The following is a 140536-nucleotide window of genomic DNA, read 5'->3' as shown; positions in this document are numbered from 1 at the left end:
CCAACCCTCCACTCTGGCATCCCAGGGCGAAATCCCATTCTCACAGAGGGATGACCTCTCACACAAGGACACCACAAAGACCAAGTAGGCTCTCAAGGATCCCCTGAAGACATACTGGTTTCTAGGCTGCACACTAGCACACATGTTCAAAGGCACACACAGGTTCCCCAGGCCCCTTCCCCTCAGTCCCAAGATGTCTTGGCCAGCCATGACTCTTCCCCTAACACTCCTCCTTGGCACCCAGGCCAGTGACGGGTTGCTGGTACGCTGGCAGAACAAGACCCTGGAGAGCCTCATCGAGCTGCACAACAAGCCACCTGTCTGGAATGAAGACAGTGGCTCCTATACCCTCAACTTCCAAGGTCGAGTCACACAAGCCTCAGTCAAGAACTTCCAGATAGTCCACGCCGATGACCGTGAGTCTCTGAGGGCTCAAGCTGGGCTGTTCCCCACCACCTCTCTCTCTCACACACACACACTCACACACACTTACACACACGCACACACACAGAGCTGTCCTTTATCTCTGGAGCCAGAATATCCAGGAAGGTCACCCCCTCCTGCAGGGGCATTGACACTATGTTTCCAGGAGCCTCAGATATTCCAAGCAGGTGTCTCAGGGCTTCTTTCTAACATTGGCCAGAGCCTGGGATAGATGTTGGAATATTCTGGGTGAGAAAGACTGCTGAAGGGAGAGTTAATCTGCTAGAACTTGAGAAATACTGATAGCCCAACCTTTATGTGGTCAAAGAGGCTGCTGAGACTCAGGAAGGGTGGTGCCTCCCAGTACCAGCAAAGGTCTCCCAGCAACAGCAGGAGGACCCACTGGTCATCAAAATTTATTTCACAGACACACAGTGCTTCCTATGTGCTAGGCACTGTTCTCTGGACTTTACAGATACTGAATCATTAAATCTTTTCAACATCCCTATCCCCTCCAGTACCTGAGAAAGGTATTCTTATTGTCCCTATTTGGCAGATGAGACAACCGAGGCATAGAGAGGTTAAGTAACTTGCCCAAGGTGGTAGAGCTGTAAGAGGCAGAGCTGGCATGAGAACCCAGGTGGTCTGGCTCCAGGGCCCCAGCTCTCAAGCCCTTCAAGATGGCTGCCTTGTAAGGGTAGGTAATATCAAGCATTTCTGAATGCCTGCTCCATTGTCCTCCCTCAAGTAAGGTCAAAGGCCTGCCTTCAAGGAGTTAGGGAAACAAGATACACCCAGAACATAATGAAGTAAAAATGTCCCTGGCCTGGCGGAGAGGTTCCCACTAAGGTGAGGAAGTTTGGGATGGAAAGATACCTCCCAAGGGACCCTGGGTTCCCGGGATTGGCTGACACTGAGCAACTTCTTCCATCCCCCACTCCATCCTAGGGATGTGTCCCCAGTGTCCCCTGTCCCAAGGCCTTGGAAAACCACTCTCCAGATCACATTTCTGGTAGAGCCTGGCCTGCAGAGATCAGGGGTATTTTTAGCAACTTCCTGTCCCTATGGATGCTGGGGGAGGTGTTGGGCCTGGGGCTGTGAACCTGGACCAGATATGGGATGGGGCTGAGTGGAGCCACTCCATAAAGTAGGGGCTCAGGGGGCTAGTCAAGGGATAGAGCCTGGCAATCTAAGATGAGACACGGGGGCCGGGGATGGGAAGAAGGAATGAGGCCCGAGACATAAGAAAAGGATTGTAGGCTGGGGCACGTGTGACAGGTTCCTATATTTAAGTGCCTGTCATACACATAGCTCTGGGTGGCAGAAGATAAGGCAGGGTCCCTGCCCTCAGGGGCTTACAGTCAGAAGGCTGCTAATGCTGCAGGTGGGGCCAGCTGCACCAGATAAGGAGGGGTGTATGGGTGGAGAGTGGGTAACTGAGATGGTGGCTGAGGTTTCCCGCCCCAGTGCACAGGAAGGAGACTTCTCCCAAAGTTGAGGACACTGTCTGCCAGGACTGGGACCCTAGGGGATCTTGGGCCACCCCCGCCCCTGTGTGTCCACAGCCGACTACATCGTGCTGCAGTTCGGGCGCGTGGCAGAGGACGCCTTCACCCTGGACTACCGGTACCCGCTGTGCGCTCTGCAGGCCTTCGCCATTGCCCTCTCCAGTTTCGACGGGAAGCTGGCCTGCGAGTGACTCCAGCGCCCCCAGCGCCCGCCGGGGTGGGGGAAAGGATTCAGTGGAGGCTGGCAGGGTCCGTTCGCCAAAGCCCCCACTGAAGACGCCTCTCTCGTCGCGGGCTGACCCCCCCCCCCCCCCCCCCGCCGCACGGTCTCCGAGTGACCTCCATCCACTCCCCGGCCTGGCACAGGCCGAGGCAGGGGAGGAACTCAGACGGCGGTCCGACAGGGATGAAGAACATCTGGAGTCGGGAGCCGCACATCTGGTCGCGGAGCCGCCTGCGCTGCTCACCAGCCGCCCCCCCCCCCCGCCCCGCGCCCCAGTCACTTCCTGTCCAGGAGCAGTAGTCGGTGTTGTCTTAACCCCCTCCCGGACCGTCTTAGGGCTCCGAGGAGTCGGGGGGCTCGCAAGAGGGGTAGGTGATGCGGGAGGAAGAGCCGCCACCTACACCCCCAATAAAGCCGCGTCCCGGGCCGGCGAGCAGTGGTTGTTCAACGCGTGCGGAGAACGAGGCGGCGGGAGGGGTCCGGAGCGCGGGAGGGGTCCGGAGGGCGGGCCGGAGACCTGCCTCCCCACCCCCAGCCCCGCTCCCGCCCAGGCCCGGGGCGCTCCCGCGTCCCCTCCCCCGCGCCCAGCGCCGGTCCTACCGAAACTCGGCGGGCTCGTGGTGTCGAGACGCCCCCCGCGGGGGCCCCGGGCCGAGAGGGAGGGCCCCGGAGGTCCGGGAAGAGGGGGAAAGGGAGAAATTCGAGAAACAAGCCTCTCGGGGAGAACCAGACAAACCGGGTCCGGGCAGGGCGGGCGCAGTCGCCAGGCCGGGGCGGGGTCTGGGGCCCCGGGAGTTGGGGGCGGGCTCTCGGGCGGGAGAGGGCGCTGCGCCTCGGCGGCCCGGGACTGGGTGGGAGGCTTGGTTAGGGGGCCCCGAGGCCCGGGCGCCCTGGCTCCGCGGGGCTCCTCGTGACGCGGCACCCCGACGGGAGTCCAGCCGGATGGCAGGAGCCCCGCCCCCGGCCCCGCCCAGGCCGGAGCCCCAGACTGCAGTGGGGTCCCGGGGAGGTGGGGCCAGGCCCGGCGTGCGGGGAGCGGGTGGGAGCGTGGCACCCGCGGGCGAGCAGGGCAGCAGCCCCAGGTCGCGGAGCCGCCGGGTGGGCCGCCCTAGCGCCGACGGGGGCGGCCCCGCGCGGCCCCGCCCCGCGCGGCTGGGCCCGCCCCCTGCGCGCCCCGCCCCCTCCTTCCCCTCAGCCCCCACCCCCCGCCCCGGCTCCTCAACACAAACTTTCCGTCCCGCTCGCTCCCTCCTCCGCGCCCGGCGCCTCCCGCTCCAGCCCGGCTCATTCCACACATTCCGGCCAGCCCCCTCCCCAAGACCCCCCTTCCCCGGCCCCCCCCCCAGCTCCTCTGGGCCCGGCGGAGCGGCCCGGCCGGAGCGCCCCCCCGAGCTCGGACCAGGTAAGCCGGGCGGACGCCGGGAGGAGGCCCTGCTGGGAGCGGCGGTTTGGTTGGCTGGTTCTGGATTGGGGAGCACTCGAGGGGGCCTGGGGCCCCCCAGCTATTGTCCAGCTGGAGCCGGAGCCCCGGATCTGGGTGCCGGGAAGTTTAGAGGGAAGGGGGGGAGCTCTCCGGGAAGCCCCGCCCCCCGCCCCCCCACCCCCCCGCGACCCGGACCAGTCGGTCGGGGGAGGTCGGGGTGCCGGGAGATTGCCCCGGTGCCATCGCCTGTCCCAGCGTCCGCGTTGGGGGTGTCGAGGCAGGGGTCTGGGGGCCGCACGGTTTGGAGGGCCTGCCACCGGGAGCTCGTACCCGGGACTCCCAGTCCCGGCCCCCCGCCCTTTGGACTCCCGGCTCGGGCGCTCTCTCGGAGCCGGCCCGGCCCCAGCTCCACGCAGGCCTCGCGCCCGGCCTCCCGGCCTCCCGGCCTCCCGGCGCCCAGGCCGGCTCCTGCGCGCGGTGCCTGGTGGCTGCGCTGGATCGTGGAGGGTGTTTGGGGGCAGAGCTACGCGCCCAGGGCGTGTGCCCCCTGAGGGGCAGGGGCTTAAGCTTGGGGTGGAGGTTCAGAGTTCCAGACCACAGCTCTAGGAGCCTGGTTCCAAAGGGGGCTGGCTTTGGGGCCTTATTTTCCCTACACTTCCTCAGAACCCTTGTTTAGACTTTAGAGGGTTTGAAGGAGGCTTGTCCCCACCACGACCGCCACCACCACCACCACCACTATTGTCTGTCATGCCCTTTATTCCTGCCTGGGGAGGGAAGGCCAAGAGTGCCTGTCTGTAACTGGTTTTCAACTAGCCAGGCCCCAGGGCAGTGTCACTGAGCCCCCACTCTATCACCTTTTTGGGAGAGTGGCCCTGATCCAGGACTCAGAGATTCTTTCTGGACAAGAGGGAATGAGGCCTTGGGGGAGGGCTTCTCAGGGGGCACCTCCCTTTGTGCTTTCTCTCTCTCTCCAGGTAGAGGCAGAACCAGGTCAGGCCTGGACTTGTAGTCCAGGAAAGCAGGGAATGGGGGTAGGGACTGGACACAGCTCTAGGGGCTGGAGCCCATGGTGGGTGGCTCTTATGTATCCCGTCTCATATGGCCTGGTTCTATGTATACATGTTCCACCCCAGTGCAGGGGGCTGAGACACCTCCTTAGCTAGAATGTTGGGGCAGCCTGGAGCAAGGAGGAAATACACAGTCCCCCAAAGCTGGACATGTGGGGGGGGGATTATGTTCTTCTCCGTTCCAGATTCTTGTAGCTCTTTTTCTAAGACCCTCCCCCAGGAGGGTGTCACTCCAGGACGTGGCTCTGTGGTTTTCTGGATCCCTGCTCACTCTGTGGGCAGGGGATTGACCGATGTATCTTCTAGGAATAGGCTGTCTGGTGAGGGTGACTTCAGGGGCCTTGGATGCCCCCTCCTCAGGGAGAGACTAAGAGCCAATGGGATTCTCAACTTCTAGAGCCTTCCCCCCTACCTCTCCCTAGTGAGGGAATAATAATGCTAATTAGTGCATTGGGGCTGGGGAATGGCTCAGTAGGATGGTCAGTGATCTGCAGGACAGGGCTGTGTGTGTATGTGCGCACGTGCATGTCCATCTGTCCATCTGTGTCTGTCTCTGTGCTCCCACCCTTGCCCTCAGGTTTGCAGAGCCTGTGCCTTCTGCCAGTTGAAATGTTAGAACCAGAAGGTGACATCTCAAAGAGGGAGTCAAGAAATTAGAGATCTGGTCCCAGCTGGGCCTTTAAGTACCTGTTGTCATCCTGTGCCTCAGTTTCCCTGCTCGGAATGACTTCTCAGGTCCCTTATCTCCGAGCTCCTTTCTGAGTCTCAGCCTTCTAATCAGTGGACCTTCCTTCTCCCTTTATGGAACGTGAACCTGGTGAGGTCTGGAGAGGTGTGAGTGATCAGTGATCTGAGGAAGAACATGAGGACAAACCAGGGGGTGACTGAGGAGAGTGTGGCTGAAAAGGTTGTGGATAGCAGGCAGCCAGGGACAAGAAAGCCAGGTGGAGCTGGGGGACCTTGCCTTCTGAAGTGGCCCCGGGGTCTGGCAAGGCTGGCCCAGGTGAATTGCGTTGAGAGGTCACTTGGATGGCCTGCCCCCTCTGCCTGAGAGAGCCCCCCGGGCTCAGTGTGGAAGCTGGAAGGGAACCGAAGCTGTCAGTCCTGCCCACTACCTCCCTTAGGAAGGGATGAGGAGTGGAGGGGTCCACCCACAGTGAGGACGGTGGGGAAAGGCTCTGGAGTACCAGACCCCAGGTTGCTCTAAATGCTGCAGCTTACCATGGCGGTAGCTAGGAGGTGGCCGTCTCTTCTTCCCACGTGGAGGCTGCAGAAGCGTGAGGTCCAGGTCTCTGTGGACCTCTCATGGGCCCTGGGCCCATGGTGGGAGCCTCTCTGGTCAGAGGTCAGCAGATCACACTCAGTCCCATCCTCAAGGCCTTGCCCTGCCCTCCGCTCTGTCCTGGTGTCACGCCAGCCTAGGTTTGTCTGCAGGAGAGGTGCTGCCCCTTGCGGGGAGGATCTGAGAGGGGCAAGAAAGGAACTTCACCTGTCCTCGAAGGTCCCCCAGGAGGCCAGAGAATCCCTGTCCCTTCACAGGTCCCCAAAGCCTCAGCCCTTGAGGTTTCCTAGAGTGCTGATTGTTTCCTGTGCTCCCTGCCAGGCCCGAAAGGACAGGAAGTGATAGAGGGAAATGAGAGTGCAACCGTGTGTGATGCTGGATGTGTGTGAGAGAGAAACTGAGTGGGACATTCTGCGTGGATGACACTGCTTAGGGGGGTGTGCATGTGTGAGAGAACCGGCTAAAACCAGTTTGTGTGACTGCATTTGAGGCTGGACTTGTACAGGAGAGAAGCTGTGTGTGGCACTGCCTGTGACTTTATAACACTGGTGTGTGTGGCTGATACTGTCTGTACATGGGAACCACCATGAATGACGTGTGTGTGTGTGTGTGTGTGTGTGTGTGTGTGTGTGAAAGAAGCTATACTTGTGGTTTCTGCATGTGAGTGGCCATCTCGGGGGACATGGCTTCTGAAAGACCAGCAAGTGAGCCTATGTCTGACCCTAGAGGGGATCCTGTTGCTCTGCGTGTGAGGGATGCAGTGATTGTTGGATACTGTGTGTGTCAGAAGCAGAATGGGTACCATTCTGTGTGATGTTCAATGCTGTGGTGTGACTACTGTGTGTGTGTGTGTATGAACAGCCTACGAGGTGGCCTCCGGTTTGTAGGAACTCTGACGGGCTGCGCGTGCGACTGTATATGACTCCATCAAACTAGGACAATCTGTGGTGTGTGTGAGGAGAAAGCACTGTGACATGGTGCTAAGCATCTGTGTGAAATGCAGAGTAGGAAAGAAGGTGTGTAAGTGACCCTGAGCTCCAGACCCTGCCCTGCAGCCCAGCACGTCAGAGGATCTGCGAGGTGTGCCCGAGACTGGCCTCTGTGTGTGAGCACTATCTGTGATTGCCTGAGACTGGAGGACAGTGTGGGTGACAGCCATCAAGGCTGGGCCAGGCATGCTCTGTCACAAATTTGGGGGCTTCTGACCCTGATGCCTGGGGCATCCATGTGGAGGACCATGAAAAAGATAACTGTTAAAAACAGAGAAGTCCTTAACGTCAGTCAATGGTGCCCTTAAAGATGGTTAAAATGGTAAATTCGATGTTAAGTGTATGTTACCACAATAAAAAGTTTAAAAAGGAACAGGATAGAGATGCAGGTAACTGAGAATGTGCGGGACAGTGGCTGGGCGGGTGAGTGTGTGCTTGAGAGAGGAGGGCTGCAAGGAAGCCTGTGTGTGTGTGTGTGTGTGTGTGTGTGTGTGTGTGTGTTGTAGAGGACACTGGGACTCTCATAGTGGGGGGGATTGGCTGAATGACTGATGGCAGTTCAGCAGGTGACGCAGTCTCAGGGGCTGGGGCATAGGCAGGGTGAGGGGGGACCAATGGGCATGTCAGTGGACAACTGTGAAACCCGCTTAACCAAGTTACCCATTGGCTGCCGCCCCTACCCATGAACTGGACACCTGGCCTTCACTGGGGTGGGGCAAGATGAGACAGGGAGTGCCTGGCTGGCTCAGTCGGTGGAGTGTGTGACTCTTGATCTTGTGGTCGTGGGTTCGAGTCCCATGTTGGGCATAGAGATTACTTAAAAAAAAATGAGACAGCATCTGGGCAGTGGGCCTTTCTCTCTGCGGAAGTTTAAGGGCTCTGAGATTCTATCTCCCACTTTCCTACACTGGTGGGGGGTGGCAGTGACAGTGAGGATGAGCTTTGGACAAGAAAGCCCAGGGGGGGTGGCCTGTCTCCTCTGGTCCCCAGGAAGCCTGTACCCTGAATGTGGGGGTGGGTGGGTGCAGAGAGTCTTGATTCCCAAATTGGAAGCACATTAATAAGTGGGAGAGCGGGGAGGAGGCCTCCCCACCTCCCTCCTAGTGGGCTCTGCAAATTGCTTCCTCCTGTAAAAATCTCTACCCTGCTCCAGGGAGGAGGGTACTCCCTCCCCAGCCTGGCAGGGTGTGGCCACTTGGCAGGGTCCCTCAGGGGTCCTTGTGCTGGAGGCAGACACCATCCCCCTCCTGCCCCCTCTCCGGTCCCACCCGGAGCATGGCTACTTCTAGGGTGGGAGCCTCTGGCAGCTGGAGAACAGCTGGCCCCGCTTTGGGGGCGGGTGAGAAGGAAGAGGGGAAAGGCAGAGGGGGTGGGGAGATTCCCTTCACCCTCATCAACTGCCCTCCCTGTGCTCAACCCCCTGTGGGTCAGCCCAGCCCAGGAGATTCGGGATGCAACTGCTGATTTCACTAATCCTCTTGCATTTTGAGTGGTGTTCTCATTCCAAATGAGAGCACTTTGGGGGGCTGTGGTTCCTGCTGGAGTGCACAGCTGCTGGCCACAAGACCCAGTAGGGTCACTGGGCTCAGTGTGTCTCCCAGGGGGGCTGATTCGGAAGGGAGGGTGGCAGGGGGACATTGGGACGACACCCACCTGCCTTATCTGCATCCCTGTCCAGGGCAGAGGTCTGGGGGAGCCCAAGCTGTCAGCCTCTCTCCTCCCCTCCTTTGAAAGGGAGGTGTAGGGCCAGGGGGTCTGGAGGCTGCAGGGCTTGGCGGCTGGTGGCTGCCTAGGGCCCCTGCAGCTGCGCAGCTCTGGCCTCCCTCCCTGGAGCTGTCCAGCCAGTTATTCTAGCAGTTTGGCCCCAGGGTGGGGAGTGGGCAGCAAGGGGCCCCTTCTCTCCCCGCAGGGGGGCCCCCAAGCCTCCTTGCTCCCTTCCCTGCCACCGCCCAGAGGCACCTTCTGACCTCAGAAGGCTGAGGGCCCTGTAAGAGGCAAAGCAGGAATGGCTGGTCAGAGTGCGGGTAGAGGCGGAGTGGGCCACAGGAGGCCGGCGGCCTGTGGTAATAACGGGCCTCTGCACACCGAGACGGGAGGTGGTCTCTACGGGGCGGAACAAATGGGACAGGAGTGGGACATCCTGGCCCTGGCCCTGCTGGGGCCCACCTGGCCCCCAGCAATGGCTTCCCTGTCACTCCTTCCTTCTAGATCTGCTCAGAACTCTGGGTTCTCTTGTCGGCTCACATGCGCACACACACTCTTTCTCTCTCTCTCCCTCTCCCCCCTCCCTCACTGCCTGACTTTATCTGACTTTATCGATGTGCCCCCTTCCCGCCCCTTTAACCCCCCTCCACTGTGTGCCTCCCTCTCTCCGGATCTGGGTCTCTGTCTGTCTGGGTCTGTTGGTCGTGATACCCGCCCCCACTCTGGATCCAGCTCTCTCTCTAGCACCTTCCCTGTCCTGTCCGCCTGCTGCTCTCTGGATCTCTCCTTCTCTGGGTCTCTCACTGGAAGTGAGGGTCTCACTCCAAGGTTTTGTGGGGGGAGGGGTTTACCCCTTATTCTCTGCCACTCTCGTCTCCCCGGTCTGTTGTCTTTTTGCCTGCCTGTCCGGGTCTGTCTCCCTGTCTTTACCCCACCCCCAGACTCTTCCCAGCCTCCAGCCCTCACCCCTCACTTGGGCCCTCCTCCCGGTCTCCCACTGCTCCTGGTGGGCCAGCCCAGCGCACAGAGGGCACAGAGGTTCTGGACGGTGGGCGGCTGCCCCCCTGCTCTGTGGGGGCTGGATGGGACCCTGCCCTGGGCTGGAGCCGCCCTCTCCCCCGCCTGCCGCCGGAACCACCTTGGCCCAGGCCAGCCTGCAGTTGTCTGAAGGGCCAGGCCCGAAGCTGGGCCCTGGGCGTGAGGGTCCGAGGGGAGGAGGGTGGGCAGGAACTGGGAAGACCAGAGCCTCAGGCCGCCCCGACCCAAGCGCTGCAGCAGGATAGGGACCCCAGTTCAGGCCCGTGCCCCCTGGGTCTGTGCAGGCCCCGGGGGTACAGACACACTCACTGGGGCCTCCATGCGGGCACCGCGCGGCACACCTGCTCCTGTGCCTGCCCGGGGGGGGGGGGTGGGGGGGTGTCACCCGTGGGGCCCCTGCCTTGGCGCCCCCGCCCACAGGACTGTTTCTAGAAAGTGAGTGTCGCCTGTGCCTCCGAGCGGCCGAGGGCCGGTGGTCCCGCTGGTCTGGTGGGCTCGCCGCCACCCCGGGCTCCCCTCCCCCCGCCAGCTGCCCGGGCCCAGCCGGCCGCCCCGCCCCCGGCCTGTCCCGGCTCCCGGCCCGGCCGCGTTCGCCATATTTGGCCACAGTGCTCCCGCGGGGGGCGGGGCGGGGCTGACATCACCCCGGGAGGGGGGCGCCGCCTGGGAGAGGGGAGGCCGGCGGGGCCTGGGGCAGGCAGGGCAGTTGCGCTGCGAGGCCGGGGGCTGCCCGGGCCCCCTGCGCTGGGCCGCGCTGCTCTGAGCGAGGCCTCGGGCCAGGATGGCGGGGAGATGGGTTGAGGGCTCCGCTGGGCGGGGTCTTAGAGCCTGGAGTCCCCCTCCTGCCCCCCCTCTGTCCGACCTGCGGGGGGCGCTGCATCTCCCCTTGGGCCCCCAGAGGCTCTGCGCGCGCGCTCAGCGCTTGGCCTGGGGGTGAAGGACGGGATGGGGATGGGGATCCGGGAGCGCGGCCCTCTGCCTGGCCGCCCTCTGGTTGGGAGAGCTCCTGCTCCTGCTCTCGGAGGCCTCACAGAAGGCTCTGGAGGCGTGGGGGGCCCTGCTCTGGACCCCACTGGGCCGGCTCAGGGTGGCCCGGCCTCCGTCCTGTCTCAGGTGGTGAGGCCCTTGGGTGGGAGACGGAAGCCAGATCGCCTGGGCTCGCAACCCGGTGCCAGCCCTTGCAAGCTGTGTGTCTGACATGTTGCTTAACCTCTCTGTTCTTTGGTTTCCTCATCTGTAAGGTGGGACTAATAATAGTCTCTACCCCATGTTATTGTGAGGATTAAATGACTCAGTGTGTGTAAAATCCCAGAACAGTACCTGCCATATGGCAGGTGCCGTCATTTGAGCAATAGTCTTAGCTCTGTTTCCATCTGACGATGCAGGCCCCCCGGGCCCGCTCCATCCCATGCCACTAGTGACCCTCGTCAAGCCTCCCTAAACCAAACAGGTGGCCCCCTGCAGAAGACCCCTGCCCATTTGGCAGGACCTGGAATTCTTGTCTGAGAGGATAGAATTCCCTTTCCTGGCTTCAGAAGGGTTGCCCACCTCTCGACCCTCCCCACCCCCCACCCCACCCCAGCTTCCCCTGCAGACCAGAGCAAAGTCCTTGCTCTAGCCATCTTGGGCTCAGAGGCCCCCAGGACACTGGGCATGCAGGGTCTGAGGCTGAAGGGGCTTGGAGGGTGAGCATTGGGGCTGTGTGTGTTGGGGGGACTGCTGGGTGTGGTCTGAGTTAATAACTGAGCCTGGCATGTGCAGGGAACTCAGAGTTTACAGAGCCCTGGCCCATCTGCGATGTGGGCCAGGGCAGGGGCGGGCGTGTGGGTGGTTTATGGGCTGCTGTGGGGCCGGGAGGTGCAGGAACAGGAAGTGGGATGGAGGAGCCGGTGGGGTTGAGCAAGGCTGTGGGTCAGGCACCTTCTCAGCTGCTCCCTTGCCAGCCAGCATCGCTCCCTCCGTGTAATTCCCGGGGCAGTCCCTGCCCCGTGTTTAGTTTCCTTGGCAGGGTTCCTGTGAGTTATCTTTTAGGGAAGTCAAAACCGCACCCTTCCTGGGTCCAGGGCCCTCCCCTTCCTACAGTGGGTCTTCAGCAGGAAGATGCTGGGGGAAGAGTGAGGAGGGTGGGGGTCCCTGGTTGGGGCTGCCGATGGCAGGAGAAGGAGCTGGCAAAGTCAGAGCCAAGCAGGCCCCTCTGAGAGCTGTAGAAACACCCACCAGGCCCATCTCTGTTTTTCCACTCTGCTCAACACGATGCCTATGGCAGCAGCAAAACTTTGTGAGCCTCAATTTCCTATCTGAATAATGAGTATCAGTCCTTGCCCTCCCTGCCTTAGTTTTGAGGATTAAATGAATACGCACGTGCTTAATCTCCACCAAAGGGCCACGTAGATATGAGGTATTATTGTTGTTACTGATCACCAGCGGTCCTGCGTCTTGAGGGTTAGGAGCCAGGCGTTGTGGTTGGTCCTTTGTCATGATCTCATTTAATTTTAAACCTTACAACCTCAGGCAGACCTTCTCCCCATCTCACAAAACCAAAGCTCAGAGAGGTGGTGTAGCTCATTCAAGGTTGCATAGCACTGAATAAGTGGAACCCCTGGTGATCCCCACCCCACCCTGGAGCACCAGGCCTTGGAGTGGGAGATTGCTCTGATCTAGGACAGCCCTGGCCCTAACCCCTCTGTGTCTGCCCCGCAGGCTCCGGCTGCCCAGTGGGCTCAGGCCCAGAGCCCAGAGCAACCAGCACAATAGCGTCCAACAGCTGGAATGCCAGCAGCAGCCCCGGGGAGGCCCGGGAGGATGGGCCCGAGGGCCTGGACAAAGGGCTGGACAACGATGCGGAGGGCGTGTGGAGCCCCGACATCGAGCAGAGCTTCCAGGAGGCCCTGGCAATCTACCCACCCTGCGGCCGCCGCAAGATTATCCTGTCAGACGAGGGCAAGATGTACGGTGCGTGTGGGGAGACACAGGGACACTGAGGGGCGGGAAGAGGCGGCCAGGCCCTCCTAGGCCCCTCCCCCTGCTCTCTGCCCCCTCACCCAACCGGTTCGGTGAAGTCTTCGAGGCCGCCAGCCTGCCATGGGCGAGTCTGGGCGTGTAAGCCTGTGTGTCTGGATCCTCATAAACAAGCCAGGCTTGCCCCCTCCGCCAGATTGGGGCCCACACCTTGACACCCCCGTCTGCTCCTCCTCTTGTCCCCCTGCTGGCCTGCAGGTTTCAGGGTGACTCAGTGGGCATAGGAAACTGGGTCAGTGCTGTGTGCTCTGGGCTAGGCCTGAGAGAGGGTCCCTCCCCGCGTGTGGGGAAGCCCGAGGAGTGGCAGCTGGGGTGTCCCTCCTGGCCAGTTCCCTCCAGCACGTGGGTGTGGGGCAGGGGGGGCCTTGCTGTGACTAGGGCCTGCGTTAGGAAGAGGCCTGGAGAGACATGGGGAGTCCTGCATTCCTCAACCCCCTCCCAAGTCTTTCCTGCTCTCCTGGCCCACTCTCTGCTACCTTTCCAATTGCCCCCTGAAGGGAATGTCCCCCTCTTTTCCAGCCCCGAGAGGGTTCCCCTGGAGATGCATTTTTGGGATGACTCAACCCTTTGGAGGTTGGGAGCTCCTTGCTAGCTCCTTCCAGTCCTCCCTGACAGCCTATGGCCGAGTGGGGCAGGCCCTCAGCCTGTGGCATCCCAGGGGCCGATACCATGGTGGGGTGCAGGAGGGAGCCGTTGGCTCAGTGGTAAGGGGTGCCGGGTCCCTGTCCCCATCCTCTATGCCACGCACACCCCTAGCCCCAGAGCCCCCTTGTGGGGCAGGCAGATGTTCCAGGATGCTTCCACGGGGCAGGGGCTGCCTCCAGGATGGCCAGGGCAGCCCCACGAGGTATGTTTAGACAAGGCGGAGGGAGTGGGGTGGAGAGGGGCAGGCAGGAAGGGAGGAGCAGTGGGGCTGGTTCTGTCATCGAGGAGGAATTTGGAGAATGTGGCCCTTCTGGGGAGGTTATGGGGTTGGGGGGCTGAGGGCCTGGATTTAGGGGCTAAAAGGTATTGGCTAAGCATCTGCCAGCATCTCACAGGGCGGGAGAGACACTGGCCACCAGGGACATGGGGGTGATAGGCTCAAGGACACAGGGACGTGCCCAGGACATCTTGACACAGGCTGTCAGTGTAGAAGGTGTGTTGGAGACCATTGGGTTCTTCCTGCCCGCCTCACCAGAGAAGGGAAGGGACGTGTCCAGGGTCTCCCCTCTTGGCAAGGACAGCCAGGACAGGAACCCATCCAGAACTCTTTCAGACACCCGTGGGGCCGTGTGCGGGGACGTGTGCAGGCAGGTCCATCTGCAGCAGGCCTCGCTCACACGTGAATGCTTACACTTAAAGATTCGGAACTGCTGTGGGGCTAGGAGTGAGCAGCCCAGCTGTTCTGCTACTCCCCACTCCCCCCTACCCTGGGGCCTTGGGAGGGCACCTGGGACTCCCTGCTACCCTTCCCCTGCCCTGCTTGTGCCCCTTGGGCTTGAGAGTGGGGACAGGGCCAAGGAGCAGTGTCGGGGGAGAGCCATGCGTGTTTCCCAGCTGGCCGAGGCGGGTCGGGGGGTGGGGGTGGTCTGCTGCCCCCAGCTGCCCCCTTGGCCACTCTTCATTCCTCTCTTGCCCCAATCCAGGTCGAAATGAGTTGATCGCACGCTACATTAAATTGAGGACCGGGAAGACCCGGACGAGAAAACAGGTAGGGAGAGGATTAATGCTATGTGCCCTCTGCCCAGGCCCGCCTTCCCTCAGCTGACTCCTTCAGCCCCTTCCCGGCACCCATCCTCTACCAAATGACCTCACCCGCCCGGGATGCTTGTCCCTGCTGCCTTAGAGAAAGGGGCTCTGCCCTCTTCACCTGGACCAGGGACGAGCCCCATGGGGCAGCTGCGACATGGCATGGTTACTGCCCAGTGTTGCCCCCTGACCCTGGCCAGGCTGTGAGACAGCTGGTCACAGTGACAGATGGGTGCAGAGCAGGGCAGCATGGCCAAGATAGGAGCATGTGCTGCCGGACAGGTGTCCAACCTGGACCAGGGAGGGAATGGGAGGAGTGGGGCTGCCCAGGCTTATGCAGGAGGTGACACTCTAGATGCATCTGTAAGAAGGAATTCAGGGTTTAGGCAGGCAGAGAGAAGGGGAGAAGGTACTTGCAGGCTGAAGAAGTTGGATACACATGGCATCACTGTGAACCCACACGGGGCGTACTTTGGTAGGAATCTTAGGAGGTAGATCTAGCAATTATCTCCCATCTTCCAGAGGAAGAAACGGAATCATGGGGAAGTTCAGTAACTTCATCAGTGTCACTTGGCTGGTAGGTGGTAAATCCAGGATTGAACGCACTGGGCGGTAAAGAGCCGTCAGTCCACAGTGTGGCGGGTGGGGGGAGAGAGGTGGGGATTGCTGAGGACAGTGAGAGAGGTTGGCTGGAGGCCTGAGGGACAGGTTTCCCCTCAGGGCAGCTGGGTGCCATGGAAGGGAGTAGAACAGGGAGTGGCAGTGGCAGCTGTCGAGGAATGTGGGCCATGGAGCAGCTGGAGCAATGGTTCAAGGAGGGCTGGGCAGAGGCAGGGACGAGGGACCCCAGTGCCAGCGGCCTGCATGATGGCAGAGGTGAGGGTAGCGGTGGTGGCAGGGAGAGATGATTGGTGGCTTAGGCCCCGGTTGGGGGGTGGGCAGCACTGCACTGACAGGAACCCGGACAGGGAGCTGGTTGGGGTGGCCTATGTGTGGGGTTCCTGGGAGAGAGACAGGCTGTGCGCAGAGACTAGAGGACCAGACACTGGTTCTGATCCTCCACACTCGTACCCTCCCTCTCCAGTGGGCTTTGGACCTTGCACCCAGCTCCTCAGCTCCCCATGGGTGCGGTGACAAAGCCGACTTGTCGCATCCCGCCAGTCGCATCCCCACCGTGACAAAGGAAGGTTCTGAGTCCACCCCCACAGTGTGGGAGCAGGAACCGCCCCCATTTGCTCAGGCATTTATGAGTTGCTCTCCCGGGGCCAGTTCGTATTGCACAGCATTTGTTCATTGAGCAAATTAGGGAGCTACTGTGTTCTAGGCACTAGGGATACTGCAAGGGAACCTGACAAGGCCCTGTTCCCTGGAGCTGTAGAAGGCTGTAGAAGGAGACTGATTAATCAAACTGCCAGATTCAAATACCCTCACCTACAGGAAGGGCGCTTTTGCCCCTTAGCCTCTGTTCCTCAGCCATTAAATTAGCTAATACGTGAAAATGCTTAGACCAAGCGCTGTAGAAAAAATGTGCCGCTGTTGCAATTATTATGACATTTTTATAAACAAAAAGCCAGGCACCTGGCTGGCTCAGTTTGTACAGTGGGCAACTCTTGATCTTGGGGCAGTGAGTTTGAGCCCCACAGTGGGTGTAGGGCTTAGTTATTTAAAAAAAAAAAAAAAAGAAGGAGAAGGAGAAGGAGAAAGAGAGAAAAGAAGAAGAAGAAGAAGAAGAAGAAGAAGAAGAACAATGAAGAAGAACAATGAAGAAGAAGAAGAAGAAGAAGAAGAAGAAGAAGAAGAAGAAGAAGAAGAAGAAGAAGAAGAAGAAGAAGAAAAGAAGAAGAAGACTCTAAGTAGCCATCTCAGACACGGGGGAAGGGCACTGTCTCCTGCTTCACTCAAAAGAAATGTTCATAGGAACCTGTTTGTCAGAGTGGAAAGGGGTTAAGGGACCTTTAAGCTGTCACTGTGACCTGAGGTTTAAGGAAGGTAGCAGAGCCTCTTAAGGCAGAGCAACGACGTACCTGCTTCTGGGTATCTCAGGAAGGCTGGCCATGTAGTGCGATTCCACAAAGTAGCCCAGGCAAGCTCAGAATTTAAGAATTTTGTCATTTTGCAAAGGTGGCATTCCTCTAACTTTATTCATTCTTTCTTTCTTTCTTTCTTTCTTTCTTTCTTTCTTTCTTTCTTTCTTTCTATTTCTTTTTTAAGATTCATTTATTTGGGGATCCCTGGGTGGCGCAGCGGTTTAGCGCCTGCCTTTGGCCCAGGGTGCGATCCTGGAGACCTGTGATCGAATCCCACGTCGGGCTCCCGGTGCATGGAGCCTGCTTCTCCCTCTGCCTATGTCTCTGCCTCTCTCTCCCTCTCTGTGTGACTATCATAAATAAATAAAAATTTAAAAAAAAAGATTTATTTATTTGAAAGAGAGAGAAAAAAAGAGAGAGAGAGAGTCTGTGTTAGGAAGGGAAGGGCAGAGGGAGAGGGAGAAGCAGACTTCGCACTGAGCAGAGAGCCCGATGAGGACTCAATCCCAGAACCCTGAAATCATGACCCAAGCTGAAGGCAGATGCTTAACCAACTGAGCCACCTAGGTGCCCCAAGAAATAAAGTCATAAAAAAAGTTAGATAGGTCGGTAGATAGATAAGCATCCTATGGTTGTGAGAACAAAACATGTCTTTATGTATTGCAAAGAACAACCAGATGACAGGCAAGGGTTTTTATTTAACTTTTGGTTAAAAAATGCAGGGTTAGTGTTTTTACAGATACTTACAGCAATTAATAGGAAGTACGATGCCTCCATACTGGAAAAACAGCTAAATATTACCTTAGGATTAAGTCCCATGTGACTTCCAGCTGTCACAGACTTGACCATTTGGCAGTGGTCCTCTGTGCTAAGGGTCAAAAGAATCCTGGTAGCGTAGCTTGGTGGTGGAGTAAGTGTTCTCTGGAGTCAGGCTATCTATGTTCAAATCCCAGCTCTACACCCCAGCTGTGTGACCTTGGGCAAGATGCTTAACCTGTCTGTGCTTTGGTTTCATCATGTGTAACTCAGAGATAGTGTTAGTACTGACCTCTTAGTGTTACTGTAGAGGTCAGATGACGCACATGTAAAACGCTGAGAACAATAATAGCTACATTCAGTAAATGTCCCTTATTGTCATGATATGAAGTGATCAGTAGTCTTGCAGGACATACATCTGATTCCTGTGTGCCCGGTGAGGCAGTATGAGGCACACACCCCTGGGCCCTAACCCCCTGGGCTGCAGGACATCACATACACAGTAAGTTTCAGTCTATGATTAAAAATAAACTGTTTCTTTGAGGGGATTAAAATGACTTGCAAAGAAAGCCCACAGCCATTGCCAATAATGAATGCGTGAAGCAGCCTAGAGGATCCATGTGTCCACTTCTGTTTCATGGGGAATATAGTAGGGACATGGTTTCTCTGAAGCCTAGTGACAATGCGCTGGAGAAGAAATGATATTAAGAGCACCAACCGTGTGTGTGTGCGTGTGTGTCTGTGTGTAAATGTACATGTATATGTGTGCACATACTGTCCTATATTAGTCCAAGGAGAAGGAAGGCATGTTGGGAGAAGAGGCTGGATGAGCAAAGCAGGAGCAGGGCCAGGCCTGGTTTTACAGGCTGGCAAGCTGTTAGGGTTGACACGAGGACTTAGGCAGTGGATATGGCCCTTACTATAATCTGATGGCCAGCAGGAACATTGTGGCCATTGGTGATGCCAATCAGAGAAAAGTGTCTCAGGGCACCAGGCTGTCTCAGTCAGAAGAGTATGTGACTCTTTTTTTTTTTTTTTAAGATTTTATTAATTTATTCATGAGAGACACAGAGAGAGAGGCAGAGACAGGCTGAGAGAGAAGCAGGCTCCATGCAGGAAGCCCGATGTGGGACTGGATCCCAGGACCTGAGCTGAGGGCAGATGCTCAACCACTGAGCCACCCAGGCATCCCGAGTATGTGACTCTTAATCTCGAGGTTGTGTTTGAGTCCCACATTGGGAGTAGAGATTACTTGAATAAATCAATAAATCTTGGGGATCCCTGGGTGGCGCAGTGGTTTGGCGCCTGCCTTTGGCCCAGGGCGCGATCCTGGAGACCCGGGATCGAATCCCACGTCGGGCTCCTGGTGCATGGAGCCTGCTTCTCCCTCTGCCTGTGTCTCTGCCTCTCTCTCTCTCTCTCATTCTCTCTGTGTGTGTGACTATCATAAATAAATTAAAATAAATAAATAAATAAATCTTTAAAAAATAGAAAAAAAAAGTGTCTCTTCTGAGGATATCAGTGAGAAAAAGTCACCCATTTTGGAAAAATAAAAAGATACCCTTCCTCTGGGTCAGATGCAGCCCAGCACCAGGGCACATAAGTTGAGGAGCAGAGCTTGGGCTAGATTTTAGTCTTTCCTGCGTTAGGTCCTCTTGTGCGGTGAACAACGATACAAGTGTACATGGTGGTCCCGGAGGCTGCTGTAGGCTCTTGATCAAAATAGGGCCAAGAAGAGAGCAGAGAATTGGCAGGGCTCAGGGGTGTCTGCTCACAAGGGCCCCATAGCTCCCCCTGCTTCCGTTTGGTCCCAGAGACGAGGGCTGGGATGCTCCTTGCCCATGGCCACCGCATGCCGTGCCTCCTCACTGTCTGTGTTTTCCTCTTTGGCGGGGCGCGGGGCGGCCCCTAGGTGTCCAGCCACATACAGGTTCTAGCTCGGAAGAAGGTGCGGGAGTACCAGGTTGGCATCAAGGTACGTTGGGCGCCTGACTAGGGCCTCCAGTCCCTCCTCGGCGCCTCCACTGCTATCGCTGCACAGCTCAGGCCTCCGCCGTGGCCAGCTCTCTGGCCCCACTGTGCCTCTTTTCTGGCTGAAGCTCTGTTCTTGCCTTTTCTGCCCTTTCTGCTCTTTTTCTCTCTTTCTCTCTCTTTCTACAGGTCTCTAGCCACTTGCAGGTTCTAGCCAGGCGGAAATCTCGAGAGATTCAGTCCAAGTTGAAGGTAGGGGTCCCCTGCCGCTTGGCCCGGCCGGGTCTTCTGAGCCCAGCGCAGGGCAGAGAGGCGGCGGGAGAGCCGTGGCGGGGTGGAGGGTGCCTCAAACGTATACAACGGCATGGAGCCCAAACAAAGTCCGCTTTGGGCTACAGGAGGCTGCGGCCCCTGGGGACTAAGCAGGAGCCCGGGGGGACAGCCAGCCATGCAGTGGAGGGAGAGGAGGACCGTCTGGAGGCCACTGAGGCCCACCTCTTTTCTTCTTCTTTTTCCTTTCCCTCCTTCCTCCTAATTGCTGCTTGTTAATTGCACCGGGTCTCCGGGTGGGCAGGGAGGAGACCCGGGCGCCTTGGCTGGCACAGTCCTTGTGGTGGGCTTTTCCTTGCACTGGATGCTCAATCCTGGCTGCTTTGCAGCTGGGGATCTCAGAACATGGGCTCGGGGCCCCCGTAGGCTGTGTCTTCTCCCTGCTCCACGGCTGCGCAGCAGACTGGGCCCCCCGCTCCAGGCCCCATGCCTATATCACAGCTCCAGGGGGCATGCACAGACCCAGGGCACCAGCTTGTCCACCATCTGGGTCTCCATCCTGCCCTTTCCAGGGCACCCCCAGCCAGCAAGCCCTCCCTCTGGGGAGCAGTGGGGTGGGGGAAGGGTGCACAGCTACCTCTGAGCCCCCCTACCTTCCTCAGACTCCAGAGCCAGATGGCCATTGAGTGGAGGGGGGGGGTGAGATGACACGCCCCCACCCTACACCTGCCTTGACCTGTGCCTTTTCTAATGTACCTTCCCTCTCCTTCACAGGCCATGAACCTGGTAAGTATCCTGCCCCTCCACTGGGGGACGAGGTGGGGGTGAGGGAGAGCACCTAACAAGGGATTTTCAAAATATGAATTATGAAATCAATTTAGTTAGGTTGGCAACTGACATTTTTAAAAAATGAAATATAGTGGTTCTCAAACTTCATCATGCATCAGAACTGCCATCAGGGCCAGCAAAGACAGATTTCTGGGCTTCACCCCCAGAGTTTCTGAATCAGTGGGTCTGGGCCGGGGCTGGAGAATTTGCATTTCTAACCAGCTTCCAAGCGATGCTGGTGCCGTTGCTCCACGGACGATACTCAGAGCCACTGGTGAGACGGAATAGGAAATATGAGGGTTCATGACACAACATAAGGGGAAGTGTTTGGATAGGTATTGGGTTATGGAATAAAATAAAAATCTTTCTCACGGTGGGCCGTGCTCAGAGGGGTGATGTACACTTAGGAAACAGGCCCAGGCAGGGGCCCAGACTCTCCCGAGCCCACACAGCAGAGTCTGAGGGCCTGGGAGGGGCCCTGGGGCAGCCCCAGCCCCGTCTCCGGCCTGGCCCTGCCACCTCCTTGGCCTCACACGGCCTCTCCCCTCCCCAGGACCAGGTCTCCAAGGACAAAGCCCTCCAGAGCATGGCATCCATGTCATCTGCCCAGATCGTCTCTGCCAGTGTCCTACAGAACAAGTTCAGCCCGCCCTCCCCTCTGCCCCAGGCCGTCTTCTCCACTTCCTCACGGGTACAGGGGGCCTGGGAGGTAGGGGTGAGGTGAGGGGGTGACTTCGGGGCTGGGCTGTGGTGGGGGTCGTGGATGCTGAGGGGCCACTGGGATTTGTCTCATCTCTGCAGTTCTGGAGCAGCCCCCCTCTCCTGGGACAGCAGCCTGGACCCTCTCAGGAGTGAGTATCGTGGGACATCCTTCTCACAGTCTGGTCCCTGGCGGCCCCATTGGACTTCCCCTGGGAGCTGGCTTCCAGCAAAGTCTCAATTCAAAAATAGAGGAAGGAGGAGCACCAGCAGTGCATCTGTCCATTCATTCCTATCTGTTCACTCATCAGCCTTCTCACCTGCTTGTCATTCATCCTTCAGCTACTCCTCACCCAGTTGCTCTCCTGGTCGGTCTCTGAGTCTGCACATGGGGGAGTGGAGGGTGCTGGGTTCCCTCAGTTCTGAGAGGACTTTCATCCTCAGACACACGCCCTCAGTGTAATGAGCCGCTCTCGGGGTGGGGTTGAAAGAGCACATTAAGCGTGCACCTCAGTTGTGAGATGCAGCAGGATTTCATAAAAGCTCAAACATGGAGAAAACCAGAAGCTGGTGAGTTAGCTTTGTCAACGTGTATTTCTGGGCCTTTGCAGAGAGGCTGGCTGGCTCCCTGTTGAAACCAGATGTTACTCCAGGTGATGGGGCCGGGTGGCAGGTGGGATTAGGGGATGACCCTCTAACCAGGCTGTGCTCCTGTCTGCAGCATCAAGCCCTTTGCACAGCCAGCCTACCCCATCCAGCCGCCCCTGCCGCCAACGCTCAGCAGTAAGTTCCACACAAGACTGCCACCGCCGCCCCTCTGCTCCTCCACACTGGCACGGCTGCTCAGAAGAGTAGGGTGCCCGAGGCTGCGCACACTTTTGTGCTGGGAGGGAGAAGTGGATGGTGTCTACAGGGGATTGGGACAGGCCAGGAACCGGCCCCTTACCTTTCATGATGTTGCTTCCAGAACTCTGCTACACAAGTGCACACCAATGAAGATCCTATAGATTTATATATATTTATAAAATTCTTGTTATGGAAATACACCAAAATCTTAGCAGAGTTTCACTCTGGCTAGGTGTTGGGGTTCTGGATAACTTTTATTTGTCCCTTTTTACTTGTCTGTATTTTCTGTTTAACACATATTAACAGTGACATATGGAACCCCCCCATGTATACCACTGGGGCCACCATGCACAGTCGTGCAGGTTGTACACTGTACCAGGAGACATGGCGGAGGGTCGGAACCCAGCCCGTGTTTGTACCCAAAAGGGCGCCATTTTTCTCGTTCACATGATGGCTCCGTGCCGGTGGGGCAGCCCCATATGTGAGCAGGCGCTTGGGCCCATGCAGATGAGGGTCCGTCTCGCCCTCCCAGGTTACGAGCCCCTGACCCCGCTCCCCCCAGCTGCTGCCTCTGCGCCCGTGTGGCAGGACCGCACCATCGCCTCCTCCCGGCTGCGGCTCCTCGAGTACTCTGCCTTCATGGAGGTGCAGCGAGACCCCGACACGGTAACGTGCCTGTGGCTGGGGGTGAGGGTCTGTGCAACCTGGGGAGACCTGGGTGGCGGTGCAGGCCCTCAGCCCAGGGGCAGCATCCCTGTGCGGCCCTCCGGCCGTGCCCGTGGGCTCTCTCCTGACCCCGCACTGGGCCCTCCCCACAGTACAGCAAACACCTATTTGTGCACATCGGCCAGACCAACCCTGCCTTCTCAGACCCGCCTCTAGAGGCCGTGGACGTGCGTCAGATCTATGACAAGTTCCCTGAGAAGAAGGGTGGACTGAAGGAACTCTATGAGAAGGGGCCCCCTAATGCCTTCTTCCTCGTCAAGTTCTGGGTGAGTGGCCCTCTCTGCTCCCGACAGTCCCATCCCCCAGATGTGCAGTGGAAGCCCCCTCCCACCCCCAACCGCCTGCCTCTGCCCACACCTGACACCACCCTTGCTCGCCGCCCCCCAGGCCGACCTCAACAGCACCATCCAGGAGGGCCCGGGAGCCTTCTATGGGGTCAGCTCCCAGTACAGCTCCACCGACAGCATGACCATCAGCGTCTCCACCAAGGTGTGCTCGTTTGGCAAGCAGGTGGTGGAGAAGGTAGAGGTGAGTGGGGGCCCAGGGTGGCACGGCAGGGCTGGGAGCAGCCACTCTGGGTGACGCCTTCCCCGTGGCCCTGCGTAGACGGAGTACGCCAGGCTGGAGAACGGGCGCTTTGTGTACCGCATCCACCGCTCCCCCATGTGCGAGTACATGATCAATTTCATCCACAAGCTGAAGCACCTGCCCGAGAAGTACATGATGAACAGCGTGCTGGAGAACTTCACCATCCTGCAGGTGGGGGCGCGCCGGGGGCGGGGGGCCAGGTGAGGAGACGCTGTCCAGAAAGGAGAGGGCCTTGTCGGCCCCTACACCGCGGGGCCCTGTGCCTCCTGACCCCCTGAATCCTCCCTACCTGGCCCCCAGGTGGTCACGAGCCGGGACTCCCAAGAGACCCTCCTCGTCATCGCTTTCGTCTTTGAAGTCTCCACCAGCGAGCATGGGGCTCAGCACCACGTCTACAAGCTCGTCAAAGACTAGGTTCCCCTCTGCCCCCAGCACCAGGATCCAGGACAAGCAGCTTTCCACACACCTGCCTGGCCCCCTGCCGGAGGTCTGGGATTGAGGACTCCCCCACTGGCCAGGCCTCGGGCCCAGGACCCAGGAGGCCTCCACCCCACCCCCAGCACACACACTCCCTGCCACTGTTCTGCGCTTTAACTGTGGGAGAAGAGAGGAGGGCTCAGCGGGGGGGGGGGGGGGGGGGGGGGGAGCAGCCTGCCCTGGCCACTGAACACCCCCCGGCTCTGCCTGGCCTCCAGTGAGTGAGAGGACCCCTTCGGGCTCCGGCATGTGTGGCCTGGAGGGGAGGACGGGATGGAGACCAAGGGGATCCCAGGGCAGAGGCCCTGGGAAGGAGAGGGTTGAGTTGGGGTTAGGTTGAGAAGAAGAGAGAGGGGCCCCCACTTTCTTGCACCTGCTGTGTGCTGGGCCTGGTGCTAGGCCCCCTGTGCACCTGGTGCCATTGTCAGACCATGCAAGGGGAGTGTGAGTCTTGGTGTCTCCTGTGATGGGCTGAGATCCCGAGAAGTTGAGGGGCCCATGCAAGGGGTGGGCCAGAGCTGGGATTCTCACCCAGGGCCACCTGGCCCCAGAGCCCAGGTCTACACTACCTCCCTGGCGTGTGGGGGGGTGCCAGCCGCTGGGGGGTGGGAGAGATGGTCTGTTCTGGGGCCCAGGGCCAGCACAGGTTGGGGGCCTCCTCCCAGGGGAGCAGCTGCTTCTGACTTGGCAGGAAAAGAGGCGCAGCAGATACCTGGCACCTGTTCGGTGTCCCCTGTCCACCTGTGCCAACGCCTCCAAGCTGCCCTGGCTCAGAGCCGGTGCCTGAGCCCCTTGGCACCGTCCTGACGGGAGGAGGCCCCTGGGCTGGCCAGTGTCCCAGGGACAAGGGGTAGCAGCAGGATTTGATATTTTCAAATGCCCAAGACCTGGGTTTGGTGAAGCCTCGGTGAGCACCACTCCCTTATGTCTGTCTCCACCTCCATCTCCCAGACCTGGAGCAGCAGCTCCCCAAACCCAGTTCTGGGACTGAAGGTCAACCCTTCCCCTGCTGCCCCTTCCCAACCACCAAGCCCCTTGGCCAGCTTGACTTGTCCGCTGGCCGCCTCTGGGCATTCATGAGTGTCGTATGAAGTACTGTGCCCCTTCCCTTCCTTGCACTGCCCGCCCCCGAGCTTCCTGCAGGTCTTCACAGTTTGCATATCGCTCAGGCCACTTCCAAACTCAACCTAGGTTTTATAATGTATATTATATTTTTTTGTGTATTTTTTAAATCCAGCTGTGATGGGTTATATCATAAATGTGGCGCAGGGCTGGGGTAGGGGCCCTCCAGGCCCGGCTCCTGCTCAAAAAAAAAAAAAAAAAGAAAAAAGAAAAAAATTAAAGTTATTTGTTTGTGGGTTAATAGTGTGTCCAGCGTGTGCCAGACCTCTCTGGGTTGGGTTAGTTTCGTGTGGGTGTTTTTTGTTTTTTTTTTTTTAAAGATTATTTATTCATTCATGAGAGAGAGAGAGAGAGAGAGAGAGAGAGGCAGAGACCCAGGCAGAGGGAGAAGCAGGCTCCATGTGGGGAGCCCGACGTGGGACTCAATCCCAGGTCTCCAGGATCAGGCCTTGGGCTGAAGGCAGCACTAAACCACTGAGCCACCCGGGCTCCCCGTGTGTGGGTGTTTCTGCCAGGTTAGGGCCTGGTCGGTCCCCCACCCTGCCCCGTCTGTGCTGGGGGACCCCATGCCAAACCCCCATTCAGAATAGGTAGGATTCGAAGAGCCCATGAAAGCTTCGCAGACTTCCTTTCCCCCACCCCCTCCTGCCAAGTTGAGTGCTGAAATGTGCCCAGTGCTGGCCTAGGTTCTGTTGTTGCATAGTGTCTGAGTGAAGGGACTTGCCCAAGGTCTTCGTGGTGGCTACTTCCGGTTCTCACTGTCCTGTCCTCACTTTAGAGCAGAAAAGAGAGCTCAAGGAGGATGAGCCCTGGCTTGCAGGCGGAGCCAGATTCCAACCTGTTCTTGTCCACCTGGGGAAGCCCTGCTCTCCCCTCTGAGCCGTCCTCTGCTCCTATAGCAGAGACCACAGAGCGGGGATGGTGACGGGACATGCCTTGTTTACCTGAAATTCAAATGTTTTAAAATTTTTTTAAAGATCATTTATTTGAGATAGAGCACAAACAAGGGGAGGGACAGGGGGAGAAGCAGACTCCCCGCTGAGCAGGGACCCCCCCCACACACACACACACTCCTCTACCCCCCTCCACCCCTGCCATGTGGGGCTTGATCCCAGGACTCCCCGGGACTCCAGGATCCCCAGGACTCCGGGATCATGACCTGAACCGAAGGCTTAACCGTCTGAGCCACTCAGGTGTCCCTGAAATTCAAATTTAAGTGAGCATCCTGTATTTTCATTTGCTAAATCTGGCAGCCCTACTCCAGAATCTAGAGTCTTATAGATCATTCTGGTCCAACCTCCAAGATTGATTGCAGATGGAGAAACAGACTGAAGTTAAACGCTCTCTTCACCCAGTCAGTCACTGGCTACACCCAAGATTTGAATCTGGTTAGCCTGGCTCCCAAGTCCATGCACCTGGTAGACTATTTAATCAGGTGGTCTTTTGTCTTAGTCCACAGCATTGGATGGACCCCAGACTGTCACTTGCAGGATGGGGACAGTGCTGGAGCCCCAGGCAGGTGGGTGGGGTCCTGGAGTCAAAGTGGTTTATGAACAACCCGCCATGCACCAGGACTGGGACTGGATGCAAAATCTCATCTCTAGACTAATGGTTAATTATATCTACTGGGTGCTGTTGAGGCATCGTCACGTGTGTCACTGCCTTCACACTCCCAGAGTCAGCAGTGTGACAGTGTTCACGTAATTTCTTTCAGAATCATGTAGGTCTCATGCAGAAATCTCAGGTGAAATAGGGCTGGCCTCCTTGTCTCCCCCCAACCCCATCCTGCTACCTCCTCGCCTACCCCCCCATACAGTGTAACAAACCAAAGGTCAGGGATAACTAGTTTTGAGGTCCCAAAGTAAGGAAGGAACCAGAATATAAGTAAGTGAGCCTTGGGACACCCGGGTGGCTCAGCGGTTGAGCGCTTCCCTTTGACTCAGGTGATCTTGGAGACCCGGGATCAAGTCCCACATCAGGCTCCCTGCCTGGAGCCTGCTTCCCTCTCTGCCTCTGCCTCTCTCGCTCTCACTCTTGTGTCTCTCATGAATAAATAAATAAAATCTTAAAAAAAAAAAAAAAAGGCTGAATCCTGTGAGCCCAAAGCCCAGGATCCTCTCCTGGTTGTGGCTCTCCCCTGCCTTAAGGAGGGGCCAAGATGGATGGACCCCAAAGATCGGGACTGTAGTTCTTTCTGCCCCATTTCTGTTCTGACGTTCCCAGGGAAGAGGGAGGAGTGCACCATTGTGAGGTTTCACAGGGCTCTTGATTTCCCCGCATCACAGATGCCCGAGGACGGGCTCCAGAGAGCTGAAGCCTGAATCCTAACTCGGGTGCCACTGAGCTTTAGGCTCATTGCCCCAGAAGCTGGGGCTTGGTTGAACTAGCTTGGCCTTCGTTAGAGGTGGGCTCAGTCGGCCTCCACACCTGTCTTCCGTTTGCTTGCCCTTCTGCGTCCCCTTCCTACCTGCCAGCCCTGGGCTTCTGGAGAGCGGGCACCAGGGCACCAGGGCTCCAGATGCCCCACAGCCCCGCGGGAAGGAGTGAGTCAGCTTTGTCTAATATAGTTGGTTCTTAAGGACCCCCACCCAGTACGTAAGGCTTGATAGAATGAGTGGGTTTTAAAGCCAGGTGATTCAATCAATAATCCAGGAAGGCTCAAGTTCCCAAATTGGGCTTTTTTTTTTTTTTTTAAGATTTTATTTGAGCGAGAGTGCGCACCTGTGCGCAGTCGTGGGGAGGGCAGGGGCAGACCACGTGGAGCCGCGAGCCCAGGGCAGGCTCAACCTCGGACCAGGACAGGAGCCGAAGGCAGATGCTTAACTGACTGAGCCACCCAGGCGCCCCTCAAGTTCCCGAGTATTTCTAAGGCATCCACTACCTTCCCCTAGAGTTTCCAAATCTATTTAAAAATGTTTAATCCTTGGCTCATTTCAAACGGGAGGGCGTGACTAGTTCTGAAGCCACCTTGTTCTCCCCGTTCATTCATCCGCACCTAAAGCCAGCGAGCTAGGCGGGCGGCTCGCTGTGCGCAGCCCGCGGGATTGCCCGCTTACAGCTGCCGTTTGAGTACGAAGTGCCCGGCACCGTGCAAAGCGTGTCATGCTTTGATTTTGGTACTACGGTCTTTCAAGCATCATCCTCTGCGCTTTCAGGTGAGAAAACAGCGTTTAGAGAATAGACTGGCTCCACAGGCTCCCGGGCCTCCTGAATGGGAGAACTGGGATTCAAACTCAGGTGGCGGGAGGGGCCCTGCCCGCAGGCAACCACGTGGCTGGTCTCCTCGCATCCAGTACCCGTGAGGTCAGGAGACACCGCCCCGGAAACCCTTGGCTCCGGCTATTGTCAGGACAGCACGGTTTCTGGTAGGAACAGAAACATCTCCCTGGTCTTCGCTCAGACACCCCCCCCCCCCCGCCCGACGCCCTGAGGATTGGCAGCTAAGATGCAGCTACGACCCATCTTAGCCAACTTGAGGGGGTACTTCAGTTTTAGGCTTCCGCCCCATGGCTCTCAGACCTGCTCTCTTGCTGTACTCAGTGCCTAAGAGCAGGAGGCTGGCAGGTGTATTCACGTTTGTAACCTGCTTACATGCCTCCAGTCATCAAAATATCTGATTTTCTTTAGTAATGTCTTCTGTCTTGTGATTAGGTGCCTCTGCTCTCGTTAAATGTCTTCAGCTCAGATCATGATCCTGAGGTCCTGGAATTGAGCCCTGTGTCAGGTTATTTGCTTCGCAGGAGTCAGCCTCTCCCTCTACCCTTTCCCCAGCTTGTGCTCTCAAGCACTCTCAGAATCTTACAGAACTTAAGAAAATCCCAGATAATTTTTTCCTCCCAGAATTAAGCATGGCCAACATTCTGATAAACTTCCACTTTTACTGTGCCTAAACTTTTTCCTTTCAATAGCACTGGGTCAGGATCCCTGGGTGGCGCAGCGGTTTAGCGCCTGCCTTTGGCCCAGGGCATGATCCTGGATACCCGGGATCGAATCCCACGTCTGGCTCCCGGTGCATGGAGCCTGCTTCTCCCTCTGCCTGTGTCTCTGCCTCTCTCTCTGTCTCTCATGAATAAATAAAATCTTAAAAAAAAATTTTTTTGAGAGTGAGAGAACTAAAGCAGGGAGGAGGGGCAGAGGGAGGAGAAGCAGACTCCCCACTGACCATGGAGCCTGAGCCCAAAGCTGGGATTGAGGCCAGAGCCTAAGGCTGACACACTCAACAAAGTAAAGCCACCCAGGCGCAATAGATCCTAGCTAGTTCTTTTTGTTTTTAAGATTTTTTATTTATTCCTGAGAGACACGGAGAGAGAGGCAGAGACACAGGCAGAGGGAGAAGCGGGAGAAGCAGGCTCCATGCAGGGAGCCTGATGTGGGACTCGATCCCGAGTCTCCAAGATCTGGCCCTGGGCTGAAGGCGGCGCTAAAACCGCTGAGCCACCGGGGCTGCCCCCCTAGCTAGTTCTTATACGCCAACTTTTCCCTTTCCTTGCCCATCTGGAACATTGACAAGCCTAGATATTTTATCACTCATAATACTGTAGTAACAGACCAGAAGGAGCAACTATGCCCAATAACCTTGAGAAACCAAATTCAGGGCTCATCCCAAATTAGATTGTAACTATTTTACCTGTAAGCAAAATTACTAAATTATTAAAAGCTAAAATAGAAAAAAGAAAACCACCCAAGATCTTTGGCAAAAGCCTTGTGTTCTTTGTTCGAGCTTGTTTTGAGGTACATTTTATTTATGCTTTGGATTAGCCTTTTTTTTAAATTTCTTATTTATGATAGTCACACACAGAGAGACAGAGACACAGGCAGAGGGAGATGCAGGCTCCATGCATCGGGAGCCCGACGTGGGATTCGATCCCAGGACTCCAGGATCATGCCCTGGGCCAAAGGCAGGCAGGCACCAAACCGCTGCGCCACCCAGGGATCCCTGGATTAGCCTTTTTAAAATTTATTCATTGGGATCCCCGAGTGGCTCAGCGGTTTAGTGCCGCCTTCTGCCCAGGGTCCTGGGATGGAGTCCCACATTGGGCTCTCCATAGGGAGCCTGCTTCTCCCAGTGTCTCTCATGAATAAATAAAACCTTAAAAACAAAATTAAAAATTTTATTCATGAGAGAGGAGGGAGGCAGACAGAAGGAGAAGCAGGCTCCATGTAGGGAGTCCGATTTAGGACTGGATCCCAGGACTCCAGGATCAAGCCCTGGGCTAAAGGCAATGCTAAACCACTGAGCCACCCAGGTAGCCCTGGATTAGCCTTTTTTTTTTTTTTTTTTTGGATTAGCCTTTTTTAAAGGAGACTCCACCTCAGCCTGGAGCCTGACAAGGGACTCAATCTTACAACCTAAGGTCATGACCTGAGCCAAAACCAAGTGTGAGGTCTGTAGCCTTTCAACTATATTAAAAGATGGAGGAATGAACTTGTCTCAGTCTCTCGGGAATAAAATGAAGTCTTTTTTTTCTTTAAGATTTTATTTTATTCATGAGAGACACAGAGAGAGAGGCAGAGACATAGGCAGAGGGGAAAGCAGGCTCCATACAGAAAGCCTGATGTGGGACTCAATCCCAGGTCTCCAGGATCACACCCCGGGCTGCAGGCGGTGCTAAACCACTGCGCCACCGGGGCTGCCCAAAATGAAGTCTTAAAAACCAAACAAACCTACCAACAGGGAAATGCCTCAGGTCAGGAGGATGGAGGGCCTGGAAGTTTCCACAGCCTAATTCTGCCCCATTTGCTAATAAGCTCCTAGAAAACAGCAGCAGTGAATTCAGCAGCATCGTACAGGTCTCCTACTTGTGCTTCCCCAAACATGAGTAAATCACTACCCTCGATATGGTGTATTTGAGGCCAGACAAGCAAATCAAGTTGTGGATCAATCCTATCTGAACAATCTAGGAACCCAATCTCCATTTGTAACTTTGTGATTCCTACAGACCAAGAGCCCAAATGCACAACTTAGCACAAAAGAAGCCATGGAGTAAGGAGAAGCGGGCCATAGATTAAGCATGCTGTGAAGGACTGAGTCTATGTCTTCCACGTGTGGGTCCTGCCCCTCCTTCCAGGAGTCAGTAGCAGGAGCACAAGACTTGGGAGCACTAGCTCAGATCCTCCTCTCCGGGTTCAGACCAGGTTCAACCCCGGTTAGCAGGTTATCATCAAGTATCCAAGAGACCCAAACTAGAGTTTTACTAGACTACACAGTTCTGAAGGTAGATGGAATGCACTTCCTGGTTTGCAGTATGCAGAACAGGCCCACCCACACTGGGTGCCAGAACCTTCCTTCATCAGTGTATGGCTATGGGATGTCACTGTCAGTTCACAGAGCGCACCCCCCCCCCCATCACAGGCAGACAGTTAACGGTAGCACTAGGATTTTTTTATTAAACGGTCTTAGTAAAGGCGCTGGGGTTTGCCCATTGTGCTCTTGATGTACAAAGCCCGGACGTTCTGCCAATTCTTCTTGAGCAAGGACACCAGGAAATTGACAGCTAAGTGGATGTTGTACACAAGCTCATCGTCCGTCATCTTCACGTGGCCAACAGCCACTGCCAGACATAGCACCTGTGAGAGAGTCCAGTCAAATCAGGCCGGCGGCCAAACGGAAGAGTCAGAGTAGGCACATCTAGAAGCCAAATGACCCATCCCTCCCCACTCCCGATGACCTAGTGAACAGTACCCGGACCCCAGGCCAGGAAAACCACAGGCACGTGCAAAGCTTCAACCCTGCTCAGTGACTGTCACATATCCTACGTATCTGTAGAAATGTGAGCCGGGACTCCCATTCAGAGAACATGGATGAACTTTGGGACTGGTGGTGCCACCATCACCAAAGCTTAATCTCTGCAACCCACTCAGACCTTCTTACCTTCTTCATCTGGAATTTGATGGTGGACTTCACTTCATCCACTTTGGCCACCATGTTCTCATTGTGGGTCAGCAAGGAAGGGAACTTGCCAGCTTTATTCAGGCCTGGACCCAGGATTCGTGGAATCTGCTTGATCAGAGATTCTGAAGCCAAAAAGGCATCATACTTCTTGGCTGGTAAAAAGAAGCCATCGGATGCTCAGGATCTGGGCCCCAAAAGCAACCTCTCAACAGAGTTTTGTCAACCAACCAGCAAAGTAGCCTCTAACCACTTACTGTACTCTCTCCACGTACAACGTCTTTTTAATCCTCTCCTTATTCCAGCTTGTCCCTATCCCCTGGCCTTTTACTGGCCTGACATTCATAGAAAACCTGACTTTGGAAACCCAGGCTGACTGGCTCTCTTCACGTTCCAATAGTAGATGCACATGCTGGTTTAAGACTCCTGGGGTTCAATGCCTGCAACTTTTCTATTACATGAAAAGCGGGGCACCTACTTTCTTTCTGTAAAATGCTTAGACTACTTATGATAAAGATGCGTGGAAAAAAAAAAAAGAACTTTAACTAGAAATCCCAATTCAGAACATAATAGCACCTCACTAGTCGACTTAGGGGAACTTGCCTGTTCAGAAAGACTCCTCAAAGCAAATAATAAAAAGGAACCTTAAAAGATTATGTGACCCCCCCCATAACAGATCCTTTCCATGATTCTGCCCCCCCCCCAATCGTTTTAAAATCCAAATGGCAATGTCACTTTTCTACCACTCCCGTGACAACCGTCTGCCGGAAAACAAAGCCACCCAAGCCACACTCACCCAGCTTCTTGACTAGTTTTTTATTCTTGTTGAGTTTCTTCAGCGCTTCAATGTCCATGTGGGGAATGTCCACTGCCTTGGCCTCATCACAGTGTTGCTGGTCCCCCAAAACACACACAGAGAACTTGGGGCGGGGGGTGGACTTAAGCCTGCGTTTGCGGGGAGGGGAACAGCACCGGTCAGGCCCAGCCCGGAGCTCCAGAGGCAGGCGAAGGGGTCCGGGGCCGCTGCAGTTACAGAGCCTTACCCAGCACGTCCACTTTCACCAACAGCTAGTCTGGCTTCTCAAACTAGCCGGCGGGCTCGGCCAAGGCCTCCCCACGCCTCCCCTCTTATTTTAAGACCCAGGGTGGGGGTCCGTCCAGCCACGGCTGCCCGGGGCAGGGGGTCTGAACTGCCCGGGCGCGTCCGTGCCCGCCCGCCTCAAGCTCCACAGGAGGCCCGGGCGGGAGGGCCCGGGGGGCCGGGTGGGGGCAGAACGGTGCCAACCTGACGGTGCCCGAGAAGCGTTTGTCCTTCTGAGGGTCATAGTTCTTCAGGCTGATCTGCAGCTCCACGGTCTCCAGAAACCTTAGGGAACGCAACAGAATCAGGCCGCCGCCCCTCCACCCGGCGGCCCCGCCCCCACCCCGCCAGGCCCGGCTTACTTCCGGCGCTTGCGCTGGTTCCCGTGCAGGACCTCCCGCACCGCCTCGTACAGGGTGTCGCGGGAGACTTTGCTGCTACAAGACAGAAGCAAGGCGAGCGCTCAGCACCTGGGCGCCCGCATCAACACCCTCCGCGTGGCCGGAACGCCCCCCAAGGGGAATCCGGGCACCACGTCCGGCGACCTAGGTGCGACCGAGATGCAGGCTCCGAGCAAGAGACACCCTTACCAGAAATGCCTCTCGGCGAAGCAGGGGCACGGACCCCCCGATTCGGCCCGCAAGCCTCCCTCCCTACCAAGGTGCCAGTAACCGCGGATGACGGTGGATGGCTCCCCGAGCGCACTCACCTCATGGTAACTCGCGCCGCAGTAACCGGAAAAGAGAGTGCTTCAACTCGCGCGTGCGCTCAAATAAGGCTCTTGTTCTCGCGAGACGCTTTTGTCCGTGGTTTCCCTCCGGAGCGCGGCCGGGTCGCTCAATCTCGGGTCGCGCCGCCTACCATGGCCGCTGGAGGGCGCTGCCGCGCGTAGCACAGCTAGGCTGGCTCCGAGGCGGTCCTGGGCGCCGGTCCTGGGCGCCCCGTGGCACCCGGAGACTGTCCCCAGTGGCGCCCGCTGCTGCCAGGCACGTAAGAGGCTGGCCCTGGGCACCTCACCTGGATGGCCACTGAGAGCATGTAGCTCCCGCCTATTTGTCCCTTCACGCCTTCGCGCGCCTGCTGTCTCAAAAGCAGGCTTTCCCCCGAACCTCTCCCTCATCTTGCTCTGGGGCTCATGCTTTCCGAGCAAATCGTGAGAAGGGAAATGTCATGAAAGTTCTGTCCCGGGCACACTTCCCCTACTCAAAAAACAGCCCTGATAGGGCAGAAGTGAGTGGTGTCACACAGTGCTGCACAGAACATGAATAAATGAACTGGACAACTCTGGCACCTTCCCCTTGCAGAACGGTTCACCAGGAAAGATGCCCCCTGTCACCAAGTAGGGTGAGTGGTGGTGGTGTCTGTTGGTTTTCCACAAATACCCAGAGTTAATAGGAAGGCATACCTGTTTTGTTTTGTTTTTTTAAGATTTTATTTATTTGAGAGAAAGTAAGTGCACACAAGCAGAAGGATGGGGAGGGGGAGAAGCGGACTCCCCACTGAGCAGGAAGCCCAGACTGGGGGCTCTATCCCAGGACCCTGGGATAATGACCTGAGTCTAAGGCAGACACTTAGCCAACTGAGTCACCCAGGTGCCCCAAACCCCTGCTTTTTAATAAATTATCATCCAAGTCAGAACACAGAGGGTCGTAACATATACTTGAGTGCAAAATATATATTTTTTAATGATTATTTATTTGAGAGAGAGCGAGTGCACAAGCACAGAGGGAAAGGGAGAAGCAGATTCCTTGCTGAGCAAAGAGCCAGATGCAGGGCTCGATCCCAGGACCCCGAGATCATGACTTGAGCCAAAGGCAAACACTTAACCAACTGAGCCATCCAGGCGCCCCTGTGCAAGATATTCATGCTGAGCACACAGGTCATCTCAGGGCTCCTGAAGCATCATTCATCTACTCTTGGTCTGCTTTGACCCTATTGAGGCCTTTCAGAAAGTTTGTCCCCATCATCTGATGAAAATGTGACAAAGAGTGAGCCCAAAGGTCAGCAGCCCTGGGAAATAAAGCTCCTCCAGCCCCCTCAGCCCAGGAAGCACCCCCGTGCTGGCTGGGGGGCCAAGTGGGGGGCCTCTCTGCATCCTGGAGCAGGAATGGGATGGCCAGGCTCAGCCTTTATCCCCAGACAAGGGGTCAGGGGATGGTGCTGAGGGCAAAAGTATTCTTCAGGCAGCTGGTGGGGGAGCTCCAGGAGTGTGGTCTCTTGGTGGATGGTCAGGGGCCCAGATGTCTCAGGGCAGCCTGCAGGGACTTCCTCAGGAAAGTGGTGTTAAGCTCTAGGGCTGTGGCCAGGCCCAGCCTCTGGATCTCAGTGATCTGGGAGAAGGAAGAATCATATCAGGACTCCAGCAGCTGATCCTTCCCCTTCCCCCTCTGCCCATGGCCCTGTTTAGGAAGGAGAGAGGAATCCAGGACACAAGGACAATGGAGGAGATATCTAAATGCATTACTTCACCATGATTATGCAAGGTCTTTGTATTCAAGTGGACCTGGGACCAAATATGAACTATACAACTTACTAAGTCAGCCGCATTAATAACACTTGACAATTATTGGGTGCTTACTATGTAGCAACACTTTATAAACATAACTTCATGTAATCTGCACAACCCTCCCATTTTAGAGATGAGAAGACTGAGGGACAGAGATACTCTACTGTGGCTGCCACATTCCTTCGGGGCCACACTATTTCTTCCCTGACCTTTTGCTACAGCCTCCTGACAGGTCTCTGCCCTATATCTTCTCTCCGATCCCCACTCCTTACAGATGCCAGAGGCTTCTTTCTAAAATGCAAATCTGACCAAGTCACCCCAGCTTCAGCTGGGCCCTGGGGTAACTATAAATGTCTCATATTGGATGCCCTTCCTCCAGGATCTACAGGGTCTCCAGAGGATCCAGGATTCTCCTGAAATTGTGCATAACATGTGTTCAGATTTTTCATTTTTCTTGGAGGATCTATAGCTTTCATTAAATCATCAAATGGGCCTGTGACTCCCCCAAAAAGGTAGGGACACTTGACCTTCAAGATAAAGTCCATGATCCTCCTCATAACCTTTAGGGTCTTCCATACGATGATGGCACGGCCTGGCCATGTCATCCTAGGCAGGTCACTTTAACCTCTCTGGATCTCAATTTCCTCATCTATAAAATGGAGCTGTTAATAGTATCTTCTCATTGGGCTAACACCTGAAATAAACTAGCAAGGCCACATAAGCAAAGGGCTTTAAATAGTGCCTAAGACATAGCAGAGGCTCTGCAATATTACCTCGCGGTGTTTTAACTCTGACCTAGAACCTCACCCCTACCACCATCCACTCTCATGTTTTCAGGCCGAAGCTACCATCTGTAGATCCCCCTGGATGCTCACAGTTTATACTGTTTCCTTTGCCTGAAATGTCCTTTCCTCAGTCTTAGCCCTTGACCACTACTCACCCTTTCAGAATTGAGAAGCCTGTCCCAACCACAAACAAGGTTTAGTTGCTTCCACCACCACCACCACTACCACCACCACCACCACCACCACCAAAAGCACCCCCCAACCCCCACCTCTCATCTTTCCAGATGTGATGCCGATCTGGTTATCATCTCTCCTACCTCACTAGCCTGGCACCGGTAGAGAATGTCAAGTCAAGGACAGGAACTGTGCTATGGTCTCTGTCGATTCCCCAGTGCCTCACTCACCATCTGGCCCACGGCAGTGTTGCCTGCATTAACGACCTCCTAGCAGTCTCATTCCCCACTCTGAAGCTTGAACTTGTAGTTTCCCTGGCTAACATTCAGGATGTCTTCCCTGGCCAACATCTAGATGTACACCCTCGTGGGCACACTCAGAGCAGCAGGACCAGCCCTCATGGCCCTTCCAGTACTCACACTGGCCTGATACTTGGTCATCACTGTCAGCATAAGCTTGGCATAGGCCATGGAAGTGGTGGCTGCTGGCCCCTCTCTACAGAGCTTCTCCATCAACACACTGAACTTCTCGGGGGTTATCTCCACCTGCACACATTGGGAGACGGGACAACAGAATAAGAAAGGGCTCCAGATTCAATTTCAAACTCTACCACTTCCAACCTAGGTAACCCCAGGCAGGTCACATAACCAAACTGAAGCCTCAGTTTCTGCATCTGTAAAATGGGGCTCATGACATCTAACGCTAAAGATGATGAAAAATATTAAATGAGATAATGCACATAAAGCCTGGCATATACATCTCAGCCCTGTTTGGAGTCCCAGAGGGCACTGCCAGCATAACAATAGTTGTTCTTAATAATTTAATAAATACTTATCATGCACAGGGCACTGTTCTGAGAACTTACACTAATTATCCATTTCAACATCACCCTGGCCTTGTGTGGCAGGTATGATCATCATTCTCCTTTTGCAGATGGGGAGACTGAGGCATAAAAAGGTTAGGTCAACCACCTAAGCTATAAACAAATGAGGCAAAACTTTAGGTAGTGATATGGAAACATTGCCAAAATATACTGCTAGTTTAAAAAAGCAAAGTACAGAGCACTGAGCTTGGTATGTTGCCATCCATGAAAAAAGTAGGGAAAAAGTAGGGGCACGTGGCTGGCACAGTTGGTTGCGCATCCGACTCTTGGTTTCGACTCAGTTATGATCTTAGGGTCAGGAGATTGAGCCCTAAGTCAGGCTCCCACACTCAGCAGAGTTTGCTTGGAGTTTCTCTCTACCTCTGACTCCCCACCCCCTGCTACTGCCCCATGCTGTCTCTAAAATAAATAAATGTTGGGGCACCTGGGTGGCTCAGTCAGTTAAGTGTCTGCCTTTGGGTCGGGTAATGATCTCAGGGTCCTGGGATCGAGCTCCACATCGGGCTCCCTGCTCAGTGAGGAGTCTGTTTCTCCTTCTCCTTCTCCTTCTGCCATTTCCCCTTCTTCTGCTCTCTCTCTCTCTCTCTCTCGAATAAATTAATTAAATATTTTTTAAAATAAAGAAAAGAAATAAATCTTAAAAAAAAAAAGGCAGGGAAAAAGTAAACTTAAATATGTGTCCTTGTACACAAAAGCACCTCTGGGAGGGTTCCCCTGAAACTAGTAACAGTGATGAGCCCTGGAGAGGGGAACCTGGATGGATGGTTCACTGTATCCTTTGAGCTTGAAAACTTGTGAACATAGGAATCTATGATGTACTCAACAATAAAAGAAAATTCACACACACATCAAAAGGTCCCTCCCCAAGGCCACGCAGCTAGTAGGTAGCAGAGCCAGGATGTACAGTGTGGTCAGCTTTCTGCTCTCAGCTTTTTAAGCCCCAGGACTCACCCACCGTGTAACATACCTTGCTGTGGGGCAGCTGCTCTGCTCACCACCCCTGGAGGGATCAGCAACCCGGGAGGCCCATGCCTGTCCATAGCATTGGACTACCCTTCAAGGCAGTCTGCTCACCTGCCGTTCCAGGAGTGACTGCAACACCAAGAAAGTCTCCTCCTTCCAGGGCAGCTCTAAGATCTGTCTGCAAAAAGCACAGGCCCCGCTGAGAACAGTGCACGCCTGGGTACCTACTGTTCCTACCTTAAGGAAGGGCAAGGCCCTGGGGACAGCCTAGATCCCCAGCCAACAGAGGAAATAGTCAGAGCCCCCTGATGCTGGCAGCAGCCAGCCACTACTCGGTGCTAGGAAGGCTACAATACAAGGCTCCTGGAGAGGATAACGGAGGATCTGATTTGAAGTGTATAAGGTTCCCTAAAAAATGAGCAGGAGTGAAGAATGCCTCTTGAGTACAAAAGGTGAGGGTGACCCAGGGAAGAGGATGATGGTGCAGTGAGATATCTACAAGGCTTTCTAGAAAGGGCAGCCTTCCCTGCAGAGCCCAATCCACAGGGAGGCCCACTCCAGCTGTGCTTCCCAAGCTACAACGCCATCTTCCACTTGTGTGGAGAGGCAGTGTGTCACACAGAAGTGTGGCTTCTTGGGTGCTGGGCCTTGAATCTGATCCCAGGCTTTAATACTTGCTGGCTGTGTGACCTTCGGCCCATGTCCCTTAGCAACTCTGAGCTTTAGGTTTTCTGTCTCTAATAGCACCCACCTGACAGCACTGCATTAGCACTTCCTGAGAAAATGAATCTAAAGCACAGAGAAGGGAGCAGCCTGGGTGGCTCAGAGGTCTAGCCTGCCTTTGGCCCAGGGTGTGATCCTGGGGACCCAGGATTGAGTCCCACGTCAGGCTCCCTGCATGGAGCCTGCTTCTCCCTCTGCCTCTCTCTCTCTCTCTCTCTCTCTCTGTGTCTCTCATGAATAAATAAATTATTTTATTTTATTTTATTTTATTTTATTTTATTTTATTTTATTTTATTTTATTTTATTTTTATTTTAATTTATGATAGTCACAGAGACAGAGAGGCAGAGACACAGGCAGAGGGAGAAGCAGGCTCCATGCATCGGGAGCCCGACGTGGGATTCGATCCCGGGTCTCCAGGATCGCGCCCTGTGCCAAAGGCAGGCGCCAAACCGCTGCGCCACCCAGGGATCCCCGAATAAATAAATTCTTTAAAAAATAAATAAAGCACAGAGAAAGGACTCGGTAAGTGGTGGCTGACATTTAAACAACTGTTCCCTTCTCGTGTGAGAGTTAGTGTTTATTTTATTTAAAAAAAAATATTTTATTTGACAGAGAGGGGGAGCAGTAGGGAGAGGGAGAGGGAGAAGCAGGCTCCCCATTGATCAGGGAGCCTGACATGGGACCTGATCCCAGGACCCTGGGATCATGATCTGAGTAGAAGGCAGATGCTTAACCTACTGAGCCACCCAGGTGCCCCAGAGAGTTAGCATTTATATTTCATGTTAGTGTCAATTGGGCCTTAGCTACTCATTTGTTTCTACATGGCTGGATCTTGACTCCCCAGTTTTAATACCCAAATTTAACACAAATTTAATAACAATTTTTGAGCACTTACTGTGCTGAGGTCTATATGCATTATCACATTTAACATCTACAAAAATCCTAGAGTGAATATTATGCCCATTTTTCATATGAGGAAACAGAAGACTGAGAGAGATGGAGAAACCTGTCTGAATTCACACAAGGCAAGCCTGGGATTTAAAATCCTGTCTTCCCGGATCCACAGCCAGTGCCTTAACCACTGTGCCATGTTCCAGCTATGCTGTGAACGGCTCGAGTGGGGACCACCAGCCCCTTCTCTGTGTCCCCCCTGGCATCTGGCCTGGAATGCTGGAACCTGGGGCTTGGGCAGGGTCACAGAGTGGCAACTGTGGGGGGGAGGCACAAAGCCCAGCTCAGGCAACAGCGAGAGGGGCCTCTGCTGTGCCGCCACCTGTCTTTCAGGTACAGGGCCTGGTATCCAGGCAGCTCCAACTCCAGAATGCCAAGAGCAGGCTTGGCCAGTGGGAGGGGGTAGGGGTGGGGACAGCATGGAGGCGTGTACACTCACCCCAGCATTAGAACCTGTGCGTCTGGCTCCAGGGCCTCATCCTTCATAAGGCAACACAGTAACTCTGTTTGAGCTGGACCTGGGTAGGGGACAACAGGGCGGGAGGTCTGGGGAAAAATGGCAGGAGAGGATAGAACACAATGCCTGGCTCATTACAGGGGAGCATAGTCAGGGAAGCAAGGCAGCCTTATTGACTGAATACACAACTGCCAGGGCCCCCCAGGAGTGAAGGGTGGTGGGAAGAGAAAGGGCAGAGCTACTGGACCCAGGGCTGGTTCCAGAATTACCTGTTCCCGGGGCCTGGAGCACAGGGACAAGGAGGGCTCTGCAGACAGGATAGGCATACTTGGCACAGAAGGCGGTCAGCGCGGTCATGAGCAGGCGGGAGGCTGAGGAAGTCAGGGAGAGAATCTACAGCCAATGGGGAAGGAAATATTAATTAATTCATTTCTTCTTTCCTTGAATGAATGTTTGTCAGACACATATTTCAGACGGTGATACATGTTACAAAGAAAACACAAAAGTTCGGGACACCTGGGTGGCTCAGCAGTTGAGCATCTGCCTTCGGCTCGGGATCTGATCCCAGAGTCCCGGGATCAAGACCAACGTTGGGCTTCCTGCGTGGAGCCTGCTTCTCCCTCTGCCTGTGTCCCTGCCTCTCTCTGTGTGTCTCTCATGAATAAATAAATAAAATCTTAAAAAAAAAAAAAAAAGAACTTTTGTGTTCTTTCATGAGACACACAGAGAGAGAGAGAGGCAGAGACACAGGTGGAAGAAGCAGTCTCCATGCAGGGAGCCGGGCATGGGACTCGATCCTCGGACTCTGGGATCATGCCCTAAGCCAAAGGCAGATGCTCAACTGCTGAGCCACCCAGGTGTCCCATATAAAAGTTCTTTTATCTAGAACTCACATGGATTCACCCATTGGAAATGACACAGAGTTCCCAAATCCCTTCAGCTCCTGGAAGGATCTGGAGCTCAAGAGAGAGGAATTAGATGGCATGTGGATAGATGGCCTGGAGGTCCATGCCCTCCGCCTGCCCCAGGCTGCCTCTGAGAGCCCAGATGCCTTACAAGGTGGGGAACCCCCTCTCCCAAGCACCACCCTTCTGAGGGCTCAGATGCTCTTCCCCATAGTCCCTACCATGCCAGGTGTATCACAATGCCACCTACCCGTCTAAGAAAGAGGCTCTTGGTCAGAACAGTAGCATTGCTGAGGCTGAGATCCGGGGAAAGGGACAGAAGCCAGGTGCAGAGCTGCAGGAGAGCTGGATCGGAGAGCTGTGAGAGCTGCAGCTGGGCACACAGCAGGTCCACCTACCAAGCAGGAGAGGCCACAGACTCATTCAGTCTGCCTCTGTTAGGCTGTCTCAAGCCAACTGGGCAGCAGAATGAGTAGGGCAAGGACACTCCAAGGTAACGTAAGGCAGGGAGAGCTGCCCTATGAGGAGGATCCAAGGTCTAAAGCACAAAGGATGACCTTTACCCAAGAGACCACAGAACCCAACAAAATCCGCTCCCCAAATTCCCACACAAGGCAAGGAAACACAGACCTAAATGGAACAAGGCTGGGGAGAGGGGATGTACCTTCAGGGCCAGGTAGTCTTCCTGGACTCACCTGGCTGGGACTGCATTCATGGAGAAGCTGTAGCTCAACCGGCAGGGTATCCTCCAACCCCTGGAAAAGGCAAATCTCATGTCCCGACTGTGACAAGTCAGAGACCACCCCTTGGTCTGGCAGAGTGGGGGGTGAGGAGCCTGGACACTATCAGAGGAGAAGGACTTGTCTGGGGTTAGATAACATGTCTGTCCTTGGGCCAAGAGAAGCCCCTGCAGTGATTGTCTTCAGACCTTCACTCCGACCCCCATTGTCCAAACAGCCTGTGCTTCCCTGGGCCTGGCTAAGGTCTAGACAGAAAGTGGAAGGGCGATGGTGAGCAGGGGCCAGTTACCTCCCCCAATGTCTTGAGCAGCTGCTGCAGTCTGGGAACCTGGTCCTGCAGAGAAAAGCCCAGTCACTGCCAAGTCCCCGTCAACACAATGTGGTCCCGGGGCCCAGTCCTAGCCCCCTCCCCCGAGAAGGCTCCAGATCAGTGAGAGCTAATGGGCAAGGATGATTCAAGAGAGTCAAGAAAGCGAAGCCTAAACCTTGAGAGGAGCTTAAGAACTCAAAGTATAGTAGACAAGGCCCGTGGAAACCCAGCTGTCTAGACTTGTCCCCTCTGCACTCATCCTAATGGTAGACCCAGGGCTTAGGTTGGGAAGACAGGCTGGATGCTGGCATGATTCCACACCCTCTGCGCAGAGGAGCTTCTCTTCTTGCCTGGCATCCTTTAACCTCATGTTGTAGATTATTAGGGCCAAAGGTTTCCCCCTCCACTAACTCTTCCCACCTCCTGCTTGGGAGTCCATGGAGCAGAAACTATATTCCCTGAACTCCACACCCCTACCCCTGCTTCATAGACTTGTTACCCCAGTTGGGAAATAGTCTCCCACCGAGCCCTCACCTGGATAAACCCCCCACTCCTGGAGGATCACTCTAAACCCAGCCTCCCCATTCTAGTACCTGGACAGGTTTGGGCAACTGCAAACTCTCAGCTAGGTCCTTAGCAGCCTCCAGACTCTGACCAGCCTCACTGGGCTTGGCCCTGACACTCTGGTTCTTAATGGATAGGGCATCTTCTCCATCTGCCAGGGATTCCAAAGATTCAGGTTCACATCTCTCCTCCTCCTGACCTTCTTCCTCTTCCCCTTCCAAACACTGGAACTTTTTGGGGGCACACTCGCCCTCAGGACTGGTAGGTCCTTCCTCTTGCCCCTTTCTGCGTTTCCCAGGTTGCTGAGAGTCCCTGTCCTCCTTGTCCTCCTCTTCTTCCTCTTCAGGCTCTGGAACCTGGAGCAACTTCAGCCTCCTGCCTCCCCGGCCCAGCCGCCTACACAGGCCTTGGAGCCGTCCCTGGCAGCTCTTAGACAGCACAGACACGCCCTCAGTCGATACCCCACCGTTCAAATCCCTCTGCAGCAATTCCCCCAGGACCCAGAGCCAGGCATCAGGGTCAGGGCTTTGGTCTTGTTGTGCAATCTGCAGCACAGGGAGTAGTCCATTTTCAGGCAACAATGGCCGAACAGCCATCAGCAGGGACATCAGATTCCTCTGGCATAACGGGGGCAAGCGCAGCAGCAGTGGCTTCCTGGGCAGAAGGAGAACAAGCAGTTAAGAATATCTTGCTGGAAGGAGCACAGGCCAGACTGGGTAAAGCTGGGTGGCAATGGACAGACAGGGTGGCTAGGAGGCAGTACCCTTGGGTCAGGGTGGATGGAAGGAGTCAGCAGGAGAGCCATTCATTTTTATTTTTTTTTAAGAATTTATTTATTTATTCATGAGAGACAGAGAGAGAGAGAGAGAGAGAGAGGCAGAGACACAGCAGAGGGAGAAGCAGGCTCCATGCAGGGAGCTTGACATGGGACTCAATCCCAGGTCTCCAGGATCAGGCCCTGGGTTGAGGGTGGCACTAAACTGCTGAGCCACCAGGGCTGCTCAGGAGAGCCATTCAAAAGGCATTCATCGAGCATGTATTTTTTGTTGTGGTGGTTAAGCCAGTTTGAGTTCATTTTACTATTCCTAAACTGCCAAAAGTTCTCTGAACAATTCAATTTTTTTTAACAATTCTTTTTTTAATTGAGCATGTATTCATATATTCTGGGCTAGGCTCTGTTTTTTGACGTGTCCTATTTTGGCTCAAAAAAATCCACACTGAGGGGCACCTGGGTGGCTCAGTGGTTGAGCAGCTGCCTTCAACTCAGGTAGTGATCCTGGGGTCCTGGATAAAGTCCCATATCAGGTTCCTCCCAGGGAACCTGCATCTCCCTCTGCCTATGTCTCTGCCTCTCTCTCTCTCTGTCTCTCATGAATAAATAAAATCTTAAAAAAAAAATCCATATTGAAACCTATTCTATAAAAGATCCATGCTTGTTTTACATTAAAAAAACTCCCTTCCCAAACTTTGCATAAAAATAATCCTTCAGGGGCGCCTGGTTGGTTCAGTATGTGACTCTGTTTTGTGTGTGTGTGTTTTGTGTGTGTGTTTAAGAGTTTATTTATTTAAAGTAAACTCTACACCCAATACAAGGGCTCAAACTCAGGACCCTGAGATTATGAATCACACACTCCACCGACTGAGCCAGCCAGGCAACCCTGGAGCATGTGACTCGTGATTTCAAGGTCATGAGTTCAAGCTTCACATGGGGGGGGTGGAGGGTGGAAGCTTACTTAAAAAGATTAAAAAAGGGGCAGTCTGGGTGGCTCAGAGGTTTAGCGTTGCCTTCAGTCCAGGGCCTGATCCTGGAGACCCGGGATTGAGTCCCACGTCGGGCTCCCTACATGGAGCCTGCTTCTCCCTCTGCCTGTGTCTCTGCCTCTCTTTCTCTCTGTGTCTCTCATGAATAAATAACTAAAATCTTAAAAAAAAAAGATAGATTAAGGCCCAAAATAAAAATAGTAATATTCCAGGATGTGGTGCAGCGCTTACTCTGCAGCCCTGTACTCCCCTTAGCAATCCCCTGGAACTTACAAGGTCACATCTAGCTCTGACATTCCTGTCACCCGAGTTCCTGAGAGGCAGAGGCAGTCTCTCCTTCCTCCATGTCCCAGTAGCCAGCACAGCGTCAGTCCATAGCAGGCAACGGGTACACATTTACTGAATGAATTAACTCTCTGAGGATAAGTCCAGAGATAAGCAAGGGCTACTTTGGACAGAGCAATGTAGCCGTCTGTCATGCACAAATCCAGATGCTGTGTGACCTGAGGCTTACTGGTGTGGCAAGCAAGTCATGGGTACACCAAGCCCACCTGGCATCACACCTCTGCTTCTCTCTATGTGATTCCTCAGGGCTGCTTGTCATTACATACAAGGGGCATCTGGGATGTGTGAAAGAGAAAAAAATATTTGACTTTGATTTCTTTGTGAAAAACACTAAGTGAGAGAGAAAACTAAGGTAAAAGTTCAAAAGATGGTCAATTTGTGGTAGAGGATATTTAGAAGCACAGAGCTGGGGGAAAACCCTACTTCAAAGGCTCTTAACTTTTTTGTGTGCATGAATCCCCTTATCAGAGTGTTAAATGCAGAAAATAAAATACATGGGATTATGAAAGAAACCAACTATACTGAAATAAAGTTCTAACCAGGGACCCCAAATTAAGTTCCCTTCCTCTTATTCTGTCCAGAAAAAGCCAGACAGCTGAATATGTTTATGGCCTCCAATTTGGGGATGCAGAAAGTTCCCCTGACCCATTTCTTTCTTTCTTTCTTTTTTTTTTTTTTAAGTAGGCTCCATGCCCAGCCTGGAGTTCACGGTGGGACTTAAACTCAGGACGCTGAGATGGAGACCCTGAGATCAAGACCTGAGCAGAGATCAAGAGCCCTAAGCTCAACTGACTAGCCACCCAGGGGCCCCTCTCCTGACCCATTTCTCAAAACAAATTCAAAGTAGGGTGTGTGAAGACAATATTAGAATTTCCACTTCTACTTATCTAAAACATGAGAAATTAAGTATCACAAATATTTAATGTATGGAATGGCCCTTCATAGTCCAGTCTCCAGCCTAATTCTGAGAGGAGCATCTGAGTGCAAAGACGGCTCTTCAGCCCCCTAGAGGCTGAAGGGGACACTTCTGTCACTTTTTCTACTTCGAGTATTTTGGTTACTTCGGATAATTAAATGCATTTATGGATACTGAATTATGTTCTTTAACAAAACCAACCTCACTAAATGGACACACAGCTTATAAAGATGACCGAAAAGGAACTGAATACCAGTAAGGGAAGCCCATCAAATAAGAAAATGGCAGAGCTGACCCTTCTGCTCCTAGCAGAAATTCAGTCACATAGAGGCAAAAAAGAAAGAGGAAAGAAAGAAAGAGGAAAGAAGAAAGAAGAAAGAAAGAAAGAAAGAAAGAAAGAAAGAAAGAAAGAAAGAAAGAAAGAAAGAAAAGAAAGGAAGGAAGAAAGAAAGAAAAGTTCAAAGTCACCTCAAAGACTGTAAATTATCAAGAACACCATCCTTAAGAAAAGTGATTTTGCCCTAAAATGTATACTGCGCTTTGAAAATTTGACATCATAAAGCCACTCCTTCAGATGTCCGTTCTGTCACCACAGCTTAAATTTCTTCTTTTTGGGACACCTGGGTGGCTCAGTGGTCCCGCATCGGGCTCCCTGCATGGAGCCTGCTTCTCCCTCTGCCTGCGTCTCTGCCTCTGTCTGTGTCTCTTATGAATAAATAAATAAAATATTTTTAAAAATCAATTTCTACTTTTGTATACTTTACAACGTACGTATTTTTACTCCTGTGTACACTAGAGGTATGAGTGCGATTGCCTTGGAGCGGGAAGCGTGCGGTCAGATCCTCGGAGCCCACCGGCTTCCAGCTCCTCATTCACGCGCAGGCTGGCGGCTCCCGCCGCACCTAGGCGGTCCTCCACCAAGGCCCGTGGGATGCGCTCCTCCTCCCGGGGTGCGCGGCAGGGATGCCGGGCTGCGGGCCTCGATCTCCTCATCTAGAAAGTGGGGTGGCGCCACCCCCCGCCTCACGGCCGAAACGCGGCGCTCCGCGAGCAGGCGACTTACAGCTCCAGGCGACAGTCCGGGCCCTCCACGACGGGCTCCTCCCGGCACAGCGCCTCGAGGATGCGGCCCCAACCGAAGGGCTCCCCGCCGCGACTGGCCAGCGCCCGCAGCAGCCCCAGGCCGCGCCGCGCCCCGTCCGGCCCCGCCTGCAGCGCCCGCAGCAGGAGCTGGGCGGGGGCCTCCAGCTGTGCCCAGGGCGCCGAGTCTGCGCCCTCCGCCGGAGCGGGTGCCGCCTCCGAGGCCGCCATGCCCGGAGCCGCCGCCGCTCTGGTTCCTGACCTCGGTCTCGAGGACCCGGGAAAGGGCGCAGGCCGCCAGCGCCTGCCCTGACGCGGCGACGAGCCTCTTCCGGCACCTGCCACCTGCGGGCCTGGGGGCTCCGCGGCCGGGAGCCAGCCAGATTCCCGCGCGCCCTCAGAAAGGCACGAAGGAGGCGTGGCTAGGGGCGGGGCCGGACGTGAAGCGAGGGGCGAGGGCAGGCCGGAAGGGGCGGGGCCACAGACGGTCCTGACCATAGAGGCGGAGGAACGGAGTGAAGGGGCGGGACGAGGGCCGAGGGAGATCCGCGGGTGGGGCGGGGCCACTGTGGGGGCGGGGCCATGCTGGAGATGGTGGGGCGGGGCGGGGCTCGGTGGAGGGACGTATTAACCCTCACCTTTGTTCCTCTCCTGCTCTCTGAAGAGAGGAGGCCGGGGATGGAGTGCAGAGAGGATGTCAGGGATCCTGTTGTTTGGGAGCCAAGCATCATTTAATCTTAGCTGATGTCCATGTTATGCGCATCATGGATTTTTTTTTTCGCATCATGGATTTTAAGATAAGGTTTTTTTGGGATCCCTGGGTGGCGCAGCGGTTTGGCGCCTGCCTTTGGCCCAGGGCGCGATCCTGGAGACCCGGGGTCGAATCCCACATCAGGCTCCCGGTGCATGGAGCCTGCTTCTCCCTCTGCCTGTGTCTCTGCCTCTCTCTGGGTCTCTCAAGAATAAATACATTAAAAAAATCTTTTTTTTTTTATGATAGTCACAGAGAGAGAGAGAGAGAGAGAGAGGCAGAGACACAGGCAGAGGGAGACGTTTGTTCTGACCTGGGACTCGATCCCAGAACTCCAGGATCACGACCTGAGCCAAAGACAGATGCTCAACCCCTGAGCCATCCACGTGCCCCCCTTGCAATAAGATTTAGTCACAGTTTACCACCCCACATTGACATCACCTCTTCCACAGGCCATCAACTGTCATCACCAGGTTTCAGTCCTCTCCAGAAATATTTGATACACTATGCCTGAGAATAGGTTGGTAAAACACTCTATGGCCAAAGGCTTTGCTGAGAACTTCCTCCCCAAGTCCAAGGAGTCAACTTGTCTTGTGTTGTTTATAAGGGCCCAGGAGGGCTCTACCTCCCAAGGTTTCAGTGTAAAGAAATCTGCTGGAGAAGGCAAGCTTCTAGTGAAGTGGGAGGAGAAGAGGAATCACTGCAGAAGATAAGAATATATAGAGAGGGGAGAAGAGCCCCCCCCCCCCCCGCCAGGATCCATCAATCCCACTTTGGGTTCCAGTCTGTATTTACCATTCTCCCAACTTCTGCAGCTACACACATTCATTCATTCAATACACTTTTACTGATCACCTAGGGTTGGGGACTCAGGGAGCAAAACAAAGTGACCCTCCTCATTGTTGCTGACGCTCTAGAGAGGAGAGACAACTAATAAGTTAACGATAGAATGTTTGATTGTTATTAGTGCTTTCAAGAAGAATATAGCAAGGAAGCGAGACACAGTGAGGTAATCTTTAAGTAGGTAGTCAGGCGAGATGAACTGAAGAAGATAATGAGGCAAAACAGATAGACATCTGTGGGGAGGTCATTTCAGGCAGAGGGAAGAGCACATGCAAAGGCCCTGAGACATAAGTGTGGCTGGAGCAGAATGTACTTCCTGGGGAGTAATCAGAGAAGAGGTCAGAGAGGTAACTGGGCCATCTCTTGTGAAACCTTGATGCAATACTTTGGTTTTCACTCTAAATAGTATGTAAGCCAAAGGAATGTCTTGTTGGTTTTTAAGTAATCTCTACATCCAATGTGGGGCTTGAACTCATGACCCTGAGATCGAGTTGCATGCTCTACCAACTGAGCCAGCCAGGCGCCCCTGAACAGTATGATAAGTCATAGGAATGTTTTGAGCTGGATCTGATTTCCATTGCAGCCAATTTTTTTCCCCCAAAATAATTTTAAGGTAGCTAGGGTCTGATCCTGGAGACCTGGGGTCGAGTCCCATGTCGGGCTCCCTGCATGGAGCCTGCTTCTCCCTCTGCCTATGTCTCTGTCTCTCTCTCTGTGTCTCTCATGAATAAATAAATAGAATCTTAAAAAAAAAAAAAAGAATTACTGGGACCCAGTAAGAGTTCTGAACTCCAGAAGGCCATGGCCAGGGCACTATCCATGAAGAATACTTCGTCTTCCTGCTGTTCTGTGCCTCCTAGGAACACTGTTGGGCCCTGGGAGTAGAGAAAGAAATCAATGAAAATCCATCAGCTTCATCCCCATTACCCCAGGAACAAGAGAGTCAAGGCTGACACGTAAGGTCGGGCAAGTTGTACATAGCACAAAGATGCCTCATCTTAGCAGGCACCATTATCATTATGGACATCATGTATGGGTTTTACATTTATCACAGACATTTATGATAAACATGACCAGCAGCCTCCCTGTCCCATATGCCTGCTGTTACCACCTCACTCCCAGAGGTCAGCTGCGTACTCTCAGTCCAACGAGGATCAGAGGTGAGGGCTTTATCTGGTAGCTGGTGCAGATAAATACAATCAGACTTGAAGGGGCAGCAGCCATTCCCTTGCGTGAAGAATCAGCATTGGATCTGGCTATGAGAGGGCAGAAGGAGAGAAAACCATTGTCTTCAAGCCCCGTTGCTCCAGGAACAAGGAAAACTCAAGGCTGGTAAGGTTGGATAGGTTGTACATAACGCAAAAGGCACTACTACTCAGCCACCACTGGGATCACTACATAGATTTTACTACATTTATTACAACTATTTTCCAGAAGATGGCAGTGAAGTGTCTTAAGGGATGCCTTTCTCTAAGTCCCACAAGGTCTATTTGGGCCAGCAGAGTGACCCTGGGAATCTGTTTTCCTTCTTTGAACTGAGTTTTTTTTTTTTTTTTGCTTTAGTTTTAAAGATTTTATTCATGAGAGACAGAGAGAGGCAGAGACATAGGTAAAGGGAGAAGCAGGCTCCCTGAGGGGAGCCTGATGCGGGACCCCATCCCAGGAATCCTAGGACCTGAACCAAAGGCAGACGCTCAACAACTGAGCCACCCAGGTGCCTGTGAACTAAGTTTTAATAATACCAGCAAAGGAGATAATCCCAAAATGTGTCTCTATAACCAAGTTAGAACAATGTCCAGTTCTGAAGAGAGGGTTTAGGATTTGCTAATTTCTAGCTAATGAAATTAGGAAGTTCCCCACAACCGAAATTTCAGCTTTTCACTCTGTGAAAGGTCAGATACAGGAGAGGTTTGTGGGCAACCTGTGATCAGCTTACATAGGACCAGCTTCCTTCTTGCAGAGAAAGATGGATGAAAGGGGGAAAGAAAAGGATACAGTGTCTGTTAATAGCCTTTTCTCTGCATTATCACTGCCTGCTCAACATCTTTGAGTCTCGCCCTCTTCCTGCAATCCCAGTGTGAATGCAGGATCCCACCGACCCACCAAGCTGGAAGTCTGGGAATCCTTCTAAATGACCAGCCCTTTCTCTTCCTCCTCCTTCTATTTACCCAAACCTCGGTCAGTGAGGACCTGCTCCTTAGACAGCCTACAAACCCCACACTCAACCTGTTCACATTCCCCATCAGCCTCTCTGCTCATGTGACAATGCCAGTTCTGTGGCCACCTATGCTGAAAATATTAGTCATCTTATTTTTAAGATTTTATTTATTTGAGAGAAAGCCAGCAGGAGAGAGAGCACACAGACAGAGGGAGGGGGCAAGGGAGAGGGAGAGGGAGAGGGAGAAGCAGGCTCCCCCACTGAGCAGGGAGCTGGATGCAGTGCCGGATCCCAGGGCTCCGGGATCATGACTTTAGCAGAAGGCAGACGCTAAACCACTGAGCCACCCCAGGATCCCATGCCCCATCTTTTTAAAATAAACTTATTGCAGAAGTTTTAATTTTATTTTTAAAAAGATTTTAAAAATTAATTTGACAGAGAGAGAGAAAGAGAGAGTGCCCAAACAAGCAGGGAGAGAGCCAGGTAGAGGGAGAGGTACAAGGAGACTCCCCGCTGATCAAGGAGCCCGATGCAGGGCTCAATCCCTGACCTGAGCTGAAGGCAGTCACTTAACCGACTGAGCCACCCAGGTGCCCCTTATCGCATTGGTTTTAAATAACTATTACAAAGATAGTAGCTTCTCATTCTCTTAAGGTTGCTTTCTTCTCTTTTAAATATTTGATTCATTTGTCCTGAGCAACATTGAAAAGAGATCGACTTGCTCCCCAACTTTTCCTCATGGGTAAAACAGCAGAGGTCCTAGGGCCCTGAATGAATATGCATTTTCCAAGCTGAGTGACCAGGCACACTTGCTAATGTCTCTCATTGTGCATCCTCACTGGTGAAATGGCAGGTGATAATATTTACCTTCAGGGTGGTGGTGAGAATTAAGAGATGATGCATGCAGGATACCTGGCAACAGAATAGGTGCTTAATAAAGAATATCACTTAGTGATACTAATAATAAGGTACCGGAGCGAGATGATGCTGTTTGCAGCACCAGAAGCCAGGTAACAACAAAAACAGACTTACTTTCTCCTCCCTGAACTAAGCGCCAGCTAGTTATTTGGCATCCCGTATTCTTAACTCTTTAGTGCCGGGAAGAGGACTAGCCATTAACAGCTGAGCCAGTCTTCGACTTGATGTGAGCGAAGGATACCTGGTGAGCCAAATACACCAAGCAAACCACAAGTTTCCATCATAAGCAAGGCTATTAGTTTCAGAGACGCCCCTGTTCCAAGCATTCCTCTTCCTCCTCCTCCATCCTCTTATTCACCTGAGACTGTCACTCTCCTGGCTGAGATGAACCCTATGGGACTTGATGGAGTTCACATCGCTCTGGCCAGCAAGAGACAACAGGGAGGCTAGAGTCAGACTTGACCATGGCCTTAAGCTTGCGCCTCCTGGGGCCGCCCCCTCCAGTTGGCGGCTGTACTCGGGCTAGTTAATCACTGGCTCTGGGCTCTAATCTGGGCTCCATTCCCACTCCCCCTCGCGCTCCTCTATACCTTGGGGGCTGGAAGTCTGCAAACTACATTCCCTAGCCTCCCTTGAGGTGCTTTTTTTCAACGGGAGGTCCAGGCAGCCGACTGGAAGACAGGAGGGAGGAGAGCCTGCCTCTCCAGCCCGGACTCTGATGGCGCTCCCAGCAGGAGCGGCCGAGCTGGAGCTCCAGGCTACCTGCTCAGGGATGAGGTCCCCAGGGCAGAGCAGCAGTGGTGGCCCAGGCCATCCAGCAGCCCTAGGTGTCGTGTGCAAGGACTCCAGTTCTACGGTCACGTCGGACAGTGGCTTTGGGCTCCTGGTTTCTGCAGTGTCCGTGGGTATCCTATGGCTGCTAGATGATCCCATTGCCCACACGGCCCTGGGAGTGATGATGTCTGCCCAGTTACTAATGTCTGGATGACCTCAGTTTCCCCCTTTTTGATCTTTCAGGCCTTTCAATCCTTTTGTCACTATTTCCCATAGTAAATCCCCCATTTTGAAATGTGTTGGGGTGTCTGTTTTCCTGGCTGGACGAGCACTGAAACCCATCTTGAGGTTGCCTCACCAGCTGCCGAGGGCTGGGCTCTCGGGGAGCCTCTACGAGCATGGCCCCCCTGGAAGCAGAGGAGAAAACCGGGGTGTTGGCCAAGGAAAGGCTGGGTCTCACGTGCAGGCACTGCTTCCTCCAGGGCCCTCCTCACCCCGGCCTGGTTTGTGCCACGGCACCAAGGGCACGCGTACCTGTTCTCCCCTTTGTGCCACAGATGCTCCTCGCGGGGTAGGGCAGCGTCTTCTCGGTCCTCCACCCTCGCTGACTGACAAGTGCTGAGCAGCCAGGTGGCGGGGGAGCCCGATCAACCCTCCTGGCCTGTGCCCCAAAGTCTCATTCGTGCGGCCCCGTTTCCCCCTTCGTGCACTGGATAGGGGCAGGGGGACAAGTCCCATCAGCCCCCAGGAAGAACATGCAGGAAACTGAGGCAGCCTCAATCAAGTCTTAAATATTTAATTCCCATTTATTTAAAGTTCTGTCAGTCTGTGTACACTATTTATATTAAAAACACAGGAAGCTGGGGCTCCTAGCAAAAATATACATTTCAGTTTTGGAGATTGTGTTCAGACACTGAAAAGAGCTAGATCCTCAGCACCAGGCCTGGGTGCGGGAGGGGGTGTGGGGGGGTCAGGCACAGCATCTTTCCCTTCACAGCGCTGGCTCAGAGGGAGCACCCCAACCCCAATCCTTGGTCAGCTGAGGGTGGGGGCAGGTGAGGGAAGAGTCTCATCCATAGAGAATGATCCCAGGGCACGGAAGGCGGGGGGAGATGGACAGGACCCAGGAAGCCTGGGCTCTAACCTCAGGTCTTCCCCACCTTTCTCAGAGACCCTCCCCAGTCCCTCATCCCTCCAGGCCAGTTTCCTTCCTGGAGAAGCAGGCTGTGGGGGAGCTCTCTGCCTTCCTGCTCAGACACAGCATCCAAGTTGGGCTTTGGTCCCTCCTCTGAGGCCGGGTACTTCACCTGGGAGGAGGGGAAGGGTAGAGGCAAGGGCCAGAGGAGCAGTCCTAGGCCTGGCAAGGTCCTCGGTCACCAGAGGCTGTGTGGGGTGAGTTCCAGGTGGTCGGCCGGGCTGAATACAGGGGAGGGGAGCACAGAACTGCGGGGACAAAGGGATGTCACACCGGGTGGGATCAGTTTATTTCTGGCATGCCCTCCGTGAGCAGGTTCTGGGCTCCCTGCCCAATCGCTCACCTGTAGGCCCGGCTGGCCCATCTGCCTCAGGGAAGGGAGGGTGAGGGTGAGGGTGAGGGGAGAGGAACAGGTAAAGTGATTCAGTGCTTGCGTGTGCTGGAGTGGCAGCTCCAGGGAGTGTTGGGTGGGGTGTGTGTGCGGGGGGTGTGTGTGCATGAGCTTTTGGCTGGGCTCCTGTTAGGAGCCGAGGCCAAGTCCTGGCACTGGGTGAAGAAATAGGAGCTGTGGTTGGTGGCTGCTGCAGGGTGGTGGGAGAGGGGCTGCCGACGACCCCAACACCTGGGGTCAGAATTAAGTATGCTGCTTGCTGCCTTTCCTGCCAACCTCTGCCTCTCTTGAGGCTTGCTCATCTTCGGTGGGGGGCCTCAGGAGGGAAGCCCACCTCCTTCCAGGCTGGAGGTGTCCCCCAGCGGCCAGCGCAGGGGACCATTAATGACACTGGCCTGGAAGACTGGTAAAAGAACAGAGAGGGTGTTGGTATTGGTGGGGCTGGGGCGTGCTGCTGGAGAGGGGTTGGCAGAGGGGAGGGTGGCAACAGTCTGGGGGAGGTGTTCCGGCCCTCAAGGCAGGGCCCCGGTGACTTGGGGGGCTGTGACTGCAGTCAGCCCCAGGAAGCCGGGCCCAGAGAGCTTAGTGTTTCTTTGGCTGGCCCAAGTCCTTTGCTGTGAAGACAGAAGCAAGGCCCCTACCCTTGCAGGTAAAATGTTCATACAGAGGGAAGGCCCATTCCCCCCTGCTCCTGGGGGACAGGGGATGAGGCGGACGAAAGCAGAGGACCCGTTTCATGCTGCTGGTGAAGTAACACAAACTGTCTCACAGAGAGAAAGAGGGGCACACAAAGGGATGGGGAGACACAGAGGGAAGGTGAGAGAAGGCGAGGGAGGAAGGAAGGTGGAAACCCATAGAAAGGGAGAGAGCGCGCGCGCAAAGAAATAAGAAAAGAAAGAGGGTCTGAGAAAGAGGCGGATGGAAAAGGTCGGGGTAGGGGAAGGCAGGGAACAAGTGGCCGTGTGTCTGCGCACGGGACTGATCCCATGGCTCGGGGGCTATTCCACAGAAAGTCCTGGCTCTGTCCGTTCACCCCTGGAGGCCCCGGGTGCACACCCTTAGTACATGTCCTTGTAGATCTCCTGGAGCAGGGGGTGCAGCGAGGTCTCCGTCTCGGTCTTCTTGATGCGCTGCATCATCTGCGCGTGCTCAGTGACCAGCTGCCGCAGGTCGGCCATCTTCTGCAGCAGCTTGGGGAAGAGGTACTGGGCGTAGGGGTGGTTGGCCTGCAGGTGGAACTCGAGGGCACGCAGGATGGTGTCCTGGATGGCCTCCACCTGGGGCACGTTTATGAGGCCTGGTCGGTCTGTGGGGACATAGGGTAGAGGTTGTGGGAGGGAGCAGGAGAGCTCCCCTATCTCTACCTCTACCCCGTGTGGGTGACCTGGCCCAGGGAGCAGCAGCCCTACTGATGTGACAGACCAAGCCCTGTCCCGTCAGTGACTGTTCCACTGAGTATTCTAGTCCCTCCACCCCTGGTCCTGGCCTGTCTCCTTCGTTTTGTTTTTCCTGCTGAGAAAGGCAGTATGACCTCATGGTTAAGAGACTCACTGCCTAGATCCAATTCCCATCCCTACGACAGACCAGTGACAAGGCTGTGGGCAGGCCACTCAGCCTCTCTGACCTCAGTTTGTGCATCTGTAAAATGGGGTGATGCATCCACTGTGTTGAGTGGGATCAAATGAGTTATAATCTAGGAAAAGGAACCAGAACAGTGCCTGGTGTGAAGTAAGCTCTATGGCACTGTCAGCATGATGATTATTCTATTTATTGTACCAGAATCTGAAAAATGTGGGTAAAATATGGAGAATTTCTCCGCCATCAGAAATCATCCCCATTAACATGCTGGCATATTTCTTTTCAGTTTTTTTTCTGTCTCCTCTCCATGTATAAAAGGGAGCTGGTCCTCCATGTGGTTGGTGCCTCTGATGTTGCACTGCCATCCTCACATGGGCACCTCCCCATGCTGTTTGGGCTCCAGCCTGGTGCCCCACAGTGAGGGCCCAAGCCCCGGAAGGGCTGGGTGTGGGGGGCAGGCCCGCCTGCCCCCCCCTCACTTACCTCCACAGAGAATGATGGCTGCGATGAAGAGAGCCAAGTCACTGTCATCAAGTTCCAGGGCATTGAACTTGACAGCAAACTCAAATTTGGGCTCGATGATGTCACTGAAGGGTTTTCGGAGGCTTCGCAAGAACTCACGGGTGACAAAACCGGTGCCATTGGCGACCAGTAAGCCGTCCTTGTTGACGATGGAGGCCAGCATGGCGAATATGGCCTCGTGTACACCATACTTGAGAAGGGTCACCTGGTCGTTGAGGAAGAGGTTGCTGAAGCTGGGGATGCTCTTGGCAAACTCCGTAAGCTCACGCACAGTCTCGACTGTGGTGCACTGGCAGCGGTAGAAGACGTGCACGCTGATCTCCTTGTAGGGTGGCAGGCCGTTCACCAGCTGCTTCCACACCAGGCCCTTCTCTGCTTGCCACAACGTCTCAATGTCATGGATGACAAAGGGCTGCAAACCAGGCCCTGTTAGAGGCCGGGCCTTGGGGACCCCCACCCATACACTCCCCGAACCCCTGCCTGGGCCACGGCGCAAGGGGAGGGAGAAGGCCTGGTTCCCCCAGAAGTTAGGCAGGCAGCACAGAGCCTGGAGCCTGGGACTGCTGGGGCAAGCAGTGACACTCACCGCCGTGTGGCTGGCCTTGCCCGTAAGGATGCCACGGGCCTTCTTTTTGGTCATGTTGAAGTTTTTCAGGTAGGCGTTGTAGATATGCTTGGAGAAGGCCTTCAGGTCAGCCACCTGTGGGTTGTGCTGAGTCCCCTCGTTTGCTGTCAGCCCTGCCACCAGCTTCCTCTTCTCGGCCTCTGGCATCCGGCCAAAGCGGATGGCTGTATTGAGGGGGATGGGTCATCGAGGAGCCCGGGCAGGAGCTGGCACCCCTGACCTCCTTGTCTCACTACAGGTATGTGGGCCAGAAATGGAGACACACTTTTTGAGCCCAGGACCCTCAGAAGCTCTACAGCCAGCACAATGGAATGTTGGGGAACCCCGCTAGAATGTAAGCTCCAGGGGGACAGGGCTTCTGTCTTGTTCACAGTGCCTGGCACACAAGGAACCCTAACTCAGGGAGCTGACTGAGCCACTGTGGCTGGAAGGCAGTGGGGCAGTGTGACAGGCGGGAAGACAGCCTGTGGTGTCAAAGGCTGGTGCTCGAGCTCTAGCTTGGCAGCTTACTGGCCGTGTGACTTAAGGCAGGCTATTTCACCTTTATTGGTAAGAAAAATGGGCTAATACTTAAATCTCACTGGACTGTCTAAATAATTAAATAAGAATATTCACAGAGTAAGCACTAAAAAATTAGTCATTAGAAATGGAGCAGGATCCAAGTCTGGTTTCTCTTAAGAGAAAAAGTGAGAAATGAGCTGGCCCTGAGATCTCCTAGGAAATCCCCTCAGCCTACCCAAGAAATGGAGCCTGGGCAGATACACACTGAAGGGAGGGACCAAACCCCAGACCCGCCAGCCCCCACCACCTAGGAAAATCTTCCAATGGAGGGCTCCGGTCCTGCCACCATCTAAAATGCAAGACAGGGTGGAGACATTTAAATAAGAGGCTCTCCCCAGCCCTCGGTGGGGACGGGGGGGGGAGGGTTGGGGGGCGCAGGTGTCTGACCCAGACAGGCAAAGAGGGGGCAGGTGGGGTTTCTCAAAATCCTACTGTATGGGGTCTGAAGACTCTGTAGGAGGCCCGAGTTCAGGGCAGATTGTGTCTCCTGGGAGTGGCTGGCCTCCAGGAAACTCCTGTCTGGCTCCCGGCAGCTGACAAGTGCGGTCACTTACTGGCTCCTGCCTGCCTTCAATACCTAAGAAGGGCCAAGGTGATCCCAGGCTTTGGCAGTGGCTCCTGACACCGTGTCAGGTCAGCTGAGACAGGCTTGAGGTTCTGGGAGTGGTGTTTCCAATGCTACTGGAGCTGGGGTCAATTCCCAGTTCCCGTCTGGGCCAGCGAGGGTAAGCCTCAGGTACTGGGAGGAGGTGACTGCCCCAGGCCCCAGACCCACAGCGGATGCTGAGCAGTCTGGGGAAGGCAGGTCTGGGGAAGGACGGCTGATGCTGGCTCCAAGGCTCAAGAGTTGACCTTTACTCTGTGCCTGTGTGCCAGGCACTGCTCTGAGGGCTCTCCCTTCCTGGGCTCCCCTGATTCTGGTCTCAGGCTGTGTGAAGCCAGCATCTCCTGTGTCTGGCTCAGGGTGGCTCTCACCATTATGCGACATGCCCAGTGCCACGCATTTCTGGAAGCGGCAGTACTGGCACTTGTTGCGGTTCTTCTTCTGGATCTTGCAGATCCGCTCGCACTTCTCATATTCCAGCTTCATGCGGATTGTCCGACGGAAGAAGCCCTGAGGGACAGTGAAGAGGTGAGAAGAAGCCACAAAATGTGGAGAATCCTGTTCTACCCAATGGGTTATGTTAAGTCAGGGGCCCCAGTTCTATGTGAAGATGTAGAAATTCCTGAAATTTGGAAGTAATGCAGGGAAATTTCCTTTGGAGAGGAGGAGGAGAGTAAACAATTCTAAAACCGTTGAGAGTTACATACATCCTTTAAATGCTTGTTAGTTTGGTAACATAAAATTGTATCATGGCTAAACTGATTTCTTCATAAATGTATCTGGTTCTTGGCATTTTCTAGACAGTGGTTTAGTAAAATAACATATAAAATTTTGATGGGTGTGCAGTTGGGAGGATGAGCACCAAAGCAGCCCTGGAAATAGGAATGTTAAGTTTCCTTTTTTCCCTCAGAGAGACTCAGGTGCAGGAAACACTGAGGTCAGGGTGATGGTTCAGCCCAAGACCCTCACTGGGTGCTGCCGGTGTTCTAGAACTACATCCCCAGGGGGCGCTGGCAGCCAGACAGCCCAGGAGAGTGACTGGGGTGGTGCCCCGCAGGGAGGGACCAGAGGGACCAGGGCTGAGGCCTGGAATGGTCCCCAGGACCTGGCTGCCTCCCAGGTGGGAAGTACAGTAAGTACTGTCAGGGCCTGGCCTCTCTGGCAGGTCATCTCACCATGTAAATACAGCCCCGACTGCCAGCCACCACTCGCCACGGCCTCACCTTGCACCCCTCACACGCATGGACACCGTAGTGGAAGCCCGATGCCTTGTCCCCGCACACACGGCACTCCATGTTGAGGCTGCCACATGATGCCCCATCACCGCCCATCTGTAACTGGTCCAGCAGTGACGGTGGTGAGGAGCTCCGGGAGAGGTCTGCGAACACACAACATGGGGGTGGCTTCACCTTCTGCCATGATGGGGGCCCAAGGAAGTGACTGGGGCCCACGGGGGCAGAGCAGATGGTGGGAAGAGCCTGTGTTTCTGAATCACACATCTCTCACTCAGCTCATTAAGAGCTATGTGCCTCAAGGAGTCAACCTTTCTGAGGATCAGTTCCTTCATCTAGAACCCAGGGCTTTTCCCTAGACCTGACATACAGCAGGTGTTTGGGAAATGGCAGCTTATCAGTATTGGGGGAAGTCAGAGCCTGCCTGGGCTGTACTCACCATCGGGGAGGAGAGGGGTATGGGTGTGTGTGTGTCCTGCCTCAGCCACGCTGGCTTGCCCATCTGCCCTTCTCTGCTCTGTCCTGATGCTCGAGCAACCTCCTCAGGGGCAGGGGTTAAGTCCCCAGACCAGAGAATCAGTGGCTCAGAGTAGGCCGGTACCTTAGGCAGACCCATGCCATGGAGCCGTGCCCGGACTTAATATTTCCCAGGCTGCTGTTCCTCCCTTTCTATAATCCAGATAAAGGTCACTCCACAAATTATCTCGAGTTCCCTCCTAAGGCATAACCCACCCTCCCCAGAGTGTACCCCACCCTTCTCACACCTTCCTCAGCTCCCCCTGTGGTACTCGGAGTGACAGGAGGAAAGCCTTCAGCCAAGCCCTATCTCAGCCACAGAGAGGGGAGCACGAACACCAGACCAGACCACAGCGGAGAGGATCAGGCAGCCTGCCCCCCACCCTGGGCTGGCAAGGGCAGGGGAGCCACAAGTTCCTGATTCCTAAAATTGGCCTGTCCTGTTCCAGGGCCTTAGCTCCCAACCTTTAGCCATTCCACAGATGAAGGAGAGTGGGCTGCCTGGGAGGGCACAGTGCTCCTGTGGGAGGGCAGAGCCACTATGGTTTCCTCCAAAGCTTCAGCCACAACATGACAGTCTGTATGTGCTGACCCAGTGTTGGGTGTCCTCCACCAGGGTGTGAGGGCCCTTGGGCAGGAACGCTGCCCCCAGGGTGCCGCTTCTGCACAGGGAGCAGGCTCTGAGCAGTGACTGTGACATAAGGGGTTCTGAGGCTCCCTGGGCATCCTGCACTTGGCACCACCTGGCTGTAGGGGCCAGGCAGATCCTGGGGGCACAGTGATGGGGGGTCACAGAGCTCATGTTATGAGCTGCTGGGAGAAAATGAGATCACACATAAAACCCCTTTGTAGACAACCGTGCAGATGCTGAGCAGGAGGGTTTCCGGCACTTCCTCCTCCAATCTGTGTGGTCTGTGTGCATGTTCACTTTGTGTCACTTCTTTCAAGCCGTTTTGTTTTTGTGGCTTACATGTCTGCCTCCTCTGCTAGACATGGGACATCTCTAATCACATTGCCTTTGGATTTCAAAGCCCACCTCCACTACCTAGTCTCAGCTGCAGTAAACCAACCTCTCGGCAGTGCCCGCCTTCTTCTCCCTCCTGGCCCTGGATGCTGGGCAGGTGTCAGGTCATTTGCACCACAGGAGGCAATACCACCCTCTCTTTTCATTCAACAGGCATCTGATGAGCACCTGCTGCATGCAGGGCAGGATCCAGGCCCTGCCCTCGACTAGCTGAGGTAAGAATGAGATAAGAAAATTGAGACACAACACGGCGAGTGGCAACACCGGCTAAGGGGCAGGCAGATGGTGCAGGACTTCGAAGGAGCCACCACTCAAGAATGAGGCTGTCAGGGAAGGCGACTGCTGCTCTCTCTGGGTTCCAAGGTGAGAGCTTTGGAAGACTTCCAGGTCGGCTTCCAGATGCTCAGAAAGAGCAGGCATGAAGGTTAAGAATGTGACTGAGGGATCCCTGGGTGGCGCAGCAGTTTAGCGCCTGTCTTTGGCCCAGGGCGCGATCCTGGAGACCCGGGATCGAATCCCACGTCGGGCTCCCGGTGCATGGAGCCTGCTTCTCCCTCTGCCTATGTCTCTGCCTCTCTCTCTCTCATTCTGTGTGACTATCATAAATAAATAAAAATTAAAAAAAAAAAAAAAAGAATGTGACTGAGTTCAAACTGGTGTTTTGGGCTCAACACCCAGTTTTGCCCTCTGGGCCCCAGTTTCCTTCTCTAAAATGAAAGTCATGGTGAAAAGTAACACAGTTACTATAGAGAGAAGTCCTAGAACTTGGAAGTGCATGTGAATATCAGTGTGAATTAGGGCTGTGCTTATCAGAAAGCCATAATTCTGCATACTCCAAGCTGTGTACCCCACGCAGGCAGGGACTGTGACTTGTCCTCTTTCTGGCTGGTTGTATCCCTTCCCCTACAGCTTCACATAAATCTACGGGGGGTGGCGGTGTCTCTGCTTATGAGGCCCAGAGAACCCCTAGAACCAGACCAAGCCTCCTTTCACTTCCCCTGACCTGCCACTGGCCCCTGGCTCAGGGGCCTCAGGATCACTGGGAACCCTGGGAGAAGCTGAGATGTTCAAGCCTCACCAGCCCCCAAAGCAGTCTGAGCTGAGAATCCTGGGGACAGACCCAGGACGAGTGTCTCAGAGGGAAGTGCTGCATATGGGACTGTGGAGAAACAGACTCAGGACAGTGTCAGGGTGTTGGATCACACTGTCCTGCCCCTGGGTGGTAAACAGACACAAGCAGAACCCGAAAGCAGTTGGCAATGCTTGGTAGTGGCAGGCTAATAGGACAAGGGCATCCCTCCCCCTGGCCATTTGGAATAAGACAACAAAAGTAACTGAGACACACGGCAGAGAGGCAGAGGGGATGAGGTGCTAGGGTGGGCAGAAGTGTATGCATCCTCCAGGGGTAGGCTTCGTGGTGGAGTGCATGTGCAGCGGGGATACTGAGGTGGTGGTGGTTTGGGAGTCAGTTTTCTAAAGATAAAGGTTCTGTTCTTCCTGGCTGACCAAATGGCTCAAGGATTTACCTTTGAACCACCATCCTACCCAAAAGCAATGATAGCAGAATGCTCCCCCATTCTGGGGACCAGGTTCTGAAGGTCCTACCACCTTGTCCATAACCTCCTGGTGGGAGACTAGGGTTTTGAGAGGCCCTCCCCCTTATCAAGAGTCTCTGCCTTGGTGCCCCTCAGGTATGCTGGCTGGAGACACAGGCCATGCCAGTTTGAGGGCGAGCTGCCTGCACAGCTGCTCTTCTGAGCCAGCCCAGTGCCGTCCTCCCCCCAGTTCCTCCTCTGCTCTCAGGAAATATACTTGCTCACCTGATGGCCATCATCTGGCACTGAGCTCTGCCTCTGAATTTCTACTCCAGCCATGCCCTGCCTGACTCCCCAGGCATCTCCTAAGGGCCCACCTCTAGCTCTCCCTCAGGAAGGGGGAAAGAACCAGCATTTATCAGCCCCCCCACCCCAGAGCTTGTCAGTATCATTCTATATCACCTTGGAGGATAGTAACTGGCACCATTTAAGATGAGGAACCTGAACCAGGGCATGTTCCTGGAGACCCGGGATCGAGTCCCAGGTCGGGTTCCCAGCATGGAACCTGCTTCTCCCTCTGCCTGTGTCTCTGCCTCTCTCTCTCTCTCTCTCTGTGCCTCTCATGAATGAATAAATAAAATCTTTTTAAAAAAAGAAAAAAGGATGAGGAACCTGAAGCTTGGTGAGGTTAAGGAACCTGCCCAAGGTCATCTGTCTCATACTTGGTGGGACTGGGACTTGAACCTAAACCTGATTTCCCTGTAAAGACTGTGTCTATACAAATAATATCTTTTTTTGTGCATGCCTACTGTGTGCCAGGGGCTCTGCTGGATACTGTATACCATTAATCTCATGTGAACCTTAAAATAACCCTTTGAGCAGGTCTTCTGACCCTTTTATAGGTGAGGTTAAGTACCATGCTGACAGTGGCATTAACCAGATTGTTAATTTTATGTGTCATCTTGGCTAGGCCATCGTATCCATGCTGATCAGTTTTTGGTCAAATATCAGTCTAGATGTTGCCGTGAAGATAATTTTTTAGATGTGATTAACACTGAAATCGTTACTCTCCATAACATGAGTAGGCCTCAGCTAATCAGTTGAAGGAAGGAGGAATTCCGCCTCCAGACTGCCTTCAGACTTGAGCTACAGCATCAGCTTCCCTGGGTCTCCAGTCTGGTGGCCTGTCCTGAGGAATTTCAACTTGCCAGCCCTCACAGTTGTGTGAGCCAGTCCTTAAAGACACACACACTCTATGTATGCACACATCCTACTGGTTCTGTTTCTCTAGAGTACCCTGACTAATACAGTGGCAGAGTAAGAATTCTAACCTAGAACCACCCAACCCCTGGGGCTGAGCTCTTACTGTACTCTATAACTTTCCATATGTATGTATATATTCATTACTACTAATCAATAATTCATGAATATGATGAATGATGAGACATGTCACTGCTGAGGATGACACCATGCCATTACTCAAATGTTTAGACTCAGAGTAAACACTAACCCCAACACCCAGAGAGCAAACCATCTGTTGCACCAACTTGGATTACAAGTTCACTATTGACCTCATTTACATCATTTATGTATAGATGAGAGTTCTCTTGTATATCTAGGCTCCATTGCTGGCAGTATACTGTTGTCCTGGCTGGGAGGGTGGCCAGGAGGGGTCAACATTATTTACTTTGCTGGCAGAGCCAGCAAATAGCTTCTGAAGTCAGGGCCAATTCTGTGGGACTCTGGATCTGGGTTAGTGAGCAGCCTCCTGACTTCTGTCGTCCTATTCACTTGCACAGTGGGCTTCTCAGGGCTGGCATGCAGTCTTGTCCTCAACTGAACAGCCAGCCCCTGCCTGGACGCCCACTGAGTGCTTGCTAGGAGAGGAGGTACCAAGGCCAGGAGGAATAGCACTTTATCCTCCTCAGCCCCAGCCCCACATTAAGATCCCTGACCTCTTCCTTGGGTGTGGATGGGATGCCCATCACCAAAGCAGGAGGGGACAGCTGCCCCAATCCCTCCCCAGCTGGGGGACCCCGGGCATGTGAGTTGCCTCGCTGCTGTGTGCTAATAGTGAGGCCTATCCTGCCTGCCTCTTTTGTCAGGTCTTGAGCTCGGTACAGAGATGCAGAACCTTAGAAGGTCAGAGGGAAACAAACCGTGTGATCTTCCTGCCATTTCAGGGTTTGAGACTGGGTCCCATCCTCCTGAATTCCTGAGGGGACTCCAGAGGCTCATGGGGTAGGGGAGAGAACCTCACCCAGCCAGCCTTTGAGGTGGGCAGACTAAAGGTAGAGACTGAGATTAGAGAAATGAAGGCACCAGCAAAAGCCACAGCTCAGAGTCACAGACTTGAGATTTCTGCCCTGGTTGATGTGATCCCCAATACAGGATGAGCTCTGTCTCCAGGGCTCCTCACCTGCTGGCCTTTTTTTGGGAAACAAAATTACATTAACTTTCTAAAGCGACGCGTTTGCTTCTTAAATGATGAGAGTACCATAGATTGAGGATAATACATAATGGCATGCACCATCTTATAAGGCATCCTCTCTGCCACGATCCCACTCCTCTGAGTTAATGGCACAGTCCTTTGTGTGTATACTCTTCAGCGCCTTCCATGATACTGAAAGATTTTTAAGCAATGGGACCCCCAACTTGGCAGGAGCTCTTTTTCCCGTCAGTGTGTTTAGACCTACCCTATCCTTACTAATGACTACACAGTATTCCACAGTGTGGCTCTACCACAGTTTACATAACCAATTCCCCACAGATGGGTGTTTGCCAATTCTTTGCTTCTCTGAGCAGTGCTGCAGTAAATAAGTGTGGAAATCTCTGTGCGCTCTGAGCGAGTATTTACATGGGATACATTCCTAGGAGGGGAGCTGCAGGGTCAAAGGAATGAAAGAAGTGACAGCCTGCATAGCCCAGCTGCCCTTCCACCTTTCGTGGCTGGAGGGCCATGTCTTCTCCCTCTGGCCAAAACAGTTCTCTTTGCTAATCTGACAGGCTAAATGACATCTCATCTTGAAGATGGCTTCTTTGATTAGTGAGTAGACTGGAAAACATTTTGTTTTCCAGCCATTTGTATTTGTCCTACCACAAACTCACTGTTTCTATTTTTCTGTTGCTTATCTTGCAGAGTTTGTGGGAACTTTTTATATACTTTGGCTTTAACACATAATGGTTATTCTTGATTTTTTAAAAGATTTTTATTAAAATCTTAAATATTTTTATTAAAATCTTAAAAAAAAGAGACACGGAGAGAGAGGCAGAGGTACAGGCAGAGGAAGAAGCAGGCTCCACGCAGGGAGGCCGAAGTGGGACCTGGTCCCAGGACTACAGGATCATACCCTGGGTGGAAGGCAGGTGCTAAACCACTGAGCCACGCAGGCGTTCCCTAGTCTCAATTGTTCAACAATTGAAAGGAAGTCTCTCTACCTCTACTTCATCAATTTATTGGTAAATGGAATCCGTTAAATATCACATCACACATACCACTGCAAGGGTAGTTGGGCAAATTTCTTCCCAGACATCTCCCTGTGTGCCCTAAATCTCGCTGATAAAGCTTCCCAAGACGCCATCAGCATGTCCACCTCACCCCGCCTGTACACCCAGCACTGCACCCTGGTCTGCATGTGAACAGGAGTATCATGTAGGGGTGTGGTCCCCACAAGGGTATGTAGAAAACTCCAGAACAGGTCATTACTCTCCAGGTAATTTCTGTGTGGCTGACCCAGATGTGGGGATAGGGTGGGCCAGGCCAGGTGGTGAGGCCACAAATTCCATCACCTTCTCTTCCCTTTTCACTCTTCCTCAGTGACAGACCTTGCTCATTCTTAATCCCTGGTGTTTTCCTTCTGCTGCCTAACTGCCCCCCCATCTCAATTTTATTTTATTTTATTATTATTTTTTTCCATCTCAATTTTATTTTCTTTAAATATTTATTTATTTATTATTTATGATAGACAGAGAGAGAGAGAGAGAGAGAGAGAGGCAGAGACACACACAGGAAGAGGGAGAAGCAGGCTCCATGACGAGAGCCTGACGCGGGACTTGATCCCGGGACTCCAGGATCGCACCCTGGACCAAAGGCAGGCCCTAAACCACTAAGCCACCCAGGGATCTCCTCCATCTCAATTTTAGAACAGTATGTGTTATTAGCTCTGAGTGACCAATCACCTTTTGTCAGCCATTCCTCTTCTGAGAAAGGCCGGGTCTCTGAATTCATCCCAGTCACTAACACATAGGGAATGGTTACGCTGGGGGTTGGGAGATACTTTCTCTTGAGTCCTGAAATCACACCAAGCCCATTTTGGTCATTCCTGGGTATATGAGTGGGATCAGAGGGATGGGATGATGACCTTCCCCTTATCCTATTCACCACATGCCCCGAAGAAAAAGCTCTGCAAAATCCAGAAACTCGTTTTGCAGGTTCAAAGTAGTGTGGCTTGAGGATTTGGGCCTTTCTTAAATATAGGCCAGGCAGGAATCTGTTCTACTCAGCAGCCCCTGCCCTACCTTAACTCTGCCATTTACCTCCTCCCCATGCAGACACGGGGCTCCAGAGATCATCCTGTGGGGTGGGTCTGCTCCCCTGCCCTTAATCACCTGTGGCCAGAATTTCCTCCAGCTGAAACCAGAAGCAAGATCAGGGTGTCCCCTGCCAGAAATACATCCTCTCGTGATCCTAAGTCCCTTCTGTGGGTAAGGGAGCAAGAATCAGCTGAACATTGGCACTTGAGGGGGAAAGAGAGAAGCTGGTGAGGAAAGGGTTGGGAACAGGGAAGGGGCAGCAGCAGGGAAAACCAGGGGCTAAGGAGTGGATTCTGGGTGCCCCTAAGATGGACATAATATGATGCTAAAGAAGATGGAGAGAGAATAGTACAGGGTCCCAGAGAAGAATGTCTACACTGCTACTAACAGTGGATAAACAAATGGGGAACTGATAGTGAGATAAGAGAAGCTAGAAACTGCCTGAATGCACAAAAGTAATCTTAATTACAGTCATTCAGACTAACCGCTTAGCATTTATGCCTAATTACAGCACAGCTCGATGATGTGTATAATTAGCACTAGATCAATGGAGCTGGGTGTTGTGACTGATCATTACAATCACAGGTACAGTTGATCTTTCCCATGTGCTGTTCATGCAGATTGGCTCCAGATCCCTTGGGCGGCAGCAGTGGGAATAATACTGATGACCACATGTATTACCAATGCTAACTCATTTAATTTTCACAAAAGCCCCAGTCCACATCCCCTTCAAGCCCTGTCTGTTTCACAGAAAGAAGAAGTGCAACTTGCCCAAGGTCCCGCAGCACTGATGAGCAACAGAAGAGGGGTGTGACTGTCAGCTCCAGTTCTTTTTTTTTTTTTTTTTCGGCTCCAGTTCTTAACCATTCTGCCCCTCTGCACCCCATGCTGCTGGCTGCAGAGGGCAGGTTTTCGGTTAGGCCTGCTCTGCTTCCTCTACCCTGTGTCCCCCCGCCGCCCCCTCCTCACCTGTATAGCTGCTGGAAGGAAGCGAGCGCTCTGGTCCTCCATTGAGCTCTGGGGCTCCTTCTGCCTCTGCCACTTCCTTTTTCTCCTCCTCTTCCCGGACCTCAGCGGCTTCCCCCGGTGGCTGCTCCATGACTGATTTCCCCTCGGTGCCACGCCTGCAGGCCCGGTCATAGCTCTGGCATCATCTGGGTCTGAATACAGCTGGACCTCTAAAGGGCAGTTCCCATCAGCCTGAACCAAGGGGCAGACAGGAAGAGGATGAGAGGGTGAGAGAGCAGGACATGCCAGGGGGCTATCACCTCAGGGACAGGATGGAGGGAACTCCCCTGTTCCTGCTTCTTCATGGCAGGAATGCCTCCTCCCTGGAGTGCTATCCCACGGTCTCTGCTCCTTGTACCACGAGTCACTTTTCCTCCTGCCCTTTGTCTACTTGGTTCCTAAGGCCAGTCTGTGGGGTTCAGAGCAGTATCCACGATCCAGATAGGGTGACACACCACTGCATCACCTTTCTCTGGCTCCTCGGCCCCTTCCTCCTCTTTGAGCCAGATCAAAATGACTTCAGGGTCTTTTTCCAACTCTGTGTTCCTCCTGGAGATTCTGATAGGCATCGTACCTCCTAACCCCCACCCCATCCCCTCCAGCACTCAGGCTCTCCTAGGCTGCAATTCTTGAAGGAAGTAGGTCCTATCCTTTCTGTGTCTGGGTGTGGGAAAACAAAAAGATACAAGCCTCTGCTGTGCTAGGCTGACAGTTGACAGCAGATCTGCAACTAGACCCTCAACAGCATAGCCATCAGGCAAGCGGAGATACATTCTGTCTAGGAATTTTTCCAAAGGGGGTTCCTGGGTGCTGACTCCCATGTGGAAGAGGCAGTTCCAACCCTTGGCAAGTCATATATTGCCCACAAACACCAGTCAGTGGTGGTAACATCATGAAGTGTTGTGGGGGCGTCATCCTGTCAGAGAATAGTAGGGAGACACCTTGAGAGTGGGGTGGATTTTGATTAGAGATGGCATGGGACTTGTCTTGGGGACACAGCATGAGAAAAGACTCAGAGGCAGCCCAGTGGGGAGCAGTGAGGAGTCCTGGTGGCCAATGGAGTGAGTGCTGTAGGATAGAGGATTTGGAAGGATGGCTGGGAAGGTGGGTTGCATCCAGGCATATAGGCACGACTGACTCTATCCTTAGGCAGTACAGGCTGTGGGAGGATCGAGAGCAGAGAAAACCTGCTTCAGGGAAATTCAAGCATCTGTGGGACTTCTGGATGTGCCACAGGCAGCTCAAACTCAACCTATCCAAACAGAACCCACTGTCTGCCCCCAAACCCGTTCTTCCTCTGGTAATTCCTACTTAGTGACTCGCATGCTCATCTACCCACTTATCAAAGCCACAAGGCAGGAGTCAACTGAGATTTTTCCCTCCCCCATGCTGTTCTACACTTACAAAGTTGGCTGTATGCTAGAACGGCTGGGGAGTTTTTAAAAATATGGATGTCTGAGCCTGTCCCCAGAGATTCTCATCTGATAGTCTGGGGAGCTGCTTGGGCACTGGGATCTTTATTTTTAATTCTCCTGGTGATTATTATAATGTGCAGCCACACTTGAGAATCACTGCTCCAGAGCAAAGTCACTTCCAATGGACAGTAAATCTTCCCTCTCATCATTCCTTTCCAGCAGGCTTTCATTTTCCCTTGTTTGGACTGACAACAACCTCTCCAAGTGTCAACGAAAGGCAGTTTGGAAACTCAACTCTAGTGTCTAAGAGCTGGGGAGTTAGGGATATGGAGATGTGGGGGCAATCTGTAGATGTGGGGAACATCCGAACATCCTTGTTGATTTGATAGCCACAGGAAGGGATTCAATTAACCAAAGGAGAAAGCAACACATCAAGGAAGGTCAAAAGAATAGGCATCAGAGGGCAGCCCTGTGGCGCAGCGGTTTAGCGCCACCTGCAGCCCGGGGTGTGATCCTGGAGACCCAGGATTGAGTCCCACGTCAGGCTCCCTGCATGGAGCCTGCTTCTCCCTCTGTCTGTGTCTCTGCCTCTCTCTCTCTCTTTCTCTCTCTCTCTGCCTCCCTCCCTCTCTCTCTCTCTCTCCCTCTGCCTCTCTCTCTCCATCTTAATAAATGAATGGAATCTTAAAAAAAAAAGAATAGGCATTAGAGCAGACAACAGGGCACTGGCCAGAGGCAAGAGAGACATGGGACAGACACCTCAGAGTCATGGGAAGGGCCGTTTCATGGGAGATGGCTCAACCGTCTCAAATGCTGCAGGTTGAAGGGTGATAAACTGGTACATGACCCCTGGAGTCAGTGATCGCCAGGTCATCAGTGACTTGGGAGACAAGTTTCAGTCAAGTGGTTAGGATGGAAACGTGCTCTGAAGAAGAAAGTGGTAGTAAGGAAGGCGGGACAGTGAATAGAGACTAGTTTTTCGGTAAATGCCAATGTACTACCTAGAGAAAGTAGCAAAGCCAGAAAGGGTTTTCGACTAGAGAGACTCAAGTAAGCCATGGACAGAGGACAGGTCTACAAAGAAAGACCGTCTGAAGACTCAAGGAGAAGCTGGGGCAGAATGAGAGACAGGAGGCAAATAATTCAAGGGCACAGGATGAGGAAAATATGAAGTATCGTGGCAGCTGGGAAGGGGTTGGTTAAAGCTCACACAGGCTGGCCTCACTCTTTTCATTAATAAAGCAGGGAGAAAAGTTGTCCACTGAGAGTAAAAGCAAAGAGGCTGGATGGAGGCACTTTGGCAACCACGACAGGGAATCAGCTGGAAAGGAATAAAAAGAATTAGAGCAAAGCCACAACAATAATTAAAAGGGTAGGGGATCCCTGGGTGGTGCAGCGGTTTGGCACCTGCCTTTGGCCCAGGGCGCGATCCTGGAGACCCGGGATCGAGTCCCACATCAGGCTCCCGGTGCATGGAGCCTGCTTCTCCCTCCGCCTGTGTCTCTGCCTCTCTCTCTCTCTCTGTATGACTATCGTAAAAAAAAAAAAAAAAAAAAAATTAAAAGGGTACTGACACATGAATAGACAATCAATGAAAGAGAATACAAAGAGTCTATATAAATAGATGCAAACACATATGGAACTGTATCACGTTATAAAGACAGTACTTCAAAGAGAAAAAATAGATTCTCCAATAAATGGTAAGTAATGGGACAACTGAGTAGCCATCTGGAAAAATCTGGATGGACCCCTACCTCAAACCTTATATCTTTTTTTTTTTTTTTAAGATTTACTTATTTATTCATGAGAGACACAGAGAGAGAGAGAGGCAGAGACAAAAGAAGAGGGAGAAGCAGGCTCCTTGCAGGAGCCCGATGTGGGATTCAATCCTGGATCCTGGGATCACAACCTGAGCCAAAGGCAGCCACCCAACCGCTGAACCACTCAGGCGTCCCTCAAACCTTATATCAAGATGAGATCCAGATAAATAAAAAACATTTTTTTTAAGTTAAAAATATATCCATTATCGGGCACCTGCTGGCTCAGTCTGTGGAGCATGCAACTCTTGATCTCAGGGTCATGGGTTTGAGCCCCGTGTTGGGCATAAGGACTACTGAAAAAAATTTATACACACACACACGCACACACATACCTCCTTCATGGTAGAAAAAATCATAACAAAAAACATAATAAACCAGGAAAAATATTTGCAACTCTTATCCAAGGGCTAATTTCTCTAAAACATTCCCCTAAATAAGGAAAAGGCCGGCAATCTAAAAGAGAAACAGGCCTGGGATATGAAACATGTATACAGAAAAGGCACCCATTTGAAAAGCTGCTAAACACTCAGAAAAAAAATACAAAGTAAAACAATACGGAAATACAGTTTTTACGATATTAACACATGGCTAAACATAATCTCACACATCCCTGGTGGAGAGGTAAACTGGCACAACCTCTGAAGAGAGTAATTTGCCTACATTTATCTAAATTACAGGTACACATTCCCTTTGACCTAGAAATGCCATTTTTTTTAAAGATTTTATTTATTTATTCATGAGAGACACAGAATGAGAGGCAGAGACATAGGCAGAGGGAGAAGTAGGCTCCTCACAGGGAGCCTGATGCGGAACTTGATCCCAAGACTGGGATCACACCCTGACCCCAAAGGCAGACGCTCAACCAATGAGTCACCAAGGTGGCCCTAGAAATGCCACTTTTGAGTTGTATCCACCAGCTATGTTTCAACTTCAGTAAAATGACAAGAAGTATTAGTACAAGGTTATTCATTACAGTATTATTTGACTAGTAAGAGGCAGGGGATAAGCAGAATGTCTATTAACAGGGGCTTTAGTATATAAATTATGACATGGGAACAGGAATTCTATGTGGCCACAAACAAGAATCATGTTTATAGATAGGAATCTCTAAAATATATTAAAAATGGAAGAGAAGAACTTGCAGAATGAAGTGAAAGGCTACACTTCGTGCAGAAAAAGATAAACTGAAGCTGTGTGTGTGTGTGTGTGTGTTTAAGACAGGAAGGCTACATAAGAACTGGGAATGTTGGTTGCCTCCAGGTCACTAAAGAGGAGAGTTTTTTTTCATGGTACCTTTTGTGTCTTTTATTTTTTAAAAAAGATTTTATTTATTTATTTGACAGAGAGCCAGTCAGCAAGAGAGAGAACACAAGTAGGGGGAGTGGCAGAGACAGAGGGAGAAGCAGGCTCCCTGCTGAGCAGGAAGCCAGAGGTGGGGCTTCATCCCCAAAAGGCAGATACTTAACCAACTGAGCCACCCAGGTGCCTCCTTTCGTGCCTTTTAAACTCTGAACCTCAGACAATTGTCTGTTCTAAAAATAATTTAAACTGGAATAAAATAAAGAGGCAAAACCTACAAATGATAATGTAGAAGATGAGAGGGAGACAGCTGGAGGTGCTCAGGCAAATACACATGGAAAAATGTCTGGGATAACCACTAAGGTACCATGGATAGCACGTATGATTTCCAAACTATTTCAGTAGAACAGAAGAACTTAGAAGTAATGTAAAAGTCTAACTTTCTGAGAAAATCTCACAGATGGGGAGACTATGGAGACATAAAAACTATGATGTGATGTAGGATGGACTGGATCCTGGAACAGAAAGAGGACAGTGGTGGAAGAACTGGTAGGATCTGAATAAAATCTGCTTAGTTTGTAGTACTGAACCAGTGTTCATTTCTTAGTATGGCTAAGTGTCTAGCGTTTATGTAAGATATTCCCAGTAGGGGAAACTGGATAAAGGGCATTTGGGGACTCCGTACTATCTTGTGAGATTTCTGTAACCCCTCAGTTTTTTCAAAATACAGTTCTTGTTTTTGTTTTTTAAAAGATTTTATTTATTCTTGAGAGACACAGACACAGGCAGAGGGAGAAGCAGGCTCCATGCAGGGAGCCCAATGCGGGACTCGATCCTGGGAGTTCGGGATCTTGCCCTGAGCCAAAGGCAGATGTTTAACTGCTGAGCCACCCAGGCGTCCCTGTTTTTTTAAAAGATTTATTTATTTTTTCGAGAGAGAGAGAGAGAGAGAGAGAGAGAGAGGGACAGAGACACAGGCAGAAGAAGCAGGCTCCATGCCAGGAGCCCGATGCAGGACTCGATCCCGGGACTCCAGGATTGCACCCTGGGCCAAAGGCAGGCGCCAAACCGCTGAGCCACCCAGGGATCCCCATGTTTTTTGTTCTTTAAAGCTAAAAAAAAAAAAAAAAAAAAAAAAAATCTGGATTTCTGGCTTCTCTTGAAAATTTGGGCAGACCTGGCCACTGGGTGCCTGCGTGCCCCTGACACCACCCTTTACCCGGACAGGTGTTCACCACTGGCACCCATCATCTTGGCTACTTCCTGCTGTCATTCCCTAGGCTGCTTCACTCACGTGGCACGTCATGAGGTGTCCCCTCCTGTGGGAATCTGAGTTGGCTTAGCAGACCTCAGTTCCTCAAGGAACAATCCCTGATCTTCCAACCTGACAAAGACTAGACCCAGCGCAAGGCAGTTCCCGTCATGTGGCTCTGATTACAAGTGGCAGCCTGGGGCAGTCACTTCTCATTGTTTACCTAACTCTACTCCCCCTTCCTGACTGAGGCCCAGTTTCTTTGGATCAGCCACGTGCTTAGCTAAACACTCCATTTCCCAAGCTCTCCTGCAGCTACTGTGTTCATGTGATACAATGCTGACCAATATGTAAATAGACATCTACTGGAAAAGCCTTCTGAAAATAGTTTCCTTGATCAAAAGAGATGTTTGCCCTCTCCTCTTCCTCCCTGGACTAGGAATACTGGGCCCGGAGGTGGAACAGCTTCCTTTGGAGCAGGACAGGTTAAGAGGGTGGGGCGAAAAGCAAGAAGGGGGCCCAAGCAGTTGCTGAACTAGCCCTGGAACACCTGTCTCCAGACTACAGGCTACGGGTGACAACAAAATGCCTGTTTTATGAGGCCTTGTTTGCCACACTTCAGCTGCAGGCAGCTGAATACAATCCTAACTGAAACAACACGGGGCACCTGGGTGGCTCAGTTGGTGAAGCATCTGCCTTTGGCTCAGGTCATGGTCCCGGGGTCCTGGGATCAAGCCCTGTATTGGGCTCCCCGCTTACTGGAGAGCCTGCTTCTCCTTCTCCCTCTGTCCCCGCTTGTGTGGGCTCGCTCTCTCTCTCTCTCTCTCTCACACACACAAATAAATCTTAAAAAAAGAAGAAGAAACAACACGATATATAGGACACCTACCTAAATAGGAGAACGGGGCTGTGGAGAGGGGGTTGGTGACAACACTGGGGAAAGGACCTTGGTGATCACCAGGAACAGTCTGTGACAGTTGTAGCAAGAAGTATACTCTCTGAAAAAAGTAGTTATTCTCTGAATAACCAAGACCAGATACCCTGATGCTTTGTGCTCCACAGGACTGAAAAGTCTGGGGCAGGTGAGGGGTGAGAAACCCTTAGCCAGGCCTGTGGCTGAAGCGGCTATAGGAGGCTTCTGTGGAGTAGCATCAAGAATATGGGGAGCATGGTGACAGAAGGCTCAGACAGCATGACTTCCAAGAGCTCCAAGCACAGCAGTGGCCACGACCACATGGTAAGCGGTGTGAGGCTGATCAGAACAAACTGTTTCTAGCTCTGTGGAGCTTGGTTGTCTGTCAGTGGACACGGGGTAATGCACACCAGACTGTGGTGATGAGAGGGGCATGAAGATCTGGGGTCCCCCTTAGCAGCTGGAATCAGAGGAGAGAAAACCAAAGCACTGCCTCATAGAGACACTAACAAAATATTTTCTCGCCCATTCCCTCGTACCCTCTGATCCTCTGAGTGACTCTGGGGGGATGGGATGGGGTTCATTCTCAGTACTGAGTTCTGGAAGGAGGGGTGGGAGCTGACTGAGCTCCCCCTACACATCATATCTGTTCAATCCTCCAGAGCTCCCACAGGTGAGCCTTGTGAGCTCCCCTGGGGAGACGAGGGAAGTGACAAAAAGCTCTGGCCTCGGGAGCCTGACAGGGTGTCTCTCGGAGAAGACACAAAGGATAAAGCAGAAGACAGAGGGGTTCAGACACGATGGGGTGTGGGGCTGGCCAGGCTTCTGAGGAGCTGCATGGACTGGGCCACCTTATGCATCTCTGACACCTGGAGCCTCAGCTTCTGTTTCTATATACTAACTGGTAGAAGGTTCTTTTCACATGACCAGAGGAACAGTCAGCAGTTGCAGAGGGTGCAAGTAGATGCCTTTAGAAACAGATGTGGCTCTGGGCTCTGGCTGGAGTTCTGAATTTGGGGCCAGACCAGGGTCCTTGGATTCCAGGCAGATGTTCCTCCTCAGACTGGAGTTGTCTCTTCTGGCTGTGACCAGCGGAGGGGGGAGGGGAGCATCAGTCTGGCTGTTCTAAAACCCACACACATCCCTTGAGCTGTTTCATATTTAGATGTAACTGCTGTGCTGCAGCCCATCCCTGCATTTTGCCAGAAACCATCCATTTTCACACAGCCCTGGCTGTTCCATTTACAGCTGAAGCCTGACCATCTCCCAGAAACCAACACCGCCCCACCTCCACCACTCTCGGCCTGCTGGGTCAGGAGCTACTCTGATCCCCGGGGCCCTGCCCTTACCCCACTGGGCCCAGGCCCGCAGGCTGGACATTTCACAGGGGGTTGCCACCCCATTACCACTAGTCCTGCAATGGACCTTATTTCCTTTCCTTTCTTCAGCTCTAGCACTAAGAGTAGCACACCCTGGCACAAGGTATAACTTTTATGTGGCTGAGAAGCCCGGTTTTTGCTATTGCCACCCTCAATACTGTGCCAGAGCCAGAAACCTTCTGATTGTGTCCCAGTTTCCCCCCACTTAAGAGGTCGGTACTGTCATCATACAGGTCCTGTAGCCAGAATGAGAAGGTGCCGCTCTGCTGTGCTTGGACAAAAAATGGAGTCTCGAGCAAAGGAATTTCTTATAAAACAAATGCCCTGACAGCCCTGATTCTAGCATGCACATGTGTCTGTTGTATGGATACATGCTCACACAAGCCTGCTGTGCAAGCAAACCCAGTGCTCCCACTCCAGTACCCACTCTCTTTTTTGTTAAGACTATTTATTTATTTATTTTAGAGGGAGAGAATGTGAGCAGGGGGAGAGGCAGAGGAAGGAGAGAGAATCTAAGCAGATCCCCCACAGAGTATGGAGCCTGATGAGGCACTCGATCCCACGACCCTGAGATCATGACCTGAACAGAAATCAAAAGTTGGGCGCTTGACTGAGCCACCCAGGCGCCACTCCAGCACCCACTCTCTTGTCACAGACGAATGGCAGGCCTTCTGGGAGTGGAGGTGGGGGAGGGGCACACTACATTTGCCATTGGACAAGTCTGTTTCATGGGAAGAGGTAGCTAGGAGCTTAATCCAAATGACCCTAAGCTCTAGACAGGTCTGGTCTGGGGCCCAAGCAATCAACCAAGCCACCTGGGGCCCTCATCCATCTCACGAGGTCTAGACATCCTCAAGAGGTAGAACACCCCTACCACCCACCCCAGGCAGTGTGCTGGAGCCCCATGCATCTCTCAAAGGTGTGGTGCAGCCTGAGAGGCTTCTCCCTGAACCAGAGCCCAAGCTGGGTCATAGCTATAAGCCTCCAGCTCACCAGACCCATTGCAATGGTTCTGGCTTCCATTCTCCCAGGGCTTACATACCAGGCTTCGTGTGGATGGACATATAATCCTCAAAACAACCCTAAGAAAAAAACAAAACAAAACAAAAAAAAACCCACAAAAAAACAACCCTAAGAGTCAGGTACTATTAATGATCTCCATCTAACTGATGAGGAACTTGCGCACAGAGAGGGAAAGTAACTGACTCAAGGTTGCACAGTAATTCGAACAGCAGGATTGGTGCCCACACAGATTGGTTCAAGTGTTAGTCTCTGTACTGCGTGCCTTGCATGTGGGGATAGGTAAGACTGCTATGTCTAGAAGGTGGTATGTCCCTGACCTGTTGGATTTAGAAGCTGCTCCTAGCCTTGGTCTGGAGCCATTACTGCTGAATTCTTGGGTCTAGCTGCAAATCCCCAACTGTTTTTCCATCAGGAATACCCTGGGTCAAGGTCCTTCTGGATACTCCCTGCCAGAAAATGACTGCTATATGCTGAAGACAGGCACAGGCTCTGGTCCCTGGCTCCTTCTCCAGCCCCATCCCACTCACCCTGTGTTCCAGCATCACCCTCTGACCCTAGAGGCTCGTACTGGCCTCAGCCTGAAATGTTGCCCCTTCCATTCCTCTCCTTCAAGAGCGGGCTCTCCTGAACCTCCTCCCTTAGGAAGTTCTGGCTGACCAGCCTCATTTTGTTCCTTCCTAAGTCAAATGTGAGCGAGGCCCTCAGATCTGCGATCACTGCAGCAAACTGCAAAGTCAGGCAACGGGTCTGGCCTCACCAGGCCACTATCAGTTTCCCAGACGATGCCCTCTCGCTTGCCAAGGTAGGTCCCCAGCATCTGGCATAGTGTCTGGTACATAGTGGGCACTCTGCACACACTTGCTGAATGAAGACACAGACATTAGCCTCAGGCACAGTGTTTTCAGTCTCAGCATTGCTGCTGTATCAGTTTTCGTGTATTACTGCTCCTGAGATGCAATACTCCATAGAAGTGAATTCCAGGGGCTTCTGTGTCAGGGTGGCTCTGCGCCACCCTCTCTGTGACTTGGGGAAGAGACTAACTCTTCAGAGTTCCTCAGCCCACATCTGGGAACACACGTCATAAAGGTTAAATAACCACATAGCCAGTGCCAAGTAGTGCTGAGTCCATGTCCAACAAACAGGGACTGTGGCCACTGCTACAATTGTTGCCATGGGTTCATCTTAAGATATTATATGGAGCAAGTGACATTCCAGGTCTAGAAATGTGCCAGCCTATTAGAATTCCAGAGACCCAAACAGACCCAGAATTTCCCAGTTCCCTGCCTCATCATCAACTGGGTAGAAGAGAACTGACAAGGAGCTCCCTGCTCTGGGCACGTGCTTCTCCTTCAGAGAACCGAGCCCAAATCTTCCTCCACTTCTTGGGCTCCTTTGCCTCGATGCAGATGACCCAGCTGCTGCCCTCTCCTCCCTCACGCCACTGCAGGGGGATGAGGTTCAGCAGTCTCCAGAGAAAGGGCAGAGGTTGCCCCATTTCCCTGGCAAGCGCTTTCAGGGTCAGCAGTGAGAGAGGCCATGGGAGAATGAGCCTGCTTGACTCTGTCCTGAGCTTCCAAATCAATCATTTATCTGGGTACTGACCCAGTGCCCTGGTTTTCCAGACCAGCAACTCCACAGGGCTCTTTGCTCCCCATTTGCCAATCCAGGTCACCCCACTCCTCTCAGAGTACTGGAGAGGCCTTTGTGGCCTTCTTGTTGGAAGCCACCAGAAGCCAATCTCCAGAAGTAGCCTGGGGGCTGGTTTTATTCAGAGAGATCTTGAACCAGAGAAAAGGCAGGCAGGTCACTCTTGTCCTGCACATTACGTAATTTTTCTAGTTCCATCAAGGGTCAGTCCCTGAGCCCTGTGGAGCGGAGCTGAACTAAAAAAAAAAGGAAAAGCTGCCTCAGGAAGCTACCGAGGGCATAACAGGGAAGAGACGTGAATGGGAAAAAGAGGGCTCTTTACCTGGGATCAGTGGGGCTCAGATGCCCGCCATCACCACTCCCGCTACAAGGGTTAACACGCTGATCACTGCCCTAGCTGCCTTGGACTGGAGCCACTGAAGACTGAAGAGACAGCAAAACTCTCCAGTCTGGGGGTACCTGGGGGCTCAGTCCGTTAAATGTCTGCCTGTGGCTCCGGTCATGATCCCAGGATCCTAGGATCGAGCCCCGAATTGTGTTGGGCTCCCTGTTCAGCAAGGGACCTGCTTCTCCCTCCCCCGCTCCACCATCATGCTCTCTCTCAAATAAATAAATAATATCTTTAAAAACAATCTCCAGTTTTCATAAACAATAGAATCTCAGCAATGTTTAACCATGTACATAAGGCACACAAACAAAACTGGAGACACGGCCCAAACTCTGAATGGTACTTTTCTCTGAGGGCTCCAGTTACGGGGAATTCTTGTTTTCTTATATTTTTCTGTGTTCTCCAATTTCTTCACCATGAGCATAGGTTACCTTAATTATGGGAGGAGGGAGGAAGATTTTACAGAAGTGTCATGAACAAAGAAAACTGAATAATATGCTGAGATACTGCTGAGGTAAAAGAAAGGCCTGCTCAAAAGAGACCCATATCTTTCCTTCCTACTGCAAGCCTGAGGGAGGAAAGAAGACCCATCATTGCTCAGAGAAGGCTCCTGAGGTAAGGGTGTTTATGCCAGCGGGCAGAGGGCCACGCTGGGGACCTTTCCAGAACACTTCTCACCTGAGGACCTCAGGTGCTATGGCTGCTGAGGCTGTCAATGCCCCTCCACTCTTCTAGGCCCTGCCAGCTGTTGCCAGCTGCTTGCATTCACTCATTCAACAAATATTTGTTAAGTACCTACTATCATGTGCCAGTCTACATCAGGCAACTAACCAACACAAATATGTAACTAGGAACCACAACCAGGGCTCTAAAAGACAAAGGCCAAGCACAGTGGGGGCATACTCAGAGCATGCTAGCCTAGTGGGGTGGCCAGGGGAGGCCTCTGACTGAGAGGTGGGCCTGTGGGGTCCTGGGACCACCAGAAACAGGGATGTGAAAAGGCCTCACAGAGAGAGGAGGATGGCATGGCCCCTCTGAGAGCATAGCACAGGAAGCCTGGTCTAGCTGAGGCTAGAGATCACTTGGGGCTTCAAAGGGCAAGCTGAGGATGTGGGTGTTTATTCACAGAGCAGCAGAGAGGGTTATGAAGAGGTTGGGCAGGGATCAGAGCCACACTTAAAGCTAAACTTCTCTGGCTCCTGTGGACAGGTTGGAGATGATTTCAGCAGGGCTCCGAGAAGCCAGGGTTCCAGCAAACCCTAGCTGGGGCACTCACGGAAGGGGAAGGCCACCTCCCAGAGCCCTGGAAGGCTGGGCATGGGAAGCACCCGCATTCATTCCAGGGAAGACCCGCACTCAAGAGTGGAGGGGAGAGGCCCTTACAGAGCTGTATGCTTCTCCAGCTGCGCCACTTGTGCTCTCGGAGTAAACATCAGGGCAAGGTTAGATGACTTCCAAGGCCCCCTTCCTGCTCTGGCCTCCTTGGCTCCAGCCTCCTAGCACTGTCCTCGCTTAGTGATTCCCAGTTGTGACATACACACAGATCTGGGGAACAGATGTGGCATTTAGCAATGCCTGGCAGGAGGCTGACTGACACGTTCCTGGGCCTGTCAACTCCATACAAGCACCCCAAATTCCTGACACAGCTCTCGTAGCCACGGCACCAAACTGGGGACCAGTGGCCCTGCTCTGAGAGCTATGTGGTTATGGGGCACAGACTAGATGCCACTACACATACTCTTTACTTTTTATTTTTATTTATTAAAGATTTTTAAATTAATTAATTAATTAATTAATGACAGAGAGAGAGAGAGAAAGAGAGGCAGAGACACAGAGGAAGCAGGCTCCATGCAGGGAGCCCGACGTGGGACTCGATCCCAGAACCCCAGGACCACGCCCTGGGCCAAAGGCAGGCACTTAAACCCCTGAGCCACCCAAGCTGCTCTACCCTTTCCTTTTTATTTTTATTTTTAAAAGATTTTATTTATTTATTCATGAGAGAAACAGAGAGATAGGCAGAGACACAGGCAGAGGGAGAAGCAGGCTCCACGCAGGAAGCCCGACGCGGGACTCAATCCCAGGACTCCAGGATCACACCCTGGGCCGAAGGCAAGGGCTAAACCACTGAGCCACCCAGGGATCCCATACCCTTTCCTTTTTAAACAACTAAGACCAGGACATTGGTCTGCCCTTTAAAGTTCACAAAGAGGGTGGCCTGGGTGACTCAGCGGTTTAGCGCTGCCTTCAGCCCGGGGCCTGATCCTGGAGACCCGGTATCGAGTCCCATGTCAGGCTTCCTGCATGGAGCCTCCTTCTCCCTCTGCCTGTGTCTCTCTGTGTGTCTCTCCTGAATAAATAAAATCATAAAAAGAAAAAAAGAAGTTCACAAAGAGTCTTCATGTCTGCAACTCCAGTGGATCAACCCAGAGGGAGGAGGGCAGACAGGACTCATGTGTTAAGCGCTAGAATGGATTATTTCCTTTGAACACCACGATGACCCTCTGAGGGAAGCTCTAGCTACTGCTGGCCATGTTAACAAATTAGGTGAGCGAACAGAGGCTGGCAGCAAGTGGGGGACAGCACACTGAGGGGGGTGGCCAGGCCTAGTGAGAGGGAATAAAACTCACCAGGCTGGGAGAAATGGGACTCACACCTGGAAAGGGAGGCAGAATTGGGGGTCCGAGGGGCCCAGTGACTTCTGAACCTCCCCAAACGGAGGGGAGGCATGGGAACACCATCTGGCTGAGCCAGGGTTGGTCAGTCCTGCCCAGGAGAAACTGTGACTCCCAAGTATAAGCTTTACCTTTAAGAGCATTCATGTCCTTTGACCCTGGTAATTCCCTCACAGGAAAATGCACTGGGCTTTCAGTGCAGTGTTATTTACAATAATGAAATCAACTTTTTAGAATGAGAAATATTTATAATAACGGAAGAGAACAGAAATAATTCCATGCCCAGTGAAGGAATGGTTCAATAAATTAGGCAGCCCCTGGAAAATGGTGTACTATGTTTCTGTATAATATTTCATAACTTTTTTAAGTGAAAAATAGTAATATTCAGAACTACATAGACAGCATAATTCCCATAAAAATGGCTACAGAAAGAATGGAAGGAAGTTTCCTTGTATGAATAGGGTGGTAGGCGATTTACTGCTTTTATGTTGCTGCACTTCTTGAACTTGATGTTCCAAACAGGTATTATCTTCATCTTACTTGACCCATTAGAGTATGTGATACTATTGCTGGATCCTCCCTCCTTTACACCTTTTCTTACTTGGCTTCCAGGCTTCCTGGCTGTTCCCACGCAATCTGGCCCCAGTCAACTCCCAGTCTGAAGGTCTCTTTCATTCTCCAGCTACACTTACTCCCTGCATGATCTGTAACTGGCTTGTGGCTTTCAATACTTTCAATAAATATGCTTTTGACTCCCATATTTATTTCTTCAGTTCCAGCTTCTCTGACATCTCCACGTGGATGCCTAATGGTATCCAAATGGAGCCCCTGACCTTCCCCCCGACCCAGGTCTTTTCCATCTCAGTAAATGGCATCTCCAACCTTCTAGTTGGTCAGGCCACAGCACTGGAGTCAGTGAATCCTGCGGGCTCTCCCTTTAACAAATACCTAGAATCTAATCACTTCTCACCACCTCCACTGCTATGATCCTGGCCCAAGTCAACATCCTCTCTTGCCTGGATTATTCCAACAGCCTCCCAACTGCCTTCTCTGCTTTTGGCTTTGCCCCCTACTCTCTACACAGCAGAGTGATCCTTTTAAGTCAGATTCTGTCCTTCCTGTGACCAAATCGCTCCAGGAGCTTCCTGCCCATCTCTACAGTGGCCTGTGGGGCCTTCCGGCACAGGTGCCCTGCCTACCGCTCCCTTCCTGGCATACTGTGCACAGGCACATGGTGTCCTTGCTGGTCTTGAACACAGCAGGCATATCTTGCTGCAGAGCCTTTGCAGCTTGTTCCCTTCAGCTGAAAATGTACTTCTTCAGGGCTTTGGTCCCATATGACCGTCAACCTGATGTTGGGGAGGGTCATCAGAAATGATATGCTGTAACCAGCAATTGGCCCATGAACTGGACCCAGGTAACTGAAAGCTCCTCACACTCTCCCCAGTCTATGGAATGGGGGTTCTGCTTCCTTTCTCGCTCCCCAGAGGCTGTTCCAAGGACACAGCCTTGAGATAGCAAGGTGGTATTGAAAACACCTGAGTGGTATACATGACTGAGTCCAGGGAAGGCCTCTTCATAAGCTTTTAAGATTTGTTGGGTGGGTGTGGGGATCCATTTGTCTTGCTGCCACCCAATATAAGCCATACATGTAAGCTCCCTTTATTAAAACTGCCACCTGCTAACCTGGAGTGGCCTCTTTGGTCTCTTGTCTGCTCTCTGCTCCAAGTGACACCTGACCATTCAATTTAAAACCAGCCCAGCTCACCTTCAGGTACTTCCATTTCCCTTTCTGCTTCAATTTTCTCCACAGCTCTTGCCACTATCTGGAATTGCATGTCTGCATGCGTACATATATGGATATAAGTATTTTTTAAAATGCCTTTGTTTACTGATTGTCTCTCCCCAAGAATAAAAACCCCACATGGGCAAAAATTTTCACCTGTTAGATTCACACTGATCTTCAACTTTTAGAGCAGCGACTGGCAGATAGTCACTGCTCAATAAATATGTACTGAATGAATAACTTTTTATAACTGGAAAAAAAAAAAGACTTCCATTCATGGCCCAGCCTGAAACAGCCCCACACAGATCATTTGTCCTTGGATTCTGTTTTCTAGGAGTGGAGAGACCACTCCAGTCAAAAGAGTAGCTCATCAGGATTACAATAAACTGGCAGAAATGCAGCATAGGGGAGACATCGAGTCCAGAAACAGCTGGCTGAAGGTACTTAGTTGACATCCAGCCCAGCTCTTTTTGCTAATCTGTCAGGTGATTTAGGAGGAGGTGGTTCTTTTTCCTTGGCTTAATTTTCCCCACAGGGAGGGAGTGTTGGGTGCATCTATCCCCACCTTCCTTTTGATTCTAAAATCCTCTCACTGAGCAGACCCCGAGGGTAGTAGTCAATGGAAAAAGGCCTAGGTCTCACAGGCCTCAGCTCCTCTCAGAGTAGGGGTGGGGAGGTGGTGACATGTCCTTGAGTGCCCTGTAAATGTTTATACTCCAATCAAAGAGGGAGATAAGCTGTCACTACAACAACCCCGTCAGGGAAACCGGGAAGCAGAAGCGGTGGGGGGAGAGGGGCTAAGTCTGGAGGAAGAGGAAATGGCTTCAGGCCAGAGGCCTTGGGGAAGGTTCAAGGCTAAGGAGAGCTGGGCTGTCCAGAAATGATCTTAAAAGTAAAATATGTTCATCAGTGAAAACATTTAAGAATTTAGAGAAGAAAATAAAATCAAGGAGTGGGGAGATTGCTTTTTACACAGATTGAGGGGTAGGGTGTTCTAGGTTGGGGAAATGCAGGGTCTTAGGCCCAGGAGGGGGGCAGGGACCAGAAAAGGCTGGGGAAGGAGATCACAGAGAGAACCTCTTGTAACTCTCACAAGGAGCCTACCCAACTTCTCCGTGAATCACATCGTAAGAAGTGTTTCTATGTGCTGGGCATTACTGTAAGCTCCTTACATGTGGTGACTCACTGGGGCTTCACAAGTGAGAACTGTGAAGCAGGTACTATTATCATTCCCATTTACTAATGAGAAAGCGGAGCCGGGGAAGGTTACATAATTTCCACGTCCCACTGAGCCAGGATGCAGAGCCGTGAACCAGGCTGCCTTCAGGGTGGGAGCTCTCAACCTCTCCACTGCTTCTTGCCTCCCCTCTAATGCTAAAAAGTCTCCTGCATCTGGCAAGTGGACCCACTCCGATGAACCTCCATTCTTGATCCTGTCCCTGCCTCATGTCTGGTCACCAGGTCCCAACCTGCACCTCTCCCCCATCAGGCCATCCTGTCCAGGTGAGACCTTTCAGGTGCCACACCAATTGTCACTGGCCCCATTCCCGACCCTCCTCCTCCTCTGTTTATCATGCCCTCCTAATGCGTGGCTCCTAAAACCCCCAATGGTCAAGATGAAGCTGGAATGTTGAGGTGGGCAATTCTTTAAAAACTATCTTTTCTCCTAAGTCAGTAAGGGGCCAAAGTGTCATGAGATGCTTTCCTTTAGGTGCTATTTATTAACCTTTGGATAAGGTAATTTCTTTTTTTTTTTTAATAATTTTTTTAAAATTTTTATTTATTTATTATAGGCACACAGTGAGAGAGAAAGAGGCAGAGACACAGGCAGAGGGAGAAGCAGGCTCCATGCACCGGGAGCCCGACGTGGGATTCTATCCCGGGTCTCCAGGATCGTGGCCTGGGCCAAAGGCAGGCGCCAAACCCCTGCGCCACCCAGGGATCCCTGGATAAGGTAATTTCTACAAACAACGGTGACTGCCTGGGTCCTGCTGAAATCCAGATCCCCAGCATGACTCTTCTCTGTCTTGGAGGTGAGAGGAGAGCGGATACGATGGAGAGTGTTAATGCTGGGCTATATGTACTCCCAGCTCGGTCTTTAACATGTTGCTGGGTTCCTCTGGACAACCTTCTAACCACCCTGTGGTTCAGTTTTCCCATCTGTGAGATGGGATTAGTATCCATATGCCTCTCCTAACGGAGGAAGCAAGGCTCAGGTGAGATATTAAATGTGAAAAAACATTTGTACTATACAATTTACACACCAAAATATCAATGGTGGTTATCTCTTAGGGTGATATTTGTTTCTTCTCTTATTGCTTATCCAATTTTTCTAAATTTTCTATAATGAACATGCGCTGTATTTAGCAAGCAAAAAGAAAAAAAAAGTTTAAAAGGCCTGATACAAACATGAGACATCATTATTTTAGATGTCTAAGCAGAAGAAGCTGAAGGAGTCAATCTCATGATGCAACATTCTGGCACATTCCTGCCATGGAACTCTCTGCAGACTCTCCAGAGCAGCAGGTGGAACACATGTGGTGCCATGGCAGGATGGCCTGGATATGCTGCTGGGAGCGAAGGGCGAGGAGTCACACTGCACATCTGCCTCACAAACATTTAAAGACAGTGGAACAGAGCTGACAGACGTTTGCCCAGTAACACAACAACTGCAAAGAGAAAATAGTCTGGAATGGGAGGGAGAAAGGTGGTGGAGAGATTACTAGTTATTACCTGTGTGTAGTTGTAATTGTTTTTAAAACAGGCAACAATGTCTTTTGCTATGAAGCTGAGGAGAAGAGCCAGGAGCCTCCTTCAAAAACTTCTTGCTTTCTCCCTTACAAAAGCTCTGAATCTCACTTGAGTGAAACCAGTTTGGGCACTAAGGGTGAAGGTGGACACTGGAGAAAGCCAAGCTTGCCTGGTACTGGATCTCAAAAGACATTTTCAGAACTTGCATTCTGTTCTCCCTTTCCTTTCCTTTTTTTTTTTTTTCTTTTAAGATCTATTTATCTGAGGGGGGGGGAGAGAGGAGGAGAGTAGAGGAGGGACAGAGAAAGACTCACCTGGAGCGTGGAGCCCAACACAGGGCTGGGTCTCATGACCTGGAGATGACCTGAGCTGAAACCAAGAGTTGGACGCAGAACAAACTGAGCCACCCAGGGTCCCCTCTCCCTGGCTTTCCTTTTCAAGCGCACACCTATGTGGCTGCTCTCTCATGTCCCAGATAAGGCCTCGTTAACAAATATTCAAAAAGCATGAAGTCCCCCAAACTGGGGAAGGGAGAACCAGAGTTGAAGAAATGAAAGGACAAATCGAACAAGAGTATTTAAATCTCAGGAATACCTGATTTTTAAACATCAAAGCACCATGAGAGTCAGAAAACTGGCCCCTGTTCTCACCTTCGAATTCACATATCATTTTGACACAGATTCTAGCTTTTACACCTGCATGACAGACAGCCTTCGAGAGCTCTGTGGGAAAGCTAGTCAAAAATCTGCCACTAGGGAACCCTGGGTGGTGCAGCGGTTTGGCGCCTGGCTTTGGCCCGGAGCGCGATCCTGGAGACCCAGGATCGGATCCCCCGTCGGGCTCCCGGTGCATGGAGCCTGCTTCTCCCTCTGCCTGTGTCTCTGCCTCTCTCTCTCTCTCTCTCTCTCTCTCTCTCTCTCTCTGTGACTATCATAAATAAATAATTAAAAAAAAAAAAAGAAATATCATCATTAAAAAAAAAAAGTCTGCCACTTACTTCTCAGAACGCAGAGCCAGGACGAGGGATGTGCAGAATGAGATGGGGAAATACCAGACCTGGAGTGACTTAGGGATGACACCTGGGGAATTCATTCAGCGAGCGGAAGGCCTCACATGCAGGTCACGTCAGGCTCCTAGTACGGATTTCTGCCCTATCAGCAGGAGGAAGAAGGGGCTCCCTCTAAAGAATGAAGTAAAGCACTGCCACCGTTCCCCAAGTATCACAACCAGTGACAATGGGGAGTCTTGTCTATAAACACTGCTGTTCCTCTGAGGTTCTCTCCAGGGGCCCCCTCTGTCCCTGCCGACCTGGATGCCAGGACCCTGGGGATGTCTCTAAGATGCAGGGCCTAGGGAAGCCATCAACCAGGGAAGAAGTGTTCCCCAGAACTAACCTCTGGGCCTACGAGGCACAGCAAGCTCCTGGTCAGGCCACTTTGGCCCTGCCCTGAATTTGGCCACTTCCTGGGAGGCCTGTGAAGATGAGCAATTCAGGGAGAACCACTGGGAACTTAGGAAGGCTGACTCTCCTGGACTCTAAGTTCCACAGCAACAGGACAATGTGGCCCTGACAAACCAAATCCTGACTGAGCCAGAGCTACAGTTTTCCTCAAAACAACACTCCCAAGAAGGGCATGAGGAACAGACATTACTCACCGAGTACTTAAAGTGCTGCTACTTGCTTTGGAGAGAGCTGCTAACTGGGAAGATGTCAGTTTGGTGGGCTGGTGGGCCGCCCAAACAGAGGGCCAGCAGAGTAGTCCTGGAGTATTCCAGAGTCACTCCTGCAGCCTTTCTTTCTGGTTGCCTCCTTGAGAACCTCCACCCAAATCCTAGGGCGTCCAGAGCATGCACACAGTGTCTCCCCACCCGGAATGACCTGCTTATCAAGGTTCTGCACACCTTTCCCCCATTAATACTTCCTGTCTTCCTCCCTCCCACCCAGGAACTCAGGCAGGCTGAGGCAGTACCCTCTCCATCTATCTAGACTGCCCTTGGAATTCATGGGCCAATCTGGGGATCCTGGGCACTAACCCTAGCCTGAACCAAGGCCAGGTACGCGAAACCTGAACTTCCCTGTCTGGGGAGGTAGAGGCTGGAACGGAGCCAGTAGCTCAACTTTGTAACATCCACACAAAAGCATTTATTCCAAAGGTGGCTGAGGAGAGTCCAACAGCCCGCCTACAAGCTTACCTGAGGTGCCCAGGCCTTCCTACAATACAGCCTGCCACATGCAGGAGAGGAACCTGGGCAGGAGAGGCACCTCTCTCTTGCTTCTCACTTCAGGTCCTACAAGAGCTGATGTTCTTCTGCTTGATTCTGAGCATTAGTCCCCAGAGCTTGGTGCCACCATAAAGATGATGGGTCAATTCAGAGGAGGCAGACTGACATAAGGGCAAGGGCCCCAAAAGAACAGCTTGTGATTCCTAGCTCTGCCACTCACTAGCTGAGTGGCCCTGGGCAAATTGCTTCACCTCTCTGAGTTTCTATTTCCTTTTATGTATAACTACGCAGCCCAGAGAGATGATGTAACTTGTCTACAGTTTTGGGGAGAGATGGTTGTAGAGCCTGGTCCCCTATCCCAGTTCCTTGGCTTCCAGGGCCTTCTTGACTACACCAAGATGCTTCTCAATAGCAAGTACAACTGACAGAGAAATCAGCGAAAAGTTCCTTCCAAAGTTCTCTGCCTTTAAACCAAAGTAGCCTTCCCAGACACCAGTTTAAACAGGTGATTAAAGTTAGCATCACCTTTACTGGGGCCAGCTGAGACCATCATGCTTCCCGATGTGGAGCAACAAGAAGCACTTGTTACCTATGCGGATTCCCACCAAAAAAATGATAACCAGAATCTAATGACAAGGAAATGATGGAACAAAGATGGAATGTGGACAATCGATGACACACTGTCAACTGTTAGCAACTGGTGAATCTTAGTGAAGGAAATACAGATGTTCACCACACTATTCTTTCAACTTGCCTATAGCTTGGGCCTTTTATTAAACAAAAAAGAGAGGAAAAAGGCTATTCTCTTTCAGCTCACTCCGTAGCTCTCAACAAAGACTCAGTTGCATCATGTTTGCTTCTCTATCCAGTGTCCAGAATATAAAAAGCTTCTCTGTTTGTCACTCAAGCTTGGCACAAGAGGGATCTCAGTTTTCTAAGTGCATCTTTCCATAAAACCCTACAACCTGAACCACCTTCATCAGCCACAGCTGTTTACACACTGCTTCCAAACAGCCATTAGTTGGAAACTTGTTTGTTGAGGCAACAACTTTCATGGAGTAATCTTCATGGGTCATGCACCCACTTTGGGTAAGGCACCAAGCCGGGACCCAGAGACATTGTAATGGATGAGACTCAGTGGCTGCCCTGTGGAGCTTACCTGCCAGGGAACCCTATGGTAGTTGGCACAATAGCAGTCTTGCCTTATGATCTTTCTCTCTCTTTCTTTTTTTTTTTTTTAAAGTAGGCTCTACGCCCAGCGTGTAGCCTAGTGCGGGGCTTGAACTCACAACCCTGAGATCAAAAGTTGGATGCTTAACTGACTGAGCCACCTAGGTCCTCCCTGCCTTGTGATATCTCTTGACTGTACAGCAATACAAAACTTCCTTCCCAACATCTCTTGGGAAATTTATCTGTTTTATTTAATCCCCAAACCCAAGAAACACCAATCGAGAAGTTGGGAAAATGGGAAAAAGTATGATAATCCTCTGGTGAGAATTAAAGCTTAACAATCAATCTAGGGATGTTATTGGTTCGAAGGAATCCACTGACTTCAAGTCAAAGCAAGAGCAAGAAGCTAACACACAGAATTGAAGGTTAAGGCTGGCATCTCAGAACCAAGACAGGCGTGTGAAGGAGAAAAGCAGTCAAAATCTAATCAAGTCTTGCTTATAGCCACTGCCATGCCCTAAGTGTGTGTTACATTAACCTGTTTGCCACTAAGGGTGAGTCATTCTTGCAAATATGTATTTATATATTTATATACATACTATGCACAAATCCTACAAGTACTATTCTAAGAAATAAGTTTGGATAGCTAAATAAGTCCCTAAATTGGCAATTTTGACACATGATTTTGTGTAGTGTTCTTAATTTCATTAATAGATCCACCTGTTAGGTTTTTCAAATACTACCCAATAATGTTCACTGGCAGAGTGCTTAGGTGGCTCGGTCGATTGAGTGTCCGACTCTTGATTTCAATTCAGGTCATGATCTCAGGGTCCTTGGATAGAGCCCCTTGTCAAGCTCACCGCTCAGTATGGAGTGCTTGTTGCTTATCTCCCTCTCCCTCTGCTCACTCCCCTCCCCGCTCAAGTACATGCTCATGACCTACACTTTACATAACTCCCATAAAATTTAACTAGAAATGAATCCTAAATCTAAATGTAAAATAAAAAGCTATCAACTATAGAAGAAAATACAGGAGAAAAATCTTTGTGACCTTGGGTTAGGCAAAAAGTCCTTAGGTAGGACTTCAAAAGCACAACTCATTAAACAAACTGATAAACTGGACTTCATTAAAATTAAGAACCGGGACACCTTGGTGGCTCAGAGGTTGAGTGTCTGCCTTCGGCCCAGGTCATGATCCTGGAGACCCGGGATCAAGTCCCACATCAGGCTCCCTGCATGAAGCCTGCTTCTCCCTCTCCCTCTCTCTCTCTGAGTAAATAAATAAAATCTTAAAAATAAAATAAAATAAATAAAATTAAGAACCTATGCTCTTTGAAAGACAACAGTGAGAGAATGACAAGATGGCCACTAACTGAGAGAAAATATTTGCAAATCACATATCTCACAAAGGACTTATACCCAATATATATATATATTTTTTTTTTTAATTTTTTTTATGATAGGCACACAGTGAGAGAGAGAGGCAGAGACACAGGCAGAGGGAGGAGCAGGCTCCATGCACCGGGAGCCCGATGTGGGATTCGATCCCGGGTCTCCAGGATCGCGCCCTGGGCCAAAGGCAGGTGCTAAACCGCTGTGCCACCCAGGAATCCCTACCCAAAATATATTAAAGACTCCCCAAACTCAGCAATAAGTAAACAAATATCTCAGGGCACCTGGCTGGCTCAGTCTGTGGAGAGCATGACTCTTGATCTCAGGGTTGTGAGTTCGAGCCCCACGTTGGGTGTAGGGATTACTTAAAAATGAAATCTTTTAAAAAATTAAAAAAAAATACCTCAATTAAGAAATGGGCAAAAGATTGAACAGATACTTCACCAAAGAAGATAGAACAGATGACAAATGAGCACACACAAAAGATGCTCAACATCCTTAGTCATTAGGGAAAAGCAAATTAAAACTAGTGAGATACCATTACATACCTGTTAGAATGGCCAAAATGAAACAAAAAGTGACAATAAAGGTTGTAGAGAAACTGAAACTCTCAGTATTGGCAAGGGATTCAAAATGGCACAGCCACTTTGGAAAGGAAATTGGCAGTTAAACATATTCTTACCATAGATCCAGCAATCCATTCCTAGGTATTTACCTAAGTGAAATGAAAAACTTAGTTCAAAGCAACATATAAATGCTTAATTCGAAATTGTCAGGAACTGAAAACACCCCAAACATTCCTCAACTGAAGAATGGAAAAGCAAACTGTGGTCCATCCTTACAATGGACCACTATTCAGGACGCCTGGGTGGCTCAGTGGTTGAGCATCTGCCTTTGGCTCAGGGTGTGATCCTAGGGTCCAGGATAGAGTCCCATATCAGGCTCCTTACTGGGAGCCTGCCTCTACCTCTGCCGGTGTCTCTGCCTCTCTGTTGTCTCTCTCATGAATAAATAAATAAATCTTTAAGAAACCAAAACAATGGACAACTAATCAATAAAAAGGAACAAACACATGCAATAAAAACAGATAAATTTCAATACATTACGCTCAATGAGAGATTTAAAAGTTCTACGTACATTATGATTCCATTCATATGACATTCTGCAAGAGGCAGAACTACAGGAAAGAATAGGTACAGCGAGGTTAATTGACATGGGGAGGTCTGACTACAAAGGAGTAGCCCAAGGGAATGGCATTGTTTTGGGGGATGATAGCACAGTTCTTTATCTGGATCGTGGTGGTGGTTTATGACTATAAATTTGCCAAAACTCACAGAACTGCACACCAAAACAGGGGAATTTTAGTGTCTGGAAATATAAATATAAAAATGTATAGTTATTTAAGAATATTAAATAGTAAAAAAAAAAGAATATTAAATATTTAATTTTTAAAACATTAACTGTGGTATTATCCTTAAATCATTCAATGATTTCTATTTGGCATTCATTCTGTGTTACTGTTTTCATCCTTTAACATTTTCTATTATCAAATATCTGCATCAGGTAGAGATCATTTTTACATGTTAATAAAATATATAATCTTTTTTTTAAATTTTTATTTATTTATGATAGTCACAGAGAGAGAGAGAGAGGCAGAGACATAGGCAGAGGGAGAAGCAGGCTCCATGCACCAGGAGCCCGATGTGGGATTCGATCCCGGGTCTCCAGGATCGCGCCCCGGGCCAAAGGCAGGCGCCAAACCGCTGCACCACCCAGGGATCCCCTAAAATATATAATCTTGTCACAATACAGTGCTCCTAATAATAATAATAAATCATGCATTTACTATATCTTTTTTCTTCTTTTACAAAAAAATCTCTGAAACTTTTGCCACAGAAAAATAATTCAGTTTATTATGGTCTCTCATTCTTATTTAAAAACTCATAAGTGCAGGGGCAGCCGGGGTGGCTCAGCGGTTTAGTGCTGCCATCAACCCAGGGCGTGATCCTGGAGACCTGGGATCGAGTCCCACGTCAGGCTCCCTGCATGGAGCCTGCTTCTCCCTCTGCCTGTGTCTCTGCCTCTCTCTCTCTATCATAAATAAATAAATAAATAAATCTTAAAAAAAAGAAACCCTCATAAATGCAAGAAACAGTAAGTGTTGGTGAGGATATGGAGAAAAGTGAATCCTCTTGTACTGCTGGAGAGAATGTCAGCTAGTGCAGCCACAGTGGAAACCAGCATGGAATGGAGGTTCCTCAGAGTTAAAAATAGAACTACCCTACAATCCAGTAATTCTACAACCGGGTATTTACCCAAAGAATACAAAAATGGTAATTCAAAAGGATATATACACCATATGTTTATAGCAGCATTATCTACAATAGCCAAGTTATGGAAGCAGCACGTGTCCACTGACTGATGAATGGATAAAAGAGATGTGGTATATATACACAATGGAATATTATTCAGCCATAAAAAAGAATGTCATCCTGCCATTTGCAACATGGATGGAGCTAAAGAATATAATGCTAAGTGAAATAAATCAGAGAAAGACAAGTACCATGTGATCTCATTCATGTATGGAATTTAAGAAACAAAACAAAAGAACAAATGGGGAAAAAAGAGAGAAAGGCAAACCATGAAACAGATTCTTAACTCGAGAATAATCTGGTGGTTACCAGAGGGAGGGATGGGTGAAATAAGTGAAGGGGATTAAACAGTGCACTTATGATGAGCATAGAGCAAGGTATAGGGTTGCTGAATGATTGTATTGTATACCTGAAACTAATATAACACTGTATGTTAGCTATACTGGAATTAAAATGAAAAACTTAATAAAATCCTAAAAAATAATACAAAGCTTTAAATGAAGTGTTATGAAAGATAAAGAGTAGCCTGTGATTTGAGGAATTCCCCGGAAGTTCAATTTCTTGTTCTCAAGTCCTGAATACTTAGTAGCTGCCTGGGAATTTGGAAGTACCAGAGTCTTAACATCTTCCCAGGCAACCTTCGCTCTGATCCCCATGGTAAACTTCCACTCACCTCTAGCCAAAAGCCCTTCAGTTAAAAAATAATTTATGGGACTGATTTGGGAACTATGTGCACTAGCACTGACCTACACTCCTATAGAGAGAGATGCCAAAAGGAGTAAGTCAGAAACTGCCCATGAAGACAGTGAGCACACAGAGTTGTGTGATGGGAGGTGGACACTTCGAGGAAGAAAGATTTCCAGCTCGGGAAAAGCAGGGATAGTTTGGGAGTAGTTGTTATAGCCCTTCTTCTAACGGAGCCGGAAAGTTGGGAAAGGCACTCCCAGGGAAGGCCAAGGTGTGCCACGCAAGGCAGCTGAAAACAGAGCACGTCTGGGAATGGAGAGCTTCCCTGGCTGGGGAGTCCACCTCTCCCATGGACAGCTAAGGAGCCCCGATACGGCCAGCCTGAACTTTCTACTTACTAAGTGGGACTTAGTTCTGAGGTGAGGAGAAGGGCAGAATCCGAATGGTGCTTTGGTTCCAAAGCCTGTAAGACCAGAGAGAGGCTGAGACTCTCACCAGGGGCCTTCTGGAACAACACAGTGATAGAGGGAGAGGTTCTGAAATCTCATCTCAAATCCCTTCCAAATGCTACACTGTGTTCACCTGGAACTTTCCAGCACATCAGGCTCTCTGCCTCTGGCCCTCCACACAGGCTGTTCCTTCCACCTGGGACACTTCACCCTCTTCTTAATCTAACACCTCCTCATCCTTTAAATCTCAGCTAATAGAACACTTCCTCAGATAAGCCTCCTGCAACATGTTCCTAAAGTCCCTATATTTCCTCAAGCACAGCCCTTTGCCACACTTTGCTACTGCATTTTACTCATTGATTTATTCTGGGGATGTGCTATTTATTTATTTGCCTGTGTCCTTGCTTTATAAGAGGAGTATAACATACCCACGGTTACAGGGTACGGTCTGCATTAACCTTCAGTGTGTAGCTCCATCAAGTCTTATCTATTTACATACTACCACAGCATCATCACCCCACTCAAGATATCAAAGTTTTCCAGCACCCCAGAAGGTTCTTCATGCCCCTTCCCACTCAGTGCTCCACCAATAAGAGGTAACCACCAGTGTCTATCTCTACCAACATCAACTAGTTTTGCCTGTCATGCACACAATGTCTCCTGTCTGAAAGCCCATGGAGTTGTTCCTGCTACTCTCTGGATCCCAAAAGGCCCGAGCATGGAGCAGGCATGTGAACGTCTGCTAACTGAATGAGGAGACCAGGCTAGAGGGGGAAGCCAGAGTACCTGGGGCCCTGAGTCCTGGCCCTGTTTGCATCTCTGCTCGCCTCTGCTCCTGCGCTGTCCTGTCTGAAATGCCCTCCTTTTTATCAGTCTTATCCCACCCCCCCTCTTTTATTAGAGAGGTGTGGCTCAAGTTCCATGCCCTTTGGGGAAGCTGGCCCCACAGCATCCTATCCCGATGCATTCATTCCACAGACGCTACTTCATACATCCTTTCTGGGTAGATGTGTGTATGCCTTTTAATCTTGTTCCCCAAACAATCGGAGTCTCTCAAAGGAGAGATGCTGTTTTACTCTTCATGAAATGAGAGTCAACCTCTCATCTCCTCACTGTTCACAGAATATCCTGAGCTGCAAAAAATTTCTTCTGGCCTGTCTTCCTCATAGGGCTAGGAGGTTAATACCAGGGAACAATGGTGAGGATGTTTTATAAGCCACAGTTCGTTCACTTGACAAATCAAAGGCACTGTAATGTCTAGTTATATGAGTGTTTGCTGAAAAATTATTGGCTAAACTATACATGCATCATATGCACAACAAAAAAGATTAAAAAAAAAAGAAGAAGAAGAAGAATGCAGAGGATCTGTGTGTGCTAATGTGGAAAGATTTCAAACATATACGTAAGCGAAGAGCTAGGTGTCCAAACAATTTAGTGTGCTCCCTGCTGCCACAGGGCATAGGAGGAGGAAAAGGAAATGTGCATTCACACTTGAGTCTGGGGAAGGGGGGAGTTTTGAAGAACACACAGGAAAAGAATAACCCGCACCAGGATCCCTGGGGAGTGAGCTGCAGGCCTCCAGACAGTCGCCTTTTGGCCATAGAACTGTCTCATCAGTCCAGGGAGTATTTTTATGTTAATAGGCATTTTAACATAAAAATAAGGTAAAATGACTAAAATTCACCCTTAGGATAAACTGAGGGCAGCCTCCTGACACCTGGCTCAGGCCCCAGAAGCCAGGCAGACCCTGCAACAGACCTGGAGACGGAATCTGGCACAAGTCAGAGAGATGACAACAGCCTGTGAGCTCACCTACAGCAACCCCTGGGGCCTTGTAAAGAGCAACATCTGACGCAATTGTACCTTTTGCTTAGCAGCCAAGAGCTGGGAGCTGAGAGCCTAGGGCCAGAGGTATCAAGGGGTCTGGGGCCACAAGGGGCCAAAAGTCACCCACCCTGCCCCTTAGCTCAAATTGATGTGGGGCTGGGCAGGGCCTGGCTTCCCCACCTCCTGACAATCATGGACATCTAATGGTTGGGAGAAGCCACCCAAGGGAGAAGGGCAGAAGGACCCCAGCCCCCAGGGGGCTGCTGAACTTCACAGCTCTGAGTGCTCCACAAGGCACAGGCAGGGCTTCCCAGTGGGTGTGGGGAGAAACAGTACAGCAACGTTTCTGCAAGGCCATGTCTATCTCTGTTTCTCCTCTCTCATCTGTAGGACTGCCATGTTGAAGCCTCACCCTTGACCTTGAGGAGTTATAGGACCTTCAGGGTCAACCAACCAACTCCAGCTGCCAGGTTAGCAGTGAGGTAGATTCTGTTCTCACCATCCTGGTTTATATTTGGATGGGCTCTTTGGTTTATGTCTCAACCTTGAAGTTAGACTCCTTGAAGCCATCCCCTTACCCCCTAATGAGACCCCAAGATCCAAACAGTCCCAAGTACCCAATGAACCACGTATTATTCATCCAAGTGCCAAATACCTCCCTGGTTCACCTCAGCTGAATTACTTCAACAATGTCTGAGGGTCCCCTGCCTCCATTCTTTGCCCCCGTCCCTGGGCTGCAGCCAGAATGACCACTGAAATCACAAATTGATTCTAAGCACTTCCGTGGTTAGAACTCCTCAAAAACTTTCTGCTCCTCCAAGAACACACCCAAGCTTCCGGCTGTGCCATATGAGGCCCTTCTTGATTTGGGCTCTGCCCCTCTCTCTCCAGCCTTCCTAGGGACTGTCCACTCTGCTGCTTGTTCTTCCTTCACCAGCCTTTAAAACGATGACTCTCCCTCACACACACTCCTCCCTGGTTTCATTCCTGGCTGGCTCCTCTACTCACAGCACAAACCATCACTGCTGTTTTCACACACTGTGACCACATCCCGTATCTCCGTCCCAGGCTTCTCACCTACTGACTGCCTAAACGCCATGCAGAGCTCCATCACGCCTCCCAAACCCAGTGATCCTCATGTCAGGCCCCAGGCAGCGCTGCTCCTCATGCCCAGCAGATGGCAGGTACTCAGTTTCCTCTCCTGCCACCTCTACCTGCAACTCCTCCGATGCTTCTGGTACCTTTTGGTGGGATGCCATTCCCTGTGCCACACGGGCTGAAATACTATCAGGTCCTTCCTCACTCCTGACTTTTCAACCATCTGTTGTCCCCATGCCCCAACTTTGCGAGCTCAGGCCCTGTGCGCCCCGCCCCCACTGGAACTGCTTCTAGGCACTCCCCTGCTCCAGTCCAGCCTCCCTTCTCTTGCTGGTGATATTTCTTAAGCCCAGACATGATTTGTCACAACCCTGCCCACAAATCTCTTGCAGCTTGCTGTGCTGAAAGAATAGAATCCAACTCCTTCGTGTGGCATCCAAGGCCTCCCACACTCTGGCCCCAATCTATTGCTCCAACCACAGTGGGTAAGAGCAGTCCTAAGAACTGGCATGTACCTGGTGCTTCCCATGTGCCTCCTAATCTCTGTAACAACCAGGATTACAATTTAGCAGATGAGGAAACCAAGGACAGAGGGTTAAGTCACTCACCCAGGGTCACAGCCAAGCTCATAAGATGAGTGTACAGGATCATAAATGACAACCTTTTAACCCATTAGTGTTTCCTGACAGATTACATCCTTGAGGGCCACGATACACCTTTAAAAATAATCTTTGCAACAAGCTTCCTGTTGCCTCCTTGACATCCCTCAGGGAATTGGGCAAGGGCTAGAGGAGGAGGGAGGGCAAGTGGTGTTTCTGAGATCAAAAATCAAAGAGACCACAGGTCAAAGGGACTCCTGATTACTTAATACAGATAAAATATTCACACCTAGCCGAGGCCAGGTGCCTGGTAAGGAACACTCCTCCTGATGACGACCCTGTTCCTGGAGTGATGTCTCCTGGCAGTGCCACAACCTGTACCAGAGTAGGATATGTTACTGCCACTAACCTCTAATTGCCCCAGGGCCTGAGGATCTCCAGACATGTGGCCTCAGCCCAGAGGTTTCTACTTCCTTGGGTCCTAGGGGCTATTGCTGGGGCCAGAATGAAGGGGCAAAATAAACCTAGCAATGATGATGATGGCAGTACAAGGCAGAGAGAGCAGAGAGGACAGAGAAGAACAGAGCAGCAGAGAATAATGGTGTGACAAACTCAGGAGATTGCCTGGGTGGCCCTGATGTGTGTGAGGTTGGAGAGTGCGCTTTCTCGTGGCTTCTTCCACTCCATCCCCCTTTTTCTATCACCCTCACTCGGTGCTGTACTCCTTTATGTATCCATGCCTCCCCTCTGGAATGGGGACTCCCTTGCTGGTCTAATAACCAGCAGACCACAGGTGCTAAATTCATGCTGAATGAATCGTGGCAGACCTTCCATACAAGTTGTTAACCCAATATCTACTCTTCCCCTTCCACCCTAGTTATAGAGTCCCAATTTTATTTCAGGTGGTAACATGTCCAGTTGAAAGACTTCTCAGCCTCACCTGTAGCTACAGGAGGGGATAGTGGAAGCTACTGGGTGGGACTTCCAAGAAAGCTCCTGAAGAGGGAGAAAGACAGCTTGGTGTAGGTCTTTTCTGTCTGCCCAGGCCCCCCCACCCCCCTACCCACCCACTACCCTGCCTGGCGCTTCCTGGAAACCTGTCTTGATGGCTGGAGCTCCCGCAGCCCCCATGACACAGCCCTGGGCTTGGAAGCCCCGCAGGAAGAATGACAGAACAGAGAAGTTGGCCCTAGGCTGCCTTCCCCAGATTTCTTTTAAAAACCTAACAGAGAATAAACTTGTACTGTTTTAAGCCACTGCTCCTTCTGATCTCTGCTTACCAGCTGCCAGATGCAATTAATTGATTCATGAATGAGCCACTTAAACGTGCTAATTTACTCATTGCTGACTTGCAGTTCAAAGGCCAGTCACCAACTCTGACCTCTCTGGTCCTTGCATACAACAATGATTTGCCATTAATCCAGGACATCAGGAAGACAGAGGGACGGAAATAATACAAAGATGAGGTCGTACAAGGTGGGAGAGTAGGGAGAGAGGGCAGGCACGTGAGGGGCAGAGAAGAGAGGGATGTGGGGGGCAGACAAGGGGAACAGAGGGCAAAGTGTGTCAGAGAATAGTAAAGGATAGTAAAGGCCTTCCCATGGAGGGAAGGGGAAGGTGATGGTGTCAAGACATGAAGCAGCAGACACCATTTAGAGAGCACTCTCTGTGGCCCAGGCATTATGCCAGACACTGGATGATCCTCTCTAGTCCTCATCCCCCTGAGGTAAGTGCTATCACACCCATTTTACAAATGAGGTAACTGTGGCTCTGAGATATTAAATAATTTCCCCTCAGTGACAAAAAGTGGTAGAGGCAGAAGACTTTCCTGAAGTAGCCTTAAAAGGGAGGGAGCAAGGGAGGGGAGATATCACCCTTCCCTCTTTCTTTCTGTGCCTTACTGCCTGGAATGCAGATGTGATAGCTCAATCCATGGCAGCCATGTTGTACAAATGAGAACAGCCACACCCTAAGAATGACACAGCAAGGAACTGGAGGGAGCTTGGGTCCTTTATATCCTAGTGGAGCTTCCACAACTACCTGAGATTGTCTAACTTACTTGGAATCCCTATCCATAAATCCACTTGTAATGGTTTTAGATCTCAACTTGCTCAATTTTCCTCTAATTCTCAATAACAGATTCCAAGGCCCACTCCCAGAGATCCCGATTCAGCAATCACTTTGGGATGTACTCTCCTAGAAAAATAGAGTCAGTCTATAAAAAACAAAGAAACAATCTGAGAGTCCACAGGAAAAAACCTGATGCCTCAAAAGCAGCAAATGCTAGTTGGTGATCTGCCCCAGGAAACCAACAAGTGCCACTGTTAAACTAACCTGTCATTATTTAAAGAAATAGAAGGAAGGAAAAGTTCATAAAAACACATTTGGGCCATTCCTCAGAAATATAAAAAGTGGCCCTCATGACCTCAGATCACTTTGTAATGGTGCTAGCAGATCATCCAAGAAAAAAGCAAAATGCTGGTCCAAACCTCACAAAGAGAATAGCTCCTTTTGAGCAAAAGAACCAGGCTGTCAGAGACGTCTGGGTGGCTCAGCAGTTGAATGTCTGCCTTCCGCCCAGGGCATGATCCTGGGGTCCTAGGATTGAGTCCTGCGTCAGGCTTTGTGCATGGGGCCTGCGTCCCCCTCTGCCTGTGTCTCTGCCTCTCTGTGTCTCTTATGAATAAATAAAATCTTAAAAAAAAAAAAAAAGAACCAAGCTGTTGTGAGAGCCAGATTTGCATAGAGAGCATTACTGGGAATTGGTCTTCCACATCTGGCTGCAGCTTCCTGTGTGTTAGAAATTTTCTCCAACTAGTCTCTCAAGAAAGGGGCTGTGATGTCACTGTTTCAGTGTCTTCAGCAAGAGGGCCTAGCATAGTAGTGAGTAAATGCTTGATTCACAGCTACAAAGAGTCATCAGAAAAGAACTAAGGGAATTGTGGGTATTGGCCACACGGTCCACCAACCCCTAGCCCTGTGCCTACCCGAGTTGAGGTTGATTCCTGAAACCCCAGCCAAGGGGACTGAGAGTCAGCGTTGTCACTGTTCACCATTCCCACCAGACTACTGTCTGTCAGACACCCTCCAGGGATCTTCAAAGACCAAGTTCCCTTCTCTTCTGAAGCTATTCCTGTTTTGGAGCCCAGGAGTCCTGAAAATTCAGGCAAAGCTAAAGAGAGCCAGCACAGGCCTGGTTTAGCTCTGCCCCAGGCCTATTTAACACCCTTTCTAAGAGGTAGAAATCTTAACTGGGTGTAAACCATGGGCATAGGTGACACGTAACTCTAAACACCAGAGCTTTCACACCTGTGGTCTCCTTGGAGTCCCCAGCACAGAATAATCCATTCCTAAAGCAACTGACCCTTTCAGAGGTGCAGCCTTATTCTAAAGTTAAAGATTCTTAGGGTCCACTAAGGATTATAAGTTTGTGCTACTCTGCCTGGCACCCAGAGGAGCCAAGTTTGGGGATGGAACATGGGGCATGTATCCTCAAGGCCGGAAACCACTTTATTTTGCATGATTTTGTGGCTTTTTCTGGCTGCTGTCTTGCTTTAAGTTTCTGGCACCATTAGCTAGACCGACACTACTACTTTGTGTCCCCACCACACTTCCGGCAACCTGGCATAAAACTTGCCAAAAAGACAAACGTCCTGCTCTCCTGCTCATTCTCTCTCTGCATTTGTGTCTCCTGCCACATCCAGTTTGCTTCTATTCAACCAGAGAAATTCAGTGCAGTTCAACTCCACAGGCAATACTGAACAGGAGCTTCAAGCACCAGGAAAAACAAGACCCTGTTCCCAAGGGGCTCAGAGACTGGTACAGAGACACATAAACAAGCCCACTCAGAGTGATAATTACTATAGAAAGACCCAAGCACAGAAAGACCAATGGCCACTCTGTCAGGGGGGTCAAGGAAGGAAGTTGAGAGGAGACATGCACTCCTTGGGAGGAACAAGCATGTGCAAAAGTGCAGAAGTCTGAGAGTGTGGCCTACTGGAGAGCACAACCATGGTGGGAGTTAATAGGGATTAGCTTACTATATGCCAGATACTGCCATTTTAGATGAGAAAACTTGAAGCACAGAGAGGGTAAGTAACTTGACCAAAATCACATTTACAAAAGGATGAAGACAGGTTGCAAAACAAATAGTTGAGCTTTAAAACTTAAGCTTTCAAATGTTACATTATATAGTATGCAAAGAGTTCAATTTGCTGAAATACAAAATTTAAGAGCTAAATTTATGCAGAGATGCCTGGGTGTCTGACTCTTGATTTTGGCTCAGGTCTGATCTAAGGGTTGAGAGATTGAGCCCCACATCGTGAAGACTGCTTAAGATTCTCTGCCCCTCCCTCTACATGTGCGCGCGCACTCTCTCTCCAAAAACAAACAAAAGCAAAAACACAAATTAAAGAGTTGAGTTTACACAGGACAGGTAGAGACTGGATATCATGAAGGGTTTCATACACAATGCTAAGAATGTGGACTTGAACTTTCAGCAGTACGGCGAATAGTGAATTATTATGAGAGCTTCCCCTTTCCACTACAGTTACACAGAAATATTAGATAAAACAATACATATCCTTAAACATACAGCCAAATTTGAAAGAAAGAGAGATACCCCATGTACCAGAAATGACAAGAAAAACGGAAACATGAACGGTAAGTGGAACTGACACCACAATGACCCATGGACTTCTGAACCCACATCTGAAGTGGTTCTAATGGCTGGCTACGGCTTTGAGCCCCAATACCAAGACAAGAGCTTCAGAGGGCTGCCTGGTTTAGGAAAGCAACAAGAAGCTGGCAACTTCTCTGAGGCCTGATGGAGGGTAGGAGATCACCTCTAAACTACTAAGATAGCCCCACCCATGGAAATGACTGATCTGACCGCTAACAGAATGGTGAAGAGGTGCCAAACTAAGAAATGAACATGAAAACTGATGCAAGACCACCACAACACCAATGGCCCCACCAGAAGCAAATTGCTCTTAGGGATACTTTCCTTTCACCACTTAAGACACAACATTTACCCATAAAAGAGTCCTTTCTAAAGATGAGCTCATGAACCAAAGTTGTAAACCACACAAGGAAATACTCCACTAACAGGAACAGACCCCCCCCCCCCAAAAAAAAAGAGTATCATCCCCAAAATCAGAAATAATAATCTAAGACTAAGAAACAAGAACATTTAGATCACTGAAGAGATAAAGCAGCAAAGAAAAAAACAGATACAGAGGCTTGGATGGTAGAACAGCCAACATATATCTAAGAGGAATTCTAGAAGGCCAGCATAGAGAAAATGAGAGAACAAAAGAGCTAAATGACTGAGAATTTCCTAGAATTTATCTTATTTTTATTTTTATTTATTTTTTTAATTTTAAGTAGGTTCCACACCCAATTTAAGTAGGGCTTGAATTCATGACCCCTAAGATCTCAAGAGTTACATGCTCTACTGACTGAGCCAGCCGGGTGCTTCTGAGAATTTCCCAGAATTTAAAACAGAATTAAATGAAAGATGTTAAGGGGTGCCTGGGTGACTCAGTTAAGCATCAACCTTCAGCTCAGGTCATGATCTCAGGGTCCTGGGATTGAGCCCTGGGTCCAGTCAGGGTCTCTGAGCAGCAGGGAGTACGCTTCTCTTTCTCCCTCTGCCCCCTCCCCTATGCTTACATGTGCTTGCTCTAAAATAATAAATAAAATCTTAAAAATAAATAAATAAATAAATAAACGTTAAGATGTTAAGTATCCTGGACTTCAAGAGCCGCATGTTCTTCCAACTAAATCAGTCAGGCACCCCCAAGATGTCTAATTTTCAAACCAGTAAAGTGAATAAAGAAAACTCAAGCAATGTAACAGAGGGCAGGAAAGGAGAAAAATTGGCAAAAAAGGGAAGGTATATGGAAAGTATGCAAAAACATGATATATATAAGTCAAATACCAAAAATGTAAATAAGTTATACTGATTTAAGACAGATTTTCAGATTTGACTTAGAAATTTAAACGCAGCCATATTTTATTTATGAAAGAAAACTCCTGAACATGAAGACACAGAAGGTTGAAAATTCAATGCAAATAACAGCCCCACACTGAGGTAGCGCTAGCATCATCTGACTTTAAGGCAAAAAGCAGAAAAGAAATTTAGAAGGAAGAATTAACAAGACTTGGTGACTGAATAAAAGAGGCATTGGAAGGAGGAAAAAAATGAATGGCCATCATCAGGTGACCAGAGGAATGGGGACACTCCCAGTAAGGCAGGGACTCTGGGAAGAGGAGGTCTGACAAAAAATATAGGGGTCATTTTGGGGCATGTTGAGTTTCAGGAACTTTAGAGACTCCCTGGTGACAATGTCCCATGAACAGTTACAGATACAGTCACAAACTGAAGTTTTCCAGAGAAGATTCTTAACACTCAGTATGAAGAATGTACATAATTCCTGGGGCACTTGGTTGGCTCAGTTGGTTAGGCATCCAACTCCTGATTTCAGCTCAGGTCATGATCTGAAGATCATGTTGTGAGATCTGTTGTGAGATTGAGCCCTGCATCAGGCTCTGCACTTGGCATGGAGTCGGCTTCTCTCCCTCTCTCTGCCTCTCCCCACTCCCTCCCTCTCAAAAAACAAAAAACAAACAAAAAAACCCCTCAAAAAACAAACAAGAAGAAGAAGAATGTACATAATTCTTGTTTCTTTCTTAAAAAAGAAATCCAGGAGGGATCCCTGGGTGGCTCAGCGGTTTAGCTCCTGCTTTCGGCCCAGGGTATGATCCTGGGGTCCCATGTCGGGCTCCCTGCTTGGGGCCTGCTTCTCTCTCTGCCTCTGTCTCTGCCTCTCGCTCTGTGGCTCTCATGAATAAATAAATAAAATCTTAAAAAAGAAAGAAAGAAAGAAAGAAAGAAAGAAAGAAAGAAAGAAAGAAAGAAAGAAAGAAAGAAAGAAAGAAAGAAAGAAAGAAAGAAAGAAAGAAAGAAAGAAAGAAATGAAGGAAGGAAGGAAGGAAGGAAGGAAGGAAGGAAGGAAGGAAGGAAGAAGAAAGAAAGAAAGAAAGAAAGAAAGAAAGAAAGAAAGAAATCAATCAATCCAGGGGCATCTGGGTAGCTCAGTTGAGCATCTGCCTTTGGCTCAGGGCATGATCCCGGGGTCCTGGGATGAGTCCCACATCGGGCTCCCTGCAGGAAGCCTGCTTCTCCCTCTGCCTATGTCTCTGCCCCTCTCTCTGTGTCTCTCCTGAGTAAATAAATGGAATCTTAAAAAAAAAAAAATCCAACAAACAACCAAACCCCAAGTACCAGTCCTGAGACTTATAATGACCTTGGCAGTAAACCTGCATCTCCTTTTGATACCTGGCCCATCCAAACAATGCCTCTGTTGAATGGAAAGAGAGGCAGTGACAGACTCCAAGAGTGGTAGTACCCAGGGCTTCTGGAGACACAAGTCCCAAGTACAGAGTAGAAAGATCTTTGGAAGAAGGAACCCTGTATCTCACAGCCATGAGAAAAAGACTCGCTAGAAGTGGGGGGTCAGGAGCCAGAGGATCCCTATGGTTTGTTACCAGTGGGCTGACCACTTCCACTGCTGAATTCCAAGGTTCAATTCCAGTATCAAATAACTACCTAGTGCCCAATCCCATTCCCAGGGGGTGCGTGGTGGTATAAAGGATAGCCATAATACAAGAAAGACCATAACAACTCCCGTAAGAGAAATGCCAATAGCTCTGGCTTTGAAGAATGTGCAGTTCAGGGGAAGAGTCATGAATTCATGGAAGAGGTGACATTGGAAATTTTTTTCTCTATGTCCCCTTGTTATATCATTCCAGGGGCACCAGAATTTCTGCAAGTGTGCCTCCCAACTCAGGCCTTCAATGCACTTACTGCTTTCCACAGTGGAAGCTGGTCATTTCTAACAATGTTTATTAAGTACTTACAAAGAGGCAGGCCAGTGCTGAATGTTTTATGAGCATTCTTTCATTTAATCCTCTCAATTACCTTCTAAGGGGTGCCTTCCAGTTCACAGAAGAGGAAACCGAGGCTTAAAAAGGCAAAGGAAACTTTCCCAAGGTCACTGAGGTACAGTCACAGGGCCAGTTGAACCTAGGTCAATCTCCAGAGCCTACATTTTTTTTTTAAAGATTTTATGTATTTATTTGAGAGAAAGAGGGAGCACGCGTGCATGAGTAGGGAGGGGGCAGAGAGGGAGAGAGGAGAGAGAACCTCAAGCAGGCTCTACATGGGGCTCGATCCCATGACCCCAAGATCATGACCTGAGCTGAAACCGAGTCGGAAGCTCAACCAACTGAGCCACCCAGGCACCCCTCCAGAGCCCACATTCTAACTGCTTTGTCATACCATGTCACATACTACATGCTCTGCTTACCCTCCTGGACAATCATGTCATCATAGCTCCCTGCCATGACGAGCACCAAACATAGTACACAGGTGAGAAGCTGTAGCAGGATGACAGAGGGAGGAGCTGGATTTGAGTCAGAGCTCCTGGGCTTGTCCCAGCTTGAGTCCTCCCTGTGGAGGTTGAGTGAATCTCTCCAATTATAAAGCAAACAGTGTCAGGCACGGTGATAGACAATACTACATAATCTAATCCACACAACAATCCACCAATCCCATTTTCCAGAAGAGGAAACCAAAGCTCAGAAGGGTTCATAATCTGTCAAAGGCCCTCAGCTAATGAGTGAGAGAACCAGGATTCGAACCCAGACCTACCTCCAAGGGCTGAATTTGTAGCTGCGGTACAAATAGCCTTGAACATCTCTAGACCTAGAAGTGAGGGGGAAGAGGAAGGCAGAGAACCCTGCCTGTGGACTTAAGAAGACCAAATGCAGTAGTGAACATGGGAACACTGACCCTGTTTCAGGCCAAAGGAAGGCCTAGAGAGGAGGTCAATGACCACAGGTTTGTACACAGCCGCAGTGTAGGGCAAGAATCCTATAAAGAGCCTTTTTCCAAATAAGATCACATCCACAGGTTCTAGAGATTAGGACGTGGACCTATCGCTTGGGCAGCCACTATCCAACCCATTAGAGGTGGAATCAGAAGAATGGAGACATATATGGAGAGAATGGGGGAGGGAAAAACCTCTGGATGGAGAGGAGAGAAGGGTTAAAGCTGTCCTGAGGCTCCCAGGAACTAACTGAATGGCGTATTATGAATAGGAACAGAGGCGTGGGAAAAGGGGAGAAGGGCGAGCTCTGCCTTGAAAACTGACCATTCCAGGAGCCAGGCGGACATGTGGGTCTGGCACTCAGCAGAAGAGGATCTGTGGCAAGTCGTTCAGTATTTGTGCCTATAAGGGAAGAAGCTGTGAGAGGAGCAGAGAAAGGGCAGAAGTCAAAGCACACTGTGTGGAGGCAGAGGAGAGCAGAAGAGGAAGAAGGGCAGCAAAGGCACAGAGAGGAAGGAAACCCAGGCCAAGCCAAGATGAGCCAGTTCACCTTGGAGCGGGCAGGGCCAATCTCTTTCTGCTTCGTGTTTCTGCAGCTGCAGGCTACTATGGCAGTGGGCATAGAGAGGGCTAAAGTAAGAATCAAACAGTGAACAACTGAGTGAGAAACCAAGTAGAAGAGATTTCAGAGATGCAAAGAAAAGAAGTTATGGCATCTGTAGAGCTTGTGATGTCCGTGGTTCCAAGGGACAGCATCCCAGGAGAGAGATACAGGCGAGTGGAAGAAGGCTTAGTGCACATTGTACATGGACTATGGAGACGAAAGCTGTGGGGGATGACTAAAAGGATGAGCAGCCAGTTGCCCTAGAGAAGGTGAATTTCTAGGGCTCTAAGTGACTCCCACACAAGGTCACATGCACTCTCTGTCACACACAAGCACAACCCTGGCCATTGGGCTCTGCTTTCAAACCCCATGTATGTTCCATATGCTTCTCCACAGAAGATACACAGATGCCACAGCTCATCTGTGAAGAATAGGGGGGCTGTGAACCCCTGAGTCAGAGGCTGCCGCCCGGGCCTGGGAAGACCCGCCTGCACCCCTGGCAGCCCTCAGTGGGGAGGGCAGATAGCAGGCTCTCCCAGACAGGAGCTGTGTGGAGAGCAGGGACTGCTACCAGCGGGTGACTCAGGCCATGTTTGCCAGCCCTCTCAGTGCCCACCAGTCTCAGAGGGGGCAGACTGGGCTGACTATGTCCCACTTCCTTTCCTCAGTTCTATTTTTGAAGACACAACTTACAGAGTGACAGTTCTCCTGATGACTTTGAAAGGCCTTTCGATCAGCAGCCAGACCAACATCCTATACATACTTGTATGTGTGTGTGTATATATATATACACACACACACATATATATACGTATATATACAACTCTGCTCACGCCCCAACACGTCTACCCGCGACAAGGGAAGTGGCCAGAAAATGCCTTATGGTCTCTCTAAGGGCAACAGGGAATAGTGCAGTCTCACAGTCCCTGAGTACCCAGGAGGTCAGAGCCACCATCTTACCCAACAGACAGGACTTCTATGGCCCACAGAAGGGGGCATGTGAGCACGGACTCTGCAACTAACTGGTTCACAGGTCAGAGAGTGCTGTATTACAAAAGATCACAGAGCTTCCTTTAAAAATTAACTTTATAAAGTCAAGAACTCTCATAGACTGCAGAGAGAGGGTAAATTAGTATAACTCTCTGGAATGTGGCAGTTTGGTAAAGTTTACCAAGAGTCTTAACATTTTGGTTCATTCAAAACTATATAAACACACATACACTCTTAAAACCGAATACCTACCAAGTAGCCAGGAAGGATGCCGAGTAGTGGGGAGACAATGTTCGCAAGACAGACAAAGTAGCTGCCCTCAAAGGACTTCTGTTCTAGTCAGGAATTCAGACAGTTAAGCAATTAAAAAAAAATTTAAAGATTTAACTATTTATTTATTTTAGAGAAAGAGAGCATGTGTGTGCAAGTGAGGGGAGGAGCAGAGTGGGGAGATAGGGAAGGGAGAAGAGTCTCAAGCAGACTCCCTGCTGTGGCTCAATCCCATGACCCCAAGATCATGACCCAAGCAGAAAACAAGAGTCGGATACTCAACCAACTGAGCCACTCAGGCACCCCAACAGTTAAGCAATAAATTAACAAACAAGATGATTTCTGAGTACAGGAAGCATTAGATACAACAGCATAAGATGATAAATATCCATCAGGAGGACCGGTTAAATAATTAAGTTCAGATACCCTCATAAGATGAATACTGCTCTGCTTTGTTAAAAATAAATTCTTGAAAACTATTCAAATTACTAGTGATATAAATGTTTAATGTAGGTTAAAAAACAGTATCACAGGGGATCCCTGGGTGGCTCAGCGGTTTGGCGCCTGCCTTCGGCCTAGGGCATGATCCTGGAGTCCCGGGATCCAGTCCCACATTGGGCTCCCTGCGTAGAGCCTGCTTCTCCCTCTGCTTGTGTCTCTGCCTCTCTCTCTGTGTTTCTCATGAATAAGTGGATAAAGTCTTAAAAAAAAAAAAACAAAACAAAAAACAGTATCACAATTATGTTCCGTGAAAGAGAAAAATCACAAAAGACCACATATTATATAACCTCATTTCTATGAAATGTCCAGAGAAGGCAAATCTGTGGAAACAGAAAGTAGATGAATGGTTGCCTCAGGCTGGGGGCAGGGGAGGAGATAATGGGGAGTGAATGCTAATGGATAAAAGAATGCCTTCTGGGATGATGAAAAGGTTCTAAAATTAAATTATACCAATGTTTTCACAACTCTGCAAATATACTCAAAACCATGAAATTATACATTTAAACTAGTGAACTTGGGGACACCTGAGTGGCTCAGTGGTTTGGTGCCTGCCTTCGGCCCAGAGTGTGGTCCTGAAGTCCCAGGATGGAGTCCTGCACTGGGCTCCCTGCATGAAGCCTGTTTCTCCCTCTGCCTGTGTCTCTGCCTCTCTCTCTCTGTGTGTCTCTCATGAATAAATAAAAGCTTTTAAAAAAGCCCCCAAAACTAGTGAACTTTATGGTATCTCAATTATATCTCAGCAAAGCTGCTAAATAATAGTATCACAATATGACTTTTTTTTTTTTTTAAAGATTTATTTTTATTTATTTATGATGGCGGGGCATGGCAGAGACACAGGCAGAGGGAGAAGCAGGCTCCATGCCGGGAGCCCGATGCGGGATTCCATCCTGGGACTCCAGGATAGCGCCTTGGGCCAAAGGCAGGCAAGAAACTGCTGAGCCACCCAGGGATCCCCCACAATATGACTTTAATGTGGCTTTCAAAAAGAGGGTATAGGAAGGTGTATGTGAACGTGAGAGCGTGAGAGCATGAGAGAGAGAGAGTTACAAATGAATGAATATCCATCAAAATATTTACCGGGTAGTTTCCTGGGAAGGAAGATTCTAAGGTAGTTTTTATTTTCTTCTTTATATTTCTCTGTATTTTCCAAATATTCTAAAATGATGTTAGTTGTTTAACTGACCAATCAGCTAGGGTTTTAAAGGCTACAAGAGGACCTTACGTAGATCCAAGACACAGAACTAGAAAGGTCTGACTATTGTCTCCACTTGGATGTATCGAGGATGGTCAGTCACAGTCTTTACACCAAAGATAACCAGAGAGCTAAGCAAACAAATTTTGTATTCCAGATAAATCAGACCAAATAGGTACCAGTTAAGAAGGGTTGCCAACTGCTGGCAGAGCTTATTTCCCACTGCAAATGCTTTAAAAGAAAACCAGGGAGGTGCCTAGGTTGCTCAAGTCGGTTAAGCATACAACCTTGTTTTTGGCTCAGGTTATGATCTCGGGGTCCTGGGACAGAGTCCTGCACCTGGCTCCATGCTGGGTGTGGAATCTGTTTATCCCCCTCTCTCTTTCCCTCTGCCCCTCTCCACCCCCCACCTCTCGCAAGAGAGAAAAAATGAGAAAACCAGTTGTCACCATAAAGTTCAGATACTATCAACAAATGCAAATGAATATGAAAGATTTGAGCAGATGCAGTCAGAAATCTCCTGGACATGTTTGGGAGTCATTTCCTGGTTGTGAAGCGTGAGGCCCCCAGGACAATCACTGTCAGGCCCCACTGACTCCTCTGATCAGAGACCTCAAGGGCAGTTTTCTGAGAAGTCAGTGGTTCCCCCAATCAGGCTTGCAGCCTCAAGACAACGGGGAACTTTAAAATGGAGATTTCTGGACATCATTCCTGGAATTCTAATTCAAGAGGCCTGAAGCCCAGGAATCTACATTTCTTTTCCCAAAATTCCCTGGCGAATATGCCAGCTGAGCCATGCCTGGGAATCACTGGACTAGATACTGTCTGCGACAACTAGCAACAAGGCCAGCCTGCACATCTGGTGGCAAAGCCACAAGGATCCCACAGGGCTAGCGCTGGGGATCAAAAGGCTACTAAGTGCAGAAAGGGAAACTCCATGGGGAAATTCCATACATGTCTAGCAATGAGTGCTGGAGCCTAGGGAGGCAGCTAGCAAATCTCTATGAAAAAGCCTATTTTGGAAGATTCACTCAGGCCCGGTGATCCTGGATGCTCACCTGGGAAAAAGGGGTAAACAGTGCAACATCTTCCCTGGGAAACTAAAAGAATCATTGCCCTCCAACAACACAAACACCAATTAGTAAGCTTTGCAGCCCCCAAGGAATCAGAAGCAGAAAGAGACATGGTGTGGTGTGGCAGAAAGAACTCTGGGTCCGAGTCACACAGATTTGAGTTCAAATCCCTGTTCTCCAATACTAGCTATCTGTGGATTAAAGATGGCTATGATCCTTTTGCTATTCCTCCCATCAAGATGTGGAGTCTAGTTGCCTTCTTGAATCTGGGCTGGCCAATGACTGCTTTGACCAGCAGACTTTGGCAGAGGCCCCACCACAGAGTGTATAGGCTGCTGAGAGAATGTGTAAACCTAGTGTTTAAATAAACAACATCCCTACAGTAAGTACCCTTTCATCAATAAGCTCCCACTCTTGGAGCCCTTTTTGGCCAAGGGTGCCTCTTCATACACAAAGTACAGGAACTATTTACAATCCCCCTCCAACTGGGAAAGGACCCTGCTAACAAGTGCCCAAATTCCAAGGATAACTCACCTTTTCCCACCACACTAGCATCCCCTCTCAGATGCCTCTGTCTCTCTTCAGCATCCAGGAACAGCCAAGACATTCCCATGACCCCCAAAAGGCAGTCTTCAAGGCCAGGGAGATCTAAGCACTGCTCGGCAACTTACTGGCTGTGGACCACACACAGCTTTTTATCACTTTGAGGCTTAGTCTCCTCAGCTGCGAACTAAATTTGTGGTTATTTCAAAGATAAGAAAAACTAGAGCCAAAATACATAGTACAGAGAAGGTGCTCAATGCAAAGCAACTGTAACTACAGACCGGCTTTTCACCTAAGTTAATACAGACATCTCCTCATCTAATTCTCTTGCTGTGTATCTCTCTCCATTTTGACCCCTCTAGTATAATGCTAGCATATTCATTGTCCCAGATGACAGCTACCACATTATTCTCTCACTCAAGGGCCTTCCACTGGTTCCTGCTGTTCTTACATCAGTCTCAATCTTGGCTTCTCAGCCAACTGTGTCAGATTATTTACAATAATGGCTGCCATACTGTCATGCTGGCCTGCTCCAGCCAATCCCATCATCACTACACCTTCTAAAATGGCTCACAATAATACCTTCCTCCTGACCCACAAAACCTGCAAGATCACAAATATCGTTTTAAGCTACTATGTTTCAGGGTAATTTGTTATGAGACTTGGGACGCCCCGGTGGCTCAGCGGTTTAGCGCCTGCCTTTGGCTCAGGGTGTGATCCTGGAGTCCCAGGATCAAATCTCACATCGGGCTCTCTGGATGGAGCCTGCTTCTCGCTCTGCCTGTGTCTCTGCCTCTGCCTCTCTCTCTCTCTCTCTCTCAGTGTGTGTGTCTCTCATGAATAAATAAAATCTTTTTTAAAAAAAATTTGTTATGAGACAACAGATAACTAATACTCTTGATTTTCCTGAACATATCTGAGCCGTTGCTCCTTTAGGCACATTGCCCTTCCCACATCTCAGCCTACTACAATTCTTTCCAGCCTGCAAGGACCACCTCATATGCCAGTGCTCACCTGAAGCTTTCTTAAAGCACCATCAACCAGCCTCTTCCAGAAGCCTTTCCCTCTCCTACCACACTGTTCTGGGCACATGTCTCCATCTTTGCTTCTGTCACACTGTATTATCAATCTGTTTGTTTATGTGTGTGCAAAATGACATATGGCAGGTTATTCACTGCAGAAGACTGGAAATCACCTGTGCTTCCATGAATAGAGAATGGCACATCCATACAACAAATGAGGGAGCAGTGAACAAGAATGAGGAAGCTCCACAGTATACTGGTTTGCCAGGCGGGACAACATACAATACATGAAGCAAGAGGCAGACTAGTGAACACAACAGCCATTTGCCTGGAAATAATGTAATACTAAAAAATATATAGGTACATGGTCATAAATGAAAGCGACCAAGAGGGCTGCCTCCCTGAGGGGGTACTGGGCAGCTGAGAGACAGAAGAGGGACAGGAAATACCTTCTGAATTTTGTAGGATGTCAATAATTACCTATTCAAAAATAAACAGCTCCAGGGCAGCCCCGGTGGCACAGCGGTTTAGTGCTGCCTGCAGCCCAGGGCGTGGTCCTGGAGACCCTGGATCGAGTCCCACGTCAGGCTCTCTGCATGGAGCCTGCTTCTCCCTCTGCCTGTGTCTCTGCCTCTCTCTGTCTCTCATGAATAAATAAATAAAATATTTAAAAATAGATAAATAAATAAATAAACAGCTTCAGAAACTGAAAGCTTTCCTCCTGAGATCAGGATTAAGACAAGGACATCCATCTCCACCAGGGCTATTCAATACTATACTGGAGATTCTAGCCAAGGGAATTAGGAAAGAGGGGGAAAAAAATAAAAGCTATCTGGATTGGAAAGGAAAAAGTAAAACTATCTCTATTAGCAGATGTCATGATTTACATAAAAAAATCCTAAGAAATCCACTAAAAAAACTATTAGAATAAATAAGTTCAGAAAGGTTCGATGATAGAAGATTGATATATATAAATCAATCATAAGATCCTCAATAAAATATTAGCAAACTGAATGCAACAATACATTAAAAGGATCAGATACCATGATCATGTGGGATTTATTCCAGGGGTGCAAGAATGGTTCAATACCCGCAAGTCAATCAACATAGTACATTACATTAACAAAATGAAGAACAAAATCACATAATCAACTCAATAGATACAGAAAAAGCATTTAACAAAATTTAACATCCATGTATCATAAAAACTCAACAAGGTGGGTATAGAGGAGACATATCTCAACATAATAAAGACCATATATGACAAGCTCACAGTTCACATCATACTCAAATGATGAAAAGCTGAAAGCTTTTTCTCTAAGATCATAAACAGGACAAGGATGCCACTCTTCCCACTCTTATTCAACATAGTACTGCAAGTCCTAGCCATAGCAATTAGGCAAGAAAAAGAAAAGGCAACCAAATTGGAAAAGAACAAGTAAAACTGTCACTCTTTGCAGATGACATGATACTATACATAGAAAACCCTAAAGCCTACACCATGCAACTAATAAATGAATTCAGTAAAGTTTCTGGATACAAAATCAATATGCAGAAATCTGCTGCATTTCTATACACTAATAATGAACTATCAGAAGGAGAAATTAAGAAAATTTACAATTATATCAAAAAGAAAAAAATACCTAGGAATAAATTTAGCCAAGGAAGTGAAAAACTTGTACTATAACTATAAGACATTGCTGGAAAAAACTGAAGACAACACAAATAAATGGAAAAATATGTCCTGTTCATGGATTGGAAGAATTAATATTGTTAAAATGTCCATACTGCCCCAAACACTTTACAGATTCAATGTAATCCCTATCAAAATATTGATGGCATTTTTCACAGAAAACAAATAATCCTAAAATGTGTATAGTACCACAAAAGACCCTGAATAGCTAAAACAATCTTGAGAAAGAAGAACAAAGCTGGAGGTATCATGCTCCCAGATTTCAAACTACACTACAAAGCTACAGTAATCAAAATGGTATGGTACTTATTGGCACAGAAACAGACACACAAATCAATTGAATAGAACAGAGAGCCCAGAAATAAAGCCATACTTATATGGCCAACTATTTTATAGCAAAAAAGGGCAAGAATATATAATGAACAAATCTCTTCAATAACTGGGAATGGGAAAACTAGACAGAAACATGCAAAAGAATGAAGCTGGACTACCTTTTTACATATAGAAATAAAGTCAAAACGCATTAAAGATTCAAATGTAAGATGTGAAAGCATAAAACTCCTAGAAGAAAACACAGTCTGTAAAGCTCTTTGGCATTGGTCTCAGTAATCTTTTTTTTGGATATCTCCTTAGGCAAGGACAATAAAAGCAAAAATAAATCAATGGAACTACCTCAAACTATAAAGCTTTTGCACAGCAAAGGAAACAATAAAACAAAAGGCAACATACTGAATGGGAAAAGATATACACAAATGATATATCTGATAAGAGGTTAACATCCAAAGTATTTAAAGAACTCCTACAACTCAATAGCAAAAACTAACAAATACCAATCTGATTAAAAACTGAGAAGACCTGAATAGACATTTTTCCAAAGATATACAAACGGCCAACAGGCACATGAAAAGATACTCAACATCATTAACCATTAGGGAAATGCAAATCAAAACTATAATGAGATAGCACCTTACACTTAGAACAGTTAAACTGAAAAAAAAAAAAAGAACAGTTAAACTGGCTATTATCGAAAAAACAAGAAATAAGTGTTGGCGAGGGTATGGAGAAAAGGGAACTCAAGTGCACTGTCGGTGGAAATGTAAATTGGTGCAATCACCATGAAAACCAGTATGGAGGTTCCTCAAGAAATTAAAACTAAAACTACTATATGATCCAGCAATTCCACCTCTAGGTATTTATCTGAAGAATATTAATACAGTGAGGCACCTGGTAGTTCAGTCAGTTAAGTGTCCAACTCTTGATCTCAGCACAGGTCTTGATCTCAGGGTTGTGGGTTCAAGATCTACACTGGGCTTCACATCCAGTGCGGAGCCTACTTAAAAAAAAAATGGGGCACCTGGGTGGCTCAGTTGGTTAAGCATCTGCTTTTAGCTCAGGTCATGATCCAAGGTCCTAGGATCAAGCCCTGCTTGGGGCTTGGGCTCCTTGGGAATCTGCTTTTCTCTTTTCTCTGCCCCCCCCCCCGCCACTTGAGCTCTCTCACTTGCTCTCTCTCTCAAATAAATAAAAATGAAAACACTAATTTGAAAAGACATATGCACCCCTATGTTTATGTTTACTGCAGTATTATTTACAATAGCCAAGATTTGGAAACAACGTAAATGTTGTTCCACACAAAGTAGTATAATTCAGCCATAAAAAAGAATGGAATCTTGCCATGTGTGATAACATGAATAGACCTACAGGGTATTGTGCTAAGTGAACTATTCCAGACAGAGGAAGACAGATATCATAGAATTTCACTTACATGTGGAATCTAAAAAGCAAACAGTCTAACAAACAAAACAGAGGGCAACCCTCCAGGGTCCCCTCCCTCTTTGCGAGATTTGTACTATCACCCAATAGTTTACTTTGCTGCCCACCAAAAAAATGAAAATAAAAACAAAACAGAAAGGGATTCATAGATACAAAAAACAAACTGATGATTGCCAGAGGGGCGGGGGTGGGAGGCAGACGAAATAGGTGAAGGAGATTAAGAGGCACAAACATCCAGTTATAAAATAAACAAGATGCAAATATGTGTCATGTATTGCATAGGGAATATAGTCAATAATATTATAATATTTGCTTGGTGCCAGATGGTAACTAGACTTACTATGGTGACTATTTTATAAGGTATGTATTAAATCACTTTGTTGTACACTTGAAACTAATACAATATTGCACGTCAATTATCATTTTTTAAAAAATCAATCATGCTCCGACACACTTGCAATGAACCCAGAAATCCAAAAGTCCATATAAGAGTCCTAGAAATAAGGGCACTCAGTCAGCTGTCTGCTTTCAGCTCAAGTTGTGATCCCAGGGTCCTGGGATGGAGCCCTGAATCCAGCTCTCTGCTCAGTGGACGGCCTGCTTCTCCCTCTGCCTGCTGCTCCCCTGCTTGTGTGCATATGCTCTGTCAAAAGGGTAAATAAAATCTTAAAAAAAAAAAAAAAAAAGAGTCCTAAAAGAAGATGATAGAGACATAGAAAGAAACATAGTAGAAAATTTCCAAAGGACATTTCAGCAATTAGGGACCTCCAGGAATTAAGGAAAGAAGACAAATACCTAGCTAGATCTTGGTGATATGTCTGAACTCCAAAGAATAAAGAAAATCCTTATGTCTTTCAGAGAGGAAAAAAAAAAAAACAGATTAATTACTTACAAAGTACCCAGAATCCAATTAACTTCATTACTTGTAATATTGAAGCATGGAGCAGTGACTTCAAAATTCCAAGGATTCTACACTCAATCAAGCTATCAATCAAGAGTGAGGGCATGGGAACTCTTGTACACCACTGTTGGGAACATCAAATAGCATAGCCACTGTGGAAAACAGTATGGTGATTCCTTAAAAAATTAAAAATAATATTAGCACATGATCCAGCAATTCTACTTCTGGGTATATATAACCTAAAACACTGAAAGCAGGGACATGAACAGATACTTTTACATCTGTTATAGCAGCACATTCACATAGCCAAAAGGTGAAAGCTACAGATAAACAGATCATCAACAGATAAATGGATAAACAAAATGTGCTACAGACACACCTTACAGATACTGCAGGTTCAGTTTCAGAACACTGCAATAAAGCACATAACAGTGTTTTTTGGTTTCCAAGAGCAAATAAGTTATGCTTAAGCTATACTATAGCCTATTAAGTGTGCAAGAGCATTACGTCTTTAAAAATGTACATACCTTAATTACAAAATTATTTTATTTCTAAAAAATGTTAACCATCAGCTAAGTTTTCAGCAAGTCATAATCACTGATCACATAGATCACCACAACAAATAAAAATGAAAAAGTTTAAAATGTTGCAATTACTAAAAATATAATAAAATATAATAAAAATGAGGGCAGCCCTGGTGGCGCAGCGGTTTAGCGCCGCCTGTGACCCAGGGCGTGATCCTGGAGACTCTGGATCGAGTCCCACGTTGGGCTCTCTACATGGAGCCTGCTTCTCCCTCTGCCTGTGTGTCTGCCTCTCTCTCTCTGCATCTCTATGAATAAATAAATAAATAAATCTTTAAAAAAAAATATATAATAAAAATGAAAAAGTTTAAAATATCGCAATGGGACACAAAGACATGAAGGGAACAAATGCTGTTGGAAAAATGATGCCGAGATTTGCTCTATGCAAGGTTGCCACAAACCTTCACTTTGTTAAAAAAAAAAAAAAGCAGCATATCTAAAGCACAATAAAGTGATGTGCAGTACAGCAAGGTATACCTGTATCTACATACAATGGAAGGAATGTTATTCAGTCTTGAAAGGTATGGAAATTAACATAACCAACAACATGGATGAATGAGATAAGCCAATCAGGAGAGAAAAACTATTGGATGATTCCACTTATGACCTACTGAGGGTAGTCAGATGCATAGAGACAAAAAGTAGAACAGTGGTTGCCAGGGGATGGGGGCCAAGGGGAGGGTGGAGCATTATTTACAAAGTTTCATTTTTGGAAGATGAAAAAAGTTATGGAGATAGAGGTGATGGCTGTACAATATGTGTGAATATACTTAATGCCACTGAACTGTCCATTTTTAAAATGGTTAAAATAGTAAATTTTATTATTTTTTATTTTTTTAAAAAAAGATTTTATTTATTCATGAGAGACACACTGAGAGAGAGAGAGAGAGAGAGAGAGAGAGAGAGAGAGAGAAGCAGAGACACAGGCAGAGGGAGAAGCAGGCTCCATGCAGGGAGCTGGACGTGGGACCCGATCCCCGGTCTTCAGGATCAGGCCCTGGGCCGAAGGCGGTGCTAAACCGCTGAGCCACCCGGGCTGCCCAATAGTAAATTTTATATTATGTATATTTTATGGTGAAAAGTATATAGCTAATAAACATAATAAACAAATAAATAAGTGAGTGAGAGCACTGCACAGCCACTTCGGTAGTTCCTCAAAATGTCAAACACAGGGGCAGCCCAGGTGGCTCAGGGGTTTAGCACCACCTTCAGTCCAGGGCCTGATCCTGGAGATGGGGGATTGGGTCCCACGTCCAGCTCTCTGCATGGAGTCTGCATCTCCCTCTGCCTGTGTCTCTGCCTCTCTCTCTCTCTCTCTCCGTCTCTCATGAATAAATAAATAAAATCTTGAAAAAAAAAAAAGTCAAAGAGAGTTATTATCACATGACCTGGCAATCCCACCCCTAGGTATATTCCCGAAAGAACTTAAAGTTTATGTCCAAACAAAAGCCTGTAAATGAATGTTCACAGTAGCCAAAAAATGAAAGCAACCCACATGCTGAATGCATAAACAAAACATAGTATTTTCCATCAAGTAAAATGTTATTCAGCCACAAAAAGGAATAAAGTACCATTACATGCTACTTAGTAAGTACCCAGATGAATCTTGACAACGTTATGCTGAAAGCACACAGACACAAAAGGCCACACGTTGTATGATTCCATTTATATGAAATGTCCGAAATAAATAAATCCATAGAGAAGGACAGATTGGTGGCAGCCAGGTGATGGCTGGGGTAGAGGGTGGTACTGGGCCTAACTACTGATAGGTACAGCGTTTGTTTGGGGGGTGATGGGAATGTTTTGGAATTAGCAATGCTGCTACATGGTAAGTATACCAAAAACCACTGAAGTTATACACTTTAAAGTAGTGAATTTTATGTTTTGTGAAGTCTCAATTTTAAAATGCTAGAGAAAGACACAGAATGTAACATAAAATAAACCGCTCACATTCTGCCTCGTGGCTCAGTGACTGGAAAGCCTGTCCCTACCCATGCCCTCCTGCCCTGTAAGGCAGCCTGTCTGTCTCCTCCACCTCTGCTTTCCTTGGCCCTCTCTGTCTGCACACCAGCCCTTCATTGTCTCCACGACTTCCCACTTTCTGAGTCTTGGGCCTGCCTCTGCCTCACTAGATCCACCCCTTTCCTGGCGCATTTCCACTTCCTACACAGACCTACCCAGGATCGTCTGGAGGCTGAGACACCAGCCCCAAGAGTCACCCCACACGAACTGCCCAATGACCAGGACTGCAGTTACAGGCGTGTATCAGCTGAGGGATTTGGTTTCACGGAGAAACTTAATTATAGCTCAGGAGTGGAGGAAGGGAGAGTAGTAGTGCAAGCTCAAGGGGACGCACAGGAAGCTACCCTGCTCTGTGGCCCAGACTGTATCTGCCAGATTGCACCAGGACTGGGATCTACAGAAAAACCAGTATGGACCAGTCAGGCCCACAGGGACACACACACAACTTATGGAAATCATTCTGTTCATGATCATGAATTCCTTGGCCAGCCACACAACACCAGCCTGTGTGTAGACCAGAGCGGTCTAGAAAAAAGCTAAGATGCCAAGTCTCACTCACTCTCAAGGCTCACCTACTGCCAGGGATCCCATTTTACTCTGTAAGAAATAAAGGGGAGGCAAAGCTTATTCCTCCCAGAATACTCCATCTCCCTGGCTCTGAGCTATTTTTCTAGAATGGAATCTGAGCTGTTGATGATGCTGGGCACGACATATTCCCTATGCCTGACTACTATGCTCAGATCCCTGCCTACCGCCCAGGTGCCATGGAGAAGCTGCTAGCACACAGGTGTCCTCAGGGCTAGGCCTAACAGACCTGTCAAACCACTTGGCCTGGGTACTGCCAGGTGGGGAAAGCAGACCAGGTGCAAGTTCATGGAAGGAGCAGGCCATAGATGGAAGAGCATGTCCCATTGAGACATTTTCCTTCTCCTTATTTCTGACTCATATCTGGACTCCTTATTCTCTAGGCTTTTGCCTGGTCATCCTGCTGGCCCTCTCAGCAAGGAGTCCCCACTGCCATTTGAAGCCTACCTGACCCCCCCAACCTATTATCTAATTCCTTCTGCTTGTTTCAGGACTGAGCCAGGGATCCAGGTCCTTCTGTCCATCATGCTTCCCAAGACTCCCCTACCACCCACCACCCCAGCCCAGAAGCATGATCCTTCTCATCTCCTTTGTGTACCTTCTTTTCTGAGATCATGAGAGGTTTCTCCCTAAAAGCCATGAAAAGAAACCTTCAGACTGGAGGTGGTATCCTTTCTGGGTTTTGTACAGAAGGAAAAAAAAAAAAAAAGGCAGAGAGGTGGGGAGGGAGAGGAGATGGGGGGGGGAGGCAGGAAGAAACAGGCACCCCTTTTTTTTTTTTTTTTTTGCTCTGTACCCTTTAAACAATGACAGCAATGAACAGTCATACGCTCCTTCCCAAATTCCTCTCTTTGGGCAAGATGACTTTCTTTGCTCACTCACAAAGGGTAGGGGAGATTAGAAAGCAGAGACAGAAGAAACCACCTGAAAAATGGGGTAAGGCAAGTCACAAAACTGAATGTTAAATAATATCCCACTTTTGAAAGAAAACCAAATAAGTACACACATAGTAAAATCTGAAAGAACACAGACTAAACTAAAACTTATAGCAGTCACTTACGGATGGTGTGACTATGTATGTATGACTTTTAGTTCCTTCTCAGTGCTCAGCTGTATTTTCTTTTTCTTTCTTTTTTTAAAGCTGTCTCCTTGGGGTTTCTTTCTTTTTTAAAAAAATATTTTTTTTATCTACTTGACAGAGAGAGCAAGCACAAGTTGGGGGCAGAAGGAGGAGAAGCAGGTTCTCTGTTGAGCAGAGAGCCCTACATGGGGCTTGATCCCAGGACCGCAGGATCATGACCTGAGCTGAAGGCAGATGCATAACCGACCAAGCCATCCCTGTATTTCCTTTTTTTATTGAAGTATAACTGACATACAACATTAGTTTCAGGTGTACAACATAATGATTCGACATTTGTATCCACTGCAAAACAATCTCCACAATAAGTCTAGTTGCCATCTGTCACCATACAAAGTTACAAATATTTTTTTTCCTCTGGTGATGAGAACTTTTAAGATTCACTTCCTTACCAACTTTCAAATTTGTCATACATTATTGACTATACTGCATGCTATCCATTCTATTCCCATGACGTAAGTATTTTCTAATTGTCTCTTATGAATAAGCACTGTTCATATGATTAAGACATTTTAAGATAAATTAAAAACCACACACATGGAAACACTTGTGCCCAAGTGCTAGCTCCAACCCTAAGAAAGATGGTCTCCCAAATACCCATAATACCAGCCACTGGTGAGATCTGATTAATTTCTAAGCCCCAAGTACAAGTTTCCAAAGAAGTCTTTCACTGTTACTAGCTAAACAGCACATGCCAGTGGCAAGCCTGTACTTCAAAGCCTTGGGCTCAAGCACTCAGAACCACCTGGTAGTGTCTGCACCCATGGAACACAGGCCCCAACCCCTCTAACGCTCACAACCCAAAGCCAGAGCCTCACAAAGGTGCAAAAGCAAAAAGTGGGTCGGGGACTACTGACATCCTCGGGTTAAAAGACTCCTCATTCCACCTGGCGGCCTCTTCCCAAGGCCCAGGTAAGGGCTCGAGGGGGTAGACTATGGGCAGCTGCCATGGGAATTACTCTATGGGGTCCTGCAGGCAATCGCTGACGGGAGTCAACACCCACTCCAGCCAATATTCAGATGGAAACAGGTCAACCAACAGTCTTGAAGTTTTATTCAGTCCAACCAGTATTTACTGGCATCTACCCTGTGGTTCGAGGTGGCGAGATATGCTAACAATAAAACAACACCTAATAAGTGCCACAGTGCCTTTTCACCTATGAGCCCTTTTAATACTCAAGTCATCCCTGAGGGGTAGGGTCTATAGTTATCTCCCCGACATTACAGATGAGGAAGCCATCAAGGTATAAAGTGACTTGCCCAAAGCTACTAGCAGAGCCAGAACCTAGTCACATGTATCCTGGCTCTTAACCAGTACTCCATATTCCCTCAAAGTTCTTATCCTCAAAAACAGCCAGTGAGCTAAAAATATAAAGAGTGCCACATGCTACTTCCTGTTCTGCTCTGGGGTAGAGCTCATTCCTTTCTGAGAAGCCAAAGAAACAAGGAGTGCAACTGTCCTTCTGTCCAGATCCCCTGGGCCTGCTACTGACCCAAGGCAGGGGGGCCTCAAGGCAAACAGGTGAGCACAGTCCCCAGAGCCCAGCCAAGGGCACTGCTAAGATGCCACCTAGGCCTGCCTCTGCCTCTTCTGATTCCCAGTGCCTTCCCTCCCCCCAACCCCTGCCTCCAGCTAGGAAGTGGGAGCAGAAATAAAAATAGCTCTCTAAAACTAAACCAGGGATGCCAAGGTACAAGAAAGGGGGAAAATATAAGGCCACTGCTGGTCAGAGCCCAGTGTCCTGCTGGACTAGGTAGGGCCCATGTTGCTGAGCAGGACAGGTACCCAGAGCCCTGATTCCCCTCAGCCTCTGCTCATGGCCTGAAGACACACACATGCACACATTGGTAAGTTCCTGCAAAGCCCAGGCTAAGGTGACACAAGCCAGAGAAGCAGTCCTTGAACAGAGAAGCATGGGGGTGGGTGGGTGGGGGTGCTGTGGTCCAAAGGGCCTAACCCTTCACTCTGTCATTTATCAGGTGCGTGACCCGAGTAGGCCACTTAACCTCTGTGATCCTACACCCCCTCATCTGTTAAGTGGGTATACCAACCCCTGCCTCTCACAGGCTAGGGTGAAGGACAGTGAGCTCATCCACAGCAGGATGTCTGGCCCAAGAGAGAAGCTGAATAAAGGCAATCTCCCTTCCTTTCTTCTCTCCATCTGTGCACATCTCGGCCACCTTCACTTCCTTCTCTCCTTTCACCACACGGAAAACACTGATTAACTACTTGGATCAGAGATTAGCTTTTTCCTCTAAGTCCCTTCCACTCTACATGCCTTGCCCACCAGTTGGCTGGTTGTCTCTTCTGGTTCTAGCAGGGCTGCTCACTACCTTGAGGCAGATTCAGGGAGACACTAAGTACAGCCATTCTCAGGACCTCCTCTTCCCATTGACCTGGGACAAGATGCTGCAAGGGGCTCCAAAATCTGCCAACGTTTGGTTCTGCTCAGTGACCAAGACATTCTGCTGTGCTCGAAAGCAGGGAGTGTTCTTGGAAGCCAACACCAGTCTGGCCAGTCAAGCAGGTACTTTCCAAACTGGAAGAATGAGATTCAACCAGCCATCCTCCCTAGAAAGGCCCTGCTGTGTGGTATAATCAAAGACACAGCTTTACACAACTCTGCCACTTACGAATTGTGCAGCTTTTAGGCAGCTTTCCTAGCCAGTTTGAGCCTCAGCATCTTCATCTGTAAAAGGAGGATGATGATTCCTACCTCTCAGGGTTGTGTGGATTAAGCAAGGTGATGCATGTGAAGTAATCAGCACGGTGCATTCAGCCCACATGAGAGCTACAGCTTACTTGCCTCCTGGGCAGCTATGGACTTCTGCTTGGAACGGGAGGGGGATTAGACACAGCTGAGCCCAGCTCTCAAAAGAACTCACAATCTGAACCTAGAATGGAGGAAATAACTCCACCATCATATACCACAGTAGGGGCTGAGCCAGAAGGAGGAGAAAGGAGCCTTACTAGACTCCCAGTGGAGGAAGTGGAGAGAAGGAGGCATATGGGAAAAACCGCCAAAACCGAAAACCTCAGTTGTCTCCACGAAGCTTCAACCAAAGAGAAGAGTAACAACCAGGAAAGGGTTTTCTTCTATAGATGTCTGACTGCTGCCCCAGACAGGACTCTGGTGTAGGTTAGTGCCAGGGCTACTCTTGGCAGCAAGCCACCTTAGTCTGGCCAGCCAGACACTGTTCTGTCTAACAAGTGCTCAGAGAGTACCTCTGCACCAGGCACTTACCTATCAAGAAGCAAGTTTCTGGGGGAGGATGATCTTTGATCATGGCTAATGAACACCGATAGGGACAGAGAACATGACTGTGCATTGTAAGCTGCCCCTTTGCGACTGAACAAGGTCTCTGACTCATCGAGAACATCAGATGGATGGACCAGTTCTTTCTCATGATGGAAGCAGAAGGCAGAAAGGAGGGCAAGGTTCAGGCTGCAGCAGTCCAGAGAGAGAAAGCAGAGTAAGGGCAGAAGCCTTGGGAGCACTGGAACCAGCTCATGAGAGGTATTCCTGGTTGTCTGCAATGTGCCCAGGGTGGGGGTACAAAAGTGAATCAAAGACAGATGGTCTGGGACACCTGGGTGGCTCAGCGGTTGAGCATCTGCCTTTGGCTCAGGATGTGATCCCAAGATCTGGGATCGAGTTGCGCATCGGACTCCCTGCAGGGAGCCTGCTTCTCCCTCTGCCCATGTTTCTGCCACTCTGTGTCTCTCATGAATAAATAAATCTTAAAAAAAAAAAAAAAAGACAGATGGTCTTGGGGCACCTGGGTGGCTCAGTCAGTTAAGCATCTGCCTTTGGCTCAGGTCATGATCTCAGTGTCCTGGAATCAAGCCTTACATCTGGCTCCCTGCTCATCAGGCAGCCTGCTTCTCCTTCTTCCTCTGCCCCCAACCCCCACCCAACTCATGCTCCCTCTCCTCAGATAAATAAATAAAATCTTTTTAAAAACAAAACCAAAACAATACGGATGGTACTGGTAGTACGTGAGAAGACAAGGCTACAGGGCTTGCAGGGGAAAGAGACAGGCCTTAGCTTGCAGGGGAAAGAGACAGGCCTGGGCTTGCAGGGGAAAGAGACAGGCCTTAGCCTGGGTCAAGAATGCCTTATGTCTTCTGGGTCAAAAATGGGCCAAAAAATGGATAAAATATTTTTCTGCAAGGTGACATGCTATGCTGTAAGGATATGAAAGGCAAATTGTAAATAGACGTTATAAATACACGGGGGCGTTAAGATGCCAAAAATAGAAATGTCACAGAAATCGTGCACTGTAATAGAATCTAAACAAAATTGGAATAATACAATTTCGACTGGATGTATTTGGCAGTTTGAGAATTTATTCACCTAGTGATTTTCACTTAGGAGACAGAAATTATTATTGGTCCATTTGTTTATTACTAAATAGTAATCAATTAGATGCCATTATTTAAAGCAGGTTCTGGGAAGAGTCACCTAGGACTATAAAATCAGGGACACAGGCATGGAGGATTTAATCTATGGACACAATTTCTAACTAACCCCTAGATGACAGTGAAGCTTACCATCAACTACTGACAGACTGTCATTCTGGAAAGTTGCCAAAGCACCAGAACTGTCATGGGGTCATTATCCAGGGAGAGTGTGACTTTTCAGGCTGGCTTACTTGACCTTTGGGGATCTGATTCTTAGAAACCCAAGCAACACCATGAGGACCTGGAGGAGGCAGAGTCTTGAGGTTTGAGGCAGCCACTCCCAGGAATGGAAGAGTCAGGGGGTTCTGAGACATGGCAGACGCAGGCCTGTGGGTGCTGAGAATCTAAGTGATAACCAGAAATACACAGTGGCAGCGCATGCACTTATGTGTTTTGCTCTCTTCTGGCAGTCCTCAGACACCTGGTTGGGCAGCTGGGGAGATGGCAGGCCTCCTAAGAAGAAGGGCAGGGAAGAAAGGGGGCTGTTAAGAAAGAATTTCAGGTGGGCAACTGTAGGAGCCCCTCTAAGTAGCCCAGGAAGAGCAGAGTAAAAAGAAGTAGCAGGCGTGGGGGCCTGGAGGTCTTCATGGGGCTGAGGAGGGTGACTGAAGTGAGGACCCCCAAGAACCACCCCAGAACTGCCTGCGGAGAGCAGAGCAGCCAACCTGCCATTGGCTACATAATTTTGGCTCTCTTTTCATTCCATCTCTTCCACTCTCATACATGCCATTAGCTACATAATTCTGGCTCTCTTCTCATTCCATTTCTAGGAACATGGCTCCATATCAGCACTAACAGTGGAGCTGCTTTTATTATTCAGAAAGAAGGAATTGCTTTTTTCCTTCTCTTCTAATATTTTCACTGGACTATATTTACCTACTGATGTGCCCTAGGTATGACATGATGCACATTCTACAGAAAGGAACTGAGGAACACAGGCATGAAGCCTGAGAGGCAGTGTGAAGAGGGGGAAAGGAGGGAAGAGGCTAAAGGCCAGGTGAAGTAAGAGATTTTACAGTACTTCACGGCCCAGAGTGATCAGGCCCAGTCACATCTCTGACCTCCCCTCCACTCTAGCCACAGTGGCTTCCTGACTAGTCCTCAACACACCAGCCATGTTCCTACCTCAGGGCCTTTGCATTTACTTTCCCTCTGCTGATAAGGTTCTTCCCACACATGGCTCATTCTTCTCTTGAGCTTAAAATATTACCTTCTCAGTGAGGCCTTCCTTAAGCCCTCTATTTAAAAGTGCCACTACTGCTTTCTTGCTTTATTTTTTTTTTTTTAAGATTTTATTTACTTACTTGAGAGAGGGAGCATGTGTGCATGTGCACATGCGAGCAGGGGAGGGGGGGAGAAAGAAGGAAAGAATCTGAAGCAGACTCCACATGGAGTGTAGATTCTGACACAATCTCACAACCCTGAGACTATGACCTGAGCTGAAACCAAAAGTCAGCCACTTAACCAATGAGCCATCCTGGTGCCCTCTGCTTTATTTTTTGATATAGCATTTACCACCACCTGACATGCTAGCGACGTAATTCTGGCTCTCTTCTCTTTCTCCACCACAACCACCATGAGAACATGAGACTTTTTTTATCTGCTTTGTTCACTTCCTCACCCCCAATGCCTAGCATATAGGAGGAACCCAGTAACCGCATAATAATGAGTGGGAGAAAGATGGAAGTGGAGTCAGATTTAAACTAATCCTGGATCCTCAACAGTCTGAAAGAAACCCCTTCTTACTGATCTGATTCTGAAGGTGTGGGGTGACTTCCAAAAGCAAGAATCAGACACTACCTGAGGCCTTCTCTTTTATCCCCAAAAACTCCCTAAAAGGTTTCTCCAAAGAGCATATTGCTTCAAATTTAATCTGGGTAAAGGAGGACCTAGGATCTTAAACTGCCATAAAAGAGGTGCTTTATGACTGCCTTGAAATAAGAATGAGACCTAGCCGAGAGTCACCTCCTGGGCCTGGAGGCAAATGAGCCCTGGGGCAGTCTCCTACTGTCACTGTTACAAATTACTATAAGCTTAACACTTAAAACATATTTATTCTCTTAAGAGTTCTGGAGGTCAAAGTTCAAAATTGGTTTACTCCAAAATCAAGGTACTGGCAAGGCTATACTTCCTTCCAGAGGCTCCAGAGGAGTATTTGCTTGCTTGCCTTTTCCAGCTTCTAGAACTGTGTTCCTTGTGCTCCCTAGCCTCTTCCTTCATCTTCAGAGCCAATGGGGTAGCTCTGGCTGCAGCAGTCACATTTGTCTTCTATATCAAATCTCCCTTTGCCTCCCTCTTAACAGGACACTCGTGACTGCACTTAGGGCCCACTCGGATAATCCTGGATAATCTCTTCGTCTCGAGATCCTTAAATTAATCGCATCTACAAAGTCCATTTTGCCTTATAAGGTAGCATCCACAGGTCCCAGGGGTTACGGCCTGGATAGCTTCAAGGGCTATTACCCAGTCTACCACCACGGTAGACAGAGTCCAAGACTGTGGAAGAATTCATATCTTTGGTCCATGTGAAAGAAGGGTCAGAGCAGCAATCTTGGCAGTGTCCTGGGCCAGGGTCTTTCTTTTGCTATCACTGCTTGCTATTATCTAAAGGGTGGAGAATTCATTTTAGGGAATTCATTTCATTAATTCCCAAAAGCATTCTAGCCTTTGGAGGGCTAGAGGAGAAGGGTAGTCTCCAACCTGGAGCTTCCAATGGACCACAAAGGAGTTCATCCCAAGATGCAAGTGCTGAGGGCCAGGGGGAATTTACCAGGATCTCTGGACTGTCCTGAAGGCTTTTGCAGAAGGGGAAGCTGGAAAGAAATGGTCTGCACCAGACAAACAAGCTCATGACCAGGGATGGCAGGTAAGCCTCCCCTTAGGAGAGCTGCCATGGGTAGAGGGTTCTGAGAACCCATGTGGCTTTGGAGAGGAAGACTGCTGTGATCAGAGCACCAAATCAGCTGGTAACATCTGACACCAGGAACAGACCTGTTAATAACAGTCTATCTGCTACGTATTACCAACTCTATTCTATACAGCACCTCTGGGAGTTACAGGAAGGTGGTTTTGGTCTAGACACTGAAATACTTGTAAAAGCAAGACATGGCAAACCCAACCATTCCAGGACACTGATTTATGTCTTGTACACCGTGCCTCTGTTGCATAGAAATCATAAGGCTTCTTAGTTGCAACATGCTACCTCATTGTGAATTATTTCACTCCTCCCCAAAGTCCTCAAGGGCCCAGAGAGGTGACTGAGGAGAAAACATTTCCATTGCAAAAACTGCATGCCAGGGCGCCTGGGTGGCTCAGTGGCTGAGCATCTGCCTTCAGCTCAGGTCGTGATCCCAGGGTCTGGGGATTGAGTCCCACATCGGGCTCCCCACAGGGAGTCTGCTTCTCCCTCTGCCTGTGTTATTGAGGCCCACTCAATAACAAATTCCCCACCCCAAAATGTCTATAGAACTAGGGACAGTGCTATAGAAACCTGGTACTAAAGGAAATCGAACTGGAGGTGAAGAAAGTAAAGTTCTCGTAAGACAACGTTGGAAATGAGGAGAATTGAGGAAAACACATCTTGTTTGCTTGTTTGGAAGAGGGGATGAGATAGGTAAAGCTCTGGCGTCTGGTAAACTGAAGGACGGCCTGTTTTTGAGGAGAGAGTGGTCCTGCAGACTGTGTGTGTAGGGTGGCTGAGGCTGCCATTGGGAGAGCAGAGTTGGCCTGTACTTCCACTGGAGTAGTAGCCAAATGACTGTGTGCCTCTGAGGTTGTAACTCTTGGATGAGGGAAGTGCCAAAATAATAAGACAAAGATCAAAGAGGTTATAGAAGATACAAATGAAGGCAGTGAAAATCCGTTTGTAGATACCTATTAGTCTAACAGTACAGAAACGAACTTAAGCCTGAAGTGGTTTCCTCACAACACTGGGGAGCCTCTCCATTCATGATACTCCTCGTGAGAGAACTCTTTCACAGGTGTGTCACCATGAGCTGTGAAGAATTCAGCAATGGTCTCCAGACAGCTGCTGGGATGACGACAAGGCTGTGGGAGGTAGGCTTTGAAGCCTGGACTTGGAAAAGGAAAAACAAGCGGCGTCAAGGTGCACTGCCCAGAACATCGACTGTGGAACAGAATCCGCAGGCTCCCCATACTGAGGTTGGGCTCCCAGGGCCACAGCTGGTAAATTAGGGAAGGAACTGTCTCAGAAAGGCATTTCTTCCTGAGCTCCCCGCCTCAGAAGAGAGGGGATGAACAAGCACTGCCCAAGGTTTATTTTGATCATCAAGTCAGGACTCCACACATGAGAGCTGAGAGTCACCCCCAGGTGACTCTTGGTCCCCCAGGTCCCCACTCCCTCTCAAAAAAATAACAGCAAATCCACCCAGCTCTTCTCATGGCCTCTTCACCAAAAGAAAAGCCAGAGACAGGATGAGGACAAGAGGTGCTGAATGCCAGAGGCCAGGCCCCCAGGGAAGCCCAGAGGGAGCCAGCCCTCCCTCCAGCCAGCATCTCCCTGGAAAGTCAGCCTTTAGCAGTTCCTCCCATCTCGACCTCCTTTAAACTTCTTTTGCTGTTCTCTCCCCTTGACCCCCTTCTTCCTCCCTCTCCCTACCATTCCCGAATTTGTCCATCTTTCTTCCTCTCACTCTTCTCTTGCCTCCTAGTGGTCTACGAGGGCGAAACTGAAGAGTATCTGAAATACTGTCTGTGCAGTTATGTAAACCTTTAGCTTTCTTCTGCTTTTTCTTTTAACAAATTATGATTAGGAACACTGGAGTGGCTCAGTTGGTTAAGTATCTGACTCTTGGTTTCAACTCAGGGTCGTGATCTCAGGGTCTGGAGATCGAGCCCCGCATCAAGGCTCTGTGCTCAGTGGGGAGTCTGCTTGAGGTTCTCTCTCCCCCTCTGCCTCTGCCCCCTGCCCCCAGCTCATGTACGCTTAGAATAAATGAATAAAAAAAATTTAAAATAAATAAAGGATTAACCTCCTATTGGACCCAGACAATAAAGCCTAACTTAGTTGCCTTCTACTTTCTGTGAAGCTTTTTTTTTTTTTAAAGATTTTATTTTTTAAAGATTTTATTTATTTATTTATTCATGAGAGACATAGAGAGCAAGCAGAGATATAGGCAGAGGGATAAGCAGGCTCCTCCCAGGGAGCCTGATGTAGGACTTGATCCCAGGACCCCGGGATCATGCCCTGCACTGAAGGCAGACGTTTGACCACTAAACCACCCAGGCGTCCCTACACTGTGAAGCTTTTGATCTCTCCTGGGTATCAGCATTCCTAAATAAGGGTGGAGAGGGGTTTCTCTAGTCCCGCTCTGGGTACTTAATCTGTGTGGCTGATAGATCAAAATCAATAATTTTAACAGCAACCAGAGGAACTCAGATTTAATATGATGAAGAATTTCCTTACATTCAGACTATGCAGTAGTCTCCTACCTAAACTCTCTACCTCCATTCTTCCTCTATTTAATCCACTTTTGTGCAATATTAACAATGATTTCTTACTCCAAAACCATCAGTGGTGGGGCGCCTGGGTTGCTCAGTCAGTTAAGTGTCTGCCTTTTGCTAGGATCATGGTCCCAGGGTCCTGGGATTGAGCCCCAAGTCAGGCTCCCTGCTCAGTGGGGGGCCTGCTTCTCCGTCTCCCTCCATCCCAGGCCAGGCTATCTCATATAAGGGATACTCAAAAGCAGTAGTAGCTGGTCTCCAAGGAGCTCTCTCTCCTTCCCAATGAACCATGCCTCTTGGTATTCATACCCTGTATAGTCCTCTGCATCTGAACTGGTTCTGTGACCAAGAAAAGACAAAGAAATTGACATTGTTACTTCCCAGGCTAGGTTTTAAGAAACCTTGCCCTTCATTGCTTAGATCTCTCATTATACTCACTCTTGGGATGCTTCTGCTCAGAATCCAGCCATCATGCTGTGAGAAGCCCAAGGCACATGAAGAGGCCATATGTAGGTACTCTACTCAACAGCCAGTACCAAGTGCCAGCCATGTGAGTTAGCCAGTGTGGATGTCCAGCCCAGCTGAGCCTCCACATGATTCCTGCTCCAACCTCCATCTGACTAAAGCAATATACCTCAACTGAGAACTGCCCAGATGAGCCCAGTCAACCTAAAAAACCAGGAAAGATAATAAAGTTCCAATTTTACTTAAGAATGTCCTAGATGAGGGGCACCTGGGTGGCTCAGTAGGTTGGGCAGCTGGCCAAGATTTCAGCTCAGGTCATGGCCTCAGGATGGTGGAGTTGGCCCTGCATGCTCAGTGGGGAGTCAGAGCCAGCTTGAGGTATTCTCCCTCTCCTTGTGTGCTAAGATAAATAAATTAATCTTTTTTAAAAAATGTCCTAGATAAGATGATAAAAATTGACGTTATTAAATAATGACCTTGAAGTATATGTCTTTTAAATACTCTTGTAACAAAATAAGAGTCATTGTTTGTCTCAGGAAAAATTTGAGATTGCGTTGCAAGCTAGTCTTTTTTTTTTTTTTTCATGAAACAACACTTTTACTTGAAAGAAAAGAGTAACAAATTATAATTATTTAGGTTTTGAGTATTTGACAGACTTTTTCTTAAAAATGGAGATTCAAGGATGCCTGGGTGGCTCAATGGTTGAGTGGCTGCCTTTGGCTCAGGGTGTGATCCCGGGGTGCTGAGATTGAGTCCCGCATTGGGCTCCCCCACAGGGAGCCTGCTGTTTCCTCTGCCTATGTCTCTGCCTATCTCTCTGTGTCTCTCATGAATAAATAAATAAAATCTTAAAACAAAAAAAACAAAAAACAGAGACTCAATTAAAAAAAAAACCTAACAGTATGGGGGCATCTGGGCAGCCCAGTCGGTTATGCACCCTACTTGTGGTTTTGGCTCAGGTCATATGTTGGGGTCATGGGATTGAGCCCTGTGTCGGGCTCTATGCTCAGTGGGGAGTCTGCTTGAGGTTCTCTCTCCCTCTCTCTTTACCCCTCTCCCCACACATGCACAGGCATATGCTCTCACTCTCTCTCTGAAATAAATAAAATACTTAAACAAAAAAATCAAACAAAAACCCTGACAGTGTGTCACCAGTGATAAAAATCAAGCTTTCAGGAGAAAATCCAAATTATGGAAAATTTGTATCCCCACTCTGAGCTTGACAGCCTCCCAATACTTGAATGCTTTGCTGTTGAGGTCAGTAGTATTCCTATGACTTAATGATACTGTAAAATGAAATATGTTAACATTTAGCGTTTCTGATGACCAACTTAAAGTAAAAGATCTATGCAAAGTACAAGATGGACCAATGGATCTTAATGTCACAAAGTATGAAAACTTGTGGTAAGGTTTCAGACTCTACATTCCAACTAACCTTTAAGAAACTACCACTTGTTGGGGTACCTGGGTGGCTCAATGGTTGAGTATCTGCCTTTGGCTCAGGGCGTGATCCTGGGGTCCTGGGATCAAGTCCCACATCAGGCTCCCTGAGGAGAGCCTGCTCCCTCTGCCTTTGTCTCTGTTTCTCTGTGTCTCTTATGAATAAATAGAATCTTCAAAAAAAAAAAAAGAAAGAAACTACCACTTGCTGAGGTTTGGTATAGTACCAAAGAATATCCACAATTATCTGCCAAAGCTATTAAAAACTGTTACCCCTCTCTTTCTCAACTACCTGTGTGAGGCCATATTTTCATCATAGCCTTCAAATACAACAACATACCTCAAGAGACTGAACATTGAAGCAGTTAGGAGAATCCAACTGTCTTCTATTAAAGCAGACATTAAAAGATCGCCAAAAATGTGAAACAATGCCACTTCTCTCAACCTTATTTTGAAAAATAGCTATTTTTTCTTTAAAAATGTCACTTGTGGTAAATGTACTTGGTTTATTATTACATTAAATGAATTAATAGGGTAGCCTGGGTGGCTTAGCGGTTTAGCACCACCTTCAGCCCAGGGCATGATCCTGGAGACCCAGGATCGAGTCCCATGTTGGGCTCCCTGCATGGGGCCTGCTTCTCCCTCTGCCTGTGTCTCTGTCTGTCTGTCTGTCTCTCTCTCTGTCTCTCACAAATAAATAAATAAAATCTTTTAAAAATAAATGAATGAATAAATTAGTAATTTAAAATAATTCCTCAGAGCTTATTAGTTTCTACTATGGTAGACAAAAGTTCATAGGTCTCTAATGATTTTTAAAAGTGTCTTTTAAGAGAGGGGTTCTTGAGGTCAAGAAGCTTGAGAATTGCTGTTCACGACATTTTAAAGTTGCCTTCAAAATTAACCAACTTTCTAAAAAAAAATAAAATAAAATAAACCAACTTTCTTTCAAGGCCCCATCTGAAACCCAATTTCTTCAGGGACAAAGCCGATTCAAAGTGATGACCTGCTCCTCTAAATGAGCATCCCTGACCATATTCTCAGAACCCACTAGCTCTCTTCATATTTTCAAAATCTTTTTGTGCCTATGTCTTCTCTTCCCGGTTAGACTCCACATTTTGTGGGGCCGGGAGGGGCACAGCCAAGGAACGTATCTGAAACATCTGTCACAGGAATGACCCACAAAAGCGCCTCAGATGGGAAAGACTAAGATAACGACCAAACTACAGTCTTCTGAGATTAGCACTGAAAAATCTGATAAAGCTCTAGCCTCACCTTTGACAGTGGAAACTAAGAAAGAACTTTCTTGCTAGGACCGGGAGCTCAAAGCTCAGGGATAAACTGGACAAGTGATGCCTGGACATGTACAGTTGCTGCCATTGTGGCCAGCTGCTGCTGGAGCAAAGGACACAGCAATTAACTCAGTAGTTCTCCTTGCTACGTTTATTCCCTCCCAGGGAACCTCGGGAGCCTCCCACACCCTCCTTCTTCCTCATTCACATTTCCTTCAAAGGAAAGGACTTGGTATGGGTTTGACAACAGAAGGGGCCCCTGCCTAAGGCCTTCCTGCAAGATCCACAAACGACCTGACCCCCCCTAGACTGACAGCCATATGGGCTCAGCACCCTGTTAGGTAACAGGAAAACCCACAGGGTGTTAAAGGCAGACAAAGGGAAGTGAAGCCCATAAACAGCTGCTGGAACCACTGAACTTCAGAGATTAAATCAGACAGGAGCGCATGTTTCCCCTGGCCCCCAGCAGCGACTTCACCATAGCGCAGCCTCCCAAATAGTTGAGACAATGAACATCGAATTCCCTGCAGCTCCCCTTCTGAGAGTTTATAAAATCTGCCAGGCATCCTGAGAACAAACAAACAGGGAAACAGTAATGAGAAGCCCAGAGCATTGTCAGACTCTGGTGAGAGCCTGCTACACCAGCAGAGATGGAAGGAAAAACCCTTGTGTGTTATGCCCAGATCTCATATATGCCAACAAACTATGGACCCGTCAGATAGGGACTGAATCTGTTTTTTTCTATCACCATTTCCCATGTGTCTAGTATGTGCTTGGTACATAACAGACACTCAGAAATGTCTATTACATAAATGAAAGAGAATGACAGACACCATCTTTGTGGCCTGGTACCCATATGAACAGAGAAAAGTTTGTATATTGATTCATTCAACAAATATTAGCATCTCCTCAGTGCTAGGCAGACCTAGACACAACAGGAAACAAAGTAAGTCAGTCTCTGCCCTTGTAGAATTTGTTTTAGCGGGTCTAAAGGTGAGAAATCTCAATGCTTCCCAAAAAACTACATAAGCCACAGACATTTAATAATTATTTAATTAAGAGCCTGCTATGTGTAAGCAATGAGTACCAAATGTTATGACAGGCACTTGGGATCTGGGAACTCAGCCCCAGTGAAATTATTTTATCTTTTAGGCCAGGATCCTAAATCTGGGGTGTGTCAGTCAGTCGTCAGGGGTCTTTGTATAAGGAAACTGGGATTACCTCTTTGGTGCATCTGTCCTCATCTGTCGGTGAACAGAAGCCACTGCGTGAGTACCATGTGCATGCCCAAAACACCACACAACACTGCAGAAGAGAAAGAAACCCAGTATCTTTAGTTCAGGTGCCAGGGGCCAGAAAAGCAGCATTAATGTTGTAATTAAACACCAAAGCTCAGAAACTGCTCCTAAACTGGCTCTTTCTTTGTCCCTCACACATGCACACCCTGAGACAGGTTATTCTGAGCCTGAGTCAGCAAATATTTCCCAATCCTGGAAGTAGTCTGCTCATTTCCAAGTAAGCAGACACCGGCTTTGCTGCTTTTACCAGGGGGAGGCAGAAATTGCTGGCAAAGTGAAGAAGGACCTGGAGCCCAACACCCCCCCACAGGTGGCAGCTCATAAATGGAGATGCCCTGAGTCATGCTTGAGTCCTTGGCCAAAGCCTAATGGCCACAGGACTAGAGTCACACCCTAATCACCAGCCTCTGAGTTATGAAGGCCAGGAACCATCTGCCAAGAAGACCCACATGTCTGAAACCTGACGCAAGGGGCCATCTCCTCCCTGCCAGGCTCAAACAAGTGTCCAGCTCACCTCTGACATAGTAAAATGCACCTGCTGCAAATGGCTCCACCCCTGGATCCAAAGGCACAGAAAAATACTAAAGGACATCAAACCATCTACAAGAAGCAGCCACTGTGCAATCTGGGGCAACATGGTACAGGCAAAGGCATCGCACACAGAACTTCTGACATGACACAAGCCAGAGCCTGGCAAGAGAGACAAAGTCCGTGGAAATGCTGCATAGGGAGGAAAAAAGAGAATGATCCCAGCATGGACAGTGCAGGGCAATCGGGAAACTCCTGGCACTTCCAGGTCCTACTAGGCTCTGGAGGAAAGCCCTGAAATTTAGCTTCTAGCCAGCAGGGAGCACCCTGGGAGGTAGGCCGCAGTGAGACAAGACATACAGCTGAAGCCTTTAGAAGTGACAGGTCCAACTCTTCTGAGACAGAGGAGCTGCACTGTCCCAGGACATGCCAGGATCTGCAGGCCCTCGGGACAGCTTGCACAACAGCCAGAACAGCTGCACTCTCCAAAGCAGAGCTTACATGCTTCCCCGGCCGGCGTACAACACTGGCTGGCCTCTGTCAAGCATTAGGGAAGAGATCTGAGGGACCATAGGTGGGGTAAGGGTCATTCTTTTTGAATGGGTAGAGGCCCATGCCAAAGGGAGAAGAGTGGTGGACAAGCAAGAAGAAAGACAGCCAGACAAAAAAGATCAGTCCATTCAACTAAGGAGTTGATGGGCTACACTATCTGGAGAATAATGTCAGGGGCCTGCCTGCCCACACCTTTGACCCAAACTCTGCAAAAATCACTGGATGGGAACTTGGTAACTGATGACCCTGACTGTCCACCAAGGCCGCAGAGTGGACAAATTGCAAGAAGCTATCCAGCAGAGCTGGTGGTGCCCACGCTATTCTGTAAGGTCTGGGCTTGACCTCGGCTTAAAGCCCTTCTCACCTGCTGCCTCGGTGGAGTGTAACCACTAATGGGTAAGTGAAGACAGAGGAGTAGCAAACTTCTCAAAAGAGTTAGGTAAAGTCCTTGGGAGTAGGGGTTGGACCAACTCACTGCCAGACACACAACCTCAACTTCATCAGAATGACCCATTAAAACCCTAGAAGGGTGCTCTTCATAAGAACAAGGGACCCCTTTTGGTCCACTCTGCCCAAATCCTGCCCAAGTACTGTTAAGGAAGGGGCTGAGGGGATCCCTGGGTGGCGCAGCGGTTTGGCACCTGCCTTTGGCCTACGGCACGATCCTGGAGACCCGGGATCGAATCCCACGTCGGGTTCCTGGTGCATGGAGCCTGCTTCTCCCTCTGCCTGTGTCTCTGCCTCTCTTTCTCTCTGTGTGACTATCATAAATAAATAATTTAAAATAAAAAAAAATTAAAAAAAAAAAAAAAAGGAAGGGGCTGAGGGGTCAGTGGAGAGGAGACTGGCTCAGCCATCCACAGTCCTATTCCTTTCACAGAAAAGGATTCCAAAACATAAAGTCTGGTCTAAGCTGGTTCACTTGGCTCTCCACCACAGCTCCTGAAGGGTGCCAATTCTGAGTCCAATTCTGGCTCAAAGACAGAGAGCAGGATCCTCAAAAGAGGAGACCTAGAAACCCGGAGCCAGGTGAAACAGCAGGCCTTCATTTCTTTTTTTTTTTTTTCAAAGATTTTATTTATTTGACAGAGTATACTTTATTTAAATTTATTTATTTATTTGACAGAGCACAAGCGTAAGACAGAGGGAAAAGGAGAAGTAGGATTCCCGCTGGGATCGTGACTGGAACTGAAGGCAGACGCTTAACTGACTGAGCCACCCAGGCTCCCCAAAAGGCCTTCATTTCTAAACGTGAGTGGGTCACGCACTCAGAATCCTCCAGATCAGACTGAGTAGAAACAGAGGATAATGTTATTTCCTAAAGATCTCTCCGGGGTACCAAGGCCAAATAAAGGAGCTAAGATTGAAGGCATCTGAAAAGAACTTTCTGCCTGACAAGGTTAAACCCCCAGACATACCAGGAAGGCGGTGGGCTCTCTAGCCGCAGACAGGACATCCCTATGACTGGAAGCCACTCAAATTCCTGACACCATCTAATGCAGTTCCACAACCTTCCCAGGCAGGTACCCACCTGACAGGGCAAAGGGACCAGAACTTAGGATCAGCGTCTCTCTTGGATCAATAGGAAATGAAGCTCTCAGGGAAAATGGAGGGAGAAGAATCTTCAAGAGAACCTGCTAAGTGACTAACATCAAAGGCCCTAACATTCAGTGGCTCAGAGATGCAGAGTGAAAATCAGAAGCTGGTTGTGACCAATAACAGATGGGGCAGATGCCTGCCAGCCCCAGGGCTATCGGGCTGGCAATCTATTTCAAAACTCAAGTAAGAAAAAAATGTCTTGGAGCCAGTACAGAAGAAAAGGGTAAAGCATTCTCTGGGGCACAACTTCTGAAGACTCCTCTTAGCTCTTGGGGACGGGGCTCAGAGTGGGAATGAGGGCAGAGATAATCTGGAGTATGATTGTATAACTGTGCTTGGTACATCCAGAGTGGAAAGACATAGAGCCCTGTTTCCTGGAAGGGGAAAAGAGTTGGACAAGGCCTCCAGTTACCCCTGGCACATGCCCAACTCAGCGGCTGCTCTCTCCCCAAGGGTTCCTGGAAGTCAACAGACCCATAAAGGGGAAGTTTTAAAGCTGAGATCAGAAGAATGGTCTACAAATTGGACCTCACCCCTGATGCAACACCCAAGTAAATGCTCCCATACAGACATGCCTGCTGCTTACCTCGGACATTCAGCCCCTTACTTCAATCCCTGGCTGAACAGCCCCCACCCCAACCCAGCGGTGTCTCAACAGCAAGTCAAGGGAAAGCAAAGCAGCATGTGGAGCTAACTCTTCTCCCAGAGTAGAAGTGAGGGAATGGGAGGTAGGTGACAGGAATGCAGGGGACAAGGCTCAATCACAAGGAAATGAGGGAGAAACAGGGCAAAAACAGGGCCTGGGTGGGGGGGAGCCAGGGTAGAAGGGGCTTAGGGAGATAGATAGGGACTGCCGGCAAGGGGCTGAAAGAGCCTAATAACGCCGCGAAGATGACGAGGAGGACCCGTCACCCAGAGAGGGAGCCAGGGACGGGAAAAGAGAGCAATGACAGGGCAAGGATGGGAGGAGAAGGCAGGAGATGAAGACATGGACAGGGACAGAGACCCTGGGTAGAGAGGGCACCCATGGGTCTGGAGACACCAGGGAAGGGACGAAGGAAGAGGTCAGAGGCAACAGGAGGGAACGGGAGAGGACGCCGAGCCCCAGACCCGGCTCTCAGGACACAGAAGGGGCAGGAGACGGAGCCACTAGGCCCAAGAGAGGGCACGGAGTCGCGTGGGGGAGGCCCCGCGCTTCGGGGGTCCCGAAGCTCGGGGGCGCAGGGCCGGCGGGGCGCCAGGAGAGCCACACACCGCCGCGGACCGGCCCGGGCCCGGGTGCCGGGAAGCCGCAGCCGCGCGGCCCGCGGACCCCTGCCGCTCCCCCCGGCCCGCTCCCCGCCGGGCCTCGCGCCCCGGGCCCGCCTCAGCGCCGGCCCGCCGCCCCCTGCCGCCGCCTGCCCACCGCTTCCCCGCCCCGGACTGACCTGCCCCGGCCGCCTCCCGCGCCGCCGCCGCCGCCGCCGCCGCCGCCGCCGCCGCCGCGGTCCCGCAGGCTCCGCAGGCTCCTCCGAAACCTGCCACTGCCCAAACTTTTCCCATTAATCCCCAGCTCCGCGGCCGCCGCGGCGTCACACGCTGCGCGGCTCGGCCCCGCCCCCGCCCCCGCCCCCGCCCCCTGACGTCACCGCGCAGCTCGGGCCTCCCTCGGCTCCTGTCCACGCCCCCTTCCGCCCCGGCTGGGGCCAATCACCGCGCGTCCTGGTTCTGCGCTCCGCCCGCCGCTCGCTACCCAGCGCCCGCCTGCAGCGCCCTCTGGTGCGGGAGGCGGGCGCGGCGGCCGAGGCGGGCGCGAGAGTGGGGATGTCCCAGGGCCAGCAAAACAAGCCTGGCGAGTATCGCGAAAGGGAGTTTAAAGCTGGAAGAGAATTTAGAGGTCGTCTAATACAGCCTCCACGCCCTTCCAGTGAAGAAACAGTCCCAGAGGGACGCCTGGGTGGCTCAGTGGTTGAGCGTCTGGCTCTGGCTCAGG

At 50.1% G+C, this 140536-nt stretch overlaps 5 protein-coding genes and 1 non-coding gene across 11 annotated transcripts in view; 3 read left to right on the top strand and 3 right to left on the bottom strand.

Moving 5' to 3' along the window:
• Positions 1–2221, top strand: part of TULP1 (TUB like protein 1) — a 13225-nt gene extending 11004 nt beyond the window's left edge. The window contains exons 14-15 of the mRNA XM_055330417.1: positions 245–416; positions 1989–2221. Of these exons, the coding sequence (XP_055186392.1) occupies positions 245–416; positions 1989–2122 (306 nt within the window). The 3' untranslated portion in view covers positions 2123–2221. The remainder of the gene's footprint in view (positions 1–244; positions 417–1988) is intronic.
• An 875-nt stretch (positions 2222–3096) lies between these two features.
• Positions 3097–24957, top strand: TEAD3 (TEA domain transcription factor 3). The gene is made up of 14 exons (XM_055330353.1): positions 3097–3163; positions 3350–3556; positions 12358–12609; positions 14304–14368; positions 19102–19164; positions 20205–20216; positions 20812–20949; positions 21060–21109; positions 21679–21740; positions 22336–22469; positions 22622–22795; positions 22917–23057; positions 23136–23288; positions 23418–24957. Exons 1-14 carry the CDS (start codon positions 3097–3099, stop codon positions 23529–23531), a joined length of 1632 nt encoding a protein of 543 aa, XP_055186328.1. The 3' UTR covers positions 23532–24957.
• Positions 7650–7722, top strand: TRNAK-CUU (transfer RNA lysine (anticodon CUU)). The gene has a single exon. It is a non-coding gene; the product is annotated as a tRNA-Lys (tRNA).
• A 6119-nt stretch (positions 24958–31076) lies between the features above and the next one.
• On the bottom strand, positions 31077–33499 carry RPL10A (ribosomal protein L10a). The gene is made up of 6 exons (XM_055330199.1): positions 33396–33499; positions 33049–33123; positions 32891–32971; positions 32402–32550; positions 31588–31760; positions 31077–31283 (listed from the first exon to the last, which is right to left on the bottom strand). Exons 1-6 carry the CDS (start codon positions 33398–33400, stop codon positions 31113–31115), a joined length of 654 nt encoding a protein of 217 aa, XP_055186174.1. The 5' UTR covers positions 33401–33499; the 3' UTR covers positions 31077–31112.
• Positions 33500–34362: 863 nt separating this feature from the next.
• Positions 34363–47167, bottom strand: FANCE (FA complementation group E). 5 transcript variants are annotated; one of them, XM_055330666.1, is made up of 10 exons: positions 46734–47167; positions 42678–43302; positions 42064–42108; positions 41730–41789; positions 41285–41428; positions 40399–40522; positions 40112–40190; positions 38109–38175; positions 36571–36696; positions 34363–35016 (listed from the first exon to the last, which is right to left on the bottom strand). In XM_055330666.1, exons 1-10 carry the CDS (start codon positions 46979–46981, stop codon positions 34915–34917), a joined length of 1620 nt encoding a protein of 539 aa, XP_055186641.1. In that variant the 5' UTR covers positions 46982–47167; the 3' UTR covers positions 34363–34914. The 5 variants fall into 5 exon arrangements, 4 of the variants coding, with proteins under 4 accessions (XP_055186641.1, XP_055186643.1, XP_055186642.1 ...); XM_055330668.1 differs by lacking the exon at positions 46734–47167 and adding an exon at positions 46442–46707; XM_055330667.1 differs by lacking the exon at positions 42064–42108.
• Positions 47168–52974: 5807 nt separating this feature from the next.
• PPARD (peroxisome proliferator activated receptor delta) lies at positions 52975–140137 on the bottom strand. 2 transcript variants are annotated; one of them, XM_055329975.1, is made up of 8 exons: positions 139992–140137; positions 135809–135892; positions 67480–67710; positions 58894–59048; positions 58042–58180; positions 56467–56669; positions 55842–56292; positions 52975–55086 (listed from the first exon to the last, which is right to left on the bottom strand). In XM_055329975.1, the coding sequence occupies exons 3-8, from the start codon at positions 67607–67609 to the stop codon at positions 54839–54841; spliced, it is 1326 nt and encodes a 441-aa protein (XP_055185950.1). In that variant the 5' UTR covers positions 67610–67710; positions 135809–135892; positions 139992–140137; the 3' UTR covers positions 52975–54838. The 2 variants fall into 2 exon arrangements, with proteins under 2 accessions (XP_055185950.1, XP_055185951.1); XM_055329976.1 differs by lacking the exons at positions 135809–135892; positions 139992–140137 and adding an exon at positions 87520–87661.
• Positions 140138–140536: the final 399 nt, after the last annotated feature.

The sequence above is a fragment of the Nyctereutes procyonoides genome, unplaced genomic scaffold, assembly GCF_905146905.1.
Source record: "Nyctereutes procyonoides isolate TBG_1078 unplaced genomic scaffold, NYPRO_anot_genome, whole genome shotgun sequence".
Lineage (NCBI taxonomy): Eukaryota > Metazoa > Chordata > Mammalia > Carnivora > Canidae > Nyctereutes > Nyctereutes procyonoides.
The sequence above is the reverse complement of the archived record's forward strand: the minus strand, read 5'-3'. Positions and strand labels throughout refer to the sequence as shown.

Bases quoted from the DNA above. Each gene is read 5' to 3' on its own strand.
- TEAD3 (XM_055330353.1), top strand. From the start codon at position 3,097: ATGGCAGGAGCCCCGCCCCCGGCCCCGCCCAGGCCGGAGCCCCAGACT. The intron at 3,557-12,357 runs GTAAGCCGGGCG...TCTGCCCCGCAG, and splicing joins CCCCCCCGAGCTCGGACCAG to GCTCCGGCTGCCCAGTGGGC. The intron at 21,110-21,678 runs GTGAGTATCGTG...TCCTGTCTGCAG, and splicing joins CAGCCTGGACCCTCTCAGGA to CATCAAGCCCTTTGCACAGC.
- RPL10A (XM_055330199.1), bottom strand. The intron at 32,551-32,890 runs GTTGGCACCGTT...CCGCAAACGCAG, and splicing joins CGCTTCTCGGGCACCGTCAG to GCTTAAGTCCACCCCCCGCC. The intron at 31,761-32,401 runs GTGAGTGTGGCT...TCTTTTTACCAG, and splicing joins AAAACTAGTCAAGAAGCTGG to CCAAGAAGTATGATGCCTTT.
- FANCE (XM_055330666.1), bottom strand. From the start codon at position 46,981: ATGGCGGCCTCGGAGGCGGCACCCGCTCCGGCGGAGGGCGCAGACTCG. The intron at 41,790-42,063 runs GTAACTGGCCCC...TGCCTTTTCCAG, and splicing joins TGCTCAAGACATTGGGGGAG to GGGTTGGAGGATACCCTGCC. The intron at 36,697-38,108 runs GTGAGCAGACTG...CAATGTGTGCAG, and splicing joins AGTCACTCCTGGAACGGCAG to GTGGAGATAACCCCCGAGAA.
- PPARD (XM_055329975.1), bottom strand. From the start codon at position 67,609: ATGGAGCAGCCACCGGGGGAAGCCGCTGAGGTCCGGGAAGAGGAGGAG. The intron at 59,049-67,479 runs GTGAGGAGGGGG...GTGTGTTCGCAG, and splicing joins TCCTTCCAGCAGCTATACAG to ACCTCTCCCGGAGCTCCTCA. The intron at 56,293-56,466 runs GTGAGTGTCACT...CCTGGTTTGCAG, and splicing joins GCAAGGCCAGCCACACGGCG to CCCTTTGTCATCCATGACAT.